At 56.1% G+C, this 140247-nt stretch overlaps 3 protein-coding genes across 4 annotated transcripts in view; 1 reads left to right on the top strand and 2 right to left on the bottom strand.

The window, feature by feature from the left end:
• Positions 1-2855, bottom strand: part of SPATC1 (spermatogenesis and centriole associated 1) — an 8869-nt gene extending 6014 nt beyond the window's left edge. The window contains exons 1-2 of the mRNA XM_065400127.1: positions 2675-2855; positions 1495-1749 (exon numbers count right to left, since the gene is read on the bottom strand). Of these exons, the coding sequence (XP_065256199.1) occupies positions 1495-1749; positions 2675-2855 (436 nt within the window). The remainder of the gene's footprint in view (positions 1-1494; positions 1750-2674) is intronic.
• Positions 2856-43571: 40716 nt separating this feature from the next.
• Positions 43572-71637, bottom strand: GRINA (glutamate ionotropic receptor NMDA type subunit associated protein 1). 2 transcript variants are annotated; one of them, XM_065398905.1, is made up of 7 exons: positions 71588-71637; positions 55517-55882; positions 50164-50276; positions 49810-50010; positions 48710-48838; positions 46377-46520; positions 43572-44731 (listed from the first exon to the last, which is right to left on the bottom strand). In XM_065398905.1, exons 2-7 carry the CDS (start codon positions 55851-55853, stop codon positions 44582-44584), a joined length of 1074 nt encoding a protein of 357 aa, XP_065254977.1. In that variant the 5' UTR covers positions 55854-55882; positions 71588-71637; the 3' UTR covers positions 43572-44581. The 2 variants fall into 2 exon arrangements, with proteins under 2 accessions (XP_065254977.1, XP_065254978.1); XM_065398906.1 differs by lacking the exon at positions 71588-71637 and adding an exon at positions 62409-62479.
• Positions 71638-85424: 13787 nt separating this feature from the next.
• On the top strand, positions 85425-106608 carry PARP10 (poly(ADP-ribose) polymerase family member 10). Its single transcript, XM_065399214.1, has 10 exons — positions 85425-85590; positions 85839-86084; positions 95338-95571; positions 95945-96813; positions 97299-97511; positions 97817-97931; positions 98536-99582; positions 103885-104030; positions 105271-105445; positions 105896-106608. Exons 1-10 carry the CDS (start codon positions 85425-85427, stop codon positions 106204-106206), a joined length of 3522 nt encoding a protein of 1173 aa, XP_065255286.1. The 3' UTR covers positions 106207-106608.
• Positions 106609-140247: the final 33639 nt, after the last annotated feature.

The raw sequence follows: 140247 nt of genomic DNA, 5'->3' as shown, positions 1-140247 counted from the left end.
TGTAATTATGCAAAGTGTGGGCCATTAATGGTGGTTTGGAATCTTGATGGCTCCCATCAACTAGGACAATTGGTTGTAAATGGCTCTGTTTACTTGCAAGCCTTCCTGTGAGTCAGGCCAGGAAGAATGGAGGCTGGGGTCTCACAGGACATGTGACCATGTCACCTGGTACTGGAATCCATCTTAAACCTGGTGTTTGTCCAGTTAGAAGGAGGGATGGGGACCCAGAGAGAGAAAAGATTCCTGCCTTGTGCCAAAGCTATATAAGGGGGTGGAACAGAACAAAGGAGGTTCCAGTCATGAGAAATCCCCTAGTTACCACCTAAGTTGGAACAAGGACTGTACCAGGGGAAAGAATTGGGCCCAGACTAGGAAGGAGTCTAGTCCGTGAAAGAAGCTTATTGGAACATCTCTGAGGGTGAGATTTTATCTGTATTCAGCTTCTTACTGTATTAGGCTTAGACTTGCGTGTTTTTGTTTTATTTTGCTTGGTAACTTACTTTGTTCTGTCTGTTATTACTTGGAACCACTTAAATCCTACTTTTTATACTTAATAAAATCACTTTTTGCTTATTAATTAACCCAGAGTAAGTGATTAATACCTGGGGGAGCAAACAGCTGTGCATATCTCTCTATTGGTGTTATAGAGGGCGGACAATTTATGAGTTTACCCTGTATAAAGTTTATACAGAGTAAAATGGATTTATTTGGGGTTTGGAGCCCATTGGGAGCTGGGTCTGGTTGCTGGAGACAGAAGCACTTCTTAAGCTGTTTTCAGTTAAGTCTGTAGCTTTGGGGCGTGTGGTTCAGACCCTGGGTCTGTGCTGGAGCAGACTGGCGTGTCTGGCTCGACAAGGCAGGGTTCTGGAGGCCCAAACTGGCAGAGAAAACGGGCTCAGAGGTAGTCTCGGCACATTAGGTGACAGTCCCAAGGGGGTTTCAGTGATCGAACCCACCACAGGGCACCCAAAACTGGACGCGATACTCCAGGTGTGGCCTCACCAGTGCCCAATAGAGGGGAATAATCACTTCCCTCTATCTGCTGGCAGTGCTCCTACTAATGCAACTCAGTATGATGTTAGCCTTCTTGGCAACAAGGGCACACTGCTGACTCATATCCAGCTTCTCATCCACTGTAATCCCCAGGACCTTTTCCACAGAACTGCTGCTTAGTCAGTCAGTCCCCAGCCTGTACCAGTGCATGAGATACTTCCTTCCTATGTGCAGGACTCTGCACTTGTCCTTGTTAAACCTCATCAGATTTACCCCCCACGAACACCCCCACAAACACACGTACCCCCCCACACACAAAGCACCCCACATACACACATAATCCCCCCTGTACACCCCAACACCCTCTCATACACACATAGCCCCCACACGAACACCCTACATGCACATGTACCCCTCCACACATATACACACAAACACCCCCACAGACACGTGTGTGTGTGTGTGTGTGTGTCCCCCCCGCCCCGAGGCGGGGGCTGTTACCTTTGAAGTTGACACTGGAGGGCAGCCGGGTGTGCATGTACTTTTTGCTGGAGTCGGTGGAGCTCCGGTAGGAGGACTCGGGGGTTCGGGCCCTGGCCTCAGAGACCTGGCCCTCGGAGATGGATGTCTTGCTGGCCCGGGAGGATGTTTTGGAGCCTGAGCCGAACAGGTTGCTGGCGAGCTGCCCGTCCTCAATGGAGTCGTCCCACAGCAGGGAGGTGCTCTGGCGGAAGAGCGGGGACCCGGCTGCGGGGCCTGCAGGGGTGGAGATGGGTCTCTGGTAACGCCTGTCACCCCTGGGCACGCGATAGCCTAGCCTGGCACACGCTGCCGTGACGGCTGCTCGGTCCCACAGGGGTCTGGAGCCAGGCCGGGCACTTCGCCTACCCCGCTGCTTGGGGAGAAAGCCCAGGGAGGGCAGTGCCAGAGGTGCCTGCCCTTAGCCTGCGAGTGGGTGGGTGCCAGGCTCCCTCCTCCGAGCAGGGCCCGTCCTTGCCTGCCAGACACCACCTCACTTCCTAGCGTACCCTGCCCTCCCTGGCTCCCCGTGTGCGGGATGCAAAGGGGTGCTGGGGACGGGGTGCAAATGGGGGGATGGGGGGTGCTGGGGGAGCTGTACCCTGTGTTTTCTTCATAGCACGTCCCCTCCACAGGGTTTGGGCAGAGACGAGATCCCGCCCAGGCACCTGCAGCCCTCTGCCGCTCTCCAGTCAAAGCCGGCCCTTCGGAGGCAGAGCGTTGCAGGGACAATCTAGCCAGCAGTGGGTTTGCATTAGCAGGGCCTGGCACCTGTGCCAGGGCTGGGTGTCTGGGCTTGGTTGGCCTGGCAAGTGTCTTGGGCAGGGACCACATCTGAGCAGCACTGCTGCCCAGAGAACAGGGCTGCCCCAGGGCACAGCGCAGGGCTGCGTACGGGCCGTATAGAGGAGGAATGCCCTGTGCACAGCTCAGGGCCCAGCCACCAGCAGGTCGCTGGAGAAAATGGTCTCCCAGCTGGTGAGGAAGCATGTGGGGCCTCAAGTGCCCCTAGAGAGGACTGGGGTGCCCCACCTCGAAGCACACTGGGGTTTCCTCAGCTCCTGGGGCCATGCCGGAGACCCCAGCTGCCTACCCCCCGCCACGGCACTGTCCCCGAGCCCTGCCTGACCTGGGCTGAGGACACCGGTTTGCTGTCTCTCACTGGACCTGCTGGAGGCGACTGTGGACAGCGACGTCTCGCCGCCCAGCGACTGGTTCTGCAGGACGTTTTTCAGCTCCTGGTTCTCTTTCATCAAGTCCACCAGCTTCCGGAGCTCCTTGTTCTCAGTGATCAGCGCCTGGATCTCCATTCTCAGCCGCTCGTAGCAGCTGATCACGGCCATCCTCGGAGAAAAGGGGCTTGCGCCTGCCAGCGACGCCATGGGGAAAGGGAGTTCAGGGCCTTAGGTGGACTGGGAGCTGGCCATGCGCCCCCCTCTGGCCTCCACTGCTGGGATGGTGGCTGGCCGGTGGTGATGACATGAGCAGGGCACCTGGCAGACATTGTGATGTAAGCTCCCGCTTCAACACCAGAGCCCAGGGGCTCCCCTGGCCGGTCCTGTGCTAATAGGGCTGGGAGGAGCCGGTGGCGGGGAGCTAGCATGAGCCGGGAAGGGGGCCCCGGCCACAGGGCGTCTCCAGCCAGCCAGTAGGAGCTTGGGGCACAGCGCACAGAGGTGCTGTCCTGCTCTGCCCCTTCCCTTGCTCCCCGCGCCCCCTCCTGCCCTGTGGTAAACAGGCACCTGCCACTTCCCGGCGCCCTCCCCAGCATGTGCCAACCCACCCCCCTCCCTCTGGCTTTGCAGGGGGGCAGCAGCGAATGGCCCGGCCAGGGCCCCCCGGCTGGCCTGGCCCCGGAACCTTTGGCCAGTTCCATGGAAGGCGTCACAAAGGGACGCGGGAGTCCCAGGCCCCGGCTGCACCTCCAGGCTCCTCTGCCCCCCAGCATGGAGCCACAGCAGGTGTAAGGGTGCGAGGCTGGCTGCTCCGCCCAGGCCCTGTGCCAGGGCACCATGTCTCACGGCCGCAGCCAGCGCCCGCATGGCCCCTGTGCCCACGGCACAGCAGGCACCTGCAGCTGGGCCTGCAGGCAGCACACGGGCATGTGGGAACAGGACCACAGTGTGTGCCCTGCCGGAGGCAGCTGCGCCCGGGGCCCTGAAGGGGCATGCTGGGGCTGGGAGGGGACCAAGACCAGCCCTCCGCCAGCGACAGGTACATGGGGCAGAGCCGGGGTGTCAGACACAGTGGGCTGTGCACAAAGGGGGAGCAGCGGGGACCTGGCCCAGGGACCAGACCAGGGCTCGCCGCACGTTAATGGTGGGCAAGCGCGGAGCCAGGCCAGGGACAGGCTCCTTCCAGCGCCGTGGCCAGCAGAGCTCCTGGGGGCCAGGCCCCATGGGGCGTGGGGCGTGGGGGGGGGCAAGGCAGCACTAGGTTGTTTCAGGGCCAGTCGTACCATTTGTGGTCAGGTGCAAGGCAGCGCGGGGCAGGGAGCCTGCAGGCTCCAGGGCGAGGACAGGGGCTGCCAGGTGCACTGGGGGCAGGGAGCCTGCTGGAGGCCGAGCACTGTGGCCTTACTCCCCGGCCCCTTCCCCACTGGCCCAGGGCAGCATCAGGAATCGGGGCTGGGCACGGGGCAGACACAGGCCTGGGGCTGGCGCTGCCCGCGGCTCGGTGCTGTCCTGGTTTGCAGCTAGGCCGCGCTCTGAGCCTGCCATCAGCCCGCGACACATCGCTAGTGCAGACAAGACCAACGTTTCCAGCCCTGGACCTGTAAGCAGGCACCTCAATCCCTACTTAGCCACCTGGGCTTCGGAGGGGCCATTGAGCAAACAGCCACAGAGGCCAGGGAAACGGGCACCCCGGGCAGCCCAGGGGGAGGGGGATGCCCCACCTCTGGGCAGGGGAGCAGGGCACAGCCCCAGCTCCCGTGCAAAGGGGAGGTGGTGGTGGGAGTAGGGCTGCCCTTGGCAGAGATGCTGAACGAAGAGAAGGGAGCTGGAGCCAGAGACGGTCCCGCCCAGCGTAGCTGGCTGATGCTCTGGCTTGGCCAGGAGGGATGATCTCGTCACTTTGCTTCTCTGCGCTGAGCAAAGGGTGGCCAGTGCTGGGTTCCAGCGGCGAATACCCCTGCACCGGGTCTCGCTGCAAACACTGGCTGGGGACGCTAAGCCCTGCGGCGCGTACATGTCTCCACCAGGGTCTGGCTCAGGGGGCTCGCAGCCAGGGCCGGCTCGAGGTGGGGCTGGGGCTCGCAGGCGGCGCTGGAAGCAGAGGGAGGGATGTCACCTTCTCCCAGCGCCGGCAGGGGCTTTCCCCCCTCCCCCGCCCGGCCGTGCAGAGAAGCCCCGATATAAGTGCAGCTGGCCTGGCTTCCCGGTCATGGCGCATTCACATCCAGGCCCAGGCCTCTCTAGCATAAGCGGTGATTCTGTTCAGTCTCTGCTAATGTAACCAGTCCCAACCCAGCCAGCACACGACACCCAGCCCCCCTCATTCCCCACTCCTCTCGGAGACGCCCTGCGGGGAGCAGCACAACATGCGTGGGTGAATTCAGTGTGTAGAACAAAAATCCCACACTTGCCACATCTGCCCTGAATTCTGTTCCTTGCGGTTCATTCTGTATCAGCGTCTCCATTATTTTCCATTGATGAGATAAAGTGGGAATTTGCTGTCATATTTGTATGAAGCATGTGTGTGCCTCAGTTTCCCTCTGTACTTTGCATTGCTGCCCACTGGAGGGGAAAGGGTTTGGTTTGCTCTGGGGGCAGCGCAGGATAGGAGGTGTGGGTGCCGCCTGGCTGGCTGGGCTGCATGAATACGGTGGTTAAGGAACTGCTTGAAACCGACCCAGATCAACAGAGGTCCACAGGGACAGTGGAAGCCCCATGGCGTAAACACTCCCTGGCAGGAAGCTCTGGCTGTGGCATGGCCCGGCCAGGGGAACACAGGATGGGGACGTGTCGGGCAGGGGATCCAGGGCTGGCTTCTGGAGGAGGCCGGCTGGTCTCTCCAGGGACTGACAAGGAGTCAGAGAGCGACGCAGCCACTCCAGCTTGGCTGGCCGATTGCTCCAGCTCGGCAGACGGACGATGCTTTTACCTTCGGTTCTCTGTGCTGATCTAGGGCCGGCCAGGCCTGTCCCAGCTGACTAGTAAACTCCACGCTGTTTTGCAAACACTGGCTGAGTGCACTAGTCCCTGCAAAGTGTACTGGGGTCTGGCTCAGTGGGGCTCGCAGGGCAGAGCTCCTATCGTGGAGCCCAGGGGCCCAGGAAAGAGACTGTGTGGCCTGCCCTGGAGGAAGAGTGGGACCCCTTGCGGGTCTGGCACACTGAAGGCTTCCTCCACGGGACTGTTCCAAAGCTGGATCCGTGACAACTGCCATCAGGCTAACCAGCCTGTAGTTACCTCCTGGATCATCCTACTTGCCCTTGAATATTGGTGCGACATTAGCACTCATCCCGTCCTCTGGAATCCCCCGATCGTCCAAGATTGATCAGAATTCATAGCAGCCGGGCAGAGATCACCTCAGCCAACCCTAAGACTCTTGGGTGCAAGCCATCTGGGCCTGGTGATTTTAAAATGTTTATCCGTAGGCGATGCTGTCTAACATTCTCCTCTTACTAATGGACTGGAAAGTACTTGGTCATCCTCATGTGATAAGAGCACATCATCCTGCTTCTTTCTTAAAACAGAACAGAACTAGTTATCAAACACTGCTACGTTTTCTGTATCTTTAGTCACCATTTTACCATCTCCAGAGGCCACGGGCCTAGCCCATTGCTGGGGTTTCTGTTGTTCCTACTATACTTTAAAACTCCTTATTGCCCTTAGCTCTGCCAGCCATGGAGTTTGCCTGGTGTATTTTGCTTCCCTTATCCGTTTTCAGTGCTTTGTAACTGATAAGTTATATCGAAGGGACAACATTTCCAGTAAGTTCTTGGAATGTGCTGGGGAGAACTTTTTGTCCAGCAAGTGGAGGAAGTAAGTGGAGGGAGTAAGTGGAGGACAGCCCTTTTAGACTTAATTCTGACCAACAGGGAGAAATTGGTAGCGAATCTGAAAGTGGAAGGCCATGTGGATAAAAGTGATCACGAAATGATAGAGTTCCTGATTCCACGGGAAAGGAAGGAGTCAGGGCAGCAGAATAAGGACAATGGACTTCCAAAAATCAGACGTTAAGAAACTCAGAGAACTGGGAGATAAAGTCCCATGGGAAGAAAATCTATGGGGAAAAGGAGTTCAGGAAAGCCGGCATTTTCTCAAGGAGACAGTATTAAAGGCACAACTGCCAACTATCCCAATGTGAAGGAGAGATCGGAAGAATAGTAAGAGGCCAACCTGGCTCCATCAGGAGCTCGTTAATGACCTGAAAATCAAAAAGGAGCCAGACAAAGAGTGGAAACCTGGATGAATTGCTAAATTGGAACACAAAAGAACAGCACAAACATGTAGGGACAAAATCAGACAGGCTAAGGCACAGAATGAGTTACACCTAGCCAGGAACATAAACGCAATACGAAGACGTCCTTTCATTAGGAGCAAGAGCGAGATGAAGGTAAGTGTGGGTCCTCTACGTAGCAGGGAAGGAGAGCTAAGAACTCATGGCATCCAGAAACGGATAGCTTTCTTGTTTTGTTTCAGTCGTCACTAAAAACGCGAATGGTGACCAGATACTCAGCACAATGAACATGAACAGCCGAGGGCAGGAACACGAAGGCTGGACAGCTCAGGTTGAAGAATATTTTAATACACTGGATGTATTCATAGAATCATAGAATCATAGAATATCAGGGTTGGAAGGGACCTCAGGAGGTATCTAGTCCAACCCCCTGCTCAAAGCAGGACCAACCCCCAACTAAATCATCCCAGCCAGGGCTTCGTCAAGCCGGGCCTTAAAAACTTCTAAGGAAGGAGATTCCACCACCTCCCTAGGGAACCCATTCCAGTGCTTCACCACCCTCCTAGTGAAATAGTGTTTCCTAATATGCAACCTAGACCTCCCCCACTGCAACTTGAGACCATTACTCCTTGTTCTGTCATCTGCCACCACTGAGAACGGCCGAGCTCCATCCTCTTTGGAACCCCCCTTCAGGTAGTTGAAAGCAGCTATCAAATCCCCCCTCATTCTTCTCTTCTGGAGACTAAACAATCCCAGTTCCCTCAGCCTCTCCTCATAAGTCATGTGCTCCAGACCCCTAATCATTTTTGTTGCCCTCCGCTGGACTCTTTCCAATTTTTCCACATCCTTCTTGTAGTGTGGGGCCCAAAACTGGACACAGTATTCCAGATGAGGCCTCACCAATGTTGAATAGAGGGGAATGATCACGTCCCTCGATCTGCTGGCAATGCCCCTACTTATACAGCCCAAAATTCCGTTAGCCTTCTTGGCAACAAGGGCACACTGTTGACTCATATCCAGCTTCTCGTCCACTGTGACCCCTAGGTCCTTTTCTGCAGAACTGCTACCCAGCCATTCGGTCCCTAGTCTGTAGCAGTGCATGGGATTCTTCCGTCCTAAGTGCAGGACTCTGCACTTGTCCTTGTTGAACCTCATCAGGGTTTTTTTGGCCCAATCCTCTAATTTGTCTAGGTCCCTCTGTATCCGATCCCTACCCTCTAGTGTATCTACCACGCCTCCCAGTTTAGTGTCATCTGCAAACTTGCTGAGAGTGCAGTCCACACCATCCTCCAGATAATTAATAAAGATATTAAACAAAACCGGCCCCAGGACCGACCCTTGGGGCACTCCGCTTGATACCGGCTGCCAACTAGACATGGAGCCATTGATCACTACCCGTTGAGCCTGACGATCAAGCCAGCTTTCTATCCACCTGTGACGTTATTGATATAATCTGGGACCATATAGATCATTGTTGCAACCAAGGTCCTGTAGTGGCACCCAAATCTTGTATAAAGGGGGTCAAATGGGGTGTCTAAGACAAGGTTATGGATTACTGGTTATAATTATGCTGTCTATATGTGTGTATCAGTGTTATAGTTGAAGTTATGAATATTGGCTCTATACTGTCTGTGTTGCAAACTTATGCTATGCTTCTGGGTGACATCCCAGACAAGCAGGTGTTAGCTCTGCCTAGCCTGCTTGATGGCCCATTAAGAACCATCAGCTATACAATGGACTCATTGAGAAAAGGCAAATATGCCTTGAGACTCAGCAAAGTATGCAGGGACTGGCCCATGTGACTCCAGACTCCATTTTGCTGTAATTTTCCACAGTAAGAACAAAGGGGTGTTCTTACACCTGGAAAAGACTATATAAGGCTAATGCCTCGTCTCCATTGGGTCTTCAATCCTGCTTCACACCTCTGGAGGAACTTTGCTACAAGCTGAAGCTTTGAACAAAGGACTGAGGACCCATCCCAGCTGGGGATGTTCCAGAGACTTGATTGGAACCTGCAGTTTATTCTATCGCTGCTGCAAGCCTGAACCAAGAACTTTGCCATTACTGTATGTAATTGATTCCATTTAACCAATTCTAACTCCCATCCCTATCTTTTTCCTTTTATGAATAAACCTTTAGATTTTAGATTCTAAAGGATTGGCAACAGCGTGATTTGTGGGTAAGATCTGATTTGTATATTGACCTGGGTCTGGGGCTTGGTCCTTTGGGATCAGGAGAACCTTTTTCTTTTACTGGGGTCTTGGTTTTCATAACCATTTGTCCCCATAACGAGTGGCACTGGTGGTAATCTGGGAAACTGGAGTGTCCAAGGAGATTGCTTATGAGACTTGCGGTTAGCCAGTGGGGTGAGACCGAAGTCCTCTTAGTCTGGTTGGTTTGGTTTGCCTTAGAGGTGGGAAAACCCCAGCCTTGGGCTGTAACTGCCCTGTTTGAGCAATTTGTCCTGAGTTGGCACTCTCAGTTGGGTTCCGCCAGAACCGCATTGTCACACCACCTTATAGTCCATTCATCCAGCCCATACTTCTTTAACTTGGCGGCAAGAATACTGTGGGAGACCGTATCAAAAGCTTTGCTAAAGTCAAGGAATAACACGTCCACTGCTTTCCCCTCATTCACAGAGCCAGTTATCTCCTCATAGAAGGCAATTAGGTTAGTCAGGCATGACTTGCCCTTGGTGAATCCATGCTGACTGTTCCTGATCACTTTCCTCTCCTCTAAGTGCCTCAGAATTGATTCCTTGAGGACCTGCTCCATGATTTTTCCAGGGACTGAGGTGAGGCTGACTGGCCTGTAGTTCCCCGGATCCTCCTCCTTCCCTTTTTTAAAGATGGGCACTACATTAGCCTTTTTCCAGTCATCTGGGACCTCCCCCGATCGCCATGAGTTTTCAAAGATAATGGCCAATGGCTCCGCAATCACATCCGCCAACTCTTTTAGCACCCTCGGATGCAGCGCATCCGGCCCCATGGATTTGTGCACGTCCAGTTTTTCTAAATAGTCCCGAACCACTTCTTTCTCCACGGAGTGCTGCTCACCTCCTCCCCATGCTGTGCTGCCCAGTGCAGCAGTCTGGGAGCTGACCTTGTTCGTGAAGACAGAGGCAAAAAAATCATTGAGTACATTAGCTTTTTCCACATCCTCTGTCACTAGGTTGCCTCCCTCATTCAGGAAGGGGCCCACACTTTCCTTGACCACCTTCTTGTTGCTAACATACCTGAAGAAACCCTTCTTGTTACTCTTAACATCTCTTGCTAGCTGCAACTCCAAGTGTGCTTTGGCCTTCCTGATTTCACTCCTGCATGCCTGAGCAATATTTTTATACTCCTCCCTGGTCATTTGTCCAATCTTCCACTTCTTGTAAGCTCCTTTTTTGTGTTTAAGATCAGCAAGGATTTCACTGTTAAGCCAAGCTGGTCGCCTGCCATATTTACTGTTCATTCTACACATCGGGATGGTTTGTTCCTGCAACCTCAGTAAGGATTCTTTAAAATACAGCCAGCTCTCCTGGACTCCTTTCCCCCTCACGTTATTCTCCCAGGGGATCCTGCCCATCAGTTCCCTGAGGGAGTCAAAGTCTGCTTTTCTGAAGTCCAGGGTCCGTATTCTGCTGCTCTCCTTTCTTCCTTGTGTCAGGATCCTGAACTCGACCATCTCATGGTCACTGCCTCCCAGGTTCCCATCCACTTTTGCTTCCCCTACTGAAAATTTTATCAGATTACTGAAAATCTTATCTCATCATCTAAAAGAAAAGGTTCTTCCAATCCCAAAGGATCAGCCCCACACCCAAGTCCAATTATAACTTAGATCTTACCCAAAACACACGCTTATAGCCAATTCTTATTAACTAAACTAAAATGTATTAAAAAAAGAAAAGAGAGAGAGTTGGTTGAAAGATCAATATACATACAGATTTGAGTTCAATCTCTTGAGGTCCAGATACATAGCAGAGACGGTGAGTTTATAGTTGCCAAAAGTCCTTTTAGAAATAGTCCACAGGTTATAATCCAATGTCCATATTCAGGGTGACTCCAGTCAGTGACTGGGGATCTCAATTCTTATGGCTTAGGGTTTCCCCTTCTTGAAACCCAAAGCAGATCTGAGATGAAGTAGGATCGTGTCTCAGGGTTTTTATACATTTCCAGCAGCCTTTTGGCCTGAGAAAACAATAGGCTTAACTCTCCTTCTCCCAAACATCCTGGCAATTAGCACAGGGTAATTTATCCATTAAACAGTTCAGCTACAGGTTACCACAACCTTCAAAGAGACATAGAGACAATAATACTATTTCACTCAAGTGTCTTTGGGTTGTAGCCCACGAAAGCTTATGCTCTAATAAATTTGTTAGTCTCTAAGGTGCCACAAGTACTCCTGTTATTTTTGCGGATACAGACTAACACGGCTGCTACTCTGATTCCTACATGTTAATATTCCTTTTTTGATCTTTGAATTACAGCTATAGCAATAGACCAGACTTGTTTGCTTACATCACAAGACCTCAGCAAACACCTCCCCTTCTACCTCTAACAATACAGGCTGCATTTCAAAGCTCTATTCATTTACAGATCTTCCTAACCAGTCTCTAAAGTTCGGCCCTGGGTCAGGTCAGTCTGTGAGTTAATTAACTCTTTCTGGCCCTGTCATCTTTCAATGAGATATTATATCACACTCCTAACGTCACACCCCCAACGCAAAATTGATGCAGGAAGGGATGACACAAACATCACTGACTGCATCCCAAAAGCTCCCCATCCTTGGGTCTGTCTCACTACCGCTAGTATTGGGTTAGAAGCCGGATCAGTGTATAACAGAAATGGTTTATCGAAGCCATGTTCAATAACATGATTGAATCTCTTTACCAACTCAAGGTAAAACTTGGTTAGAACAATAGTGGATGGGATCTGGTCTCAGGGCCGGCTCCAGCGTTTTTGCCGCGGTGAGGAGAGAGAGGGGGAAAAAAAAGCCGCGATCGGCGGCACTTCGGTGGCTGCTGTTCATTCTTCCCTCGGAGAGGGACTGAGGGACCCGCCGCCGAATTGCCACTGAAGACCCGGACGTGCCGCCCCTTCCCATTGGCCACTCCAAGCACCTGCTTCCTCTGCTGGTGCCTGGAAGCGGCCCTGTCTGCTCTTGCAGCATGGTTCCTGTATGTCTCATGTGATCTTGCCAAGAGCTAAAGAACATAACTACTTGATCCATACAAGCTCTGGCAAATGTTTGGAACCCAATTAATATTGAGTCAATGTAGATATTAATGACAGGTTTCAGAGTAGCAGCCGTGTTAGTCTGTATCCGCAAAAAGAACAGGAGAACTTGTGGCACCTTAGAGACTAACAAATTTATTTGTTAGTCTCTAAGGTGCCACAAGTACTCCTGTTCTTTTTGTAGATATTAATGTTGTCCATAGTTCAGGAATCTTGGCAATTAGCCGTGAAAGCACTATGGTAGTGTGCCTCAGTTTCCCTTTTCATACAGCACATCAGGTCTGGAATGTCTTTTCTCCTGTGAAAAGTTCTAATACTGTTTACAGGCAGTAAGAGTGCAAGATTAGCATTACAAGGCCTTTTAACATAAGGTGTGTTTTTATGTATCACTTTCAACATGTTCAAGGGATTTCCCAGAAGGTTAGGCACATTGTACATTTTTACAGTTCTTGGTAATAGCAACACATTAGTTACAGAAATCACCATCAGCAACAACAACACACGGATTCCGTGACTTTCCGCAACCCCCGTGACTTCTGCGGCGGCCGGTGTGGCTGACCCCAGAAACCTCCTGAGCAGCAGTCCTGGGGGTGGCCAGATCAGCCGCTGTGAGACGCCTCCCCAGCAGCGGCCCCCCAGGGCATCCCCCGCAACAGTGACCCCCTGCAAGATTTAGTCAGGGGTATATAGTACAAGTCATGGACAGGTCACAGGCCGTGAATCTTTGTTTATTGCCCGTGACCTGTCCATGGCTTTTACTAAAAATACCTGTGAGTAAATTGTAGCTTCAGTAACGATCAATGGTTCACTGTCAGCCATGAGACACGTACCTAGTGGGGTCCCACAGCGGTTAGTCCTGGGGCCAGTACTCTTCGATATTTTCCTTAGTGACTCGGAGAATGTTGTGGAGACTATGCGTATACAACCTGCAGGCGACACCGAGCTGGGAGGGGCTGCAAGCACTCTGGAGGGCAGGATTCGAATTCAAATCCCATTTGACAAATTGGAAAATTGGCCTGAATTCAACAGATGAAATTCAGTAAAGACAAGTGCCAAGTACTTCACTTTGGAAGGAAAAATCCAGCCTACAGCGACAAACCGGGGAGTAACGGGCTGGTGGCGAGGGGCGGGTTCTGCTGGAAGGGACCTGGAGGCCGTAGTGGCCCGCAGACTGAGCGAGGCAGCTGTGGAAAAGGCTGAGTTCATTGGCAGGAGCTCTCTTGCTGCATAATCCTGCCTGGTTCTGCAAGCTCCTTGGGGCAGGGGCTGGGGGACCTTGTGGGCACATTCCCTGAGCTGCAACAACAGCCCGGAGAGCGCGGGTTGGGCCGGAAGCTGTCCCAAGCCCAGCCGGGACCCCACAGGGTCTGGTAATGCCCTCCCAGCCCTGAGTTTTAGGGGGCTCCTCAGCCCCCCATCCCTGCCTGACCCATGGCCTTGCTCCGCCATCCCTGAAGAGCCCGGCCCCCTGCCTGTGCGTGGGCAGAGCAGGGCCCTGGGCGCAGCTTCACCCCATCGCGGGCTCTGCGGGTGGTGGGACCTCGCCCCGCTGGGGTGCTGCGGGTAATGTGGCTTGACCCCGTCGGGGACTCTGCGGGCGGTGCGGTGGCCAGGCACAGGACACCCCTTCACTCTCATTTTCTGGTTGCAGGGGTCTCTCCGCCCGGTGGGCGCTTGTACCCAGGGGACACGCTCTCCTGCAGCGCGGGCCAGGGGCGGCGTCTCCAGCCAGGCCAGTTGCACTGCGGCTGCTGCAGCTGGCGCGCCGGAGCTGGGAGGATCGAGCGAGACACCTGCTGGGCCGAGGCCTGGCCGAGCCTGACCCATCCCCAGGCCCCCCAGCAGCAAGAAGAGGTGGCAGCGGACAGCGAGGGCAGGGGTGCCAAGCCATGCCCATGCCAAGCAGCGCTGCCCTGCGGCCTGGGGGCACCGTCACGCTCCGCAGACAGCCTGGACAGCTGTGGGTTCTCCACTGCCACCTCGTCCCTCAGCACCCCCAGCCTCTGCGAGGGCAAAGCCAGAGCGGATGAGGGGGCTCTGGCCTCTGCCCCAGACCCGGGGGGCTCAGCCGAGGAGACCATCAGCTCCATGCTGGGCTGCTGCGCCATCAGCCCCGGGGCAGCGGCCCTGCCCCTCGGCATCGACAGGTCGCCCACCGCCAACAGCGCTGCGGCGCAGCTGCTGGAGGAGTTCCTGACCCAGAAGGTCCGAGTGAGAGACCCGGCCGCCCTGCCTGCGGGCACGGAGGGAGGTGGCCCCCCAGGGCAGGGGGACGTCCTGCACAGAGCCTGCCACCCCAGCCACCTCACCGCCTCCACCTCTCTGCAGCAGCTGTGGCACCACAACCACTACTTCCAGCAGGCCGTGGCGCGCTTTGAGAGCAGCACAGAGGCCTGTGGCTGGCAGAGCGAGCCGGGCCGGCTGCGGGCTGGAGAGACCAGGCAGGGGTGGGGCGCAGGGGGCACGCAGCACCGCAGCCATAGCGGGGAAGCCAGGCAGGCCGAGCCACGTCCACCCCACCGCAGTGTGGCACGGGACTCTGCTGTGTGTGATGCCAGGGGCCCTCCCTTCCACGCCACGGGCCTGCCCATGGGACACGGGTGCTGTGCCACGGTTGAAGTCGTGGGCAGGAGGCCTCGACAGGACCAGGGCCAAGGCCGGAGCTCTGCATTTCACTGCTGCTGCCGCAAGCCCCGCGGCGACCGCGCCAGCCCTGGCCCAGCCTGGGAACCCCAGCGTGACGGCAGAGGCACCTGGGCGACCAGGGGCAGCCCCAGGGAAATGGGTGGCACCCGCGAATGGATCGAGAAGTGTCCCAGCGACCTGCCCACCACGCACCCCAGCCGCCACACGGCGCAGGCCACGCTGCGACGGGCACACTCGAGCCACAGCACCCTGTGCCTCCATGCCCACAACACGGGCTCCTGGGCCAGCACCTCCTGCTCTGACCACGCGCCAGGGAGCCCCTGCCAGGCGCCCAGGAGAGCTGCCACGAGGCCCCGCCCAGGAAACTGCTATGCCCCCCTCTGGCCTGGCCGGAGCTGCCCTTGGGAACCAGAGCCCATGATGACCCCCCAGGTAGATGGGGGGGGGGGGGGACTTGCAGCTCACACTGGCTTCAATGGGGTCCCCTCACGCACAGATTCCTGCCTCCCCCTGGAGGGTCCCTGACCTTGGCCCCTGCCCCCTAGCTGCAGGGGATCTGGACCAGTGCTGAGAGAGCTCTGGGGCTGGGAGCAGCCTCTCCCTACACCCCCATAGCCACTAGCCAGGGGTGAGGCTGGGGGGCTCCAGGCCTGCATCCGGACTGGGCTGGGGATGCTGCAGCAGCACGGAGGGACAGACACGCACATGCTCTGGGGCCTGGCCATGCAGCCCCTCCCCCCAGCTCTGTTCAATGACATCACAGCCTAGTGCATGTGACATCATAGTCACCCCCATGGTGATGTCACAGGCCTCCTCCCATGGGGCTGGGCTGAGGGGTTTCCAGGGCCAGAGTGGGGCAGGGGCAGGGCGTGGGTGGCTGGCCCTGCAGGGCGTGCCGAGCTGGGGAGTGCCAGGCAGGCTGGGGGGTGCGAAGGCTGCTGGGAGCAGGGGGTGGCTCCTTGGGGCTGGGGAGCAGGGGCAAAGGTTTCTCAGCTCTGCTGGAGCACCTAGGGCCAGGCCACTGGCAGCCCCCCACTGTCTCCTAGCCCAGTCCTGGGGGGAAGAGGGGGGCAGCCCCTCCCTGTAGACTGGGGGAGCGACTGGGGAGGCAGCTCTGGCTGTAGTGGGGACAGTTGCCGACTTTCTAATTGCACAGAATCGAACACCCCTGCCCTGCCTCTGCCCTGGGGCCCCGCCCCCGCTCGCTCCTTCCCCGCCACGTCGCTCGCTGTCCCCCACCCTCACTCACTTTCTCCGGGCCTGAGGCAGGGGCTCTGGGTGCGGGCTCCAGGTGGAGGCAGAAATGAGGGGTTAAGGGTGCAGGAGATGGCTCCAGGCTGGGGCAGGGGGTTGGGGTGTTGGAGGGAGTGCAGGCTCTGGGAGGGAGTTTGGGTGGAGGAGGGGACTCCAGGCTGGGGCAGGGGGTTGGGGTGTGGGAGGGAGTTCGGGGTGCAGGGTCCTGGCAGTGCTTACCGCGGCTCCTGGGAAGTGGCCGCCAGGTCCCTGCAGCCCCTAGGTACATGGGCGGCCAGGGAGGCTCCGCGTGCTGCTTTCGCGCCCGCAGGCACTGCCCCGCAGCTCCCATTGGTCCCGGTTCCTGGCCAATGGGAGCTGCGGAGCCGGCACTGGGGGCGGGGGCAGCGCGCGGAGCCTCCCTGGCTGTCCATGTGCCTAGGGGCTGCAGGGACATGGCGGCCACTTCCCGGGAGCCGTGCGGAGCCAGGGCAGGCAGGGAGCCTCCCTTATCCCAGGCCCCCGCTGCGCCGCTGACCGGCCTTTAACAACCGCCAGGCTCCCGTTTCGACCAGGCGTTCCAGTCGAGAACCCTACGGGCCATACAAATAGCAGAGAAAATTCCCATTTCGTCACAGTCCCGCTCCCCACGCTGCCCCCCCAGGTGCCCTGCGTGGCTGCAGCAGGCTTCACTGCCACCACAGCCCCAGCATGTCCCGCTCTGACACACCCTGCTCAGACCCAGCAGGCCCCCAGGGCCCCAAACCAGCCTGGCCGTGGCCTGCTCTGGCCCTGGCACCCGCCAAAGGGCTCGGCTTGGCTCTGCCCCAGCCCCCCACCTGCCCCATGCCTGGTGCTCGTCCTCCCAGCTTGCGGCTTGTCATTGTGGGCCCTGAGCCGGCGCCTGCTCTGTGCCCCCCGGGCTCCCGCCGGCTCCGCTCTCACCCTGGGGAGTGCCCGGCCTGCGGGCCCAGGCTCCCGCTCGGTGCCCAGCCAGGCAGCCAGTGAAGACAAGCACCAGGGATGGGGCCCCTGCAGCATGAGGGATCCCGAAGCCTATCTGCCCCCGGCCAGGGCTGGAGCCCACGGGGCAGCACTGACCCCAGCTTCCAGCTGGCGCGACCCCCCCTGGGGCACCAGGCCTCAGGCTGGGGCAGCCACGGAGCAGCACAACACAGAGCTGGCAGCACTCAGCAGCCTCTGCCCTGCCGTGGGCTGACCCACCAGGGCCAGCTGCATGGGCCGCCCTAGAGAGCCGGCTCTCGGCGCCCAGCAGCCCCTCAGGGCAGGTGGACGCTGCTGCCCTCGGCCCAGGGCTCCCCTGAGGTGCCAGCCTGGCTCGCCAGGCCTGGGGGCAGTTGGTCCCCCGGCTCCCTCTGGGCTGAGCCCTCCCTTTGTCTCTCCTCACTGGCCACAGCCCGTCCCCAGGGAGCTGAGCTGCAGCGACACGGACCCTGCCGAGAGCCCAGAAGACGACTGTGCCTGCACCTACTGCATGAAACGGTGCCAGCTGGGCCGGTGCCCGGGGGCCTGGCGCCAGAGCCAGCCCTCGCTGGGCGGGGACGAGCAGGACTCAGCGCACGGATGCGAGCGGGACCACAGGAGGGAGCAGGGCTGGGACAGGGGGATGGACGGGGAGGGTGGCAGGGACCGGGGATGGGCGGGGGAATGGGATAGGGACCGGGAATGGGCCAGGGAGGGCGGCAGGGACCAGGGATGGGCCGGGGAGCGGGGCGGGGACCAGGGATGTGGCAGGGAGCGGGGTGGGGACCAGGGATGGGTGGGGGAATGGGACAGGGATGCGTGGCAAAGGGCTGGGGAGCAAGGGAGGGCCCCAGAACAGCGCAGAGCCCGGCGCAGGGAGCAGCCGTGGGGCTGGCCCAGGGAGTCGGCTGGGGGCCCCACGCAGGGCCGTGCAAACAGGGTGTGGCTCATTGCCAAGACCTTTGAGCGGCGAGCACAGCGCGAGGCCGCGCGGGCCAAGAGGGAGCGGAGGGCTCAGGAACACAGGGCTCTGAGGTCCCCAGGCAGCCCGGGGAGGGAGCCCAGGGGCCGGTCCCAAGAGCCCAAGAGAGGCAATGCCCAGGTCAAAGACTCCAGGCAGCAAACTCCCCCGAGCCGGGCTGTCACCAGGGCCCATCCGCTGGGGCCACCCCACCGCAGGAGGGAAGCCAGAGCCCAGTGGAGGGACGGGCACCTCAGCTCCTGGCTGTGAGAGCAGGGGGGGAAAGGCACCAGTGGAGCTGGAGAGGGCGCTGCACGCTGGCAGGGTGGGGGAGGGTGCTGGGGAGGGTGTTGTAGGCTGGCAGGGTGGGGGAGGGTGCTGGGGGTGGAGGGGGGAGGGTGTTGTAGGCTGGCAGGGTGGGGGAGGGCGCTGCAGGCTGCGGGGGCGGAGGGAGGAGGGCGCTGCAGGCCGGCGGGGGGGGGGTGGGAACCGGCGGGGGAGGAGGGCACCATGGGGTAGGAAGCGTTGGTGGAGATGCACAGGGAAGGGAGACGCTGGGGCATCCCAGGCACATTAAAGTCCCTGCTGACGGCTGAGCTAAGAGCTGAGGATTTGCTCTGAACGGAAGATGCGCCTCCCCCCTACAGGCTGCCCACCCCCAGGCGGTGCCCTGCTCTGTCCCCCCAGGTGCTGGCCCTGACCTGCCGCTGCCCCCGGGGCTCATTCTCCTCGCAGCGCTGTTGCCTTGGCGCTTGGCGCAAGCCCTGCTGATGCCTGACCCCAGCGTGGCCTGGCCCCCCCACGCATGGGTCAGTGCCAGCTCGGGGTCAGCTCCCCAGACTGGCATGTGCTGGGGGGGGGCCTGGGGCACCCGCACTGCCCGGGGGGCTGAGCCCGCCCACAACGCTCCCGCCAGCCCTGCATCATGGGTCCCTCACAGCGCCAGAGCCCGACTCTCACCTTCCGGCCAGGACTGTCCCCACCGGGCCCTGCCTCCTCTCCCGGCCCTGGGCAGAGTCCTGGGCCGGCCCCGGGCACACAGCCAGCCTGGCACAAACAGGGCCATGCCCCAAGCGCAGCGCGGCCCAGGGACTCCAGGGGCTCTGCTCAGAGCTCATTTCCAGCTCCCCCCAGCATGGCTGGTGCTGAACGGGGCAGGGAGCAGGGATGGGCCAGGGAGCTATCGGTTCCTCCGCTCTGCCCCAGCCCTGCATCTGCCCCCCACATGCCTGCTCTTGAATCTTCTCCGGGATGCGCTTCCCCCCCCCCCCCACGCCATCCCTGAGCTATGTGAGAGGGGTAAGCCAGATGAGGTGGTCTGGACCGAGCAGGGCCAGAGGGCGCTCTGTATACTGAAGGAGGCTCTAATCCAGGGCCCGGTAAATCTGGTAAACCCAGACTTTGCCAAGTCTTTTGCAGTGTTCACCAACGCCTCAGACGCAGGGCTGGGCACGGGGCTGATGCAAGCCGATGCTGAGGGGGGGAGACACCCCATCGGGTACCTGAGCCAGAAACTGCTGCCCCGGGAGCAGAACTATGCGGCCTCACAGAAGAAATGCCTGGCCATGGTGCAGGACCTTAGAAAGCTGCAGCTGTATCTATTTGGGTGGCGCTTTACTGTGTACACTGACCACTCTCCTCCGACGTGGCGGTGTCAAATGCAAGGGGCTGATGCCGAGCTGCTGGGGACAGAGACACCTGTTCAGAGGGTGGCCAAGGTCAAGATGGCGGCTCTTAATCAAGAGAGCCCGAATTGCAGCCCTCCAGACTGGAGTGCTGGGAAAAGACCCAATCCCAGTTTAAACCCCAGGGGTATTGGGGTGGCAAAAGGGCACAGGCCGCATAAACCTTCCCACATGCAGCCTGCAAGCGCCATCAAGCACAACAGACCCACGGGAGGGCCTGAAACTGGAATGTCCTGGTGTAACTCCCACCAAGGAATGGGAGAGATGATGGGCCATCCATGGGAACGTTGCTGGGTTCGAACTTCCCCAGGTCACTGGCTAAAGTGACCTCGCTCAGTTCGGTCTCGAAGGGGGGAGAGATGTGATGAAGTGGGACTGTTCTTAATGTTTCCTCTGAATACTGTGTGGGGGCCTGTTTCCCCGATGCATTTCTTAAGTCTCTTGGTGGTGGGATAAGGGGGTGTAAGTGCTGGAGAGCAAAGGGCTGATACTCTGTCTCCTGGCAACTAATGGCCAGGCCCTTCCCCCCTGCAAGGGGATGCTAAAGGTGTTTGGAGAACAAAGGGATCAGGTGACCTCCTGGCCCAGGAAAGGAACAAAGCCCAGAAGAGGAGGGGCTGGAGGGTGAGTTTCAGTTTGGAGCTGGCTGGGGACGGGGAGTGAGGGCAGACGTGGGTGTCTGCCTTGCTGGACCCCAGAATGGACCCGGCTGAGGGATCCGGTTCTCTGGACCTACAAGCTCTGTTTTAGACCGTGTTCCTGTCATCTAATAAACCTCTGTTTTACTGGCTGGCTGAGAGTCACTTCTGACTGCGAAGTGGGGGTGCAGGACCCTCTGGCTTCCCCAGGACCCCGCCGGGGCGGACTTGCTGTGGGAAGCGCACGGAGGGGCATATGCTGAATGCTCCGAGGTCAGACCCAGGAGGTGAAGCTGTGTGAGCTTCTTGCCCTGAAGACGGTCTGCTCACAGAGAGGAGACTTCACCAGAGTCCTGCCTGGCTTCGTAGGGAGCAGTTCCAGAGCATCGCCTGGGGACTCTGTGACACTGTCACCTGGATCTTTGACAATAACTGTGTCCTGTTTTCACTGTACGGTATCTCAGTGCAGGGTGGCGCTGGCCCTGGGCTGAGTCTCACAGCGGGTGTGTTCTGTTCCTTGGGGCCAGGAGGCCTGGGAATTCTGCTAGTGTGCAGGGATCAGGGGCTGGGTACCGCAGGGAACGCCCCCAAGGTTAAAACTATCCCACCAGGTAGAAAGCTAGAAAGTCTGGCAAGAGACCACCCTGGTTTAACCAGGAGATCGTCAAGGATCTGAAACTCAAAAAAGGGTCCTACAAAAAGTGGAAACTAGGTCAAATTACAAAAGATGAACATAAACCAGGGGTGGGCAAACTTTTTGGCCCGAGGACATCATCTGGGTGGGAAAATTGCATGCAGGGCCATGAATGTAGGGCTGGGGCAAGGGATTGGGGTGCGGGAGGGGGTGTAGAGTGCGGGAGGGGACCCATGGCAGAGGGTTGCGGTGCAGGAGGGGTGTGGGGTGTAGCAGGGGGCTCAGGGCAGGGGGTTGGGGTGCAGAAGAGGGCCCAGGGCAGGGGGTTGGGGTGCAGGAGGGGCTGCAGAATGCAGGAGGGGGCTCAGGGCAGGGGGTTGGGGTGCAGGAGGGGTGCAGCAGGGGGTTCAGGCAGGGTGTTGGGGTGCGGGGTGCAGGAGGGGTTTGGGGTGCAGGCTCTGGCCCAGTGCCGCCGTGGTGGCAGTGGCATGCAGCGGGGCTAAGGCAGGCTCCCTGCCTGCCATGGGCCTGCACCGCTCCCGGAAGTGGCCAGCATGTCCGGCAGTGGCTCCTGGGGTGGGGTGGGGTGGGGTGGGGTATGCAGCTCTGCTGCGCGCTGCCCTCACCTGTGGATACCTCCCCAGAACTCCCATTGGCTGCGGTTCCCCCTTCCCAGCCAATGGGAGCTGTGGGGGGCGGTGCCTGCAGGCGAGGGCAGGGAAGGGAGCCCTCTGCCCCCATTCCCCCAGGGACGTGGTGCCGGCCGCTTCCGGGAGTAGTGCGGGGCCAGGGCAGGCAGGGAGTGTGACGAACTGGGACTGTTCTTAATGTGGTCTTTGAATGCTGACAGGGGAGGGTGGCTAGCATAGTCTGCATTGGGGGATGGGAGACTGACCGACGGAGAATACCTGAGCATGTAACATGAGAACCCAGGAAGGGGTTAAAGGCCAGGTGACACCTTTGCCCGGGAAACTGAACAAAGGCTGTGGGAGGGGTCGCTGAAGGCAGAGTTTCAGGAGCGGGCTGGTGAGGTGGCTGGGAGGCAGACAGGGCTCTGACCTCCCAAGGGGGTTGTGGTGCCCTGGGATCCCAAGATGGACCTAACTGAGGGGGATCCTGTTGTCTGTGCCTGCAAGACCTGTCTTGGACTGTATTCCTGTCGTCTAAATAAACCTTCTGCTTTACTGGCTGGCTGAGAGTCACGGTGAATCGCAGGAAGCCGGGGGTGCAGGGCCCTGAGTCCCCCACACTCCGTGACAGGGAGCCTGCCTTAGCCCCGCTGTGCCACGGGGGTGGCAAGCCCGTGGGCCGGATTGAAAGCCCTGAGGGGCCGGATCTGCCCCGCGGGCCGTAATTTGCCTTCCTCTGACATAAACAAATAACACAAGTGTGTAGGGACAGAATTAGAAAGGCCAAGGCCCAAAAACGAGCTAGAGACAAAAGGGTAACAAGAAAACATTCTACAAATACAGTAGAAGTAAGAGGAAGAGCAAGGACAGGGCTGGCCCGTGTGATGAAGTGGGGGATTTTCTTAATGGTTTGCATGAGTACACTGTGTGCCTCAGTTTCCCCTGTGTGCTGCATGTGTAACAACGGGGTGGGAAGGGGGTTTGTGGCTGCAGAGGGCCAGGGGTGACCTCGCCCAGCAGCCAGGACCCCAGCCAATAGCCTGGACATGGGGGAACTTAGCAACCAGTGAACTGGAGGCTCAGCCCATCTTGGGAGCCAGCTGGTTCTGGCCAATGGGAGGACAAAGGGCTGAGGACAGAGGGCCCCAGTGATCTGGAAAGCAGACAGTTCTGGGCAGAAGAGAGAGGGCCCAGGTGTGATGAAGCGGGAGGTTTTCTTTGTTTTTTTCAATGGTTTGCATGCAGAGGGGGTGGGACTCCGTTTCCCTGTGTGTTACTGGTTTAACGAGGTGGTAGGAGAGGGAGTTTGTTGTTACCGAGGGCCAGCGAACAGCCTGGAGAATGGATAGCCCAGCACCTGGTGACCGGGAGGCCCAGCTCGGGAGTCACAGCCAGTTCTGGTCAGTGGGAGGACAATGGGCTGCAGAGAGAGGACCTGGTGACCGGATGAGAGGAGAGGAACAAAGGACGGATGAGAGGAGAGGAAGTCCAGGTGGCCTGTTTATCTGGGACAGAAGACAAAGGACAGAGGTGGGGTTTGTGGGAAGGTGATATAGGGTGATCGGCTGGAAGGACGGGGCCTCAAGACTGGGGAGTGTAACAAATTGGCCTCTGGCAGGACACAACTGAGAGTATCAATTCAGGACAAATTGCTCAGAGCAGGGCAGTCACAGCCCCAGGCTGGGTTTCCAAACCAGCCAGACAAAGAGGACTTTGGTCTCACCCCACTGGCTAACCACAAGTCACACAAGCAATTCCCTTAGACACTCCAGTTTCCCAGTATCACCACCAGTGCCACTCGTTATGGGGACAAATGGTTATGAAAACCAATACCCCAGTAAAAGAAAAAGATTCTCCTGATCCCAAAGGACCAAGCCCCAGTCCCAGGTCAATATACAAATCAGATCTTACCCACAAATCACGCTGTTGCCAATCCTTTAGAATCTAAAATCTAAAGGTTTATTCATAAAAGGAAAAAGATAGAGGTGAGAGCTAGAATTGGTTAAATGGAATCAATTCCATACAGTAATGGCAAAGTTCTTGGTTCAGGCTTGCAGCAGCGATAGAATAAACTGCAGGTTCAAATCAAGTCTCTGGAACATCCCCAGCTGGGATGGGTCCTCAGTCCTTTGTTCAGAGCTTCTGTTTGTAGCAAAGTCCCTCCAGAGGTAAGAAGCAGGATTGAAGACAAGATGGAGAAGATGCAGCTGCCTTTTATAGTCCTTTTGCCATGTGGCTTGTGCTTCCTTTGTTCCAACCACAAGCTACCCAACACATGGCCTGGAAAAACCTTACAGTTCTGTCCATAGGCCTGTCCCTGCCTTGCTGAGTCACAAGGCGTATCTGCCTTCTCTCAATGGGTCAATTGTAGCTGATGGTCCTTAATGGGCCATCAAGCAGGCTAGGCAGAGCTGACACCACATTGTCTGGGGTGTCACCCAGAAGCATAGCACAAGTTTGAAATACAGACAGGATAGAGCCAATGTTTATAACTTTAAATACAAAAATGATACGTGTACAGACAGCATAATCATAACCAGCAAATTATAACCTTTTCATGGACACCTTATGTGACCTCCTTTGTACAAGATTTGGTGCCACTATAGGACCTTGGTTGCAACAATGATCTATACGGTCACAGTTCATATTAATAACATCACAGGGAGAGAGAACAGCCGGAGCCCCCCTGGATGCGGGACAGACCTAGATGTGCTGTGCTGAGGGAGGCCAGACCTGAGGGCCCGAAGAGTTTCCTGTGCTGTCTTCAACGCTCAATAAACCCTCCTGTTTTACGCTGGCTGAGAGTCACTCCCGGTCTAGAGATCAGGGTTGCATTATTCCCTCTGGGAGTGGAGGCCCCGGGGGACTCCCTGAGGGGGCCCACGGCGAGAGACAGGCGGGCTGAGGGCTCAGAGAGGTGCGGTTCCAGGAGGCGGAGGGGCCTATGGCTTAACGCCCGAGAGAGAGTGGACCCCTGAGAAGGGCTGTCGCACTGCAGGGGGTTCCTCCCAGGGACTGTACGGAGCTGGGAGAGAGCGCAGGCCTGTGAGTCCATGACCATGTGGTAGCAGAGGATAGTTGGTGGATGCATCCTGTAGACCAGGGGTCTCAAACTCAAATGACCATGAGGGCCACATGAGGACTAGTACATTGGCCTGAGGACTGCATTGCTGACACCTCCCCCGCACCGCCCTCAGCCCCACCCCCACTCCACCCCTTCCATGAGGCCCCGCCCCTGCCCCGCCTCTTCCGACCCCTTCCCTGCCCCCATTCCAATCCCTTCCCCGAAATCCCCACCCCAACTCTGCCCCCTCCCTGCCCCCAGGGGGTGCAGGTGGGGTGTGGCGGGGGCTCAGGGCAGGAAGTTGGGGTGTGGGGTGCAGGAGGAGTGAGGGGTACAGCAGGGGGCTCAGGGTGCAGGAGGGATGCAGAGTACAGCAGGGGGTCAGGGTGCAGGAGGGATGCAGAGTACAGCAGGGGGTCAGGGTGCAGGAGGGGTGCGGCATGGGGCTCAGGGCAGTGGGTTGGGGTGCGGGGTGAGGCAGGGGGTCGGGGTGCAGGGTGCGGCAGGGGGTCAGGGTGCAGGAGGGGTGCGGCATGGGACTCAGGGCAGTGGATTGAGATGCAGGAGGGGTGCAGGGGTGAGGCAGCAGGTTGGGGTGCAGGAGGGGTGTGGGGTGCAGCATGGGGCTCAGGGCAGGGGGTTCAGCTGCAGGAGGGGTTTGGGGGGCAGGATCTGGCCCGGCACATACCGGGGGCAGGGCAGGCTCCCTCTGCCTGCCTGTCTGCCCCCGCACCGCTCCAGGAAGAGGCTGGAACATGGGGAAGGGGGGGCAGAGGGGCTGTGTGTTGCTTCAGGCAGCGCCCCCAGCAGCTCCCATTGGCCGCAGTTCCCCGTTCCCGGCCAATTGGAGCTGCTGGGGGCGGTGCCTGAAGCAACACACAGCCCCTCTGCCCCCCCTTCCCCACGTTCCAGCCTCTTCCCGGAGCGTTGTGGGGGCAGGGCAGGCGGGCAGGGAGCCTGCCCTGTCCCCGGTGCAGGTCTAGCCAGAGCCGCTCTAGGTAAACACTTGGGGAGAGCGGGGGGGCTGCGAGGGGCTCGCGGGCCGCAGAAAATAGCCCCGCGGGCCGCGTGTTTGAGACCCCTGCTGTAGACAGTTGGCTGCAAGCAGAGGGGCTTTGCAGTGCGTGGCTGCCAGCGATAAAATAAGGGAATTAAAGGAACCAGCGAGGAAATGGCCTCTAACAAGCTCTCTAAAAGGGACATTGCACATCTGTGCAGGGAGAGAGGGCTGAGCGTGGGGAGGCTCACCCAGGAGCAGCTGATTGCCCGGCTGGTAGAGAATGACCAGTGCAAGGAGCAAATTCCAGATCCCAGCGGGGTTTCCGGGATGCTCGGAGACCCTGGGAGTAGCAGGGGGTGGTCAGTGTAGCAGCCGGGAGTCTATCGGACCCGACTCCCCAGTCAGCAGGGGGGCTCCCCAATCAGATTTCTCCCCGGAGGAGCTGCGGAGACTGGAGCTGGAGTTGAGAGCGAAGGAGCTGGAACGGGAGGAGTGGAGGCTGGCGGACAGAGAGAGAGAACAAGAGGACCCTGCAGAACAGTGAAAGCACGAACTGGAGTTGGAGGAGCGGTGGGCCAAGAGGGCCTGCCAGGGGGTAAGGGGAAGGATCCCGAGATGCCAGTTCTGCGGGGAATCTGGACACCCAGTTGTTGCCCCAGTTTAAGGAGAGGGGGGATATTGATGCCGATTTCATGGCCTTTGAGAAGGCTTGTGATCTGAACCAGATTGATCCTGCGGACAGGGTCCGCTGTCTGACCCCCCCGGCTGGGTCCCAAGGCCATACAGGCGTTCAGCCAAATGGATGGTGTTGAGACGGGGGGCTACAACCTGTTCAAACAGGCTTTGCTGCTGCTGTTTGAACTGACCCCCGAGGCGTACAGGAAACGATTCCAGGGTGTGTGCAAGGCCCCAGGTGTCACTTACAAGGAGGTCACCAACCAGCTGGGGGAATATCTCCGCAAGTGGGGGAAGGGCACAGGGGCCACTACCGCAGAGGAGGTGTAGAACCTGGTGGGGTTGGAGCAGCTGTAGGACATCTGCCCTCCGGACCTCGAGATGAGGTTAGTGGACCGGAAGCCTAAAGATCTGCGCAGTGCAGGGGCACTGGCGGATGAGTTTGTGAACAGCACATCGGGGGCTCAGAAGGGGAGTCACCCAGAGACCTCTCCAAGGTGGGACTCCAGGAAGCCCAACTCAGGGGTGCCTGGGCCGACCCCCATCGTGGGACTTGAGGGACCTGAAATGTAATTACTGTGGCCAAAAAGGACACAAGGTGGCGCAATGCCTGAAGAGGAAGGAAATGGCGGCCAAGCAGAACCCGTGGGGTGTCAACTGGGTGGAAGCCAACCGAGAAGGGGCATCACCAGTCCAGGGGGCCGCAGTCAACATGGCAGGGCCAGGGGGAGGGGACCGCCAGGCCAGGCCAGCTGGGGAAGGTGGGGCTCCAGCCCCGGAGTGCCCACATGCAATTCGCTGAGTGAGCGTGGGACAGACCCTGGGGGACAATCGCCACATCATCCCCATTGAGGTGGGGGGAAGGAGCATCCCGGGGTTCTGGGACACGGGCACAGAGGTGACACTGGCCCCAGACCAGCTAGTGCCCGATTCATACCTGAGCCCGAGAGGGTAGAGCTTGATAGGGCCTGGCCTGAACCTCTGTCTCAAGGTGGGGAAACCGAGGCACAGCCAGCCAGGGCTGTGCTCCCAAACCCATCAGCTGAATGCCAGACGGAGCTGCAGGAGGATCCCTCCTTAGAGAAGCTGAGGGCCCTGGCTGGCCACAGCAGTGCAGGATCCCTGGGGGAGGACCGCAGGGAGAGATTCCGGTGGGAGAAGGGATTCCTGTACCAGGAATGGGCTGGCCCAGGGCAAAGTGAACCTTGGAAAGCCAGGAGGCAGCTGGTGGTGTTGTTATATATATAAACTATATATATAAAAATATATATAGTGATTCATATATTCATGTATATGTTATAGGTCATTGAGGCCTGGTATGAATGACACGTGCTTGACATGAATGCGTACGTTGCAAGTTGACAACTGAAGCAAGAACTTAAGGTCAAGGACTATTAGAACTCTTTGTGCAAAAATAAACACAGTCTTGTTATGTTCCGAGAAAAATACAGAAAATCAGCAGAAAAGGAAACACCACCAGCTGGACTGATATAAAATTGTTTAAGAATTGGAGGAACTGGCACGCCATGGATCTGGCGGCCTGCCCAGGATTGTCTCTTCGGAATTGTGTGGGTAGAAGGCCTAGTAAACAAAGGCAAAGAACCGATGATGCGACGGAATGGACTATAAATGGGTGCCTATGATTTCTGCAAATTGGAGTCATTTATTGATCCATAGTCCCGTGTGGATATAGATGTGGTTTTCAACGGCTGCCCACATCGGAAGGAATCTCGACTGGCCATCGGAACCATTCTGACCTTTGGATTCTGGTATAGTATGTTTGAGGTGTGAATGTTGAATAAGGTTTGTTTTGTAATCAATAAAGAGAATGTAGAGTATTATATACCAACACTGTGTCCGGTATCTGCCTGCTCCCCATTCCGTAGGGAGACCTCTTGTCAAATATAAAGGGAAGGGTAACCACCTTTCTGTGTACACTACTATAAAATCCCTCCTGGCCCGAGGCACACAATCCTTTTACCTGTAAAGGGTTAAGAAGCTCAGGTAACCTAGCTGGCACCTGACCAAAAGGACCAATAAGGGGACAAGATACTTTCAAATCTTGGGAGGGGGGAAAAGGCTTTGTTCTGTCTGTTCTGTGTGCTTGCCGGACACAGATCAAGAAAGCAAGCTACCCCACTCCATTAGTAAGTACTAGCGAAGAAATGCATTCGATTACTTTTATTTTGGCTTGTGATTTTCCTTGTCTAGAGGGAGGTTTATCCCTGGATTTGTAACTTGAAGGTTTTGCCTAGAGGGGAGATCCTCTATGTTCTTGAGTCTTTTGTTATTCTGTAAAGTACTTACCATCCCAATTTTACAGAGGTAATTCTTTTACCTTTTCTTTAATTAAAATTCTTCTTTTAAGAACCTGATTGATTTTTCATTGTTTTAAGATCCAAGGGTTTGGGTCTGTGTTCACCTGTACCAATTGGTGAGGGGATTATTCTCAAGCCTGCCTAGGAAAAGGGGTGTAGGGACTTGGGGGGATTATTTGGGGAAGGTAGGGCTCCAAGTGGCCCTCCCTAAATGTTTGTTTAAATCACTTGGTGGTGGCAGCGTTACCTAATCCAAGGTACAAGGATGGATTTGTGCCTTGGGGAGTTTTTAACCTAAACTGGTAGAAATAAGCTAAGGGGGTCTTCATGCGGGTCCCCACGTCTGTACCCTAAAGTTCAGAGCGGGGAGGGAACCCTGACACCTCTTTTGCAGGTCTAATAGTTGTTCCCCAGAGGTACCACCGCAGGCTATTGTACCTGGCCCATGATATTCCCCTTGTGGGGCATCAGGGCATCCGGCGCACCCGGCAGAGGCTGCTGCAGAACTTTTACTGGCCTGGGATCTTGACACAATCCAACACTATTGTAGGTCCTGTGACTCCTGCCAGAGGGTGGGGAAAGCCTGGGAGAAGCGCAAAGCAGCTCTGAGATCTTTGCCCATCATAGAGGAGCCTTTTCAGAAGGTGCCATGGACACAGTGGGGCCCCTCAGCAGGGTGACCTGGTCGGGGAAGAAATACATTCTTGTGGTAGATTTCGCTCCCCGGTACTCCGAAGCGGTGGCTCTGTCCTCTATAGAGGCAGACACTGTAGCAGACACACTGCTGGCCATTTTCAGCCGAGTGGGGTTCCCCAAGGAGGTCCTTATAGACCAGAGGTCCAACTTCATGTTGGCCCTGCTCCAGTGCTTGTGGGAGAAGTGTGGGGTCCGACACACCTGGGCCTTGGCGTATCACCCTCAGTCCAACGGGCTGGTGGAGAGGTTCAACGGGACCCTAAAGATGATGCTGAAAACATTTATGGATCAGCACCCGCAGGACTGGAACAAGCATTTATCCCACCTGCTGTTTGCATACAGGGAAGTGCCCCAGGAATCCACAGTGTATGGGAGGAGAGTGAGGGGACCCCTGGACTTGATAAGGGATGAGTTAGAGGGGAAGGCCTCTCCTGATGGAGAATCAATAGTGGAGTACGTATTGAACTCAGCGAGCTTTTCCCAGAAAGTCATGGACTTAGCCAGTGGAAACCTAACCAGTGCCCAAGGGAAGCAGAAGGTCTGGTACAACCGCTCTACGTGTGCCTGCTGTAACGATGCTGCCTTTGGCGGGACACAACTGAGAGTGTCAATTCAGGACAAATGGCTTAGAGCAGGACAGTTACAGCCCAAGGCTGGGGTTTCTCCACTTCTAAGGCAAACCAAACCAGCCAGACAGAGGACTTTGGTCTCACCCCACTGGCTAACCATAAATCATATGAGAAATTCCCTTAGACACTCCAGTTTCCCAGTATCACCACCACTGCCACTCATTATGGGGACGAATGGTTATGAAAACCAATACCCCAGTAAAAGAAAAAAGGTTCTCCTGATCCCAAAGGACCAAGCCCCAGACCCAAGTCAATATACAAATCAGATCTTACCCACAAATCACGCTGTTGCCAATCCTTTAGAATCTAAAATCTAAAAGTTTATTCATAAAAGGAAAAAGATAGAGATGAGAGTTAGAATTGGTTAAATGGAATCAATTACATACAGTAATGGCAAAGTTCGTGGTTCAAGCTTGTAGCAGCGATAGAATAAACTGCAGGTTCAAATCAAGTCTCTGGAACATCCTCAGCTGGGATGGGTCCTCAGTCCTTTGTTCAGAGCTTCAGTTTGTAGCAAGGTTCCTTCAGAGGTAAGAAGCAGGACTGAAGACAAGATGGAGGGGTTTCCAGGGCCTTTTATATTCTCTGGAAGGACACCCCTTTGTTCTTACTGTGGAAAATCACAGCAGCAAGATGGAGTCTGGAGTCACATGGGCAAGTCACATGTCCACGATGACTCAGTTCTTTACAGGCCGACGCCATTGTTTACATGTTAGTTTGAACGTTCCCAGGGAAGCTCAGATGTGGATTGGCGTCTCCCAAAGTTCATTGTCAGTTAAGTGTTTCTTGATTGGGCATTTACTGAGAATAGTCCTTCCTTAAGAAGCTGATCAAATGCTTCACTGAGGCTACTTAGAATCAAAACACATTGAGATACAAGTACAGAGCCAATATTCATAACTTCAACTACAAAAATGATACACACATACAGACAGCATAATCATAACCAGCAAACCAGAACCTTTCCATAGACGCCTTACTGGACGTCCTTTGTACAAGACTTGGTGCAAATATATAACAGTGGTTGCAACAATGATCTATATGGTCACAGTTTATGTCAATAACGTCACACCCCCAACGCTAAATTGATGCAGGAAGGGATGACACAAACATCACTGACTGCATCCCAAGAGCTCCCCATCCTTGGGTCTGTCTCACTACCGCTAGTATTGGGTTAGAAGCCGTATCAGTGTATAACAGAAATGGTTTATCAAAGTCATGTTCAATAACATGATTGAATCTCTTTACCAACTCAAGGTAAAACTTGGTTAGAACAATAGTGGATTGGATCTGCTCTTGCAGCATGGTTCCTGTATGTCTCATGTGATCTTGCCAAGAGCTAAAGAACATAACTACTTGATCCATACAAGCTCTGGCAAATGTTTGACTCAATATTAATTGGGTTCCAATGTAGATATGAATGTTGTTCATAGTACAGGAATCTTGGCATTTAGCCGTGAAAGCAATATGGTAGTGTGCCTCAGTTTCCCTTTTCATACAGCACATTAGGTTTGGAATGTCTTTTCCCCTGTGAAAAGTTCCAAGACTGTTTACAGGCATTAACTGTGAAACATCAGCATTACAAGGCCTTCTAACATAAAGTGTGTTCTCATGTATTCCTTTTATCATGTTCAAGGTTTTTTTCAAAAGATTAGGCACATTGTACATTTTTACAGTTCTTGGTAATAGCAACACATTAGTTATAAAAATTACCATTAGCAATAACAACAAATCCATTGCAAGTGTCCATCTACAGTCATGTTTGTTATGCCACACCTTTGGCTCAATACCGTTGGGGTTTGGGCCTTTTAGGGTTACCCTGTGGCTTCCCTTTGTAAAATTAAGTGATCTTTTTTCTCCTTGTCCTGTAGGATTAAACCCTGATTTCTCTTGCTTAGCAGAATCCACTGGCTGACAAGGTGTGCCCTCTGTGCTAACAGCTATTAGCAAGTTTCTTCTCTTGGTCAGCCAGGTAATTTGCATCAACACAGACAGAAGCCTGTTAACCAGTTTTCAGATCCTTAATTGCTACCAATTCCAAGGCTGGACTCTGTTTTAAAGAGATACCATCCATGTTTACGAACAAGTTAAACTTAAAGTTCTGTGGTCCTTCCATTACCAATCTCTGCTTCCACATGGAATCAAATGTTAAGTTCACTGAGAGACTAACAAGTCATATCCAAAGTGTCTAGAGATGATATAGTGTACCTCCCCTCCCCTGCATTCTCCAGAGATTAACTACCCAGCTGTTCTGCTCTGAAGACTCAGTACCAGTCTTCCCTCTGAACCTGACTGTTCACTCACAGAATCTACATGGAGATATTCCTGTCCCAACAACATTGTCTTCCCAACAAACTGGTCAAGCACAGCCACTTGGTTATAGGGCTGTCCAAATTCCCTAACAATTTCCCTTCCATCTGAAGCCTTCTCAGAGCTATCCACACTGGATCTTTCCAAAGCAAAGTCAATGAATTCATTCTCAGCAGAAAATTTCTGCTATCAGGAACTGAAACTTCCTTGATTAACTCTCTTCCACACCCTTCAGCTACAGCAAACTGCTTGCACAGATTACCCTGAAGATTCCTTTCCCTAGGAGCTTTTCTAAGGCCTTGGCTACACTGGCAATTCACAGCGCTGCACTTGCTGCGCTCAGGGGTGTGAAAAAACACCCCCCCCGAGCGCAGCGCTGTAAAGCGCCAGTGTAATCAGCGCTGCAGCGCTGCACGCTCCCTCGCAGCGCTGCAAGCTATTCCCCTCGGAGAGGTGGAGTACTTGCAGCGCTGCGAGAGAGCTCTCGCAGCGCTGGTGGCGCGACTACACTCGCGCTTCACAGCACTGCCGCGGCAACGCTGTGAATCCGCAAGTGTAGCCAAGGCCTAAGCAACAATTCACCCCTCACAGAAATTCTGCCCTTACCCTCTTCACCTAGGGCTTGCTCTAAAGGAACACTTCCCTGAGCAACAACAGACTCTGTCTGGGTGTCACTTACACAATACCCTTTCAGGCAAACTGCTAGATTTCATAGTCAAAAAAGTCAGACGCATTCTCCTTCCCTTGCCATACACAAGCTCGGGAATCTTTTCCTTATGGCTACCAGTTGCCACACTGTCAGTAGGTAACACAATCAAATCACCTTCATGCTCTCCCTGTGCCCTGGCTAGGGTATCACCCTGATCAGACAGAGTTGCTACACCCTTTTCCAACCACACATTAGCAATAGGCAAAATACAAGCACCAGAATTGTCTGGTCTCTGGGATTTTGCTAAGACACTAACTGGATGCAACCTAGTTACAATGCCATTCTCCCCAGCAGACACAAACTTAGGACCATTTCCTTCCTGGGCTTTAGTTGAATCCAGAACCAACTCTAAGACAACAGCACTATTCTCAACCATCACAGGCTGAAAGGCACCTTCTGTCTGCTTCACAGACTAAGAAGAGCCAGAGAAACCTTCCCCTTTGACAGACACACAGCTTGGGATCTCATTTCCCTTGTCCCAGCACACAGGGCTGTTCACAGACAACTGCTTGGAGACTGGGTAGCTCCCTCCATAGGCAAGTCAATACTCCTAACAGACACAGGTACATTCCCTTCACTGTCACAATTCTCCACACAGGTAACAGGTAAGGTATAGGGACACTCATTTTCCACTATCCTTGCCTTCCCAAACTGCTGACTAGACAAAGCCATCAGCTCACAAGGCTGCCTGGGCCCATCCAAACTTTCCTTGCCTTCCTCAGCTAGCCTGACCATCCACTTTAATCTGCTCCAGAGAAACATTTTCCTGACCAATGAGTTCTTTCTGTGCTTGATCTAATTCCAGATTCACTTCTGAGACATTAGACAGACATTCAGAAACTTCATTCACAGACAAACAGCTATTTCCCACTAGGTTAGAGTCTCTCTCCCCCTGGTCATAGTGTCACCTGGATCGATCGGTCTTCAGCTGTCGTTAAGACCGCGCCGATCACAACACGTCCGCCATTCTTCTTGCATTCTTGCCTTTCTTCTCCACGTTCGTCCGAATCGTTTTACAGTGTCATCTTCCCACCTTCTTGGAGGCCAACCAGGTGGTCTTTTCTGTTCGCGCGGGTACCACTCAGTAATTATTGCGGTCCACCTATTGTCCGTGAACTGTGCTATGTGGCCCGCCCATCGTATCTTATTATATCTGCTTTCCACAACAATATCTTTCACACCACTGCGTTCTCTAATCGTTTCATTGGGGATACGATCCAGAAGGGAAATTCCCAACATCGCTCGTTCCATTGCCCTTTCAGCTACCGACAGCCACTGTTCTTCTCTCTTCGTCAGTGCCCACGTTTCACTGCCATACAGCATGACTGGCAGCACTGCTGAATTGAAGAAATTTGTACGTGTGGTCTTGTCATTTTTTTCCTTTGAGGATGTCCTTGATGGAATTAAACGCACACCATCCTGCCTGAATCCTTCACGAGAGTTCTCCATTCATGTCTTGGCGCATATTTACTTTTTGGCCCAAACAGATGTACTGTTCCACTTCTTCAATTTCTTCTCCTGTTACTCTTATTCGGGCTTTTCGTAAGACGTCTGATCGCATGTATTTTGTTTTGCAACGATTCATTTTCAGACCAACCTGACTGCTTTTCTTGTCGAGTCTTCGTAGCATACTCTGCAGTTGGTTGGTGCTTTCGGCAATTAGTACGATGTCATCCGCGAATCTGAGATGAGATAATCGTTCTCCATTTATATTAACATCACTCCTCTAATTGATCTTGTTCATAACCATTTCAAGGCAGGCGGTAAATAGTTTCGGTGAAATCGTATCTCCTTGCCTTTCTCGATTGGGATGCGGAGGGGAGTTTCGAGGAGAGTAATGTCTGCTGTACATCCAGTATTCACTTCCTTCAACAAACTGATGTACTGCGTGTTAATGCCCTGCTCTGCGAGCGCCTTTAATATTGCGTTGAACTCAACGCTATCGAAGACCTTTTCATAGTCGACGAAAGCAATGCACAGCGGGAGTTTGTATTCCCTCACTCTTTCTAGGAGCTGGCTAAGGGTAAATATATGGTCGATCGTGCTGAAATTTCTTCGAAACCCTGCCTGCTCTCTCGGCTGTTGTTCATCCAGACTCTGCAAGAGTCGGTTCGTTATCACCTTTGTAAAGAGTTTATAGATATGAGAGAGCAGGCATATAGGGCGATAGTTCTTAAGATTTTCTCGATCCTCCTTGTACAGCAGGATGGTATTCGACTCCTTCCAGCTTGATGGTATTTTTCCTTCTTCGAGATATCGACTGAATCTTAAAGCGAGGGCCTTCCAAAGTTTTTCACCTCCTGCAGAAATCATTTCTGACGTTATTCCATCTTTGCCTGGAGCTTTTCCCTTCTTCACTTTGGACTTCGCTGACGATTACTGGGGGGACGCGTTCTTCTGACTCTTGGAGCGTTGGGAGAGGGATGTTGATTCTTGATTTGAACAGTTCTGTACAGAAGTCCTTGCAGACCTCCTCCATCCCTGCTCTGTCCATTACTGTCTCTCCGTCCTTGTTCTTCAATGCTGTTACACTCAATCTATACTGCGCCGGTCATAGTGTAATGGGTTAAATACAGAAAACTGCTCAGAGTAATACAGACGCTCCCCGACTTACGCAAGCATTCCGGAACGCCTTGTGTAACTCGAATTTTGTGTAAGTCAGGAACGTATAACCGACCATTACGTGCAAAAAAAACCAAAAACCCAAACAAACAAAAAAAAAAAAAAAAACTTTCTAGCTTATGGAACTTTTTCCGTAAGTGCGGATTTGCGTAACCCAGGGAGCGTCTGTACAGCATACCAACATTGTATCATCTTGAAAGTCCTGTTCATAACCGTTTCTGCTGTTCTTCCCTTGCTTTTTTGACTTGGAGCCTAAGTCTGGCAACCCTCTCCTCAGCAGCCAGCAGCTCCATACGCCCCTATGAGCCCTTTCCTCTCTCTCAGCAGCCTCCTTCTTTCTTTCATCAGCTTTTCTTTTTAATTCAGCATTCCTTTCTTTGCCTTCTCTCTCTTTTTCAGCAGCTCCCCCCCCCATCTAATTCAGCCATTCTTTCTTTCACTTCTTTTTCTAATTCAGAATTCTTTTGCTTTTCCAGCAATCGAAGATCTGCTAGCTTCTCTTCATGCTCCAGTTGCAGTTTATTTGCTGCCTTTTTCATTCCAATGGCTTCTGCAGCTTCTGTAGTATCAGGTAAGGGCTGTGCTCCTGCCTCCTGATCACTGGCCATTAACAGATCTCTCAGTTCTTGGTTTGTAGCTTTCTCTCTAAAGCTTATCCCCTTTTCTGAACACAAATCTTCCAGGGCTTTTTTTGCCAAGGCCTCATATGCTCTTTGCTCAGCCATTGCAACTGCTCTTTAACCAACCAAACTCTCAATACCAAAATTCAAATTTGGGTAGCCTGGGGTTCTGACCCGAAGCTTAATTGACCCGGTTCTGTGGATCCAAGCACGACTACGCCACTGTAAAAATGCTGCCTTTGGCGGGACACAACTGAGAGTGCCAATTCAGGACAAACTGCTTAGAGCAGGGCAGTTACAGCCCCAGGCTGGGGTTTCTCCACTTCTAAGGCACCAAACCAGCCAAAGAGGACTTTGGTTTTACCCCACTGACTAACCACAAGTCACACAAGCAATTCCCTTAGACACTCCAGTTTCCCCGTATCACCACCAGTGCCACTCGTTATGGGGACAAATGGTTATGAAAACCAATACCCCAGTAAAAGAAAAAGGTTCTCCTGATCCCAAAGGACCAAGCCCCAGACCCAGGTCAATATACAAATCAGATCTTACCAACAATTCACGCTGTTGCCAATCCTTTAGAATCTAAAATCTAAAGGTTTATTCATAAAAGGAAAAAGATAGAGATGAGAGTTAGACTTGGTTAAATGGAATCAATTACATACAGTAATGGCACAGTTCTTGGTTCAGGCTTGTAGCAGTGATAGAATAAACTGCAGGTTCAATCAAGTCTCTGGAGTACCTCCACAGCTGGGATGGGTCATCAGTCCTTTGTTCAGAGCTTCAGTTTGTAGCAAGGCTCCTCCAGAAGTAAGAAGCAGGATTGAAGACAAGATGGAGGGGTTTTCAGGGCATTTTATAGTCTCTGCCCGTGGAAGAACCCCTTTATTTTTACTGTGGAAATTACAGCAGCAAGATGGAGTTTGGAGTCACATGGGCAAGTCAACTGTCCATGCATGACTCAGTTCTTTACAGGCCGACGCCATTGTTTACGTGTTAGTTTGAACGTTCCCAGGGAAGCTCAGATGTGGATTGGTGTCTCCCAAAGTTCATTGTCAGTTAAGTGTTTCTTGATTGGGCACCTACTGAGAATAGTCCTTTCTCAAGAAGCTGATCAAATGCTTCACTGAGGCTACTTAGAATCAAAACCCATTGAGATACAAGTACAGAGCCAATATTCATAACTTCAACTACAAAAATGATACACACATACAGACAGCATAATCATAACCAGCAAACCAGAACCTTTCCATAGACACCTTACTGGACGTCCTTTGTACAAGATTTGGTGCAAATATATAACAGTGGTTGCAACAATGATCTATACGGTCAGTTTGTCAATAACGTCACGCCTGCTCCCATGGCACCGGGGACCAGGTGATGCTTCTCATCCCCGTGAGGAAGAACAAGCTGCAAGTTGCCTGTGATGGCCCCTTCAAGGTCATCGGACAGGTAAACGAGGTGAACTATGTAGTGGAACTATCCAGCTAGGCACATAGCCACTAGGTGTACCATGTCAACATGATGAAGCCGTACTGGGACAGGGAGAAGTTGGTATGGGCCGTGTGTGGGCAGTGGGAGGAGAAGGGAGAGGATCCCCTGGTCGGCCTCCTTCCTGAGACGGGAGTCAGCCCCTCACTGGAATCAATTCCCCTCTCAGACCAGCTAACCCCTGCCCAGCAGGCAGAGATCAGAGAGATGCTGCATTTGTACCAGCAGCTGGTTTTCCAACTGGCCTGGGCTCACTAACCTGGTTGTTCACCAGGTGGAGAGGGGAGCTAACACTCCCATCAGGTGTTCCCCCTTCAGGGTCACTGGGAAAACAGCCCAGGACCTGGAGAGAGAGGTCGGGGACATGCTGGCTTTAGGGATGATCCAGCTACCAGCTTGGGGACCAGCCCTAGGCTCTCCCATGGTGCTGGTACCCAAGAAGGACGGGTTGATCCAGTTGTGTGTGGCCTATCGGAAGCTCAATGCCATCACCGTGTCCGATGCCTACCCCATGCCTAGGACCAACAAGATCCTAGACAAGTTGGGGGGTGCCCGGTACCTCACTACCATGGATCTTACCAGAGGCTACTGGCAGGTGCATTTGGACCCAGAGGCCAGGGCGAAGTCTGCCTTCACCACCCCAATAGGGCTCTTTGAGTTCCTGGTCCTGCCTTTCAGCCTCAAGGGGGCACCTGCCACCTTCCAGCGCCTGGTGGACGAATTACTAAGGGGGATGGAGGGCTTTGCTCTGGCGTATATTGATGATATCTGTGTCTTTAGCCAGACCTGGGAAGAACCTGTGTCCCAGGTGAAGAGGGTGCTGGGTCGCCTCCAGGATGCGGGACTGACCATAAAAGCTGAAAAGTGCAAGGTGGGGATGGCAGAGATTTTATACCTGGGCCACAAGGTTGGGAGTGGCCACCTGAAGCCGGAGCCGGCCAAGGTGGAGGCAATCCAGGATTGGCCCGCTCCCCAGACTAAGAAGCAGGTCCAGGCTTTCATTGGGATGGCAGGGTACTACCGGAGGTTTGTGCCCCACTTTAGTTCCCTGGCAGCTCCCCTCACGGAGCTGTGCAGGAAGAGAAAGCCGGACAAGGTGGTCTGGACCGAGCAGTGCCAGAGGGCTCTCTGTGCGCTGAAGGGGGCACTTATCCCAGGCCTGGTGCTGACAAATCCGGATTCTAACAAACCCTTCCTGGTGTTCACCGACGCCTCGGACACAGGGCTGGGGGCGGTACTGATGCAAACTGATACTAAGGGGGAGAGACACCCCATTGTGTACCTGAGCAAGAAGCTGCTGCCCCGGGAGCAGCACTATGCGGCCATAGAGAAGGAATGCCTGGCCCTGCTGTGGGCCCTTAAAAAGCTGCAGCCGTATCTATTTGGGTGGCGCTTCACCGTGTACACTGACCATTCGCCTGGACGTGGCTGCACCAAATGAAAGGGGCTAGTCCCAAGCTGCTGAGATGGGCCCTGCTCCTCCAGGGGTATGACATGGAGGTGGTCCATGTGAGGGGGAGCGCCAATGTTATAGATGATGCTATATCACGGGGTGTGACGAAGTGGGACTGTTCTTAATGTTTTCCTCAGTTTCCCCTATGCAGTTCTTAAGTATCTAGGTGGTGGGATAAGGGTGTATGGTTGCTACAGAGCAAAGGGCCAGTGCACATAAATGCCCAACACACTGTCTCCTAGCAACTGATGGCCTGGGCCCCTCCTCTACAAAGGTGCAAACTGAAGGTGTTGGAGACAAAGGGATCAGGTGACATCCTGGCCCGGGAAAGAGACAAAGCCCAGAGAGGGAGGGGCTGGACGGGGGTTGGAGTTTGGAGCTAGCTGGGGACTGGAAGGGAGGGCAGACGGGGATCTGCCTCGCTGGGCCCCAGAATAGACCCAGAGGAGGGGTCCCGTTCGCTGGACCTACAAGCTCTGTTTTAGACCGTGTTCCTGTTGTATAATACACCTCTGTTTTACTGGCTGGCTGAGAGTCACGTCTGACTGCGAAGTTGGGGTGCAGGACCCTTTGGCTTCCCCAGGACCCCGCCTGGGCGGACTCGCTGTGGGAAGCGCACGGAGGGGCATATGATGAATGCTCCCAGGAGAGATCCAGGAGGTGAAGCCGTGTGAGCTTCTTGCCCTGAAGACGGTCTGCTCTGAGGGAGAGGAGGCTCCCCAAAGTCCTGAGTGGCTTTGTGGGGAGCAGTTCCAGAGCATCGCCCGGGGACTCCGTGACACGGGCCCTTAACTTCCCCAGGTCACTGGCTAAGTGACCCTGCTCCGTTCAGCCTCGAAGGGGGGAGAGATGTGACGAAGTTTGGGATTTTCTTGTTTTCAGTGGTTTTCCAATGGTTTGCATGCAGAGGGGGTGGGACTCAGTTTCCCTGTGTGTTACGAGTTTAACGAGGTGGTGGGAGAGGGAATTTGTTGTTACAGGGGGCCAGCAAATGGCCTGGAGAATGGATAGCCCAGCACCTGGTGACCGGGAGGCCAAGCATGGGCATCACAGCTGATTCTGGCCAGTGGGAGGATAATGGGCTGCGGAGAGGACCCCGGTGACTGGACCAGCCAGTTCCAGACAGAGGGGAAACAAAGGGCGGATGAGACGAGAGCCTGAGAGGAGAGGAGGCCCAGGCGACCCTGTTTACCTGGGACAGATGACAAAGGACAGAGGCAGGACTTGGGGGATGGGGATATCAGATGCCCAGCTGGAAGTAGGGGGCTTTTGGACTGGGGGGAAGAGGGCAGCCAGAGCCCATGTGGATGCGGGACAGACTTAGATTTGCTGTGCTGAGGGAGGCCAGGCCTGAGGCCTGGAGTTTCCTGTGCTGGGTTCAGATGTTCAATAAACCCTCCTGTTTTACGCTAGCTGAGAGTCACTCCAGTCTAGAGAGCGGGGTTGCATTATTCCCTCTGGAAGTGGAGGCCATGGGGTTCCAGAGCAAGAGGACACCTTGAGGGGGCCCCCAGAGAGAGCCAGGTGTGCTGGAAGCTTAGAGGTTCAGTCCCGGGAGGTGGCGGGGCCAAAGGGCCTAACCCCCAGAGCGAGTGCAGCCCTTGAGAAGGGCTGTCACACTGAAGAGGGTTTCTCCCAGGGGCCGTACAGAGCAGAGAGGGCACAGATCCTGAGAGTCCGTGAGAGCCAGTTACTGTCCCCGTCCCCCCCCCCCCCCACACACATATATACACTGAGTAATAGAAAATGTGGAAATAGTAGAAGTGCTAAATGACATTTTCGTTCAGTTTTCACCAAAAAGGTTAGTAGCGATTGGATGTCTAACATAGTGAATGCCAGTGAAAATGAGGTAGGATCAGAGGCTAAAATAGGGAAAGGACAAGTTAAAAGTTATTTAGACAAGCTAGATATTTTCAGGTCATTGGGACCTGATGAAATGCAGCCTAGAATACTCGAGGAGCTCAGGAGATATCTGAGCCATTAGCGACTATCTTTGAAAACTCCTGGAAGACGGGAGAGATTCCAGTGGACTGGAAAAGGGCAAATCTAGTGCTAATCTATAAAAAGGGGAAGAAGGACAACCCGGGAAATTACAGACCAGTCAGCTCAACTTCAATACCTGGAAAGATAATGGAGCAAATAATTAAGCAATCGATTTGCAAACATCTAGAAGATAATAAGGTGATAAGTAACAGTCGGCATGGATTTGTCAAGAACAAAAGCTAGCAGATTTTGTTGCCAGAGTAACAAGCCCTGTGGAGGGGGGGGAGGGGAAGTGGTAGATGTGGCGTATCTTGACATTAGTGAGGCTTTTGATACTGTTTCACATGACCTCATACACAAACTAGGGAAATACAACCTAGATGGAGCTGCTATAAGGTGGGTGCAAAACTGGTTGGAAAACCGTTCCCAGAGAGTAGTTATCAGTGGTTCACAGTCATGCTGGAAGGGTATAACGAGTGGGGTCCCGCAGGGATCGCTTCTGGGTCTGGTTCTGTTCAATATCTTCATCAGTGATTTAGCTAATGGCACAGATAGTACACTTATAAAGTTTGCAGACAATACCAAGCTGGGAGGGGTTGCAAATGCTTTGGAGGATAGGCTTAAAATTCAAAATGATCTGGACAAACTGGAGAAATAGTCTGACGTCAACAGGATGAAATCCAATAAGGACAAATGCAAAGTACTCCACTTAGAAATGAACAATCAGTTGCACACAATGGGAAATGACTGCCTAAGAAGGAGTACTGCAGAAAGGGATCTGGGGGATCATAGTGGATCACAAGCTAGATATGAGTCAACAGCATAACGCTGTTGCAAAAAAAAAAAAAAAAAAAAAAAAAAAGCAAACATCATTCTGGGTTGTATTAGCAGGAGTGTTGTAAGCAAGACATGAGAAGTAATTCTTCTGCTCTACTCCGCGCTGATTAGACCTCACCTAGAGTATCATGTCCAGTTCTGGGTGCCGCGTTTCAGGAAAGTTGTGGGCAAATTGGAGAAAGTCCAGAGATGAGCAACAAAAATGATAAAAGGGCTAGAAACCATGAGCTCTGAGGGAAGGTTGAAGACATCGGATTTGTTTAGTCTGGAAAAGAGAAGACTGAGGGGACATGAGGGAGAAAAATTGTTCTTGTTAAGGTTTAGGTTGGACATTAGGAGAAACTTCCTAACTGTCAGGGTGGTTAAGCACTGGAATAAATTGCCTAGGGATGTTGTGGAATCTTCATCCTTGGAGATGTTTAAGAGGAGGTTAGACAAACACCTGTCACACATGGTCTAGATAATAGTCCTGCCATGAGTGCAGGGAACTGGACTAGATGACCTCTCGAGTCCCTACCAGTCCTACAGTTCTATGACTCGGGGTTTGGCATGTGCCTATCGCTACCTGTACAGAGCCAGCAGGGCCTGTGGGGCCTGGGAGGCAGCGTTTGTGCTGCCCGAGGCCATTGGTTTCAGGGACTGACACACACCAGGCAGGGACATGCTAAGGCGGGCAGTGGGGAGAGGCCTCATGACCCTGGATACGGTCTTGCCATGCCTAGGAGAGAGGGCAGCGAGGGGGAGCAGCAGCTGCAGGAAAGCCCAGCCCAGGAAGGACGAGAGGAGCCCAACGCTTTGTACATTCTCACTTTATTAGGACATCCTGTTTATACAGCGAGTGCCGAGGGGCACTGGGCTCGGGGCACAAGGACAGCCAGGCAGCATGCAGCAGTGCAGGGACCCCACTTGAATGCCATGCCCCAGAACCTCCTGCCACTGGGGTCCAGGCAGCTCAGCAGTGCTCACGGCTAACCTGTGCTACCAGGAGACTGTATGTGTGGCTGGGGCCCAGGGGGCTGCTGGGACCCCTACCCCTACACGGCCCCAGGGTCTGTCAGGGCCTTCCCTTGCTCCAGGGGGCGGGAGGGGCTCTGAGATCGATCCCTCGGTGCTGGCCTCCGCTGGCTGCATCACGTAGCACACCTGGGCCCAGACAGTGCAGAAGGCCCCCCCCACTAGCCCCGTGATACCCCCAGGTGTGGGGGGCAGGCACACGTGCTTGTTGCTCTGCTGAAGACCTCTCCCCCGGCCCCGAGGGTGCCCGGAGCCCAAGGGCTAGTAACCCTGCTATAGAGCGAGAACCTCCTCAGCCAGCCCCTTGCTCCCTTCGGTGTCTAGCTGCCAAGTGGGATGGCACACGGGGCGGGAGAGGTCTGCACAGCTCCAGGAATGCAGCCCCCGGCCCCAGGGATTGGTGTAGCTGTCTCTGGGCTGCCCAGCAAGGGTCACCAGTGCTGCTTCGCAGGCCCAGCCTCACCCAGGTCTCTCCTGGTGCCGCTTGCTTAGCCAGGCCTCTGAGCAGGCGGCAGCCCAGACGCTGCTCCTGCCGGGGGCGCCCCAGGAGAGGGCTGGGATGGGGAAAGGAGAGTCTGGACAGGTGCCGGTCTCACATCTAAACAGAGCTTTATTAACAGCAGCAGCCAGTCACATACAGAACAACAGGGACCCCGGGACCCAGCCTCCGGAGCAGGACTGCATGGAAAGGGAAGGCAGGGCCGCGGCACAGCCCACACCATGTGCTCGTGGGAGGGGAACTGGGCAGATCCCTGCGCTCACCCCCGGGCCAGCCACACAGCGCCTTGGGAAGCAGTCTCAAGGGGGCTGCACACCAGGGCACTCCAGGGAGCGGCCTGCACTCAGCCCACCACCACCACCACCGGTTCAGGGTCTCAAACATCTTCATGACCAACTGTAGTGAACGCAGGCAGGTGCTGCCAGGCCCAGCAGGGGCTGCGCTTGGGAGGCACCGCCCAGCATGCCAGATCTCCAGGCCCAGGCACTAATAGAGCCTGCCTTTGAAGCTCTCTCTGGTCGTCTCACTAAAGGCCTGATCTGCCTGGGGCCAGAGAGGGTTTCAATCCATTCACCACTGGGAGGCTGGGGACGCAGCTGGCTAGTGACAGCTGAGAGCAGCAGTGGCAGCCAAAGCCCTGCCCCTGGCTACCAGGGAGCTGGCCACGTCCGTGGAGGAGGAGGGGGGCTGCCAGAGGGCAGGAGCAGCGTGCTTGGGACTCAACCAGGCAGCGACATTCCCTGAAGCAAGACAGCAGCTCCTGACATGGTGCAGAGCAAAGCGATGTATACACCCCCGCCCTGCCCCACACAGCACGGGCAGCCGAAGGATGGAGAGCGTCCCTCACCCCATGATGGCCCAGGACGGGTCCTTCCAAAACCATGAGCCCACTGCTGCTCAGCTGCCCCCTGCCCCACTGTCCTCCCCGAAGAGCTGGTGAGGGGACCATGGGTCAAAATAACTAGAACACGAGAACCAACAACGAGATGCCATGAAAACACCACACCAAATGGCTATGGGGGAGCAGGGCTGAGGTGGGGGCAGTGACACGCAGTGAGGTGGGGCTGGCACAGGGGCAAGTTACCCTACTCTCCGCAGCAGCGGGCGCGCACTAGTCCTTGGCCCGGCCGATGATGGCCAGGATGTAGAGGAAGATCTGGATAATATCCGTGTAGAGGTTGAGGGCGGCGAAGACGTACTCCTCTGGGCTCAGGGCCAGCTGCTTGTTCCCCAGGAGCATCTGAGTGTCCACCGCTAGGAACTGCAAGAGAGGGGGAGGAGGGGTCACGCAGGAGCAGGGTGTGAAGAAGTTCTTAATGTTTCCTCTGAATACTGTGTGGGTGCCTCAGTTTCTCCTATGCATTTCTTAAGTCTCCAGTGTGCATAAGTGGCCAACAATCTGTCTCCTAGCAACAAATGGCCGTGGCCCTTCCCCCCTGCAAGGAAATAGCTAAAGGTGAACAAAGAGGTCAGGTGACCTCCTGGCCTGGGAAAGAGACAAAGGCCAGAGGAGGGGTTGGAGGGGGTTGCAGTTTGGAGCTAGCTGGGGATGGGGAGTGAGGGAGACGGGGGTGTCTGGCTTGCTGGGCCCCAGAATGGACCCGGCTGAGGGAGCCTGTTCTCTGAACCTACAAACTGTTTTAGACCATGTTCCTGTCATTGAATAAACCTCTGTTTTACTGGCTGGCTGAGAGTCACGTCTGACTGCAAAGTTGGGGTGCAGGGCCCTCTGGCTTCCCCAGGACCCTGCCGGGGCGGACTCGCTGTGGGAAGCGCACAGAGGGGCATATGCTGAATGCTCCAAGGTCAGACCCAGGAGGTGAAGCCGTGTGAGCTTCTTGCCCTGAAGACAGTCTGCTCCGAGGGAGAGGAGGCTCCCCAAAGTCCTGACTGGCTTTGTGGGGAGCAGTTCTAGAGCATCGCCCGGGGACTCCGTGACACAGGGTGCCAGGCCTGGCACCAGGCCTGCTGCAGCAGCACGCTTTCAGTATGGACCATGCCCAGGTACCCAGCTCCAGGCCATGAGCTGAGGGGGAGAATGCAGCCCCCCTGTCCTGCACACCCAGGGCTCACAGCGCTGCGCATGGCATGGCAGGAGGGATGGTCTGTGCCAGGCTGTGCCTCTTTCCCCCCTGCACACGGGGGTGCTCTGGAAGTGCTGCCAGGATGGAGGGGCATGGACAGTGCCATGCCCAGGGGCAGAGCACTGGGGGTTGGGTGATCCAAGGGGAGGGGCTGTCCCCGTCCATCACTGACACCGCCCTGCCAAGCCCTCCCTTCCTTTCTGAGCCCCTCCCGCTCTAGATACGGGCGCGGGTCCCAGTGCCGGCCCAGACAGGGCTCTCTGGCTTGCGAGCGAGAGCTCTGACTTGGCCATCTCAAGAACAGGGGCGTTTATCCAGGCGTGATGCCTGGTCCCACAGCTGCCACTGGGACCTGGTGTTCATGCCCCCCCCACCCCGGGGGAGCCGGGTTCCAACTGGGACTAGGCAGGAGCAGGAACAAACTCCCAGGTGGTGCCACGCGGAGGGTCTGAAGCTCCCACCAGTTCTAGAGCGGTCCTCACGGCACAGCTCCAGGCCTACCCTCCAGCAATGCGCTCACCCAGGAGCACAGGGACACGGTGGCCATAGCGGACCAGCAGCCGGAGAGGGTGGATTTTAAGGCCCGAGGGGCGCAGCGCCCGTGACCCTGCGGGTTTGGTTTCTCAGCCGTGGTGAGGCAGCCACATCCCCATGGGGGAGGGGTTCATCAGGCAGAGCTGTCCCCTTTGAGGCCCTGGCGAGCCCCTAGGCCGAGCTCCCTGGCTCCTGCCCACTCAGCTCCAGCCCAGGCCTTCCCCACGCTGGGCAGGGATCTGCAGGAGACAGTGTGGTGGCGCTGCCCCCACCCCGGCAGATACTCACGCAGGTGAAGAGCAGGGCTCCCAGCGAGGCGTAGACGATGTCCATGATGCGGTTCCGGATGAAGATACACAGGATGGAGAAGAGGATCAGCACCACCAGGCAGACGATCAGCACGCCCCGGCAGGAGGTGAAGTCATACTTGGTCTGCAGGAGAGGACGACGGGCCATTGGGGCATCACACGCGGGGTCTCCAGCCCCTGCCCTCGTGGCTGGGCCTGCGCCTGGCCCCAGCACTGCTCTGCCTGCTGGAGGAGCTGAAACGAGCCCTGCTTTGGGCCCAGGTCTTTCTGCTTTCCAGGCAGCTCCCCCGGGAGCCCAGACATGGGCCGGCTATTGCAGTGCCGGCTGCCCAGCCCCAGGCAAGGCTACGGCACAGCTGGGTCCGAGGGTGAATTCCCCGAGAACCAGCACAGGCAGCTCGCAGGCTGCACCTGGATTCTGCCAACCCAGGCCTGCACAACTCGTAAAGCGGCGAGGGCCATATTACTCCAAAGAAAACAGCTGAGAGCCGAAACCCCCCCCCAAGCGCCACCAACCCTGCCCCCAGCGCCACCCAGCCCCCCCCAAAACACAACACACACACACACCCCAGCACCGCCTGCCCCACGGAAACAACCCCCCCAGCGCCACCAAAACACCTCCCCCCCCAGCGCCACCTGCCCCGCGGAAACAAACCCTCCTTCCCCAGCGCCGCCCCACCGAAACAGCAGTATTGAACCTCGGTAATTTGTTATAGCGGGCCCCTAAGGTAGTATAATTAAGATAAAAGAAAAATGTCTTTTTGCTAGAAGTAGAATAAGATCTTCCCCCCCACTTTGTAATCAATTGCCCTGTTGAATGAATGAGGTGTGAATGAGGAAGGCGTGGAAGGCAGCACCTCCAGACAGCTGCAACCCTTGGAGAGGGCAGGGCCGGCTCTAGGATTTTTGCCGCCCCAAGCAAAAAATTTTTTGGCCTCCCCCCCTTTTTTTCGTGCCCCCCTGCCCCAACTCCACCCCTTCTGAACCCCTTCCCCAAATCCCCAGCCCCGCCTCCTCCCCCGGCGTGCCGCATTTCCCCCCCCCCCCCCCCGCCATTGCTTCCTGCGGGAACCCAGCGACCTCCCGCCCTAGCTCACCTCCGCTCCACCTGCTCCCCCAGGCGTGCCGCCGCTCCGCTTCTCCCCTTCCCTCTCAGGCGAGGGAGGGCAGGGAAGCGGAGCAGTGGCGCGTTCAGGGGAGCAGGCGGAGCGGAGGTGAGCTAGGGTGGGGGGGCACAGGAAGTAACGGGGGGGTAGAGGAACGACTCCCCGCTCCAGCTCACCTCCACCACCTCCCCCGAGCGCCCCGCCGCTCGGCTTCTCCTCCCTCCCAGCCTTGATGCGCTAAACAGCTGTTTCGCGCGTGGCAAGCCTGGGAGGGAGGGGGGAGAAGCGGAGCGGCAGTGGCGCACTCAGGGGAGCAGGCGGAGGCGGAGCGGAGGCAAGCTGGGGAGGCGAGCTGGGGCGATGGGGGCACTTTTCCCCATGCCCCGGAGTCGGCACCTATGATGGCCGGCGCCAGAATGCTGCCCCTAGAAATGTGCCGCCCCAAGCACCTGCTTGTTTTGCTGGTGCCTGGAGCCGGCCCTGGGAGAAGGGATGGGAGCCAGACCAGATCAGTAGAACAGGTCAGCCACCGACTCACTACTCGCCTCCTCAGCCCCTCTCCCCTGGCTCACCTACTCACCCCCCGCCACTGCCCACCCGCTCGCCTACTCAGCCCCCCTCCCTCACCTGCCACTTGCCTACCTCACCCCCCCGCGGGCTGCACAGTGAGCTCATCTACTCAACCCCCGCGGGCCGCACAGTGAGCCCACACGGGCCGCATGCGGCACCCGGGCCGCATGTTGTGCAGGCCTGTGCAACCCCATGGCCAGCTCCCAGGGACGCTGCCGTTCCCACTAAGCACGAGCCACACCCAACGCAGCCTGAGCATGTGGAGACGTCAGCGAGCGGGTGCTGCCCAAGGGCTCCGGAGCATCAACCCCTTAGCAGCATGAAGGCCTGACAGTGCCAGGGAAGCTACTGCAGCAGTGACCGACTCTCAAAGGCAGGTGTCTGGCTAAGGCTCAGACAGGAGCTGGGCAGTGACCCACAGGTGCCAGGGCCCCAGGCAGAGAGAGCTAGCCAAGTCCCCAGGAGGGGGCGGCCTGGGGCTTCTGGCTCCCCACTCTCACAGTTGGAGAAGGCAGATGCCTGCCAGCCAACCCCTCATTCCCCAGACAGCCACAGGGCTTCTAATGAAGGGATCCCGCTGGGTGGTCCAGCAGCCAGCTCCCAGCCCAGCCTGGGGATCGAGCCCAGCCCCCCTCACCTGCAGGGAGAAGAGGACAACGGTGAAGCAGACGATGGCCGTGATGCCCACGGCCATGATGACGGCGTCCGTTTGGTAGAAGCTGGCGATCATCCCCACCATGTAGGAGAGGCTGAGAGTCAGGATGGACTGGAGAGAGGGAACATGCATTAGAGGGGGATGGGCAGGCTGAGCCCGGGTGAGGGGCGCCCCAGGCTGCTAGGGCAGCGGCCTGGACACCACCGTCCAGCCCCGAGCTGCAAACCCTTAGCACCACAACAGCCTCATTCCCCTGGGGACACTTTTGCAGCACGCACCGGGGAGCCCCGAGCTGGAAACCTACAACCCCAGGAGGGGCCGGGTCTGGAGAGTGCCTGGCTGGGGAGAATGGGGAACGAACGGTTTACAGCCTTCGCTGGAGGGAACGGCCACCTGCTAAAAGCGTAGCACACGGCCATCAGCCTTACAGGCTGGGCAGCGAGAAGGGGTCTCCACCCCCTGCCCCAATGTAGCCAGCTCACGCCCAGCCAAAGGGACGAGAAAGGACGACTAGCCCCAAGTGTAATGAAATCTGTCACCCCAGATCCACCAGGGACTGGGGCCATGGGGCGGTTATTGGCTTTGTGCTCAGGACCTAGGGGGCTGCGCTTGGGGTCAGTGCTGACTCAAGAGAGCGCCTCCTATGGGACTCTGCCCCAGAGCCAGCAGCACAGCGCCTCCTAGTGCCTCCCTGGGCTCCACACCCTCTGCATGCCCAGCCCCTCCCCAGCAGGGCTGTCACAGCTCAGCACGCCTGGAAGGAGACGCGAGACTATGGGGTGAGGGGTACAAGCACCCCGCGTAAGCGGCTGGGTCGGGCGAACTCCCTGGAGCGCTCAGCACACAGCAGCGCTGAGCCTGGGCATGCCGCGCAGGGAGGGGAGTCGTATGGGGATGAGGTCAGTTCTCACACCTCTCCCCAGGGCTGGGGCAGCATAGGGAACAGCACGGTGGGTGGGAAGAGCAACTCCAGCCTGCCCCAGAGCAGAGGGCCCCTCCCAGCCCCAGACTGTCACCCCAAGCGAGGGGATTTCAGCGGTGGGGCTGCGAGAGCCGTGCTGGGCCCGCAAGCTGGCGCTCACCAGGGCGACCAGGTTCCAGGGGTACTTGCGGCGGAACTCCCCACAGCAACTCAGCACGATCAGCGAGATGAAGAAGATGGCGTAGGAGACATAGTACATCCAGACGTTGCGCCTCACAAAGCCCTTCATGCCCTTCACAAAGGTGAAGATGGCCACAAAGGCCAAGGTCACGCTCAGCTGGAGGGTCAGCACCAGGAACACCTGGAGAGCACATGACATGGGTGAGGGCAGGTCCCCTCTCCCCCACCGTGGGGACGCTTCCCCTGCCCCCTGCAAAGAGGGGGCCACTCCCACCTGCGTAAGTGGGGATCACAGGCCCTTGGCCCCTGCCCCAGTGCACGGGGAGCTCCTCACCTTGCGGATGAAGGCCTGGCGGATGCTCTTGTCGTCCCAGTGGGTGATGGGGAAGTCCTGGTTGTCGTAGTACGAGGGTGGCCCATCCTCATGGTAGTTACTGTGCAGCGGAGCTGGAGAAAGGGGGAGTAAGGCAGAAGCTGGTGCACAGTCCTTCAGCCCTCCACCCACCCCGGCCAGGAGCAGCCCATACCCAGGAAGAACTAAGCTCCAGGGGAGTGGGCCCTGGGCCAGATGGGTGCTGGGCTCTACTGCACACATCTCCAGCCCCAACCCTGGGGAGATCACGGCCTGGCTATGCCCCAGGAGCGGCAGCTCACCAACTCTGGTGGCCACGGTGCCAGGTCTCCAGGGCACACGGGCAGGGCTCATTCCGTCTTGCGGTGCCACTGCCACACAGGGAAAGAAGAAAGGCAGGTGAGAGGGGTCAGGCAGGGCTGGGTGCGGTGGGCAGAGCTGACTAGGAGCACGGCCATGCCTGCCACGCCAGCACTTGGACATCCCTCCTGCCTGGACTCTGCCACGGCCCACCTGAGAGCACCCATGTGGGGAGGCAGGAGTCTACGCCCTGCGCCTCTCCGAGGGCTGGAGGAAGCCTGGGGCTGCCCCCCATGCCCAGCCCGTCTCCCCTGCCAGCAGGGGGGTGGGGAAAAGCAGTCATAGGGGCAGCTCAGCTGCCTGCAATGCCTCCCTGTGGCTAAGAGGTGTCACTGCAGGGAGCTCGGCGTTTCCTCCAGAGTGGGATGCCAGCGTGGAGGTGGGAGCCTGCCAGACCCCACCATGCCCCCCTCCCCGATGGTGGAGGGCCAGCAGGAAACAGGGCCCTAGCTCATGGCTAGGCCTCACCTGCCCCAGGGAGGGGAGGCTGCAGGAGTCTCCTCTTCTCTCCCTGGGGTGCAAGAGGGCTGCAAGCAAGGGACTCCCCCTTCTTCTCCAGAGGAAGCAGCTGCTGCTGTCCCCAGGGCAGAGAAACCCTCAGGGCTGCAGCAGCAAGGAGTGGACAGGCAGAGAGCACTGAGCCCCAGCAATTCCGGTGACCTTGCCAAGCCACACCGATTCAGTCCCCAAATCCCACCGCTCGCTCAGACCCCTGGGCCCTGTGCAGGATGGAGGGGCCCAGAGAGCTTCTCAGACTGGGAGGGTTACCACTGCCCCACCATGCCAAACTATGTGAAAACTCACAGAAAGACGGTGAAGAAATTTGGCAGCATGTGACCTCCAGAAGAAGAAAGAGGAGCGTCCATGTACCAGCAATGCAGATACAGGCGAGCAACCGTTTTCATGTTCTCTCCACAGGTACTAATGCGGAGAGTGGACTAGAGGATACATCTGAGGGAAGGGAGCAGAAGACGACTCCACCAATTGGAAGGCATGAGATGCCCCGTCTTAGGGATGGGGGTTCCACGACCACCACTCCCAAGAAGAGGAGGAGGGTGGTGGTGCTCGGGGACTCCCTCCTCAGGGGAACTGAGTCATCTATCTGCCGTCCCAACTGGGAAAACCGAGAGGTCTGTTGCTTGCCAGGAGCTAGGATTCACGATGTGACGGAGAGACTGCCGAGACTCATTAAGTCCTCGGATCGCTACCCCTTCCTGCTTCTCCACGTGGGCACCAATGATACTGCCAAGAATGACCTTGAGCGGATCACTGCAGACTACGTGGCTCTGGGAAGAAGGATAAAGGAGTTTGAGGCGCAAGTGGTGTTCTCGTCCATCCACCTTGTGGAAGGAAAAGGCCTGGGCAGAGACCGTCAAATCGTGGAAGCCAACGAATGGCTACGCAGGTGGTGTCGGAGAGAAAGCTTTGGATTCTTTGACCATGGGATGGTGTTCCGAGAAGGAGGAGTGCTAGGCAGAGATGGGCTCCACCTAACGAAGAGAGGGAAGAGCATCTTCACAAGCAGGCTGGCTAACCTAGTGAGGAGGGCTTTAAACTAGGTTCACCGGGGGAAGGAGACCAAAGCCCTGAGGTAAGTGGGGAAATGGGATACCGGGAGGAAGCACGAGCAGGAGAGTGCAAGAGGGGACGACTCCTGCCTCATACTGAGAAAGCAGGACGATCAGCGAGTTATCTTAAGTGCCTATATACACAAATGCAAGAAGCCTGGGAAACAAGCAGGGAGAACTGGAAGTCCTGGCACAGTCAAGGAACTATGATGCGATTGGAATAACAGAAACTTGGTGGGATAACTCACATGACTGGAGCACTGTCATGGATGGATATAAACTGTTCAGGAAGGACAGACAGGGCAGAAAAGGTGGGAGAGTTGCATTGTATGTAAGAGAGCAGTATGACTGCTCAGAGCTCCGGCATGAAACTGCAGAAAAACCGGAGAGTCTCTGGATTAAGTTTAGAAGTGTGAGCAACAAGGGTGATGTCGTGGTGGGAGTCTGCTATAGACCACCAGACCAGGGGGATGAGGTGGACTAGGCTTTCTTCTGGCAACTAACAGAAGTTACTAGATCGCAGGCCCTGGTTCTCATGGGAGACTTCAATCACCTTGATATCTGCTGGGAGAGCAATACAGCGGTGCACAGACAGTCCAGGAAGTTTTTGGAAAGTGTAGGGGACAATTTCCTGGTGCAAGTGCTGGAGGAACCAACTAGGGGCAGAGCTCTTCTTGACCTGCTGCTCACAAACCGGGAAGAATTAGTAGGGGAACCAAAAGTGGATGGGAACCTGGGAGGCAGTGACCATGAGATGGTGAAGTTCAGGATCCTGACACAAGGAAGAAAGGAGAGCAGCAGAATATGGACTCTGGACTTCAGAAAAGCAGACTTTGACTCCCTCAGAGAACTGATGGGCAGGATCCCCTGGGAGAATAACGTGAGTGGGAAAGGAGTCCAGGAGAGCTGGCTGTATTTTAAAGAATCCTTACTGAGGTTGCAGGAACAAACCATCCTGATGTGTAGAAAGAATAGTAAATATGGCAGGCGACCAGCTTGGCTTAAAAGTGAAATCCTTGCTGATCTTAAACACAAAAAAGAAGCTTACAAGAAGTGGAAGATTGGACAAATGACCAGGGAGGAGTATAAAAATATTGCTCAGGCATGCAGGTGTGAAATCAGGAAGGCCAAATCACAGTTGGAGTTGCAGCTAGCAAGAGATGTTAAGAGTAACAAGAAGGGTTTCCTCAGGTATGTTAGCAACAAGAAGGTGGTCAAGGAAAGTGTGGGCACCTTCCTGAATGAGGGAGGCAACCTAGCGACAGAGGATGTGGAAAAAGCTAATGTACTCAATGCTTTTTTTGCCTCTGTCTTCACGAATAAGGTCAGCTCCCAGACTGCTGCACTGGGCAGCACAGCATGGGGAGGAGGTGAGCAGCCCTCTGTGGAGAAAGAAGTGGTTCGGGACTATTTAGAAAAGCTGGACGAGCACAAGTCCATGGGGCCGGATGTGCTGCATCCAAGGCTGCAAAAGGAGTTGGCGGATGTGATTGCAGAGCCATTGGCCATTATCTTTGAAAACTCATGGCGAGTTTTCGGGGGAGGTCCCGGATTACTGGAAAAAGGCTAATGTAGTGCCCATCTTTAAAAAAAGGGAAGGAGGAGGATCCGGGGAACTACAAGCCAGTTAGCCTCACCTCAGTCCCTGGAAAAACCATGGAGCAGGTCCTCAAGGAATCAATTCTGAGGCACTTAGAGGAGAGTAAAGTGATCAGGAACAGTCAGCATGGATTCACCAAGGGCAAGTCATGCCTGACTAACCTAATTGCCTTCTATGACAAGATAACTGCTCTGTGGATGAGGGGAAAGCAGTGGACGTGTTATTCCTTGACTTTAGCAAATCTTTCGATACGGTCTCCCACAGTATTCTTGCCGGCAAGTTAAAGAAGCATAGGCTGGATGCATGGACTATAAAGTGGACAGAAAGCGGGCTAGATCATCGGGCTCAATGGGTAGTGACCAATGGCTCCAGGCCGAGTTGGCGGCCGGTATCAAGCGGAGTGCCCCAAGGGTCGGTCCTGGGGCCAGTTTTGTTCAATATCTTCATTAATGATCTGGAGGATGGCGTGGACTGCACCCTTAGCAAGTTTCCAGATGACTCTAAACTGGGAGGAGTGGTAGATATGCTGGAGGGTAGGGATAAGATACAGAGGGACCTAGACAAATTAGAGAATTGGGCCAAAAGAAATCTGATGAGGTTCAACAAGGACAAGTGCAGAGTCCTGCACTTAGGACAGAAGAATCCTATGCACTGCTACAGATTAGGGACCGAATGGCTGGGTAGCAGTTCTGCAGAAAAGGACCTAGGGGTTACAGTGGACGAGAAGCTGGAGATGAATCAACAGTGTGCCCTTCTTGCCAGGAAGTCTAACGGCATTTTGGGCTGTATAAGTAGGGGCATTGCCAGCAGATCGAGGAACGTGATCGTTCCCCTCTATTCAACATTGGTGAGGCCTCATCTGGAGTACTGTGTCCAGTTTTGGGCCCCACACTACAAGAAGGATGTGGAGAAATTGGAAAGAGTCCAGCGGAGGGCAACGAAAATGATTAGGGGGCTGGAACACATGACTTATGAGGAGAGGCTGTGGGAACTGGGATTGTTTAGTCTGCAGAAGAGAAGAATGAGAGGGGATTTGATAGCTGCTTTCAACTACCTGAAAGGGGGTTCCAAAGAGGATGGAGCTCGGCTGTTCTCAGTGGTGGCAGATGACAGAACAAGGAGTAATGGTCTCAAGTTGCAGTGGGGGAGGTCTAGGTTGGATATTAGGAAAAACTTTTTCACTAGGAGGGTGGTGAAGCACTGGAATGCGTTACCTAGGGAGGTGGTGGAATCTCCTTCCTTAGAGGTTTTTACGGTCAGGCTTGACAAAGCCCTGGCTGGGATGATTTAGTTGGGGGTTGGTCCTGCTTTGAGCAGGGGGTTGGACTAGATACCTCCTGAGGTCCCTTCCAACCCTGGTATTCTAGGATTCTATGTCCAGAGCCGGCCACATAACCCAGACCCCCTCACTTGGCCCCCCAGGGATGGGGCTGGCTCTGCATCTTTCACCCCATTTCCTGGCAGCTTACCCCGTCCTTGAGTCCCAGCTGCAAAGTGGACACAGGTAATATCTCTAGGGCCACAGCAGGTGCAGAGCAGATGTGGGGGGAGAGGGGAGTAGAGCTGGGAGCCCCAGGAGGAGTCTGGGAGCTCTGCATGGCAACAGGTCAGAGAGCACCACTAGCTGCAGCAGACTTTGGGGAGAGGCCTCCAGCTGGACCAGCAGCACCTGCTGTGACTCCAGGTGGGCAGAACGCAGCCTGGCTGCTGGGAGGGTTAGACTCTCGCTCAGCTCTAGAGGGGGATGAGGCAGCTCCCCCAGGCACGCCCTCCCCACTGCCCCCACGGGAGCAGCAATGTCACTTACAGCCTTGGTCCTCTGAGACTATGGGCTGTGGCTGGGCGTATGGCGGCTGCATATACGGCCCTGATGGATACGGCCCCTGAGGATACACGCCTGCTGGTGGATATGGCCCCTGAGCATATGGGGCCGATGGGTACGGCCCAGGCCCTTGAGGGTACGGGCCCTGCGGAAAGCCCGGCTGGTTGTAAGGTCCCGGCTGGAACTGGGTCTGTGGATAGGGTGCTGCCGGGTAGGGGGGCTGTGCGTAGGCTGGCGGGGCAGGAGGCTGCTGCCCAGGGAAGGCAGGGCTTGGAGCGGGGAAGCCATCGCCCGACACCAGGAAGCTCTTCTCGTGGGACATGTTCCCAGGCGCTCACTGCCGCTTCAGTGCTGAGGAGAAAACACACGGAGGGGGCGTTAGAGGCCTAGCTCCTGAGTCCCCCCACTGCCAGCCAGTCACAGCCCGAGGGGACCCCCAAAGCCCAGCATCCCAGGCAGCCCCCTGGACCCATCCTTTCCGGAGCGGACAGGACTGGATGCCCCTCCCCCCACCCATCGCCCCATGCCCGCCTGCCCCACGGCTGCCTCCACCCCACCCCCCATCACCACAAGCTCCTTCCCCCCCGGCAGCTGCCTCCACCCTCCACACACCTCCATCACCCCATGCCCCCACCCCCACAGCTGCCTCCCCCTCCCATCACCCCATGCCCCCCCACGGCTGCCTCCCTGGCCCCCCCCAGCCGCACTCAGGGGGCCCACGTCACCCACCCGTGAGGTGGGCCCTGCTGGCAGCAGAGTCTCTGCTAGGGAGCAGGCTGACCCAGTTCCTGCGGCTCCGTCGCCATGGTAACCAGGGCCTAGCGCCAGCTTTCCCTCCCAAGCTCAGGCTTGATCGGGCCAGGCCGGAGACGGGTGTGGGGCAGCGGCAGGGCCGGCGTCTGCCCTGCGGAGCCTGGGGGGGCTGGGGTGACTCCCCTAGAGCCCGGCCCAGCCCCACCTCCCCTGACCAAGCCCAGCCCCCGTTCCCAACTGGGGCCCCACTGCTCAGCTCTGCCTCCGGGCCTGCCCTGGCGCCCAGCCACTCCGACTCCCACTCCGCTGCCCAGGCTCCAGACCTGCCTCTGAGGCCCCCTTGCTCCCACCCGGGCCCAGCCCTGGCACCTGCCAGCTCGGAGGGAAAGGGGGCGCTTGGCGGGGGGCACAGGGATCTGGGGAGGGCCTTTTGTTCAGCTGCCACGCGCGAGCTGTTCCTCCCTGTTCCCCACGGGGCTCTGCCCAGCTCCATGCTCCTGGCAGCCCCCTTCCCTCCTGGCTGCAGAGTGATATAAAATTATTCTGCTTAACTGCCAGGGGGCAAATTTGTCACGTACACATGGAAGATATACAGCACAGCTATTGCTATGTCTTAACTCAGGAAGTTCCTTCGAGAGGAAATGTAGCCAAACTCCAAACCTGGAGACAATGGACCTTTCTGTGCCTGCGTCCTGTAGATAGCTAACTGCTTGGTTTGCAAAATAAGCAAGGAGGAGGGGGCAAGTAGATGAACAATAAGGGGTCATAAGAGGGGCAGATACATGTAGCTTGCTAATTATGTATGGTAATGATGGCAAATTTGGGCCAATCGTAAAGCAATAGATTATCATAGTCAACTGCATATAATGCTTTGGTGTAAGTGTTTTCTTTGTTCTTGCTGACTTATGAGCTCGAACCCAATTGCAATTGAAATAAACGGATCGCCCCTCCCGATTAGCTGTGTCCGTCTCTCCTTATTCCTCAGCTGGAACGGACAGAAATTTCTATGACAAGAGCGTCCCCCGAGGGCACACAGAGGGAACTGCAGCCGGGACTGGGCAGGGGAGGCCAGGTGCTGAAGCCGGGCTGGCCGTACAGCGGAGCCCCCAGCAAGGAGCAGGATCGAGCTGCTGACGCCTGGCAGGCCAAATGGAAGGCCCTACTGGGCCAGATCTGGCTGTCAGGGGGCTGCCTTGGGGCTAGGATGACCAGATCGTGTGAAAAATCAGGATAGGGTGGGAGGGGATAAACAGGCACCTATATAAGACAAAGCCCTGAAATATCACAACTGCCACTATAAAAATCAGGAAATCTGGTCATGCTACTCGGGGTGCCCTGTGACTGCACGGGTGACAGGTGCCTGCACTGCCCAGAAGGGTCCGTCTAACAGCCCGCGGGACGGCAGGGCTCGGGGGGCTTTCAGGGACCCAGTGGAACTCAACGTGTGTCTACACAGCCGTTTTCCAAGCGCTAGCCCAAGCCCGGCTGGGGCTGGGAGGCTGCTGCACGGGCTGTGCAGAGGTACCCGAGGCACCTTGGGCAGCCACAGCTCAGGATGGGCAGGAAGGGCCCCAGGCAGAGACACACTCCGCGAGGAAGCCCCGAGCACTCAGCACACACCAGGACACTGTCTTTGGGCTAGCCCTGGCCAGAGACCCCAGCCTAGGCAGCTGGGCAGGGCGGCTGACCACCCTCCCCAGGTTAGGGCTGGGCCCAGCCCGCTGCAGGAAAGCTCCTTCAGCCCTCCCCAGCACCTGGGTCTGCTCTGGCTTGTTAGTTTGACTTCAGAGGATGAGTCCCAGAGCGTGAGTGTGGGAGCTCACAGCCCCCCGCCAGAGGGGCAGGGGTGCTGCCTCATTAAACAGAGAGCGACCCCCATGCCCAGCCTGGGGCTGTTACTCAGGCCTCCCTCACTCAACAGCTGACAGCAACCCTGCCTGTTTTTCAGTCACCTAGCGAATCTCCCCTGGCTTTTCCAGGGAGACAGGGCCCCCATTCACTCCCCCACAAGGCTCTCCTCCACCCGCCCTCCCACAGAACTTCCCCTCTGCCCAGATCCCTCCTCCCACAGGGACCCCCAGGCTCCTCCCGCCCCCACAGAACTTCCCCTCTGCCCAGATCCCTCCCCTCGGGCCCCGCCCCCCCCCCACCGCAGGGACCCCAGCCGCCGCAGGGTTCCCCCCCTGCCCCGCCCCGGGCCGCTCTGCCCACCACACAGAAGCAAAGAAGGACAAGCCCATTTTTCTTCTTTCCAGTAGTGGTGACTACAGCCCAACAGTGCTGGCTGCACAGCGTGCCGGCCCGCAGCTACAGCCGAGGTGCCCATGGGGTTAACGGCAAGGGCAGGTGCAGGCTACTCCTTTTTACACAGCATTATATCAGCGTTCCTATGTCCCCTGTTTGTAGGGTGACCAGACAGCAAATGTGAAAAATCGGGACGGGGGGAGGGGTAATAGGAGCCTATATAAGAAAAAGACCCAAAAATCGGGACTGTCCCTATAAAATCAGGACATCTGGTCACCCTACCTGTTTGGGTTTCATGCAGGCTCCTGCCATGACAGGTTGGCACGCAGTGAAACAGAAGGGGTGCCACCATGCCAGCAGACCTGGGAGCTAAAGCCAAAGTACACCCCACCCAGAACACCAGTGGCCAGCACCATCTCCCAGGCTCCCTCCCTGCCTGTGCTGCACAGGGCTGGCCACAGAGCGCTTGCCTGCCAGCCCCTGGACACGGACGAGGTCTCCTGGCTGGAGCTGCTATGCCAGGAGCAAGAGGGACCTGGTGCTGCCCAGCCCCCAGCAGGGCAACGCCCCTTCTTGTAAACACCAGGGCTCATTTATTAGGCAGCAGCAGCAGCTGGGCCTGCTGCCACAGGGATTCTGGGAAATCCCATCTAATTCCCAGCCCCGCTCACGTGACATGGTGTTGGGCTGGGTCTGGCATTGCAGGGCCAGTGCTGTTCCCTGCCCTGGGTTCAGTCCAACTTTCTCCTGCAAGTAGTTTACAAACACAGCTGCACCCTGGGCCACAGCGCAGCATCCGCCACGGCACCACCCAGGGGATTTAACACCTTCAGTGAAACCCAGCCAGCGTCAGCCACGCAGCCTAGGCACCCAGAGCTCCCAGCCGCCCAGCATAGCCCCCGCATACCGCACACCCCTCCCCAGGGCACAGCAGCTCCCAGGAATACCCCCCCACACACACACACACACACACCCAGAAACACCAGAGTGGGTGCTTCCTTCGGTCCTGGCAAGAGATGCAAGCCCCCGTTTATCCCCAGGTGCAGTACAGCTGCAATGCCAGCTTCCCATCGGGCAATACTCCTCCTTGGGCTGGGGCCACCCTTACGAGCGGGAAGGGGGTGTGACGAAGTGGGAATATTTGGTAATCTTTTTAGGAGGTCTGTTTGTGCCTCAGTTTCCCCCAGATGCTGCATTGTTGCCCACTGTTTGCTCTCCAGGCAGGCTGAGACACACAGGTGGGTGGTGCCCAGATTTCCAGACCCTAGCCCCATATCAACAGAGCAGCTGAGAAGACAATGGCAAAGCCAGTTGCCTGGACATTGACACCTAGCAACCAAAGACCCAGAGGGATGTGGACTTTCCTGCCTTTCCTTGGGGAGACTTAACAGCCTTGCCCCAGCCCGAGATCCATGGGGGTAAGTGCTGGCTGCTGGAAGGAGCCAGGGCTCTCACCTAGTGACCAAGGTGGTCAGACGGACAGCCAGTGCTGGAACCATGGGGGTCACTAGGCTCGGCTGGGCTCTGGGTCGACCAGACGATGCTCTAGGCTCCCCTCAGGCCAGCCTGTGCCGCGTGCGAGGCACAGAACCAGCTCTTTCACAACGCGGCATGCGCATCACTGCCCACACAGGGCCAGGCGCATGGGCCCCTCCGAGGGAGGAGCCTCCCTCAGGGTCTGGCTCAGTGGGGTGAGCAGAGCGGAGTGAGGGGCTGCAGGCCCATAGGCCCAGTCCAAGGAGGCGGTGTGGCCATGTAGCTACCCCAAGGCAGAGCGAGACCCCTCGGGGGTCAGGCCCACTGAAGGGTTTGCCCTAGAACTGTTCCAAAGCTGGGGCCAGGCATCGCTCCTGTGAGTCCGGGACCGGGGGCCTATTTGTCCTCAGTCTCTCCGCTCAGACTCACCCTGACCAATCCCACTGCTGAGCGGGTGTCTGGAGACCTCGATTCCTTCCCCCGTCCTCCCAGGTGCCCCTTCTCAGACTGGGCAGCCAGAAACACTCCATGCCAACCTGGGCTTGAACCTGCACCAGGCTCAACAGCCCACTGCTAAGAGCCAGCCAGGCCTGCAGCATCACAGCACGGAGCAGGTCCGGGGGGAGGGGGGGAGGGGCTTTCCACCTGTCCCACCAGCAATGTGGGTAGCACCGCGCACATTGGCACACCCCCCCCCATGCACTCGCATCAGCAACAAAATGCAGTGAAGGCAGCGAAGGCCCAGGCCAGCACCGTGGTGCCCCTGCCTGCCCCACCCTTTCAGAGGGGGGGCTGAACACCTGGCAAAGACCTTTGGCATTACAGCCTAGAGCCCCAGTGAGGAGGTTCCCTCCTCTCCCAGGCAGCATGGCACAGAGAAGCAGCCTAGACAAGTACCAGGCTATTCCCATTTAGAGGGCAATTTAACCCACTCTCACACCCCCTTTGTGGGCCCCGCACTAGCGGCACCTTCCAGGCAGAGCCTAGTTCAACGTGCAGCAGGAGTCAGATGGCAAGGGCAGCCGCCCCAGATCTATTCTAATGCTCTTACATAAAGGGCTGGTGTTTCCCTACAGCAAGTCCCGCTGCTCACAGGACTGGGACCGAGTCACAAGGATCCAGAGCTCTGGGGAGCAGGGAGATGAGAGACCAGGGCCGTTCAGTAAGAGGTGGGACCCCCAGCACCATCACTGCTGGGACAGACTAAGGGGCCAGAGAAGGCCCCCAGGCTAGTCACCTCACCGCATCACATGACAGTGGGGCACTCAATGAGCTCAGAGCTCTGTCCCTGGTGACCTAGAGAGCCGCAGCCTCCCTCACTCAGAAGAGCTGGAGGACAGGCTCACCAATGGCTAGTAGCCACGCTGGTCAGGGACACAGCCCCCTGCGCTAGGGGTCCCCAACTGCCAGAACTGGGGACCGGATGACAGGGTAGATCACTCAATGATTGCCCTGTTCTAGCCATGCGCTGATGCTCTGGCACTGGCAGCAGACAGGATCTAGATGTTCTGGAGTCCCTGCCCTCCCCAGCTTTGGGACACCACAAGGCCTGTTTGCTATTTGCAGCTGACTGTGGGGACAGCAGTGGGTTTCGCAGGGATCAGAAGGAGGCGGGGTTCCCGGCATGGCGCCGTAAGGCACATGCTGGGCACTCTGCTACAGCTAAACGAATGACAGGGTTCTAGGCACATTAGCACCTTGCAGGCGACCGTAACCGACTGCGCTGTGGCCCTGAGCCACCTAACGCCGGCCTGTCCTGTGCAGGTGGATGGCCAAGGACCCTCTATAGCATCAATCACAGCAGCAGCTACAATGCATGAGCAGCACTGCACTGCAATGTTCCAGGAGCTCTCGGCCCTCATGCTTCGGGGTACAAGCTGCTCACCAGCTTGAGAGGCGTGGGGCGGGCCAGGGGATCCTCCCCCTGGCTAGAACATCAGCAGGCAGAGATTTACAGCCCATCCAAGGCACTTCGAGCACCTTCCACCCCCACCCCCCAACCACACACACAGTTATGAGCATTTTCCTGCCAGACCTGGGACCCCAGACTAACTAGGAGATCTGCTACCGGACAGCCGAGGCAGGCAATTCCAGATATGATAGGCTACCTCCTCCCTCTGACCCATTGACAGGCTCCCTGGCACCAGGAATCTAAGCATTATTCAGCCAGCGAGAATGCAGAGACTGGCATGGAGGAGGACGGGGGGGGGGGGGGGGGCTGAGCTGAAAATCCCCAAGGCATGCCGGTGGAAGGGAAGGGGAGGGACAAGACCCCAAAACAACCCAGGACAAAAACAAGGCCTCCTGACCTAAGTCACTTGCCCCATGCCTTGCCCCCACAGGGCATGAGAGGTCTCAGTCCAAACCAGATGCCCTCCCCAGCATGGGCGTCTCAGATACATACGGCCCTGGGTGGCGTCGGTTTAGGGTGTCAGTGCCTGCCAATGCCACAGCAAGCAGAGTCCGTGCGCAGGCCTGGTGGTCCCGGAGCTGTGCGGAGAGGAAGGCCCAGATCAGGCCGTTCTCTTCTCAGCTACCAGAGCAGAGCGGAGGGGGTGGGGGGGTCTCCTCCCCAGAGCAGAGCCCGATTCCCGAGCGGGGCGGCGGCACAGCCTGCTGAGTCACAAGCTGAAATGCCAGGCAGAGTCCACAGCACAGCAGTTTCCTTCTCAGCAGCCTCCAGCCCTGCCTGGAAGATCCCCTTCTCCCAGCTGCAAGAAATAAACCCGCTCCATCGAGGGGGCGGGAGAGAAACCCGCGGCCAGCTTCAGCTGTCAGGCAGCGACGCAGCGAGCGGCAGCAGGTCTAACACGGCTGCTCTCCGCCAAACGAGCCCCCTCGAGCGCCCCACCTCACGCGCAGCCTCCTCGCTCTAATCCTGCTGGGTCCTTCGCTATCTTAATCCCACGCCTGTGACATCAGCCACACACAGAGCCAGGCCCCCGCAGGAGCGGGCTGGACAAAGCTACAGCCATCACAACTCCGAGTCCGAGATGCACACCAAAACCTCCCCCCTTCTCCTAGCTTCAGCAGCCGAGCGCACCTCCCCAGCCGCAGAGACAGCGCTAAGGGACGATGCCAGGCAGCACTGCCCGGGGGCCCTGAGGAGCCCCAGCGCATTGCTGGCAGTCACACCCATTGCTGCTGCGCTGCCTGCCCAGGGTGCAGACAGGAGAGCGTCACACACTGCAGCAGAGGGCTGGAAACAGGCAGGAGAGAGGAATGCAGCGCAGGTACCTATGGACACAGCCACAAATCCGCCCAGGAAGCACTGAAGCCTGGGGAGCTACAAACAAGTAAGGCTGGAAGAAAATCATGGCCTGCAATTTTGTTGTGGAAACTGCAACTGTTAACACCGTAACTTTCTACAGCTCGTGGCCCCCTGCACCAGGTCACACCAAATCTGGCCCAGCCACCCCTCCGTCACGTCAGCCTTCGAGAGCCAAGCAGGACACAGGGCGTCTCCGCTGGACTGCTGCCCTGCCGTGAACCGCAACTTTAACGAACTGCAACAGCACATTTGGAACCAAGGAATCCCAACGTTCCGACAGCCTGAACCACCCGAGACCAGCAGGAATACCAGCTCCCAGCCCCTGGGCGTGGCACGCCGAGGAACCTCTCCTTTGATTGCTCAGCTCCAAGAAAAGCACCTTGCTCCATTTGCAGCCCAAAGGCTGCTGGCGTGGGCTAGTGCCCGAAGCAGGAACCCAAACAGAAGTGAAGGGGCTGGCACTGGACCAGAGCACCAGGAAACCAGCAGCACAAGGAGAAGGCTGCGGGGTGACAGCAGGGCCTGGGAGTGCCTTAGATACAAAGGGGGGTTGCAGGTAGCGAGAGGTGGTGTAATCCCATCACAGGACAGGAGGAGGGGCTGTCACCACCATGGGGGATACTAAGTCCCCACAGCACCATTTCCCAGGCCAAAGGGGTGGAGTATTACCCGGCCAGGCTTTGCGGGAAGTGCCAATAAGCAGCTTTGCTCTAACTCTCTGTAATTCCACCACGCAGCCTATTTACGGCATCCAAAATCCTAATCCTGTCACCTCAGCGAGGCACTGCGAGTCCTGGGGGCACTGAACCCCTATGGGCATCCCCAGGGTCAGCCCTCCTGTGTGACTTGGATCAGTCTCACCCGGTGACTCCTGCAGCCAGCCCCTAACCCTGGGCTGAGCTAGAACAGAGTGCTTGGAAAGATCCCGTCTGGGTTTACAGACTCCATGTGGGGGCCCCAGGGGAGCAGCTCCAATGGCTAATCACCACTGCCAACGTCTGCCCCTTGGGGTCTCGGTTCAGCTCCCAGCCCTGGAGCGTCTGCTAGACTGAGGCGCTGCTGGCTGCTACATGCGCCTCACTAGCCTGGTGCCTTGCCCGTTCCACGCTGCTCCGTGGCCAGAGGGGAACATGGATCTAGGCTGAGCTCCTGGGTAACAAGCCGGAGAACTGCCCCAGAGCAGCTCAGAGCTTTGAAAGCAGTGCGCCAGTGTCCAGACTCAGGCAGACTGCACTGGGTGAGGGTGGGAACCATTGTCCTGTAGAAGCTGATGCCTTGGCCCCTCCCCTGCCGTTGAACGGTTCAGGGGTGACCCTGGCCCGCCCCAGCAGGCCATGGCCCAGGGTGAGGAGGGCAGGCTGAGGGCAGAAGAGCAGCTTGGGCAGCACATGCCAATGCTGAGCATGAGACCCGTGTTGTGCAGCTAGCTCAGAGTCAAAGAGGGTCTAGTGCAGGGTGGATTGGATTTAAATCACTCGGCAGGAAGACTCGATTCAGTCATGGATTTCTACATAAAAGTGCGTTCTTGTTGGTGGCGATAACCTTCATACACGTTCTTCACAACGCAGAGATAGAGGAGAACGAAACTGGGTCTCTTTTACAGCCTGCTGCCAGCCTAGGTTTTCCCTTCTAGTGAGAGAATGGTATGGTAGATCTCAAATCAATGAAGGCTACACTCAGAAAGACCTCAAGACTTCTGGAATATGCTGCTCAAACAGTTTTACTCTTGTTTCTACTGCCTGTCCCTCCCTTCTCACATTTATCTCCAGACTTCTCCTTGTCCAGATCTATTCCTCCCCCAACAATCTTCTAGTCATTGAACTTTTTGAGATTTTGCACTTTTAGAGAGAGGTAAGGGATTGGCTCTGTGTACACAAATTTGCAGAGGGACCATAGGGTTGAGGTCTGTTATTTTAAACCTCTCTATATTATTTATTTATTTTAAAACATTTTTGCTGTTAACAAGCCTGTTACCTCTGGAGACACAAATCCACAGTTTGAGAACTGCAACACTAAGCATCTCTGATGGTATCTTCTATCTAGACTGAGCACTGAGTCCCATTGGGTAGATAGAAAGATTAACCTAAATAATCTATTCAGAAGTCTGTGGAACTCCACAAGATTGGGTCCCTAATCCATGAACTCTTGGAACTCATTTACAAAACTTTTCTATAACAGGACATGAATATATTGTCTCATGCTGTAGAATTAGAATTTATAATCCCTATTCCATGATGAGATCTTTGAGCTAGAACGTATCTTTAGATGGGTTTTTCCCCTCAAAAAGCATTTTATCAAAAAAAACCCGATAAAAAAAAAAAAAGGGTTGATTTTTATCCACTCTGGCCTAGCGGCCGGAGCACTGGGCTGGGACCTGATGCAGCTCCTGGCTCAGCTGGACTCTGCCTGCCGCTGGGCCTCCGTCACATGGTGCTAACGCCTCCCTGCCTCGCAGGGGTGACGGACAATCCCACACCTGAGGGTGCTGCTCAGATCCCGCAGGGAGGGGGCAGAGGGAGGGAGCACTAAGGAAGGCAGGCAGCCTCGGAAGCAAGAGCTCCTGCCCTGGCCACCTCTGTGCAGCCACCTGGCTCCATCTCCCCAGCCCACGCTCTGCACTACTTCCTCGGTCATTAGGCTCACATCCCCTCACAGCACACAGTCCCCTGGGTCTCTCTGCAGGTCAGTCCTGGGCTCCAGTTCTCAGGGCTGAATCGGCACCAGAGAAACTCCAGGCACAGCCAGGGAGCAGGTGCACAGGGGAGCAGGGGAGCTTAGATGCCAACAGAGCCTCTGGAATCCCTGCACTGGACTGCGGCAAAGTGAGAAATGCTGCTGCTGGAAGCATGGCAGGTGCCTTGTTGCTGCCGTGACAGCAGCAGCTTGTCAGAGCCCCAGGAAATACTCTGCAGAGCAGGGACGGAGATGCCAAGTGTGACCTCTGCCAGGACCTGCACCAAACAGCCTGAATGCAAACCCTAGCGAGCCACAGGCAGAGAGAATGCCTCAAGGGGGCTGGAAAACCAGGCAACAGGACGAAAAACTGCAGCAAGAGAATCTGTGCACACAAAACCCAGCTTCCGGTCAGAGTCTCTGTGCAGCCCCCTTCAGAGCCCACAGCAGCGAGTGCCAGCCCCGATGCCCAGTGCAGTTTGGGAACAGAACTGGCAACCAGTGAAAGGGACTAGCAGCTAGATGGAGTCCAGAGCCCAGAACAACCTGCTGGGTCTAATCATAGTAACAGCCACACTGGGTCAGAGCAAAGGCCCATTTAGCCCAGTGTCCTGTCTGCCGACAGTGGCCAATGCCAGGTGCCCCAGAGGGAATGAACAGAACAGGGAATCATCCAGTGATCCATCCCCTGTCGTCCATTCCCAGCTTCTGGCAAACAGAGGCTAGAGACACCATCCCTGCCCAGCCTGGCTAATAGCCATTGATGGACCTATCCCCTGTGAACTTATCTAGCTCTTTTTTGAACCCTGTTATGGTCTTGGCCTTCACAACATCCTCTGGCAAAGAGTTCCACAGACTGACCGTGCTTTCTGTGGAAAAAATGCTTCCTTTTGTTTGTTTTAAACCTGCTGCCTATTGATTTCATTTGGTGACCCCTAGTTCTTGTGTTATGAGAAGGGTGTCACAGCGTGTGGGGGGACACAAGGCCCTGCACCCCCGGCTTCCTGAGATTCACCATGACTCTCAGCCAGCCAGTAAAGCAGAAGGTTTATTTAGGCGACAGGAACACAGTCCAAGACAGGTCTTGCAGGCACAGACAACAGGACCCCCTCAGTTAGCTCCATCTTGGGGTCCCAGGGGCACCACAGCCCCGTTGGGGGGGTCAGAGCCCCGTCCGGGCTCCCCTCCATTACCAGCCAACTCCTGAAAACTCCAACTCCCTCCAGCGTCTCTCACATTACATGCTCAGGTATCCTCCCTCAAGGCCAGTCTCCCATCCCCCAATGCAGACTGTCCCAGCCAAACTCCCCACTCAGCATTCAAAGACCACATTAAGAACAGACCCAGTTCTACACAATGGGGTAAATAACATTTCATATTTACTTTCTCCACATCATTCATGATTTCATAGACCTCAATCATATCCCCACTTAGTTGTCTTTTTTCCAGGCTGCCAAGCCCCAGTCTTTAATCTTCCTCATAGGGAAGCCGTTCCATACCCCTACTCATTTTTGTTCCCCTTTTCTGAACCTTTTCCCATTCCAGTATATCTTTTTTGAGATGGGGCGACCACATCTGCACACAGTATTCAAGATGTGGGCGTACCATGGATTTATATAGAGGCAATATGATATTTTTTGTCTTATCATCGATCCCTTTCTTAATGATGCCCAATGTTCTCTTCGCATAGCAGCCCTGGTTAGCACCACCCCAGCGCTTTCTGCGCCAGTTCCAGGAGAAAGCCTGGGCTTTGGGGCTTCAGAGCGGAGCTAATTCAAGGCAGAACCTGGGTGCAGCTGAGCTCCACACTGCCAGGCTGGCTGCACTGACAGGCTAAAGAAGTTACCTGCCCGCATACGATGAGCGGAGAGAGGCACCCCCAAAGCTATTTTCACCTGCCTACAACCCCCCTCAGTCTGATAGTAGCTGGCACATAGCAGGGCCTGGCGACAGTGCGGCTGCAGCAGGGCTGGGATGACCTTGCCAGACATTCGGCTAGCAGCATGAGCCAGAGCCTTCTGGATCGGACCTTCCCCGCAGGAACACTGGCTAACCTGGCGTGGGGTTATCCGGAGGAGACAGCACCTGGGCCAGCGGCGCCACTGGAACCAATCCCCAGGGCTCAGTTCAGACCATTTACATTTAAGACCAAAAGGGAAGAGCTCTAAACGCCTGGACCCTCCCGGGCAGCCTGAGGCAGAGCGCCCAGCCAGCGCTATGGGCAGCGCAGCCGAGCTATCGCTGGCCTCTGGCTTGCAGCCCCTGCTGGCCTCTGGCTTGCAGCCCCTGCTGGCCCAAAGCCATTGGCCTTAGCCTGGGTGGGTGACACTGCCTCCTGCTTCGCGGCACTCGCACAGCAGCTCCGGGGCTTTAGGCGAGAGGATCTCAGAGATGGATTGAGGGCACCAGCAGAGCTGGGAGGAGGAGCCGGGGGGGCTGCAGGTCAGGATCAAGGGGCACTGGCAGAATGGCTGTGGAGGAAGCTTGCACAGCCCCCGCCTACTCTGAGCTCTCAAAGCAGTGCTGGCCATGCGCTTTCACAAGGACCTATTGAATATTCAAACAAAGACCCCCAGATAGGTCAGACCCTTCCCCACGCCCAACAGGGAATCTATGGTTAGCCACCAGACATCGCAGCTTGTGCAGGGGCTGGAGCTGCTAAGGGAGGAAAGCAGGTGGCAGACACAGGACCGCACTGCGGCCTCTCCCCTGGGCAGGGCCGGCCAGAGGATTCAGGGGGCCTGGGGTCTTCGGCGGCGGGTCCCGGGGCAGAAGGACCCCCCGCCGCGGGTCTTCGGGGCACTTCGGTGGCGGGTCCTGGAGCGGAAGGACCCCCCGCCGCTGAATTGCTGCCGAAGACCCGGAGCGGAAGAAGCTCCGGGGACCCGGGCCCCGTGAGAGTTTTCCGGGGCCCCCAGAGCGAGTGAAGGACCCCGCTCCAGGGGCCCCGAAAAACTCTCATGTGGGCTCCTGCGGGGCCCGGGGCCTGGGGCAAATTGCCCCACTTGCCCCCCCCTCTGGGCGGCCCTGCCCCGGGCCAGCAGCAGTTGCACGGAGCAGGTCATCTTCCCCTAGGCAGGCTCTGACCCAGGCTCCGCTAACACTGCAGCACAAGCGCAGAATTCAACGCGAGTCACAGAGCTGGATTCACCCTTCCCAATCGGTGAGAGAGCTCAGCGCCCCCTCACAGAGAGGTTTCCCGGGAGAAACGCCCACAGTGCTACCTCCAGCGCAGACTGCTACTCTGGGGCCACCAGCCCTCTCGATCTGACAGGACTGCCGAGTGGGCCGGGCTCAGCATTTGCCCTACCCTGACCAGCTACCCGCTGTCAGGAGTGCTGCGACCCCCAGGCAGCAGGATGAGAGCCAGAGCCGCAGCCACAGCGATGCCTGGCCGTTCTCTGCAGAAGGGTTAAGTAGCAAAGCAAAGCCAAGACCGCAGGGGCCCGACGGGGGTAGCACCCAGGGGTCCATACAAATAACACTAGGGGATGAGCCATCAGATGTCAGGCTTCGGGGGAGTGTGCCCTGCCCATCCACACCCAGCGCTGCATGGCTGGCCGAGTGCACAGGGGGGCGGCTGCCTGCAAAGCACTGGCTTTCGGCCCATGCCCAAAAGGAGCACTGGCAAGGCAAGCCGGAGTCCTGGCCCAGGGCAGCGTATCCTACATCTCAGTACGCAGAGTTCAGGAGACTCCTGCTGCCCACTTGCACTTGCCTTTCCACTCTCCTACGGGGGCCCTGCTCTCCCGGGCTGCTGACCAGTGCCCGCTCTCCTTGCGGCATTGGCTGCACAGGAAAATGGACAAGGCCTGAGCACACCCCCGAGGGCTGACAGTTCCCCCACCCTCCAAAGCAGGGTGGCCGGCCGTCACTCACCGGCCCAGGGCCAGCAGCTCCACATAGCAGGCAGACGTTGGCTCCAGCTTTAACACCAATATCTGGAGGGGAAACGTTGGAGCTGCTGCCCGCTTGGTCTGTGCCTCTAGCAAAACAAACCCTTCTCTAGCTGCACTGCCCAGGCAGGGAGCCCAGGGCTCTCCATGCCCTCAGCCAGCCCAGCCTCCTCCCCTTTAGCTTCACCCGCTTCTCTCCTGAGGCCTCTGAGTGGCCCATGCTGATAGGATCCTGCCCTCGCTGCCAGACTGTAATTAAGAGGAATTGAACCAGCTTTTATCGCTCCGCTGAGAGCCGATGCCCCTTAGCAGCTGCCACTCTGTGGGCACAGAACCTCTGAGGCTCATTGCGTGAAGGCTGTGTCCATGTGCAGAAGCGCCCGTGGTGTTCAAAAGGGCTGAGCAGCTGCAGCTCCACTACAGCTGGCCAGCAAGAGGTGCGTGCGGCCGGTAGCAGCTACCCGGCTCCGACACCATCAACGAGTCCTACATGGGACGTTAAACGCCATAGCAACAGCCAGTGCCCTCACCCTGCCGCATCAGATGGGCTCCTGGCTCTGCCCACAGGCATCGCCACAGCCCACAAGAAGGCTGACTACAAACAAACTGCTTCCTCTCAAAAATGAACTCTGTAGTCAAACAGGGCCTCTCACGCACACAGCTGACCTGCTGCCGGCCCCAACCAGTTTACTTACCCTTTCCCTGGTTCACACAGGCCCACGTGAAATACATGTGACACCCAGCACAGGCCTGGGAGCCACCCCTCGCCACTGCCCCCCTTAACACGCAAGTGCTGCCCAGGGAGCCTGCAGGGCCCGGTGTGCCAGGCTCTGGGTGAAATGGAGGAGCTGGGGTCCAGGATGGGGCAGCGGCAGCTGGCCCCCTTCATGGGGCCTCGCAGAGGGCACTGAGAGATGGCAGCATTGCCCATGTAGGCTCCTCGGGGCAGGGACTGGGGGACACAAGCTCAGGGCTGCGCCAAAGACAACAGCCCTCACACGCTAGTAACACACAAACAGCCCCCCCAGGACCCACGCACTCAGGGCACCAGCACCCTGCAGACACTCCTACTTCATCACAGCCCCACCCCCCAATGCCCCCACCTGGAGACCAGCACAGCCCCCCACTGCCGCTGCCCCCCAGCCCCACACCTGCAGCCAGCCCGCAGGGCCCCCCCCACACCCCCAGCACAGAGCACCCCCCCACAGGGCACCCCCAGCACAGAGCACAGAGCACCCCCCCACAGGGCACCCCCAGCACAGAGCACCCCCCCAGCACAGAGCACCCAGCCCCCCCCCACAGGGCACCCCCCAGCACAGAGCAACCAGCCCCCCCCCCCAGGGCAACCAGCCCCCCAGCACAGAACACCCAGCCCCCCCCCCACAGGGCACCCCCCCAGCACAGAGCACCCAGCCCCCCCCCCACAGGGCACCCCCCCAGCACAGAGCACCCAGCCCCCCCCCCCAGAGCACCCAGCCCCCCCCCCAGGGCACCCCCCCAGCACAGAGCACCCAGCCCCCCCCCCACAGGGCACCCCCCCAGCACAGAGCACCCAGCCCCCCCCCCACAGGGCACCCCCCCAGCACAGAGCACCCAGCCCCCCCCCACAGGGCACCCCCCCAGCACAGAGCACCCAGCCCCCCCCCCGCACAGGGCACCCCCCCAGCACAGAGCACCCAGCCCCCACAGGGCACCCCCAGCACAGAGCACCCAGCCCCCCCGAGCGCCCAGCCTGACACTCACCGAGCAGGGCCCACAACGGCTGCGGCTGCGGCGGGGGCGGGGATAAGGGGGGGGCGGGGCCTAACCGCTTCGTCGCGCCCCTGGCCACGCCCCGTCGGGCCGCCGGAAGCGTCGCGCTGCCCCGCCCGCAGGGAAAGACCCCCAGGCGCGAGGGGCAGGCCCGTGCCGGGGGGGCTGTACCCGGGGGGAGGGAGGCCGTACCTGGGGCGATACCTGGGGGCGGGGGCAGGGAGGCTGTACCGGGGGGGGGACGATACCTGGGGGCAGGGCCATACCCTAGGGGGCAGGGGGCCGATACCTGGGGGCAGGGGCTGTACCTGGGGGCTGTACCCCGGGGGGGCAGGAGGAGGGGGACGATACCTGGGGGCAGGGGCAGTACCCGGGGGGGGGAGAGGGAGGCTGTACCGGGGGGGCGGGGCGGGGGACGATACCTGGGGGGCAGGGCCATACCTGGTGGGGCAGGGGGGCGATACCTGGGGGCAGGGGCAGTACCCGGGGGGGAGCGGGGCTGTACCCCGGGGGGGGCAGGGGCAGTACCCGGGGGGGGGAGAGGGAGGCTGTACCGGGGGGGCGGGGCGGGGGACGATACCTGGGGGTAGGGCCATACCCGGGGGGGGTAGGGGGGCGATACCTGCGGGCAGGGGCAGTACCCGGGGGGGAGCGGGGCTGTACCCCGGGGGGGGGCAGGGGCAGTACCCGGGGGGGGGAGAGGGAGGCTGTACCGGGGGGGCGGGGCGGGGGACGATACCTGGGGGTAGGGCCATACCCGGGGGGGGGTAGGGGGGCGATACCTGCGGGCAGGGGCCGTACCAGGCGGAGTGGGGTCCTGCAGAGCCCCAGCCCATAGGGGTTTTGCCCGCTGACCGGCGCCGGTCTCTGCTGGGCGCACGGCCCCTGGGAGCAGACCCTGTGACCACCCCGGGCTGCTCTTTGCATGGTCAGTCCCCCAGCTGCAGCCCAATCCCGGGGGCGCTCGCTGCTCCCTGAGCGCCTCTGGAGCCTGTGGGCTGTGAGCGGCTCCCGGGTCAGGCTCCCAGTGCAGATAGGAGGTTCCAAGCGGCCGCCTGTCCCCAGCCAGCGCAGAGGCGGGCCTGGCACCCTGTGACAGAAACCAGCCCCACGTCGGGCAAAGCCAATGGCGGCCTGTCTCAGTGCAGCCTGCAGGGACTCCAGTGTCCGTCTCACCAGCGTGGGATCTGAGAGTCCCTGGATCCTGTAGCCTCACAGAGCTGCCTGTCCATATTAATTCAGATGGGACCCCTGCAGCTTGCCCTTTTTCCTGCCCGTTACTGGTGGCCCTGGGCACCTACCTAGTGAGCTGCCAGTGCCAATTTGAGCACTCCCAGTATATGTAAAAAGCAACAGAGGGTCCTGTGGCACCTTTAAGACTAACAGAAGTATTGGGAGCATAAGCTTTCGTGGGTAAGAACCTCACTTCTTCAGATGCAAGGCCAGTATATGTGACTCACTGTGGGAAGGCGATAAGCCAAGGAGGCAGCTCTGACGTTGCCATATTGTGCAGGCAGCAGCTGAACCTGCCTCTCCACCCAACCCCCCAAAGCCCAGAGAAAAAGTGAAGAGACAGTGAGACAGGGAACAAAAGTTTGAAAGGGGGATGTGGTGGTGTGATGAACTGGGACTGTTCTTAATGTGGTCTTTGAATGCTGAGTGGGGAGGTTGGCTGGGATGGTCTGCATTGGGGGATGGGAGACTGGCCTTGAGGGAAGACACCTGAGCATGTAACGTGAAAACCCAGGAGGGGGCTGGGGCTAGGTGACACCTCTGCCCAGGAAACTGGATAAAGGCTGGGGGAGGAGCCAGGGGAGGCTGGGGGAGAGATGCTGGAGGGAGTGGGGTTTGGAGGAGCTGGCTGGTAATGGAGGGAGCCCAGATGGGGCTCTGCCCCCCCAATGGGGCTGTGGTGCCCCTGGGACCCCAAGATGGAGCTAACTGAGGGGATCCTGTTGTCTGTGCCTGCAAGACCTTTATTGGACTGTGTTCCTGTCGTCTAAATAAACCTGCTGCTTTACTGGCTGGCTGAGAGTCATGGTGAATCGCAGGAAGCCGGGGGTGCAGGGCCTTGTCTCCCCCCACACTCCGTGACAGGTGGTCACGCTGTCCGGAGGGCCTGGGGGAAGAGCAGGGTCACGGAACCTGTGGCTGTGACATTAAAGGAGATGCTGATAGGTGAGGGCTGAAAAGCTTGAAAACCTAGTGGGTGAAATTCCCCTGGACTGAGGCCCAGCAAGTCACGCTGGGCGCCGTGGCAGTTGCACCCGGGATGAATAGAATTGTGTCCATGGATTTTTTTTTTTAAACTCAGTGGAAACTGGTTTTGTTGTCTGGAGTCAAACCTGCCCCTGAAATGTTTGCAACCCAGTCCCTGCTCTCTTGTTCTAGCACACGAGACCCCGAGAGGGAAACTGACTACAGAGTTCATTTTTGAGAGGAAAGAAACAAGCCGGAGGAGAGAATCCTGGGGTAGGGGCCTGAGCCAGGTCAGCAGAATGAGAAGTGTGTCCCCTGCCGACAGCGGACTGGTTAGCCTGCTGTCAATCCCAGGAAAGATCATGGAACAGTTAATTTGAGGCTCTATCTAAAGAACTGGAGGCTACAAATATACTTAGAATCATAAACCAGAGGGTTAGAAGGGCCCGCAAGGGTCATCTAGTCTAACGCCCGCCACGATGCAGGATTTGTTGTGTCTAAACCAGCCAAGACAGTTCGCTCTCCAGCCTCCTTTTGAAAACCTCCAGTGAAGGAGCTTCCACAGCCTCCCCAGGCCTCTGCTCTGTCCCATTGTCCCACTGTTCTTACAGTTAGGAAGTTTATCCTGAGATTTAATCTAAACCTGCCATGCTGCAGTTTGACCCCATTGCCTCTTGTCCTGCCCTCTGGGGCCAGAGAGAACAACTTTTCTCCATTTTGATGGCAGCCTTTCAAGTATCTGAAGACCCCGACATGCCCCCCCCCCCCATCTCCTCTTTTCCAAACTAAACATACCCAGGTCCTTTTCAGCCTTTGCTCGTATGGCTGCATTCCAGCCCTCTGATCATCTTTGTCACTCGCCTCTGGATCCTTTCCAGTTTCTACATCCTTTCCATTGGTGACCAAAACTGGACACCGTACTCCAGCTGAGGCCTAAACAGCGCCGAGTGGAGCGGCACTATCACCGGGGCTGATGGGGGGGGGAGGAAAGCCGGTACAAATTACCGGGGCCTGGCAGTCCGGAAGGGGGCCCAGGGCCTGGCTTCCTCCTCGTCGGCCCTGTTTAGCTGGTCTGCCCTTGCTGGGGTGCCTGAAAAAAATTCTGGGCTCGGCTTCCCCGGCTTCCCCCCCCCCCTCGTTGGCCCTGTTTAGCCAGCCTGAACCCACTTTCGGCGGCCCTGACTATCACCTCCTGTGACTTGCATGCTATGACTCTGTTAGTGCAACCTGAAATAGCATTTGCTTTTTTTGCATCAGCATCGCATTGCTGACTCATGTTGAGGTTGTGATCCACCACAACTCCCAGATCCTTGTCAGCAGTGCTGCTGACAAACCAGTTATCCCTCCCCAGTCTGTATTTGTGCATTTGGTTTTTCTTCCCTAAGTGGAGCATCTTACATTTGTCTTTGTTGAATTTCATTTTGTTGTCTAGCCCAGTTCTCCAATTTATCAAGATCCTTCTGAATTTTAGCTCTATCCTCCAAAGTGTTGTCAGCCCCCCCAGCTTTGTGTCATCTGTAAACTTGATCAGGATGCTCTCTAGTCCTACATCCAGGTCATTAACACAGATGTTAAATAACACCAGACCCAGAACAGATCCCTGTGGAACCCCACTTGAAACCATAGGTGCCGACTCCATGGGTGCTCCGGGGCTGGAGCACCCACGGGGAAAAATTAGTGGGTGCTCTGCACCCACCAGTAACCAAGCTCCCCTCACCCCCCCATCTCCTCCTCCTCTCCCCCCCCGAGCGCGCCACGTCCCCGCTCCTCCGCCTACCTCCCAGCGCTTCCCGCCCAGCCGCCGCCAAACAGCTGTTGGCATACTCCGGGGGGGGCGGGGGCGGGGAGGAGGCAGGGATGAGATGGGGATTTGGGGAAGGAGTTGGAATAGGGGCAGGGAGGGGGCAGAGTTGGGGTGGGGACTTTGGGGAAGGGGTTGGAATGGGGGCCAGGAAGGGGTGGGAAGAAGTGGGGTAGGGACAGGGGGGAGTCCAGCACCCACGGAAAAGAGGGGAAGTCGGCGCCTATGCTTGAAACCTCCCTCCAATCTGACATCATTCCATTAATAGCTTCTCTTTCATTGAGGTTGTTTAATCAATTCTGTATCCACTTAATGGTAGTTCTGCCAAGCCCGCATTTCTCCAGCTGACTTATCAGAATGTCACGTGGGACTGTGTGAAGAGCCTGGCTGAAGTCCAGGTTTATTATGTCCACCACATTCCCCCCATGCACCAAACCGGTTATCAACTAAGGAAATCAAGCTGGTTTGGCATGATTTGTTCCTGGTAAATCCATGCTGGCTGCTAGCGATTTACCCCTCCATCCTCCAGGTATCCGCAAATGGAATGTTTTATCCACTGCTCGAGCAGCTCCCAGGTATTGCGGTCAGGCTGACTGGTCTGTCGTTCCCCGGCTCCTCCTTTTCTACTCAAGATAGTTAAGTCCCAGGCAGACTGCGAAGAGCTACAAAAGGATCTCACAAAACTAGGTGATTGGGCAACAAAATGGCAGATGAAATTCAATGTTGATAAATGCAAAGTAATGCACATTGGAAAACATAATCCCAACTATACATATAAAATGATGGGATCTAAATTGGCTGTTACCCCTCAAGAAAGAGATCTTGGAGTCATTGTGGATAGTTCTCTGAAAACATCCACTCAATGTGCAGCAGCAGTCAAAAAAGCAAAACAGAATGCTGGGAATCATTAGGAAAGGGAGATAATAAGACAGAAAATATCATGTTGCCTCTATATAAATCCATGGTACGCCCATACCTTGAATGCTGTGTGCAGATGTGGTTGCCCCTGTGAAGAAGTGGGACTGTTCTTAATGTTTCCTCTGAATACTGTGTGGGTGCCTCAGTTTCTGACCGACCCTCTGTCTCCTGGCAACTAATGGCCAGGCCCTTCCCCCCTGCAAGGGGATGCTAAAGGTGTGGGAGAACAAAGAGGTCAGGTGACCTCCTGGCCCGGGAAAGAGACAAAGGCCAGAAAGGAGGGGCTGGAGGGTGAGTTTCAGTTTGGAGCTGGCTGGGGACTAGGAGGGAGGGCAGAAGACAGGGGTGTCTGGCTCGCTGGGCCCCAGAATGGACCCGGCTGCGGGGTCCTGTTCTCTGTACCTACAAGCTCTGTTTTAGACCATATTCCTGTCATCTAATAAACCTCTGTTTTACTGGCTGGCTGAGAGTCACATCTGACTGCGAAGTGGGGGTGCAGGACCCTCTGGCTTCCCCAGGACCCCGCCTGGGCGGACTCGCTTTGGGAAGCGCACGGAGGGACATATGCTGAATGCTCCAAGGTCAGACCCAGGAAGGTGAAGCCATGTGAGCTTCTTGCCCTGAAGACAGTCTGCTCCATGGGAGAGGAGGCTCCCCAAAGTCCTGACTGGCTTTGTGGGGAGCAGTTCCAGACCATCGCCTAGGGACTCCGTGACAGCCCCATCTCAAAAAAGATATATTGGAATTGGAAAAGGTTCAGAAAAGGGCAACAAAAATGATTAGAGGTATGGAGCAGCTTCCATATGAGGAGAGATTAATAAGACTGGGACTTTTCAGCTTGGAAAAGAAACGACTAAGGGGGGATATGATAGAGGTCTATAAAATCATGACTGGTGTGGAGAAAGTAAATATGAAATGTTATTTACTCCTTCTCATAACACAAGAACTAGGGGCCACCAAATGAAATGAATAGGCAGCAGGTTTAAAACAAATGGACCTGATCCTGGCTGGCCAGCAGGGAAAAGTTCATCTGTATTATTGGGAGTGGTGAGCATTGTATGTGCAGCGTGTGCATTCGGTTTTTGGTGATTGTTCATAAATAGAGGATAAGTAGGATATTACTGTGTGAGGCTCTTTCACTGGTAAAAGACCCTGCAAACCCGCAGAGCGTAAGGTTATGCATGAGCCCTAGGAAGTGGGTAAAGGTGGGTGCCCTAGAGCAGTGTTTTTCAACCACTGTTCCGCGGCACACTAGTGTGCCGCGAGATGTTGCCTGGTGTGCCGTGGGAAAAAAATATTAAACCCAGGTTGCGCACTGAATAAAGTATTTTATAATTTTTCATATTTCTGTTTACTTACTATTTCATAATAAAGTAATTATAAAATACTTTCTTTGTGTTTATTTGATTCCTATTCAAGAGAATTACTTTATATATAGTCAATATAGGCACAGAGTTAAATTTTTTAACATTTTCTAATGGTGGTGTGCCTCGTGATTTTTTTCATGAAACAAGTGTGCCTTTGCCCAAAAAAAGGTTGAAAAACACTGCCCTAGAGTGTGAGTAACAGAGAATTTTGTGCGGGTAACAGCCAAGACTATAACAGGGTTCAAAAAAGAGCTAGATAAGTTCACAGGGGATAGGTCCATCAATGGCTATTAGCCAGGATGGACAGGGATGGTGTCCCTAGTCTCTGTTTGCCAGAAGCTGGGAATGGGCGACAGGGGATGGATCACTTGATGATTCCCTGTTCTGTTCATTCCCTCTGGGGCACCTGGCATTGGCCACTGTCGGCAGACAGGATACTGGGCTGGATGGACCTTTGGTCTGACCCAGTGTGGCCGTTCTTATGTTCCCCCTTTTTAAAAACGGGCACCACGTTAGCCCTTCTCGAGTCTTCTGGGACCTCTCAGGTCATCCATGAGTTTGCAAATATTATTGCCAGTGGCTCCGAGATTTCTTCAGCTAATTCCTTCAGTACCCTGGGGTGAATATCATCAGTCCTTGCTGACTTGACTTAATTCAAATTGGAGAGAAGATCTCCGACATGTTCTTTACTTCTCCCAATCGGTTTCTCTTCCCCTTTATTGTCTATGGGAACTTGGCAGGTCGTCCGGGCACATGTTATTTTTTGTGAGAAGACATGGGCTGAGGAAAGGCAGGTCTTGTCAGACAAACTGGTTCTCTTTTTTGACAGGGCTCTGGGTCTGGCTGATAAAGGGAACTGTGGTGATAGGGGATACGTGGCCCTTCTGCCAGCTGGAGCCGGCAGCAACCAGGGCCGGGTTCAGTACCTAGGAGTGCCTTTTCACCAATACAATACAGAACCGGCTCGAGTCCCCACCCAGGAACCTGGGAAAATCACACAGCACCCCTGGGTGCCTCTGAGAGGCAATACTTCCCCACTTGCAAGCACAGAGTCTGAGTGTAGCGAAACTTTTAATAAAAGGAGGGAAGTAACTCAGCATTAATTTGGGAAAACACCGCAACTAGGGCTCATAAACACAAACCATGAGCAAAAGACCCACCTCCAAGTAGGTTGGTGTCACGGAGTCCCCAGGCGATGCTCTGGAACTGCTCCCCACAAAGCCAGTCAGGACTCTGGTGAAGTCTCCTCTCTGTAAGCAGACGGTCTTCAAGGCAAGAAGCTCACACGGCTTCACCTTCCTGGGTCTGACCTTGGGGCATTCAGCATCCTCTGCCCCTCCGTGCGCTTCCCACAGCGAGTCCGCCCAGGCGGGGTCCTGGGGAAGCCAGAGGGTCCTGCACGCACCCCCCCTTCGCAGTCAGACGTGACTCTCAGCCAGCCAGTAAAACAGAGGTTTATTAGATGACAGGAACACGTCTAAAACAGAGCTTGTAGGTACAGCAGCGAACGGGACCCCCTCGGCCGGGTCCATTATGGGGTTCAGAGAGCCAGACACCCCCATTTGCACTCCCTCCCTGTCCCCAGCTAGCTCCAACTGAGACCCCCTCCAGCCCCTCCTTCTCTGGGCTTTGTCTCTTTCCCGGGCCAGGAGGTCACCTGATCCCTTTGTTCACCTTTAGCTATCCCCTTGCAAGGGGGGAAGGGCCCCAGCCATTTGTTGCCAGGGAGACAGAGTGTCAGTGATTTATGCACACTGGCCTTTATCCCACCTAGAGATTTAAGAAATGCATAGGGGAAACTGAGGCACCCACACAGTATTCAGAGGAAACATTAAGAACAGTCCCACTTCGTCACAGTTGGGCAGTGTCCTTTTCCCCTCAGGGTCTTAAGTCCAGCAACCCAAAAGTCCCTTTAATGTGCCTGTTCCTTCTGTGCACCCCATTCACCGTTGCTGTCCTTGGCCAGTGCATCCGCAGAGTTCAGCCCCCACTCCGTGCGGGGGGGGTAAGGAGGCACCTTACACGCTCCACTGCTCGGGCACCTGATTGCTGCCTGTGGGGCGGGGCTCTGCTCTGGGGAGATGCAGCTCAGCCCCCCTGCTGAGAGGGGGTGGGGCAGTCCATATCTCTCTGGGTCATTGGTTGCTAGGTGTCTGTGTCCAGGCAATTGGATCTGCCATTGTCTTCTCCAGAGCTCCACTGAGATGGGACCTACGGTCCCCAACAGCTGGGCACCATCCTTGCCTGTGTCTGAGCCTGCCCCGAGAGCCAACAGTCCCCTTTCACCTGCTAGGCAACAATGTGCATGTGGGGAAACTGAGGCAAACATAGGCGTCACAAAAATACCATCAAAAATTCCCACTTCAGTATTCAGTAGGAAGGAACTCTCCCTTCCCCCCCAGAACACAAGTGACTGGATGCATTTGGGGTGAGGGTGGGGCATTTACCTTCCTATGAGGCACCAGAGACAGGCCACAGCTGGAGACGGCACCAGCCAGGGTGCCCCAGGGCTCTGAGGCAGGACACAGGGTCCTCTTCCAAGAAGCATGGCTGGGGTCAGGACAGGATTTCCCCTGGGTCAGGCTAGATGGACCTTTGGGTCTTTCGCCTTCCTCGGCAGCGTGGGGCGCGGATCCCCCTGGGCATGTCTCGGCGAATCAGTTCCCAGGCATTGGGGGTCTCGGGGCCCTGCTGGTCGCTGTCCGTGGCCCACGACAGTGCAGTGCTGTGGGCTGGTGGCAGTTGTGGGGCTCAGGACAGGGTGGCGGGTGATATTCCCTGGCCTGGCCTAGGGCCCCTCTGGCCTTACCCACTGTGAACCTCTGGGGCTGAGGAGCCAGCCAGCGGGGAGATGTCAGAGAGAGGCTGGGATGGCTGAGACCAGCCCCGGAGAGGGTGAGGGGGAGATGAGGGGCCCATGGAGGGGGGGGACCCCACAGAGACACTGCAGGAGCGACGGGGGGTCCGAGGGGACCCCGGAGAGGGCAGAGTTACAGGATTCCAAGGGGGTAGAATCATGGCACGGGCACCCACTGCGGAGAAAGGGCCAGAGCTCAGCCCGGCCAGCCCTGGGCAGCAGCACGGCACCCCCAGCGACGAGCCGGGGCGCTGGCTCTAGGCTGACTCCGAGCGCAAAGTGCCCTCAGCTGAGCCCCCCGCACGCCCCAGCACGGCCCCCGCTAGCACTGGACTAGGACATTGCGTCCTGCACTGACTGAGGGGAGAGCGCCCCCTGCCGAGCCCCCGCCCCCCCTGCCGAGCCCCCACCCCCGACAGCCCAGCGCCCCCTGCCGAGCCCCCGCCCCCCTGCCGAGCCCCCACCCCCGACAGCCCAGCACCTCCTGCCGAGCCCCCGCCCCCCTGCCGAGCCTCCTGCCGAGCCCCCACACCCCTGCTGAGCCCCTTCCCCCGGCAGCTCAGCACCTCCTGCCGAGCCCCCGCCCCCCTGCCGAGCCCCCACCCCCGACAGCCCAGCGCCTCCTGCCGAGCCCCCGCCCCCCTGCCGAGCCCCCACCCCCGACAGCCCAGCGCCTCCTGCCGAGCCCCCGCCCCTCTGCCGAGCCCCCGCCCCCTGCCAAGTCCCCACCCCCGACAGCCCAGTGCCTCCTGCCGAGCCCCCGCCCCCCTGCCGAGCCCCCGCCCCCTGCCAAGCCTCCTGCCGAGCCCCCACACCCCTGCTGAGCCCCCGCCTCCGGCAGCTCAGCACCTCCTACCGAGCCCCCGCCCCCCTGCTGAGCCCCCGCCCCCGGCAGTCCTGTGCCCCCTGCCAAGCCCCCAACCCCTGCCGAGCCCCCGCCCCCGGCAGCCCAGCGCCCCCTGCCGAGCCCCCGCCCCGCCCCTGGCAGCCCAGCGCCCCCTAGTGCCACACTGGGGCCAGCCCTGACTCGGAGCAGAGAGCGCCCGCTGCTCCCTGCAGTGCATGGCTGAGCAGTGGAGTTCTCCTACCCCCAACCCAGCCAGGCCTGGCTCTGCCCTGCGTTGTCTCTGGTTTGGCAGGCTCACAGCCCTTGCGGGCTGGCTGCAGGCCAAGGGAAGGTGTCTGGAGACACTTTAAGAGCCCTATTTATTTACTGATGTGTTCGGGGCGGATCATGTGCTCAGGCCACAGCGCGGGGGGGCACTGCTCTGCGGCGCGCTTGTCTGTGAGGCAGGTGCTGAGGAGACTGGGGTGGGGTGCCTGGGGGTGCCCGGTTCTCACTCGCTCCATGGGGCATTGTGTTAGACGTGTCTGCAGCCGGGATGGGGACGGGGAGGCGCGGGCGCACCATGGAGAGGAGACGGGGACGTGGGATGGGGCACCTGGACTCTGCTGCTGGTGGAGGCTGCCAGCCCTGCAGGGTGCCCGTCCCGTTCCCCTTCTCGGAGCCAGCGGAGAGCCACCTGTGCACAGCCCTGGGCCGGGCGGGGGCTGCCAAAGCTCCAGGCTAACGAAGTTAATAGACTCTCTGGTGCGCAGCAACCAGCTGTGTCGTAGAGACAAGCAGTGGGCTGTGGCCAGAGCCACAGGTCCCCGAGCTGGAGCCTGGGGTTCCCCTTTGCACTGGGGTCCCAGCTCGAGCCCAGCTCTCCCGTTGCACACCATGAGTTAAAGCGGGGCTGACCTTTGAACCCCGGCTGGGCTCTGCCGGGGGGACGCCCTCAGATTGACTGATCATGGCCGTAACCAGTGTGAGCTAGAACAGGGGTTGTGACAGACACTGCGGCTGCATGCAGGGCCTAGGGGACCGTGTTGCGTGAAGGGACCCTGTACCCCCTGCAGAGCTCCCCATATCCCTGTACCCCTTCAAAGCTCCCCACATCTCTGTACCCCCCAGCGCCCCTGTACCCCCTGCAGAGCTCCCCATATCCCTGTACCCCAGCGCCCCTGTACCCCTTCAAAGCTCCCCACATCTCTGTACCCCCAGCGCCCCTGTACCCCCTGCAAAGCTCCCCATATCCCTGTACCCCCAGCACCCCTGTACCCCTTCAAAGCTCCCCACATCTCTGTACCCCCCAGCGCCCCTGTACCCCCTGCAGAGCTCCCCATATCCCTGTACCCCCAGCGCCCCTGTACCCCTTCAAAGCTCCCCACATCTCTGTACCCCCCAGCGCCCCTGTACCCCCTGCAGAGCTCCCCATATCCCTGTACCCCCAGCGCCCCTGTACCCCTTCAAAGCTCCCCACATCTCTGTACCCCCCAGCGCCCCTGTACCCCCTGCAGAGCTCCCCATATCCCTGTACCCCTTCAAAGCTCCCCACATCTCTGTACCCCCCAGTGCCCCTGTACCCCCTGCAAAGCTCCCCATATCCCTGTACCCCCAGCGCCCCTGTGCCCCCTGCAGAGCTCCCCATATCCCTGTACCCCCAGCGCCCCTGTGCCCCCTGCAGAGCTCCCCACATCCCTGTACCCCCCAGCACCCCTGTGCCCCCTGCAGAGCTCCCCACATCCCTGTACCCCCAGCGCCCCTGTACCCCCTGCAGAGCTCCCCACATCCTGTACCCCCCAGAGCCCCTGTGCCCCCTGCAGAGCTCCCCACATCCCTGTACCCCCAGCGCCCCGTATCCCTGCAGAGCTCCCCATATCCCTGTACCCCCAGCGCCCCTGTACCCACCTGCAGAGCTCCCCACATCCTGTACCCCCTAGCGCCCCTATACCCCCTGCAGAGCTCCCCACATCCTGTACCCCCTAGCGCCCCTGTACCCCCTGCAGAGCTCCCCACATCCCTCTACACCCCAGCACCCCTGTACCCCCTGCAAAGCTCCCCATATCCCTGTACCCCCAGCGCCCCTGTACCCCCTGCAGAGCTCCCCACATCCTGTACCCCCCAGCGCCCCGTGCCCTCTGCAGAGCTCCCCACATCCCTGTACCCCCAGAGCCCCTGTGCCCCCTGCAGAGCTCCCCACATCCCTTTACCCCCAGCGCCCCGTATCCCTGCAGAGCTCCCCACATCTCTGTACCCCCCAGCGCCCCTGTACCCCCTGCAGAGCTCCCCATATCCCTGTACCCCCCAGCGCCCCGTGCCCCCTGCAGAGCTCCCCCATCTCTGTACCCCAGCGCCCCTGTGCCCCCTGCAGAGCTCCCCACATCCCTGTACCCCCAGCGCCCCCGGACCCCTTGCAGAGCTCCCCACATCCCTCTACACCCCAGCACCCCTGTACCCCCTGCAAAGCTCCCCCATCCCTGTACCCCCCAGCGCCCCTTGTGACGAAGTGGGGGGTTTTCTTGTTTTCTGTGGAGTTTTCAATGGTTTGCATGTGGAGGGGGTGGGACTCAGTTTCCCTGGGTGTTACTGGTTTAATGAGGGGAGGGGAGAGGGAGTGTGTTCTTACAGAGGATCGGAGAGGGAACGTGGGACCCCAGCCAATGGCCAGGAGGATGGATACCCCAGCGACCGGTGACCTGGTGACCCGGAGGCCCAGCTCAGGAGTCGCAGCCGGTTCTGGCCAGTGGGCGGACAATGGGCTGCAGAGTGAGGACCCAGTGACCTAACCAGCCGCCGGGGGGGGGCGGGCAGGAGTTGGGGGGGGCGGGGCCAAGGGGTTAGGAGGCGGAGCTGAGAGGGGCGGGGCCATGACGTATGGGGGCTGGGAGGGGCGGGGCATGGGGTTAGGGGGCGGGGCGGGGCTGGGAGGGGGTTGCGGAGCGTCCTCCGACTAGTTTCACTTTCGTTTCTCGCCTGGCTGGGTCCTAGCCCAGGTCAGCGGCGGGGGGCCCGGCACGTGGGGGCGGGGGGCAGCGAGTTTGGGGGGCCCCGGGTGTCCTGGGCCGGGGGTGGTGAGAGGGTGAGCTGGCCCCCTGTCTGGGGGGCGGGCCGCGGCTGTGAGAGCGGCCCGGAGCTGGGGGGTGGCGCCCTGCCCCTGTCTGGGGGCAGGCTGGGGGCTCCCTTGTCTCTGCCCCCCGCGTTGAGGGGTGTGGGGCTGGCCCCCTGTCTGGGGGGCGGGCCGCGGCTGTGAGAGCGGCCCGGAGCTGGGGGGTGGCGCCCTGCCCCTGTCTGGGGGGCGGGCCGCGGCTGTGAGAGCGGCCCGGAGCTGGGGGGTGGCGCCCTGCCCCTGTCTGGGGGGCGGGCCGCGGCTGTGGGGGGGGGCGGAGCTGGGGGGTGGCGCCCTGCCCCTGTCTGGGGGGCGGCCCGGGGCTGTGAGAGCGGCCCGGAGCTGGGGGGTGGCGCCCTGCCCCTGTCTGGGGGCAGGCTGGGGGCTCCCTTGTCTCTGCCCCCCGCGTTGAGGGGTGTGGGGCTGGCCCCCTGTCTGGGGGGCGGGCCGCGGCTGTGGGGGGGGGGGCCGGAGCTGGGGGGTGGCGCCCTGCCCCTGTCTGGGGGGCGGCCTGGGGCTGTGAGAGCGGCCCGGAGCTGGGGGGTGGCGCCCTGCCCCTGTCTGGGGGGCGGGCCGCGGCTGTGGGGGGTACCCTGGCCCCTCGGGGGGGGGGACGCCCCGCCCCCATCTGGGGGCAGGCTGGGGGCTCCCTTGTCTCTGCCCCCCGCGTTGAGGGGTGTGGGGCTGGCCCCCTGTCTGGGTGGGGGCGCTGGGCACAGCCCTGCCCCGGCTGAGCGGCGGGTGCCCTTGCAGGATGGCGGAGGCGGTGCGGGCGCTGGAGGTGCTGGGGGTCCCCCTGGACATGGAGGAGGACCTGCTGGTGCTGTACTTCGAGAACAGGCGCCGCTCGGGGGGCGGCCCCGTGCTGGACTGCAGGCGCCAGGGCAGTCGCGCCATCCTGACCTTCGAGAGCCCCGAGGGTGAGTGTGGGGCACATGGGCACCTGGCAGGGACACGAGTGCGGGTCCGGGGGCTTAGCCCCCCTCGCCCTGGCTGGGGGCACCCACACTGCAGTTGGGGGGTGGGGGCTGCTCCCTGTCCTGGCCCGAGCTGGCGGGGCAGTGCCGGGGGGTGCTCTGGGGGAGCAGAGCTGCTGGTGTGTGGAATGGGGCAGCCCCTATTGGCTGTGCAGGGCAGGGGGATCACAGTGTCCATCTCTCCCTCCCAGATGCACAGAGGGTCCTTGCCAAGCCCAGCCACACCCTGCAGGACACTGGGCTGGCAGTTCGCCCAGCTGCCCCACAGGATTATGGGAAGGTGCTTCTCCGGGGCCTGAACCCCCAAACCGACTGCAGCCTCCTGGAGCTCTACGTGGAGTATGTGCTGAACTGTGAGAGCCGGCGATACACCATCCACCGCAGCCCAGCCGGGGACCAAGCCCTGGTGCAGCTGCCAGAGCCGCTCGGTGACTCAGGTAGGGGCTGGCCCCCAGCTGGGGCTGTCGGGGGGAGGGGGTGGCCAGAGGAGCCTGCCTCGAGGCCACACGTCATTTCTTGGGGTGTACAGGAGGCAGCAGGTGTGGGGGAGGCTCGAGGGGCCAGAGTGGAGTTTGGAGAGCAGTTAAAGGTGTAGAGCCGTAAGGTTCATAACATAATAAAATGTAATATACCTAGGGTGAGCAGGGGGGACACCACAGCTGCCCACCACAGTAGCATTTAAGTTCAGAAAGGGGGACTACACAAAAACGAGGAGGTTAGTTAAACAGAAATTAAAAGGTACAGCACCAAAAGTGAAATCCCTGCAAGCTGCATGGAAACTTGTTAAAGACACCGTAATAGAGGCTTAACTTAAATCTAGACCCCAAATTAAAAAAACATAGAGAACCAAAAAAGGGCTAAACAACAAAGTAAAAGAAGCAGTGAGAGGCAAAAAGGCATCCTTTAAAACGTGAAAGTTTAATCCTATTGGGGAAACTAGAAAGGAGCATAAACTCTAGCAAATGAAATGTAAAAATACAATTAGGAAGGCCAAAAAAGTATTTGAGGAACAGCTAGACAAAGACTCAAAAAGTAACAGCAAAAATTTTGAGAATGTTAGAAGCAGGAAACCTGCCAAACAACCAATGGGGCCACCGGCCAATCGAGATGCTAAAGGAGCACTCATGGGGGATAAGGATATTGCAGAGAAACTAAATGAATTCATAAGAACAGCCATACTGGGTCAGACTAAAGGTTCATCCAGCCCAATATACTGTCTGAAGCACCAGGTATTGGCTGCTATCGGCAAAGGGAGTGAACAGAACAGGGAATTAGCAAGTGATCCATCCCCTGCCGCCCACTCCCAGCCTCTGACAAACAGAGGTTTAGGGACACCATTCCTGCCTAATAGCCATTGATGAACCTATCCTCCTTAGTTGGGGGATATGATTGAGGTCTATAAAATTCTTTGCATCGGTTTTCAGGGCTGAGGGAGATTATCACACCTGAGCCATTCTTTTTAGGTGACAAATCTGAGGAACTGTCCCAGATTGAGGTGTCATTAGAGGAGGTTTTGGAACAAATTGATAAACTAAACAGTAATAAGTCACCAGGACCAGATGGTATCACCCAGGGGTTCTGAAGGAACTCAAATGTGAAATTGCAGAACTACTAACTGTGGTATGTAACCTATCATTTAAATCAGCTTCTGTACCAAATGACTGGCGGATAGGGCGGAACTGGTTGGGAATTGGAAAGTGGAAGGCAGCTTGGGTGAAAGTGATCATGAAATCATAGAGTTTGCAATTCTAAGGAGGGTAGAAGGGAGTACAGCAAAATAGAGACAATGGATTTCAGGAAGGCGGATTTTGATAAGCTCAGAGAGCTGATAGGTAAGGTCCCATGGGAATCAAGACTGAGGGGAAAAACAACTGAGGAGAGTTGGCAGTTTTTCAAAGGGACACTATCAAGGGCCCAAAAGCAAGCTATTCCGCTGGTTAGGAAAGATAGAAAATGTGGCAAAAGACCAGCTTGGCTTAATCACGAGATCTTGCATGATCTAAAAAGGAATCATATAAAAAATGGAAACTAGGACAGATTACAAAGGATGAATATAGGCAAACAACACAGGAATGCAGGGGCAAGATTAGAAAGGCAAAGGCACAAAATGAGCTCAAACTAGCTACGGGAATAAAGGGAAACAAGAAGACTTTTTATCAATACATTAGAAGGAAGAGGAAAACCAAGGACAGGGTAGGCCCACTGCTCAGTGAGGAGGGAGAAACAGTAACAGGAAACTTGGAAATGGCAGAGATGCTAAATGACTTCTTTGTTTCGGTCTTCACCGAGAAGTCTGAAGGAATGCCTAACCTAGTGAATGCTAATGGGAAGGGGGTATGTTTAGAAGATAAAATAAAAAAAGAACAAGTTAAAAATCACTTAGAAAGGTTAGATGCCTGCAAGTCACCAGGGCCTGATGAAATGCATCCTAGAATACTCAAGGAGCTAATAGAGGAGGTATCTGAGCCTCTAGCTATTATCTTTGGAAAATCATGGGAGACGGGAGAGATTCCAGAAGACTGGAAAAGGGCAAATATAGTGCCCATCTATAAAAAGGGAAATAAAAACAACCCAGGAAACTACAGACCAGTTAGTTTAACTTCTGTGCCAGGGAAGATAATGGAGCAAGTAATTAAGGAAATCATCTGCAAACACTTGGAAGGTGGTAAGGTGATACGGAATAGCCAGCATGGATTTGTAAAGAACAAATCATGTCAAACCAATCTGATAGCTTTCTTTGATAGGATAATGAGTCTTGTGGATAAGGGAGAAGCGGTGGATGTGGTATACCTAGACTTTAGTAGAAGCATAGCATAAGTTTGAAATACAGACAGTATAGAGCCAATATTCATAACTTCAACTACAAAATTGATACACACATATAGACAGCATAATTATAACCAGCAAACCATATTCTTGTCTAAGACACCTCATTTGACCCCCTTTATACAAGATTTGGTGCCACTACAGGACTTTGGTTGCAACCATTTTCTATATGGTCCCAGATTATGTCAATAACGTCACAACTATAACCATGGTATTTCTGTAACTCTTCAGCTGGTACCAGCTCTCCTGATGTTTCCGTTCAGAGGCTGAAAGATAGAAGCTTAGAAACAAATCAGCACAGTGCTCCCATCATGGCAGACCCTGCTCGGTTTTTGCCACAGTGTGTCCAGTACTTGGGGCTGCACAAATGTTCATTAAATGGTGCATTTCTTGTGAGTTTAAATTCTCCCTTTTTTCCAGTAAAAGGGCATTAACACTTCATCTAGGAAAAAAAAAATCATTTTAAAATCCCCAGACACTTTGCCATGGCCTGGAGGTTTGAGGCAGAAGCAGGCACTGTTGTTACTGTTTCACTTCCACCGCCCTTTCTTGTGGTTGTGTTTTGTTGTTACTGTTGCAATGGCATTTTGGCCCTGGGAGGAGGAATCTACCCAAATATCCCCTTCCCAATCTCCAGAGGGGTCCCAAAAGTCTGCCCCTTTTGGGGTCTCAAATGTTCCTTCTCCTGATGTTACTGCTGCTGTAAGGTTTGAGAGTGGTGTTTTAATTCTCTGTACCCACCCTTAGGGGCATTTAACTGGGTTTGGGTACTAATGGACAGACATTTCCATTTCTCTGCTTTTGCAGCAGAGGCTTGTAAATCTTGGTGCAGTTTTTTGTTTTCATTTTTACATTTAGCCAATTGAAGGAATACCTCATTGCAGGTTTTCCATAGAAGCCGAACTGCGGCTACTTGTTTTGTTTTGTTTTTTCCATTGGGGTTGAGGGTTTATATATCAGTAAGTACCTAGCCAATTTGTCTTCTAGGTTTGAAATTGTATGGACATCAGCTAACACTTGATTAGACCAAGGGCTGTGTCTGAATGTTTGCAAGATTTGTTCAAAAGGTGTGGGTTCTTGTACAAAGGGCAATATTTTTTGTTCTTTTTTTAAGGATATCTTTAGACTGTTTTCTTAAACATTTTTTTTTCAACAATTGTGAGCAACAAACAACCACAAAACCAAATTGATAAATATCAATCACTATAACCCCCTAACTCCTAGAAGAGCAACTTCACTTTTTAACTCCTGGAAGAGCAAATAAACGCCTATTTCCTTCAGAGTTTATGTGGTTAATCAATTGAAAGTTTCCAATCTTTTTCCTATAGTGCCAGGCTCGCTAAAGCTGGCAGTGTGCACACCAGTTTTTATAATAATCGTGGATTCTCTGCTTGCTCTCCGTACTGCATTCTCCACCAATAATGTTATGCAGACAAAACTACACAGGATCGTTTTAGGGGGCAAGACAAAGATGCCACATTTATTATGATACCACAATTTGATTTATGACCAATAACTAACACACACACACACCCCAAATGTTCTGCAGCTGCTGTACAGTTACCAGTCCTGAACATAGCTTGAGTCCGTGGCTTGATTTCACAGCTTGGGTTCGTAGCTTGTGGCGGTAACTGGCCAGGAAAGCCGGGCACAAGGAAGGGCTGGGTCTGCCCTCTCATGTTGGCAGCAGAACGTTACCCTCCAAAGTCTCCCAACTCACCCAGCCTTTTTGTAGGCTTTAGTTTGAATCCAGAGTCTATAGGTCTTGCTGTGTCACGCTGCCTCTGGGTTCGGTGTGATTGATCATCCGTCCATTGCAGATGTGACTTTCATTCTCCGACCTGGCTTTGATCTTCCTTCTATTGCACCTTTGTTGTTTTCTTTTTAGGGTGGACTCTTCTCACTTGGTCAGGGCTCTTGTCTGCATCTTCAGCCGTTGGTGTTTGAACTCTATTTTATCAGGACAGGCTGGTGCTGGAGGTTGATTTCATCATCCATACCTACCTCATTCACACATTTAAACTAAACGAATAAAATTACAGCAGGGTTTTGCAAAAATGAAGGTTGCAGCAAGGTTTTACAAAATGGAGTGAGCGTTTTAAAATGGAGTTTGTTACAATATAGACAAGTGTAAGGAATGACGGAGTGAGCAGAAGCTACAATGTAGACAAGTATAATGAATGGCAAACAGTGAGCAGAAGTTACAATGTTGAAACAGTGCAAGTTTCAGTGATTTAAGCAGCAATTAGATTGAAAGTGAAACTTACCAAGGGCAGCGGGCTGAATGCTGTGACTCTTAACAAGCATCTTAATTGTCAATTAGCCAGTTGTTGTTTCATTCATAAAACTTTACTTATGAAGTTACGTTAATAGAGTGAACAATTAATGAATAGCTAACGTGATGCCAATTTTTTAAAAAGCCTCCAGAGGCGATCCCACCAATTACAGGCTGGTAATTCCTGATGCATGGTTTTTGTAAAGGGAAATCATGCCTCACCAATCTATTAGAATTCTAGAATTCTTTGAGGGGGTCAACAAGCATGTGGACAAGGGGGGTCCAGTGGATATAGTGTACTTAGATTTCCAGAAAGCCTCTGACAAGGTCCCTCACTAAAGGCTCTTAAGCAAAGTAAGCAGTCATGGGATGAGAGGGAAGGTCCTCTCATGGATTGGTAACTGGTTAAAAGGCAGGAAACAAAGGGTAGGAATAAATGGTCAGTTTTCAGAATGGAAAGAGGTAAATAGTGGTGTCCCCCAGGGGTCTGTACTGGGCCCAGTCCTATTCAACATTTTCATAAATGATCTGGAAAAAGGGGTAAACAGGTGGCAAAATTTTCAGATGATACAAAACTACTCATGCTAGCTAAGTCCAAAGCTGACTGCGAAGAGTTACAAGGGAATCTCACAAAATGGCAGATGACATTCAGTGTTGATAAATGCAAAGTAATGCACATTGGAAAACATAATCCCAACTTGTGACAATGCGGTTCTGGCGGAACCCAACTGAGAGTGCCAACTCAGGACAAATTGCTCAAACAGGGCAGTTACAGCCCAAGGCTGGGGTTTTTTCCACCTCTAAGGCAAACCAAACCAGCCAGACTAAGAGGACTTCGGTCTCACCCCACTGGCTAACCACAAGTCTCACAAGCAATCTCCTTAGACACTCCAGTTTCCCAGTATTACCACCAGTGCCACTCGTTATGGGGACAAATGGTTATGAAAACCAAGACCCCAGTAAAAGAAAAAGGTTCTCCTGATCCCAAAGGACCAAGCCCCAGACCCAGGTCAATATACAAATCAGATCTTACCCACAAATCACGCTGTTGCCAATCCTTTAGAATCTAAAATCTAAAGGTTTATTCATAAAAGGAAAAAGATATGGATGAGAGCTAGAATTGGTTAAATGGAATCAATTACATACAGTGATGGCAAAGTTCTTGGTTCAGGCTTGCAGCAGCGATAGAATAAACTGCAGGTTCAAATCAAGTCTCTGGAATACATCCCCCGCTGGGATGGGTCCTCAGTCCTTTGTTCAAAGCTTCAGCTTGTAGCAAAGTTCCTCCAGAGGTAAGAAGCAGGATTGAAGACCCAATGGAGATGAGGCATCAGCCTTATATAGTCTTTTCCAGGTGTAAGAACACCTCTTTGTTCTCACTGTGGAAAATTACAGCAAAATGGAGCCTGGAGTCACATGGGCCCGTCCCTGCATACTTTGCTGAGTCTGAAGGCATATTGGCCTTCTCTCAATGGGTCCATTGTATAGCTGATGGTCCTTAATGGGCCATCAAGCAGGCTAGGCAGAGCTAATCCCAGCTTGTCTGGGATGTCACCCAGAAGCATAGCATAAGTTTGCCATACAGACAGTATAGAGCCAATATTCATAACTTCAACTACAAAACTGATACACCCATATAGACAGCATAATCATAACCAGTAAACCATAACCTTGTCTTAGACACCCCATTTGACCCCCTTTATACAAGATTTGGGTGCCACTACAGGACCTTGGTTGCAACAATGATCTATATGGTCCCAGTTTATGTCAATAACGTCACACAACTCTACATATAAAATGACGGGGTCTAAATTAGCTGTTACCACTCAAGAAAGAGATCTTGGAGTCATTGTGGATAGTTCTCTGAAAACATCCACTCAATGTGCAGCGGCGTCAAAAAAGCGAACAATGTTGGGAATCATTAAGAAAGGGATAGATAATAAGACAGAAAATATCATGTTGCTTCTATATAAATCTATGGCACGCCCACATCTTGAATACTGCGTGCAGATGTGGTCGCCCCATCTCAAGAAAGATATATTGGAATTGGAAAAAGTACAGACAAGGGCAACTAAAACGATTAGGGGTATGGAACAGCTTCCTTATGCGGAGAGAATGAAAAGACTGGGATTTTCCAGCTTGGAAAAGAGATGACTAAGGGAGGATATGATTGAGGTCTATAAAATCATGACTGGTGTGGAGAAAGTAAATAAGGAAGTGTTATTTACTCCTCATAACACAAGAACTAGGGGTCACCAAATGAAATTAATGAGCAGCAGGTTTAAAACAAACAAAAGGAAGTTCTTCTTCACACAACACACAGTCAACCTGTGGAACTCTTTGCCAGAGGATGTTGTGAAGGCCAAGACTATAACAGGGTTCAAAAAAGAACTAGATAAGTTCATGGAGGATAGGTCCATCGATGACTATTTTGGTCAATTTCACTGACATAGAATTTTCAAAATAGCAAATTTCATGATTTCAGCTATTTAAATCTGAAATGTCCCTGTGTTGTAACTGTAGGGATCCTGACCCAAAAGGGGCTTGTGGAGGGGTCACAAGGAGGTCGCGATATTGCCACCTTTGCTTCTGCGCTGCTGCTGACAGTGGAACTGCTTTCAGAGTTAGGCAGTGGGAAAGCGGCAGCTGCTGGCCAGAAGCCCAGCTCTGAAGGCAGCGCCACTGCCAGCAGCAGCGTAGAAGTAAGGCATGGTATGGTATTGCCACCCTTACTTCTGCGCTGCTGCCTTCAGAGCTGGGCCCTCGGCTCTCTGAACTCCCACCTCTGAAGGCGGCAGCGCAGAAGTAAGGGTGACGTGGTATGGTGTTGCCACCCTTCTGCACTGCTGCTGGCAGGGCGCTGCCTTCAGAACTGGGTGCCTGGCCAACAGCTGCCGCTCAGCTCTGAAGGCAGCAGCGCAGAAGTAAGGGTGGCAATATCGCAACCCCCCTAGAATAACCTTGTGACCCCCCCCCATGATTCTCTTTTGGGTTGGGACTCCCAACCCAACGCTGGTTTCCCCCTTGAAATCTGTATAGTACAGGGTAAAAGTACAAAAAAGACCTGATTTCACGGGGAAGACCAGATTTCACAGTCCGTGATGCATGTTTCACGGCTATGAATTTGGTAAGACCTTAGCTATTAGCCAGGATGGGCAGGGCTGGTGTCCCTAGCCTCTGTCTGCCAGCAGCTGGGAATGGGCGACGGGATGGATCACTTGATGATTTCTTGTTCTGTTCATTCCCTCTGGGGCACCTGGCACTGGCCACTGTCGGAAGACAGGATACTGGGCTAGATGGACCATTGGTCTGACCCGGTCTGACTGTTCTTACATTCAGGTTCTTAGGTTTTTAATATGTTTTATTGGACCTGGTCAGGAGTTTTCAGTCAATGATTTTCCATTGGAAAATTCACTTTCCACAAAATTGTTTTCTGTTGGAAAATGGTTCCCAGCTCTGCTTCTCCCCCTCTCCTCAGAAGCCCGGGCTTCCTCACTGTGGGGCGGCTGGCCACTGACCTGCCTGGAGCCAGGCAGCGCAGGGAGCCTCCGAAATATGTAGAAAACCCCAATGGAAATGTCCTTTTGACTTGTTCCGAAGCAAACGGGGTGCCCCTGCTCCCCGGAAAGCTCCAGCTTTGGGCCATTCTGACTCTTGTGGGAGTTCCCGAGGAAGGGGATTCGGGTTTCCAGCCGGCTCTGCGAACCGGGGGTGAGCAGGGCGGTGGCGCGACCTGCCCAAACCCGGCGAGCTCAGGAAGGATGCGCCAAGTCCATGGATAAGCGGGATCCCCACTTGGGACAGTTCATACTGGAGGGGAGGTTCAGCGTCTGGCCCGGGGGTTTAAGCCCATTGCTGTCTGCTAGCCCGCAGCCTGATCCCTAACGAGGGGGGCAGCTTGTCTCCCATCTGCACCTGTGGCATTCTTGCATCTTCTTCTGCAGCCCCTGGGGCTGCCGCTTCAGAGCCAGGGGCCCAGGCGAGCTGGACCTTGGCTCTGACCCTCTCTGCCTGTTCCTCTGTTCACCCGCCCCAGGCAAATGGCTTAGAAACCAAACAGGTGACGGGAGCGACCCCTTCCCAGCGCTGTTGGCTCCTGCGTGTCTCACCTGAGCAGGCTGGGGAGAGGGCTAGTCTCTGCCGCTGTGCTCCCTCGGCCGCTCTGGGGAAGCCTGGGATGGGCACCCACTGCTGGCTGGAGCCTGCCCTCTCCAGGTGCTGGGTGGCTTGGTCCCTCCTGGTTCGGGAGTGCCCGGTGCTCGCAGCTCCTGGGAAGCAGGCGGCAGAACTGAGAGCTTGCAGCACCTCTGCTCTGCTCGTGGCCAGGCTCAGCCGTCCTGACCAGGTGTTCCTGATCTCAGAAAGTAAGTGGGGTGACCTAGAGTCTGCAGCTGCCACCCCACAGCCCCTCCCCCCAGCAGATCCCCCTGGGAGCCCAGAGGGGGCTCTCTCCCCACTCTGCCCTTGCCAAGTCTGTGATGTGGGGGTGTCTCTTTCCCTCTGCCCTTGGCCGGGCTGGGGGAGGGGGAATCTCTGCCCTTGGCCAGCTGAGCTGGCGGTGGCAGGCTCACTGCTCTTTGCCTTGGCAGAGCTCCTGGGCGTGGAGGAGCGTGTGCGCCGGCGGCCGCTGGACGGGGTGCCGTTGTCCGTGGAGTGGGTGCAGCAGACAGACAGTGTGCTGGTGCAGAGCCGGGGCGCCGGGCTGAGCAGGGACCTGCTGGAGCTCTACTTTGAGAACAAGCGGAGCGGTGGGGGCAGCGTGCAGGCCGTGAGGGTGCTGGCAGGGGGCAGGGCGGCCGTCATCTCCTTCCAGGACCGGGCAGGTGCGTGGGGCTGGGGCAGGGTGGGATCAGCGCTCAGCTGTCCACTGGGGCTCCGGGGTTGGAGAGCTCCTGGAGGCTGGTCCAGGTGAGGCGTGGAGGGGGGTCTGCTGTGAATGCAGGTGGGTGCCCCCAGCCTGGCACAGGCGCGCGGCCCAGCTCACACAGACCCTTCAGGGCTGCAGGCAGAGAGGCAGGAGACTGCTGCTGCTGGCCCCAGCACACGGTCCGGAGCCCCCCTCCGGGGCAGGGAGCAGAGATGAGTCTGGCTGAGGTTGCTGGGGCAGTGGGCACGGCACCCCTCCCTGCGTGGTCTGGGTGTGTCTGTCTTCCCGGGCAGCTCTCAAACCCATGTGCCTGTTTCGCTGCCCTGCAGCTGTGCAGCGGGTGCTGGAAAAGCCCCACAGGCTCCAGGAGAGCGACCTGGACCTCTCCCCATACTACGACTTCCTGGAGCCCCCTGACTGCCCCCCAGAGGAGGGAGCCGAGACCCCCCCAGGGGAGGCGGCAGCAGTGGATGGCGGGCCACAGGCGATCTGCGTGAGCCTTGAGGACACAGCGAAGCGGCAGCTGCTGGAGTCCAGCGGGGCCCTGCCGGAGCTGCAGGCTGCTTTCCCGGAGCTGACGCTGCGGCTGGAGGAGAACGGGGCCTGGATCTCGGGCGGGGACGCAGCCCGGCGGCAGCAGCTGCAGGAGCAGCTCCTGGACACCCTGCAGGGGATGGCCCAGGAGCTCCTGCCGCTCCCGGCCCAGACCCTCAGCTTCCTGAAGCGCGGCGACGTGCGGGAGGAGGTGGAGCGGCTGCTGGCTAGCCAGGGCTTGCCGGCCTGCTACGCACCCAGCGGGAGCGCGCTGAGCGTGACAGCGCTGAGCCCTGTGGCCGCCCGCCAGGCCATCTCCTCGCTGAGCGCGGCCCTGAGCCCCTTTTGCCTGGCGGTGTCGGCGCAGCACCTGCACGCCCTGGGCTCGCCGCGCTGGGAGCAGCTCCAGGCCTCGCTGCGCTGCTGCACAGTGTGCCTGGCCCCCGGCGGCGAGCACCTGCAGGCCCTGACGCTGCGCGGCCTGGAGCAGGAGAACAGGGAGAAGCTGCAGGGCTTCCTGCAGGACGCCGCCCTGGATGAGAGCCTGGTGTCCATGGAGCCGGGGATGCTGCGCTACCTGCAGCTCTACTATCAGGAGCTGCTGGCCGGCATCGCCGAGGTCACGCTCCTGCCGCTGGAGGGCACCGACGTCACCGGCTTCAGGGTGAGCAGCCGGTGCCGGCATGCAGGGCTGGGCATGGGGGGTGGGGCGGGATGGCCTTGGGCCCCCACGGCCGTTTCTGGGCAGCCTGCGGGCTCCTGCCCCACTGCCCCGTGGGGCTCGTTTAGGGCAATGCAGCCTGCGGGGACTACAAGTCCCAGCAGCCAGTGCAGGCAGGTCACATGGTTCACGACAGCACTGCATTCTGGGAGCTGTAGTCTGCACCATGCTGGATTGAGGGGGTGGAGATTGCAGTCAGCTTCATTAACTGTGACCCCTGGCATATTCCCTCCCCCCCAACACCCCACGGGGGGAGCTGGCGTTGTACGTGTTGTGTGTCGTTCCCCCCCCCTCCCCCCAACATCCCGTGTCGTTCCTCCTCCCCCCATGTCCCGCGGGGGTGGAGGGTGGGGGGCTGGCGCTGCACCTGTCCCAGCCCCCCCGGGTGCAGAGTCTGCCAGTGCCTCACGCCGTCTCTTGTCTTGCAGCTGAGTGGGGAGGCGGGCGCGTGCCGGGCAGCGGCAGAGTTCCTGCAGAGCCTGCTGGGCACCATCAGCTGCCAGCCGGTGACCCTGCGGCACCCCGGCATCGCTCGCTTCCTGCTGGAAGAGCGAGGCCAAAGCATTCTCCGGGAGCTGGAGAGCCGCTTTCAGTGTGTGATTGGGCTGGAGCAGGTCCACTGGAGCCCCCCGTACACACAGGTACGGCCGCAGCTCGGGGGACGTGAGCACAGCTGCTCCTCCACCCTGTCTGCCAGGCTCAGTGCTGGCCCATTGGGATGGGGCGGGCAGCCACTGGCAGGTGGGTGAGCTGGACACTGGGTCTGGAGAGGGGTGTGCAGCTGTGGGGTGACACAGGTCTCTAGGGGAGCCTGCAGGCAGGCTTGGGGGGGCAGTCAGATGAGGGCGGGTAGAGAGCCAAGGAGGGGCTGGCCCGGGCAGGGGCTGTTGGGTGCTGGCAGGGAGCCGGGTCCTTGGCTGACGTCTGTCCTGCCTGCCTGTCTCAGCAGGACCTGGTGCTGCCCGAGGAGCCCGTTCCTCTGAGCTGCCGCCGAGACTCGCTGCCCACACGGCTGGAGCCGCCCGACGGCGATGCCACTGACTGGTGCACCACCAACATAGGTAGGGCTGCTCCTGCGGGACTCGGACCCCCAGCGGGCTCTGTCCTGTGCCTGGGGGAGTGGACAGGGGCTAGAACCCAGGGAGGGGGCAGGCAGCCGGCCCTCCCTCCCCCTGCTGGAGCCCTGGGTAAAGGTCCAGAACTTCCTGGCTCTGTGGGGCTGGGCTGGGGGGTGGGGTAGCACTGTTCAGGGGCCCGATCCTGCAGCTCCAGCCCCCCTTAGCGGAACGCTCAAGGCCAGGGGGGCTGCACCATTCCCCTGCACTTGCCGCATGAGCTTGGCAGTGCCGTGGCGGCTGGCAGCTTGTTGGCGTTTCTCCGGGCCAGGCAGCCTGTTCCCTGGCCCACCCCGCAATACGGAACCCGGCTCTGGCCCCGCTGCCGGGGCAGGGGGCAGCCTGGCCGTGCCCTGGGGTACCGGCCGCTGCAGGAGGAGTCGCCACTCGGACTCCCCCACCTGTCCGCCCTGGTAAATCTTCCACCTGCTCACTGTGCAGAACGGGCCCCAGGGCAGTGGCTAGGCCCTGTCTCTGTCCTCCCCTCCCCCAGCACCAGGGCTGCCCCGAGAGTCGGGCACGGCCTGTCTAACCTGCTGTTGCCCTGCAGAGGAGATCAAAGGCCTGCTGGCCTCCCTGGAGCCCGGAGACGTGGCGGGGGCTGCCCAGCTGGCCGCCCCTGCTGCCGGGGAGGCCCCGGACTCGGCAGCGACCAGCCCTGAGGAGGAGGAGGATCTGTACACTGTGGGAGAGCCTGGCACTGCCGCGGGGCAGGAGGAGGCGGAGGCGGTGCCTGCAGGGCATGACGGGGAGCGGAGGGGCCTGGCAGACGGCGACGAGGAGGAGGAGGAGGAGCTGCCCTGCGCCACCAAGTGCTCCCAGGCCACCTTCCAGTCGGAGTGCAGCATGGAGGAGGAGGCGCAGCTGCTGCTGGCCATCCAGCAGTCCATGGACAGCCAGCGCTGGGAGGAGGAGGAGCTGCAGCGTGCCACGGAGCTGTCCCTGCGCTCCTACGAGCAGGAGCAGCACCAGCACCAGGTCCCGGCAGAGCCCGCGGCTGACCGCAGCCTGCAGGCCGCCCTGGCGGAGTCGCTGGAGGAGGCGCTGTGCGTGGCCGGCTCCGCCCAGCTCACCATCTACTCGGCCTACGAGCAGGACGTCAGCGCGCTGCCGGGGCAGCTGGAGCAGGCGCTGCGGGCGCAGCAGTGCCAGGAGAAGGTGGCGAGCGAGGCTCTGCGGGCCCTGCCCTCGCGCTGCCGCGGGTACCTGGCCCAGCTGCAGCGCCAGCACACCGTGCGCATCTCCCTGCAGGACGCCACAGCCACCGTGCACGGCTTTGCCGACTACACGGCCCACGCCGCCCGCGACCTCACCCGGCTCCTCACCCGCCTGCTGCAGGCCCAGCGCCCGCTCGGGGAGCCAGCCGCGCGCTGGGTGCGTTGGGAGCCCCCCGGCACCGCCACCCCCTACTCCTCGGAGGCCAGCGCCCTGCTGGAGCAGGCCTGGCGCCGGCAGCAGAAGCGGCTGGATGTGCTCTTTGACGGCAGGCCCTTCACCATAGACTTTGAGCGCATGGAGGAGTACGACATCGGTGGCGCCTGCACCCTGGCCATCTCGCGCACCGAGCCCCTGGCCCTGGAGAACGGCCGCCCTGCAGGTGCGTGCTCCCAGCCCCGCTGCCACCGGCCCTGGGGGGGCCCACCTTGCGTAGTTCTCCGGCTGTCGTGCAGGCAGCCAGACCAGCCAGGGCTTGGCAGCTGGTGGGTCCCGATGGGATGGGGTGGGGTCAGGGTTCCAGGCAGGCTGTCCAGTCTGAGCTCCTGTGTCGCCCCCGCCCCCCACATGCTAGCCCCGCACCCAGAATGAGAGCAGAGACTCCCAGCCCACAGGAGACCCGGCTGGCATGTGCCACGGGCAGCGAACACCGAGAGCAGGGGAAGGACAAGGTGAGAGACCCCCAGGTAATCCTGGCAAGGGACCACACGCTGCAGGGGAAGGCGAAACCCCCCAGGTCCCTGCCAGTCTGAGCCCACTCAAGCCGTCAGTCAGCCCCTGGGCACGTGAGCTAGAACCAGCCAGCCAAGAGCCTGCAGGCTGCTTGGAGCCCCTCAAAGCCCTGGCCCATCCCCTCCAATGTCCCAGCTCCAGCCGGGGCCACCCTGATGCTTCGGAGGACGGAGCTGATAAAACCCAGACTATCCTGGGGGAGGGAACCTGTCCTGACCCCTGCAGGTGACCCCCTGAGGAACATGAGACAAACTGGAATGAGCCCCTCCCCCTACCAGCACAACCACCCCTCCGTTACATTCTCCAGCTCTCTGGAGACTCTCAGCTGTTTGCCCCACAGCTCTCGCTGGGAGGCTGCTCCAGAATCTCCCCCCTCGAATGCTCAGAAACCTTCTAATTTCTGGCCGGATTTGTTCCTGGCCTGTTTCTCCCCATCTGCTCTTGTGCCAACGTTGTCCTTTAGCTTCACCAGCTCTTTGCCCTGCTTAACTTTTCCCTGCTATATTTGCACAGAGCAATGCCTGGCCAGACAAGCCAACGTCTGCTCCCATCAGACAAGCCCTCCATGCCCCCACTAATCCACATGGCTCCTCTCTGCCCCTGGTCCAGCTGGAGCGCACCGTTCCCGAGCATGGGGTCCAGAACTGTGCATTGCCCCCGGGCCTCACTCAATGGCAGCAGCTCTGTCTCTCGGCTGGAAGTGCCTTGCCTGCTACATCCCTGGCCTGCACATCCCTGTTTCACAGCCCATCCTGCTGGTGGCTCGTAGGCATCCTGTGCTCAGCCCCCAGCCCAGGTCTCTGCTCCGTCACGGCCAGCTGACGAGCCCCCAGCCTGGAGCAGAAATTCTTATCATTGGACCCTAAATGCCGGCCCTGCACTTCGTACTGTTGAATTTCATCCCATTCCTGTCGCTCCGGATCTTCCTGGAAACTCTTCCCATCTCCCCCTGGCCCCCCGGATTGGCCAGGCCTCCCAGCTTCCCATCGGCCCATTTCGTTCACACGCTCCTGCTCCTGATGAGACTGGGCCCCAGGCCGATCCTCGAGAAACTCCCCACGTCACCTCCCTGCGGGGCGATCGTTCACCTTGCAGCACAGCCCTCCTGAGCCCCAGCTTCCCGAATTTAACTCACTTTCCTGTGCCAAAGGCTGCACTCAAATCCCCGTGCATCACGTCTGCCGTATTCCCCTCTGAACAATGCCGTTATTTTCTCAAAGAAGGAACAGGTGAGTCTGGCCCGGGCTGCCTTGGTAAACCCGGCTGCATTACGGCCCCTGTACCACCGGCCTGCAGGAATTTCATTCTGCTTTCCTCCCCCGTTCGTTCTACAGCCTGCTGTGCTCCCACGGTCAGACTAACAGCTCTGGAATTGCCTGGGTCGCTTCTCTTCCCTTTCTTAAATACCTGCACGACCTCAGCTGTTCTCCACCCCAGAGCTGGATTTCTTACCAAGCCTTGCGCCCGGACTCGCAGTCTCCTGTGCCCGTTCTTTCCGCACTCTGGGCCGGCAATGACCCAGTGCCCCGGAGCTGAGCGCATTAAACCCTGGAAGATTTTCTTCCACCTCAGCTGTCGGAATTTCCTTTTGTGCCATCTTCCAGCCTCATGGGCACGGTCCCTGTTACCGTCCGGATTGGGCCATACCTAGAGTGTCTTTAATCTCCTTCCCAGCCCCACCGCAGGGTGGCCCAGCCTCATCCTTCCTTATTCCTTTTTTATTGATGGGACTGAAAAACCCTCATCGTGTGTGTTAATGTCCTTGGCAAGAGCTAATTCAACTTGACTTCCAGCAGCCCTCCCTTTATCCCTACTCCTCTCAACCCCCACAATGTGCCGTTCTTTGCTTTTCCACTCCCCAGAGAGACTCTGCTGACTCCTAACAACCGGGTGAGGTGGGCCTGGAGCCCTTCCCTACAAACTTCTTCCCCTTACTGGGGATGCCAGTTGCAGACGGTTTTGTAGAGTGATCGGAAGAAATTCCAAGCGGCCGCTGCATTTATTTCCTTGGGCTCTTCAGTCCAGCCGACTTCGCTAACGAACTCCCTTCGTTTCCCACAGTCTGTCTTTCGGAAATCAAAACCCAGAGCTGATGGCCTGGTTTTGATTCGGTTTAAATTAAATGGAAAGATCATCAGCACATGAGCACTGGATCCGAGGTTCCTTTTCTATGACCAGCTCTTCTCTGATGCCCTGGCTACTTACCAAAATGGAAGGCAAAATTGCATCACCTCTTGTTGGTTCAGTGACGATTTGATGTAGAAATCTGTCCTCCATAACATCCAGGAATAAGTGGGACCTCCCAGTGTTAAGAACATAACGGCCAGACTGGATCAGACTCATGGTCCATCTAGCCCAGAGGCCAGGGCGAGATGCTTCAGGGGGAATGATCAGAACAGGGCAATTGTTGAGTGATCCATCCCCTGTCATCCAGTCCCAACTTGTCAGAGGTTTAGGGACACCCAGAGCTGGGTTTCTATCTCTGCCCATCCTGGCCAATAGCCATCGATGGACCCATCCTCCAGGAACTTATCTAGTTCTTCTTTGAATCCAGTTATATTTTGGCCTTCACCACATCCCCTGGCAGAGAGTTCCACAGGTTGACTGTGCATTGTGTGACAAAATACTTCCTTTTGTTTGTTTGTGTTACTAGCATTTATTCTCCAGTTTATATCTGGGGAGTTAGTCCCCAACCGTGAGACAATTCCCAAGCGTGTTTCTCTCTGATGATATTAACGAGATCTCTGTCCATATCCTGTGGGTCTATAGCAGGTCCCTAACACTGTCCCCACAGAACCTCTCTTACAATCTCCCCCCCCCCCCCCCCCAAGTCCTCAGTTTTGTCCACACTGTCATTTTGTCTTTCTTTACAGCTCCGTTGCTGTACAACGCTACTCCATCCCCTCGGCCTTCCTTTCCTCTCTCCGAAACAGCCCAGACCCGTCAATGCTTGTGTTCCACCACTGAGCGTGATTCCCCCCCCCCCCCCCCCGTGGTTCTGTAATTCCAGGGTGATCGCCTGCATCAGCAGTTCCAGAGCCTCCATTTTATTGTCCAGCCTCCTTGCATTTGTGTACAAGCATCTCAGCGGTGTCCCTTGGGCCTCGCCCAGTTTCCTAGCCAGATTAGGTAGGGTCCTTTCGTTCACTGACTGCTACTCCGGTCAGCGCGCTGGCCGTTCTCTTCCCCAGCCCGTACTAGAGCTGGGAGCTGATTTTCCTCCTCCTGATCTGAAGCCAGGCGGGGAGATCTCACGGGTCTGTCCCAGCCTCCTCCCCTCGCTGTGTAGCTGGAAGCCCTTCTCCTCAGTTGTGGAGCGGCCCCTCTGCGCACCCTGCCCCTTTGTGGCCACGTCGGCTCTGTCAGCCTTGCTGGCCTCGTGCATGCAGAAACCTCTGGAGTTTATTTGGGGTCTCCAAGACTTTTTTCTTCTTTGTAAATGTAAGGGGGAGGGGAGTGGCCCTTTGTCCCTCTGATGAAGGGATCGCCACCCTGAAAAGGCTGAGAACCCTGGGCTAGATTGTAATGGTCCCTTCTGCACTCCGTGCGTGACCCCAGTGCATCGCTAGGGGGCGCTGTGCTGCAGGCAGTGGGGTGGGGGCTCAGTAGGGGGCGCTCTTCCCCCCCCCCCGTCAGTGCTGATCCCAATGCCCCAGTGCATCGCTAGGGGGCGCTGTGCTGCAGGCAGTGGGGTGGGGGCTCAGTAGGGGATGCTCTCCCCCCCCTGTCAGTGCTGATCCCAATGCCCCAGTGCATCGCTAGGGGGCGCTGTGCTGCAGGCAGTGGGGTGGGGGCTCAGTAGGGGGCGCTCTCCCCCCAGTCAGTGCTGATTTCAATGCCCCAATGCATCGCTAGGGGGTGCTGTGCTGCAGGGTGGGGGGCACTGACCCGATGCTGTGCAGGGGGGTGGGTCTGGTATCCACCTGCTGGGTGACGTCCTGTCTCCCCCCAGCCACGGAAGAGAAGGGCCTCGAGGTGGACCTGGGCGAGGAGGTGAAGCTGGTGCCGCTGGCCCAGGGCTCGGAGGAGTTCCGCCACACCGTGCGCCAGTTCTACGACACGCTGGAGGACTTCCACAACAAGATTCGCATTGTGAAGGTACCTGGGGGGCAGCACAGCCGGGCCGATTGCTCTCCCTGCCCCTGGGGCCATGGCTGTGCCGGGGGCTGGCTGTCGGATTTCGTTTGCCCGTGTCCCAGCGTGCAGCAGGGGAACTGTTTCCCAAGGAGTGGGTGGGAGAACGTTTATCCCGCATATCGAGGGGACGCTGCCGCAGCCTCGTCCCCACTGGTCACCAGACAGGTGGGTGGGTGCTGGGGTTCGCCCATCTCGCAGAGGCCTCTGGCAGGCTGTGGCACGGATGGTTCCAGACCGACTAAGGTGGACTCTCTCAGGCAAGCACCGTTACCCTGTGGGACTCCCTGCCACTTGATGCTGGTGCAGCCTCGTTCCGAAAGGATGGGCTGTGCCTGGGACCCTGCTCCCCGTGGTTCTGTGTGCGCCCCCTGCTGGCTGCGCCAGTGCCTGTGAGGCAGCCTGGTACCCCAGCACTCCCTGGCTGTTCTAGGGGTGTTCCCCGCTCTCACCACTGTTCTGGGAGTCTGGGGCAGGGCCCGCCTGAGCCTGGGTGTGAGCTGGTACACTGGTGAGGCCTCATCTGGAGTACTGTGTCCAGTTTTGGGCCCCACACTACAAGAAGGATGTGGAAATATTGGAAAGAGTCCAGCGGAGGGCAACAAAAATGATTAGGGGTCTGGAGCACATGACTTATGAGGAGAGGCTGAGGGAACTGGGATTGTTTAGTCTGCAGAAGAGAAGAATGAGGGGGGATTTGATAGCTGCTTTCAACTACCTGAAGGGGGGTTCCAAAGAGGATGGAGCTCGGCTGTTCTCAGTGGTGGCAGATGACAGAACAAGGAGTAATGGTCTCAAGTTGCAGTGGGGGAGGTCTAGGTTGGATATTAGGAAACACTATTTCACTAGGAGGGTGGTGAAGCACTGGAATGCATTACCTAGGGAGGTGGTGGAATCTCCCTCCTTGGAGGTTTTTAAGGCCCGGCTTGACAAAGCCCTGGCTGGGATGATTTAGTTGGGAATTGGTCCTGCTTTGAGCAGGGGGTTGGACTAGATGACCTATGGAGGTCCCTTCCAACCTTGATATTCTAGGATTCTATGGTACTACCCCCCCCCCCCCCCCCGACTCCTCTGGAGCCACTGGCCATGCTGGGGGAGCCCATGGGCCCTGCCTGGTGTGTTATCCCCTCACTGCCCACTAGGGACGCCTGTTCCTCCCCATGGCCCAGGGGCTGGGCCTGGCTGACCCGTGTCTCTGCGGCAGGTGGAGAAGCTGATCCACCCGCTGCTGTACAAGCAGTACCAACTGAAGAAGGCCTGCATGGAGAAGGCGTGCGGCCACGAGGCCGTGGAGAGGCTCCTCTTCCACGGCACCACGGAGGAAGCCAGCCGGGAGATCTGCCAGCACGGCTTCAACCGCAGCTTCTGCGGCAAGAACGGTGAGTGGGCGGGGGCGGGAGCAGCACAGGGAGGGGCCAAGCGCATGTGGAACTCGGGGGGGGGGGGGGCTCCAAGACCCCTCCATGCACAGGAGGGAACTGATGTTTCTGGAAGTCACTCCCTGCGCCAGCCCTGGACATTTCTCCCAGAGTGGGGCATAGAACCCAGGAGTCCCGGCTCCCAGCCCCCCTGCTCTAACCCACCAGCCCCCACTCCCCTCCCTGAGCCGGGGACAGAACCCAGGAGTCCTGGCTCCCAGCCCGCCCCACTCTAACCCACCAGCCCGCACTCCCCTCCCTGAGCCGGGGACAGAACCCAGGAGTCCTGGCTCCCAGGGCCTGGTTGACCTGGTGCAGGTGGCAGCCTGCCCCCTATCGAGGCTGTGCTGTGGGTGCTGCAGCCCGGAGCCTGCTGTGCTAACCCTGCGCCCTCTGCCTCCTGCTCTCCAGCCACGCTCTACGGGCACGGGGTCTACTTCGCGGTGAATGCCGTGTTGTCGGTGCAGGAGCAGTACTCCCCACGCAGCGCCGACGGCAACAAATACGTCTTTGTGGCCAAGACCCTGACTGGGGACTACACAGCGGGCAGCCGGGACATGCGGGCGCCGCCCCTGAAGGAGACGGCCGAGGCCCCGCTGCGTTATGACAGCGTGGTCGACAACCCCAAGAAGCCGGCCATCTTCGTCATCTTCAATGACACACAGGCCTATCCACAGTACCTCATCACCTGCCAGCTGTCCAAGCCTCCGGCGCCGCGCTGAGCCACTGGGCGTGCGCTGGGTCACCTGCTCCAGCTCCCAGCCTGCCTTCATGCCCCTCTGTGCCTGCGGCTCTCAGCCCTGCCCTGGAGAAGGGGCCTGGCGCTGGGCTCCGCGGCCGAGCTCTGCCCTGTGGAGAGGCCAGGGATGAGCTCCTCTTGGACGGCCAGGGCCACGCAGCTCAATGGGGAGCTGGGCTGCTCTGGGTCCCCAGGCCCCATTGCATGGCAGGGAGCCCCCAGTTCCCGGCCTCTCAGATGTTGTATAGTCCCTCTGCCCATTGCCCGCGTACGGTGCCCAAGGGCCGCTGCCATGGCTCTGTCGGGGGGCGGGACCAGGAGCTGAACCCCACGAGTCATGGAGAGTCCTGGAAACTGGACCCAGAATAAAGAGACAGCAGCCTGAGCCTCTCCCTCTGTGTCCCTGGGCTCCGGGGGGTTGGGGGCAGGGGGGTCACTCCTTGGAGCATCTATGCGCTGTCTGGCTCTGCTGCTTGGGGATAAGAGCCTACTGCTGCCAGCGCCTGGAGTAGCACTGGGGGTGGGGCTGTGCAGGGGCGGTCCCACGGCTGCGCCCTCCATAAATGATCTGGAAAAAGGGATAAACAGTGAGGTGCCAAAATTTGCAGATGATACAAAACTACTCAAGCTACAAAGGGATCTCACAAAACTGGGTGATTGGGCAACAAAATGGCAGATGAAATTCAATGTTGATAAATGCAAAGTAATGCACATTGGAAAACATAATCCCAACTCTACATATAAAATGATGGGGACTAAATTAGCTGTTACCACTCAAGAGAGAGATCTTGGAGTCATTGTGGATAGTTCTCTGAAAACATCCACTCAATGCACAGCAGCAGTCAATATAAGTGAACAGAAAGTTGGGAATCGTTAAGAAAGGGATAGATGATGAGACAGAAAATATATTGCTTTTATATAAAATCCATGGTACGCCCACATCTTGAATACTGCGTGCAGATTAGGGATGTAAAAGGTTAAATGTTTAACTGGTAAGCATTAGGCTTACTGTTAATTGGACCTTAACTGTTAACCCCGGTGGCCAGCCAGCTGGGAGTCACCTTGGTTAACTGGTTAAACGATATAATTTTAGTTGTTTGACCGGTTAACTTTTTAGATCAATATTTACATCCCTAGTGCAGATGGGGTTGCCCCATCTCAAAAAAGATGTTTTGGAATTGGAAAAGGGCAACAAAAATGATTAGGGGTGTGGAATAGCTTCCATATAAGGAGAGATTAATAAGATTGGGACTTTTCAGCTTGGAAAAGAGACGACTAAGGGGGGCATATGAATGAGGTGTAGAGAAAGTAGATAAGGAAGTGTTTGTTTTCTACTTCTTATAACACAAGAACTAGGGGTCACTAAATGAAATTAATGGGCAGCAGGTTTAAAACAAACGGAAGTATTTCTTCACACAACGCACAGTCAGTCTGTGGAACTCTGCCAGAGGATGTTGTGAAGACCAAGACTATAACGGTTCAAAAAAGAACTAGATAAGTTCATGGAGGATAGGTCCATCAATGGCTATTAGCCAGGATGGGCAGGGATGGTGTCCCTAGCCCCTGTTTGCCAGAAGCTGGGAATGGGCGACAGGGGATGGATCACTTGATGATTCCCTGTTCTGTTCATTCCCTCTGGGGCACCTGGCACTGGCCACTGTCGAAGACAGGATACTGGGCTAGATGGGCCTTTGCTCTGACCCAATATGTTCATTCTTCTGTTCTTATGAAATGGCAGTCTCACCAAAGGACAACAGTTGAAATACAGGAAGGCTGTCCTCTTCCTGTAATCCTTCTGGATGTCAGGGGCCACACCAAAATGAGTCTCTGGGAACTTGATAAAGGACTTCAGAGACACTGCAGTGATTCCTTCCTATGGTGGCATGTATGAAGTAATACTTTGCTGCTGTGTTTATGATTGCATAGGTCTGGGCTAATTTAAAATTGGAAGCATGTGATGATGAAAGCAGAAGAGTGGTAGGTCAAATGCCCACTGTTTTGAAATTGGAAGTCTAGGGATTGTGGAGACCGTATGGGTTTTGAAATGTTTGGAATGTTTTACGGGTGCCAGCAGACAGCCTAGCAACCGTTCCACTACCATATTCTGCTGATGTTGCTGTCAGGTCTGGAGCTGCTCACATTCCTTGGTGAAAAGAACTTGAGGGATCAACATGTAAAACCCTGGCTTTTTTTCTGGGCTCATGACTCCCCCTACTGACTCTCTGCAGAGCATGCAATGTGCTTTTAAATTAAATTTAAAATTTTAAATTAATGGAGATATCCTATCTCCTAGAACTGGAAGGGACCTTGAAAGGTCATCGAGTCCAGCCCCCTGCCTTCACTAGCAGGACCAAGTACTGATTTTGCCCCAGATCCCTAAGTGGCCCCCTCAAGGACTGAACTCACAACCCTGGGTTTAGCAGGCCAATGCTCAAACCACTGAGCTATCCCTGCTTCATCACCGCTAAAGAGGGTCAGTCATGCAGGTAGCAGAGGTTTGTATGTTTGGTGCTGAACATCCGGAGTTTAATCCACGGTGACAGTTATGTCGTCTGTATAGATGCAGCTATGGTTTGCTGTAAAAGCACTAGGGATGTTCCTCAAGCCTGTTCTCCCAGGCGTGGAGCTCAGAGTAGGTGATCCCAGAGGCACGTTCTGCTGGGGTTGTTGGAGTCCTGTCCTGCCCCCGGTGGGAGCAGCTGTCCCACTGCGGGCAGAGGCTGGAGCGGCCAGTTGTCCCAGGAGCCCTCTCCTGCTCCTTTAGCTGCTGGTCCCAGGGCTAGCGGTTCAGGCTCCCAGGCCCCTGCTCTGACCGTTAGACCCAGCTCTCCTGCCCAGGGTGGAGGAATCCACTCCCAGCTGTACAGCAGTGGGCCAGGCTCCACTGGGGTGATAGGGGTCACCCCAGGGAGCCCCCATTGGCTGGCAATCAAGCACCCATGGATTTGGGGCCCAATGGGATCCCCATGAAGAGGCCTGAGCTCCTGCCCCTGGAGTCAAGGCCCCTCCTCCCTGCCGAGAGCCTTGGCCTTGTGCCGTGGTGGGAACAGCCTGGTTGTGGGGCAGGGACAGCTGTAGAGGGGAGGGGACGAGGCAGTGGGGCGGGGGGGGGGGCTAGGAGTCAGGTGTTGATAAATTACTGTGTCTGTCGCTGGACCACACTTGGTTCGTTGGGAGAGATTCTCACAATGGCGCTCGGTTTATTCCCATGGCCCCGCACGGTGCCAGTCTCTGAGGAGTCATCCTGGGCAGCGATGTCCCATTCACCTTGCGCAGGAGGTGTCCCCCCCAATTACAACCCAAAGCCACCTACTGTCCCCTACTTGTTCGGCTGCAAAAGGCCCCATGCCTGTCACCTGAGCCTGGAGGCAGGGAAGCGGCTCGTTACCGTGTTTGGCCCCCTTTGTCCTTGTTCTGAGCACGCGCGGTGCAGGCTCGGAGGGGCACCGAGAGACCCCCGAGCTCTGATCCAGCCAGAGGTAGGTCTGGGTGGGGGACGCCCTTTGCATTGCTAGGAGGAAACAAGTCTCTGGCCTGATACTGACAGTTCCCAGTCGACTTCAGCAATGCAGGGTGCTGGGGGACATGGAGCCGAAGTGACCGGGGTTACGGGATGGGCCAGTATTTGTGCTTAAACTCTTACTGGTGCTTAATGCATGCTAAGGTATAGGTGGTGTGGACCATGCGTGTTATTAATGTGATATATATTTATATGTGACCCAGCATATATTAGTCAGTACAGGACTCCTGGGTTCTATGCTTGGCTCTGGGAGGGGCGTGGGGTCTAGTGGTTAGAGCAGGGAGCCAGGACTCCTGGGTTCTCTCCCTGGCTCTGCCGCTGACTCGGGGTGACCTGAAGAAGAGTGGCTCTGTGCCCCCAGGCCGAGGTGGCAGTTATCCGGGTCGGGGGAGGAATTCCACCTCCATGGGAAAGCGAGTTCTGAGAGCAGCTGGCTCTGGTTTGTCACCCAGGGCAGGACGGGACCCCGTGGGGGAAGCCGGGGTGGCACCAGCTGGCAGCTCTGATTCTGTGGCACGTTTTTAAGTGAGGCTCATTAGCTGCTGGAAGAGCTCGGACGGGGGGTGGGGCCGGAGTCCCCATCCCCTGGGGTCTGTAATTCCAGGCGGGGCCCCTGGCTCAGCGGGTACGAGCGGCCGGGTGCGGGTGGCACAGGGCGAGGTTTGGGGCTAGGGGGCTGTCAGAGCCCAGGCTGGAGCGCCCAGCGCCCTCTGGTGGTGAGAAGGGAAAAGTGCTGCCATGGAGCTTCATTTGCATAGGCTGCTCCCATAATTCCTTCAGTCGCCATAAGGAGACGTGCACTTGGCTTTGGTGTGGGGAGGCTGGACGTGGGTTCTCTCTGGGCCTGGGCCTGGGCCTAGGGCTAGGGCAGGGCCGGGCCGGGCCGCTCCGCCCCTCCCCTCCCCTCCTCCACCACCGCCACCGCCATGGTGTTGGGGGCATGTCCAAGGGAGCCAGGCACATGGATTCTGGGGGGGGGCACTCTGGGTGGGATGCAGTGTGTGGGTTCTGTGGAATGGGGGGGGGGCAGTGAAGAGACGTGGATGCTGCTGCTTGCTGGCCCCAGGGGCGCAGGGTTTGGGGGAGGCCTCAGCGCTGTAGCCAGGGAGTGCGCGAGAGCTGCTCGCTGGCGTTCCAGGGGCCAGGGGGAAGGCGAAGGTTGGGCCAGGTCATTCCAGGCCTGTCAGCAGGACAAGAAGTAACGGGCTGAACCTGCCACAAGGAGCTTTAGGTCAGAGATCAGGAACACCTTTCCCACTCTCTGGGGCTAAGCTCTGGAACAGGCGCCCCAGGGAGGCTGTGGGACCCCCATCGTTGGGGGATTTTAAGAACAGTTGGAGAAACGCCTGCCAGGGCTGCTCTAGGGTTACTTGGCCCTGCCACAGAGCAGGAGCTGGGCTAGACGATCTCTCAAGGTCCCTTCAGCCCCACGGTTCTATGGCTCCATGTAACTGAAAACGGGGACGCAGCATCACTGGGTGTTCCCAGGGGGGTCCTGCGTCTTTATCAATGACTTGGAAGAAAACATAAAATCACACTGATAAAGTTTGCAAATGAGACAAAGCTTGAGGGGGGGTAACTAACGAGGACACAGTTCCCGGCTACTGAGCAATCCCGGTCACTTGCAAAGCTGGGCACAAGCAAACACCGTGTTTCAGCACAGCCAACTCGAAAGTCACCTCCAGGAAGAAAGACGGCCGGCCGTACTGACAGGACGAGGACTGAGAAAGACGTGGGACGCTTGGTGGCTAATCAGCGGAACATGAGCTCCCAGTCCGATGCTGCGGCCAAAAGGGATCGACTCTGGGATGCATAAACCAGGAGAATCTGGAGGAGGAGCCGAGAAGTTATTGTTCCTCTGTATGTGGCCCTGGGGCGACCACTGCTGGGATCCCAGGTCCGGTCTGGTGTCTAATTCCAGAAGGATGTTGATAAATTGGGGAGGGGTCAGAGACGAGCCCCAGGAATGATTAAAGGATCAGAAAACCTGCCTCGTAGTGAGCGACTCGGAGTCTCTGAACAAAGCGATGGTTGTGGGGGATCGGACCAGAGGCTGTAAGTACCTGCAGGGGGAACAGGGCTCTTCCATCTAGCAGAGGAAGGGCCAATGCGCTCCAAGGGCTGCACGTTGCAGCTACACAGGCTGGAACTGAGGTGCAAAGTGTTACCGGCGAGTGGAATTCCCAGGGCTCCTGCTGGATTCTCCATCACTGACATCCTTAAACTCAAGCTTGGATGTGACGTTTCTAAACCATCTGCTTTTGTTCACACAGGAGCGATTTGGGAGCCGTTCCCTGGCCTGTAACGGGATCGGACGAGCTTCTGGGAACTCGGGGGACGTTAGCGCTGGGGGGCGGGCAGGCTGCCAGTGTTCCCGGGTACGTGCATGTATGCTGTGGAGTTGTCTGGCCCTGACTGTGGCGGGTTTCCCCTCCCCTACTCCACTGCTTGACACCGGGAGCTGCTGCCTGCCGGGGACCCAGGGCACATGGGGGGAGGGTTTGGGGGGGTTGGTTCTTTGCCCAGAGGGTCCCTTGGTGCATTGAGCCCAGCGTGGCTGGAAAGGGCTCTGCCGTTCCTGGTTCCTGACACTAGAGGGGGCAGCGTCCCCGCTGCAGCAGGGCCCCACCCCAGTGCCATGTGCCAGGGTCTGGCCCGCTGCCCGGCCTGTGGGGCTGGGTGGGAGCCAGCGCTGGCAGCTCTGTGCAGGCTGCATTTCCGCCCCTTTGTGTGACTGATCCCTGGGCTCATTAACGGGGGAGAGGGGGGATGTTCCAGCAGAGACAAATAGGGCGTGGCCCTCTCCCTGCATGTGTGGGGCTGTTCTGAGTGGGACAGGGGATGGGGACTTGTGCTCACCCCCTAGAACAGTGAGGGGCCTCTGTGACAGAAAAAGGGGGGATGCTGCCCTCTGGACCCCTGGGACGGCAGCTCGGGGGGGGGGGCAGGTTCCTGGGCACGAGGGGGCAATGCCCTGGGGGCAGGAGCTGCGTGCCTGTGGGAAAGGGGCAGCGAGGGGCTGCCATGGGAAATGGGGGAGTGCAGTGGGGCAGGGAGGTCAGAGCCCTGGGGGCTGGGAAGGGGGGTTGCCAGGGGGTGGAGAGGATGGAGGCTGGGAAGCTGCTCAGCGAACTCGGTCTCAGCTCTGAATTCAGATCAGGAAAACGATGTGAAGGTGGTGGAGCTGGTCTGTGTTCAGTGCTTCCCACGTCCCCAGCCACAGACTGGTGTGAGGGCCAGTAGGTGCATGGGCAGGCCCAGGGCTGGGCTAGCAGGGGCTGTGGGTTGGGAGTGAGGGGCACCGGCAGAGCTGGGGGGAGCCCAAGGCTGGGCTAGCAGGGGCTGCAAGCCGGGAGTGAGGGGCACCAGCAGGGCTGGGGGGAGCCCAGGGCTGGGCTGGGCTAGCAGGGGCTGCGGGTTGGGAGTGAAGGGCACCGACAGAGCTGGGGGGGAGCCCAGGGCTGGGCTAGGGGGCTGCGGGTCGGGAGTGAGGGGCACCAGCAGAGCTGGGGGGAGCCCCTGGCTGGGCTAGCAGGGGGCTGCGGGTCGGGAGTGAGGGGCACCGGCAGCGCCCAGGCTGCAATCTGCCCAGCTCCCGTCTCTCACACGCTGGGTCTCTCGGATCCTCCGTTTCACAGGCGCCAAATGGCCTGGAGTAACGGGCTGAAAAGGCCATTTGAGTTTGAACAGCCTGAGCCAAAGACCCTTGCCCCCGTCCCTCCCTCGCTCTTCCTTGGCCTGGTTCGGTGGGAGCCGCGGCCCCCGAGCTGCCCTGCCAGGGCTGTGGTTTGGCGCGGGAGCTGCTGTTCATGTCACACATGAAAAGAATCGTTTTGGAAACATTCCTTCCCTTGCAGCCTGGGGCGGGCTGGCGCCGCGGGTTAACTCTGTGCGTGCCGCAGCCCCGGTCCGCGTGGTCAGAACCCGTGTGTGTCCGGCCAGCCCAGGCCCTGAGCGACAGGCAGCTCCAGCTCCACCTCCACTCCCGCCGGCAGGGGCCCCTGCGCTGAGCCTGGGGGCTGCATACCGGGCCAGGGGGGCCTGTCCTGTGCTGGGCCCCTTGTCACGGGCTCTGTGGGCCCCGCACAGCCCAGCCCCCTCTGCCCGCAGCAGAGACAGGCCTCTCCCTTCAGATTGGCCATGTGTTACCGCAGCCTGGCCACGGCTCGCCCACCTGCGGGTGCCAGGCGCTGCACTGGGCGCCCCAGGCATGGCTGAACGGCTCCTGGCAGCCCCCGGCAAGGGGCCGTGAAGCTAAGTGAGTGGTGCGGTGACCGCGCGTGCCAGTCATGCCACGCAGCTCGAGGGCCTCTCAACGGGGGAGCTGGGGGCAACTCCCCCCTGCCCCGGCACTAGTGCCCAGCCTGTGAAACATGCGGGCAGCTGCAGGCGCCACTGTGTGGCACAGCCCCAGAGCAGAGCCGGGCCCTGCCCCAGAGAGCGCCCAGCCCCGGAGCGCAGAACAACAGGGGCACAAGGAGCTGTGGCAAGGCCCCTTCTGCCTCGCCGGATTTAGCGCCCCCTCCTCTGGCAGGGACAGGGCCTGGGGACAATCAGCCCCTCTCTGGAGCGTCTGTCTCCCCCTTCGGGGTTTGTTTCTCAGCCTTCCTGATAGGCCCTAGGCAGGCCTGAGGAGTGCTTCTCCGCCAAACGCAGGGAAAAGGGGAGCCCTTTCCCCTGGCCCCCTCACTGTCCTGGCGCTGGCCCTGGGGGGTCACTGGGTTTGGATGTCTCCCCGATGGGAAGGGGCGCAGTCTATCTCCCTGCTGCCGCCAGCCTTGCAGCGGTTTGTCCCCCCCGCCCCAGGAGAGAGATTTTAACAGGTTTCAGGCAGCCCTTACTTGGACTCAGGTGTCCCTAACTGACTGCAGTGACCCCTTCCCAGCTTGTAGGCAAAGCGCCTTTACCATTGTAGGGCCAAGCCCTGTTTTCCCAGCCCCTCCTGCAGCCGCCCGGCACCGAGAGCGCCCCCTGGCCCCAGCAGCCCCAGGGTGGGGGAAGGGGCAGCCACGCCAGCCGAGTGGACGAGGGGACGGTGCCATGATGGGGGGGTGGTTAGGAGGGGAGCAGCTCGCTGGGCAGAGCAGGGAGGGGACGGGGTGAGGGGGGCAGAGGGGCAGGCAGGGGGACAGCTGAGGGGACGAGACCAAGGAAGGCAGGGTTGGCACAACCAGCCCCTCGGGCGTAGGGCCGGGTGCTTGGCACCCCTGCCTGGGCTGGCCACGGGCTCAAAGGGCCCCGCTTCCGCTGCTTCTGTTCCCGCGAGCTGCTCGCCACGTTCCTCCCCCTGGGAGCTGGGCGCAGGGGATTCGGGGGGGGAGGCAGGTTACCAGCATGTGGTCAGGACAGACCTTTCCCTAGTGCAGACAACGCCTGTGGGCGTGTCCCCTTCCCTGCCCACACCGTGCTCCTCCAGACCAAGCGGCACTGCCCAGACCTCATTCCCAGCCCGGGTTAACCACCCCACAGCAGAACGCTGGCAAAGCGTGGGCTGCAGTTCTTGGCACGGCCCCGAGGAGGAGCAGCACCCCGGCCCCAAGGTGCTGAATCCCCAGACCGGCACTTATGAGGTAGATCAGCGGTTCTCAAACGTTTGTCCTGGTGACCCCTTTACTGCAAGCCTCTGAGTGCGACCCACCTTATACATTAAAAACACGTTTTTATATATTTAACACCATTATAAATGCTGGACACAAAGCAGTGTTTGGGGTGCAGGCTGACAGCTCGTGACCCCCCATTTAATAGCCTCGTGACCCCCTGAGGTAGAGTGACTCGGCAGATGCTGGAGGGCTGCTGTAAGAACAGAACATAGGAACGGCCAGCCTGGCTCAGCCCAATGGGCCATCCAGCCCAGGGTCCTGTCAGCTGAGAGTGGCCGGTGCCAGGTGCTTCAGAGGGAATGGACAGAACAGGGCAATTATCAAGTGATCCATCCCCTGTGATCCAGTCCCAGCTTCTGCAAGTCAGAGGTTTAAGGGCACCCAGAACATGGGTTGTGTCCATCACCATCTTGGCTAATAGCCACTAATAGACCTGTCCTCCAGGAACTTATCTAGTTCTTTTTTGAACCCACTGACTGAGGCAAAGTATTTGTTTAGCTATTGGGCCATGCCTAGATTATCCTTAACCTCCACTCCAGCCTCAGTGTTTAGCGGTCCCACTTCTTCTTTCTTTGTTTTCTTCTTATTTATATGGCTATAGAACCTTTTACTATTGGTTTTAATTCCCTTTGCAAGGTCCGTCTCTACATGGCTTTTGGCCTTTCTCACTTTATCCCTACATGTTCTGACCTCAATAAGGTAGCTTTCCTTGCTGATCCCTCCCATCTTCCACTCCTTGTAGGCTTTCTGCTTTTTCTTAATCACCTCTCTGAGATGGTTTGCTCATCCAGTTTGGTCTACAATTCCTGCCTATGCATTTTTTCCCCTTTCTTGGGATGCAGGCATCTGATAGTTTCTGCAACTTTGACTTGAAGTAAATCCAGGCCTCCTCCGCCTTTAGATCCACAAGTTCTTCAGTCCAATCCACTTCCCTAACTAATTTCCTTAATTCTTCAAAGTTAGCCCTTTTGAAATCAAAAACCTCCTCTTGTTGGTTCAGCAACTACTTGAAGGAATCCATCAGCTATCACATCCAAGAAAATCTGAGCCCTATTATTACTAGCACTTGTCCTCCAGTCTATATCTGGGAAGTTAAAGTCTCCCATGATCACACAATTCCCATTAGTGTTTACTTCATTAAAGAGGTCTCCATCCATATCCAAATCGGATCCCGGCGGTCTGTAGCACACCCCAAGCACTATCCCAGGGGAGGCTCTAGTAGTTTTCTTCCCCAATGTGATTTTTGCCCAGACAGACTGTCTTATCCATTCCATCCCTTCTTATTTCTTTACAGTCTACCTCATCTTTGATATACAATGCTACTCCACCACCTTTGCCTTTATTTCTGTCTTTCCTAAACAGCACATAGCCTTCAATACCTGTACTCCAGTCATGACTACTATTCCACCATGTTTCTGTTATCCCTATAATACAGTAACTCCTCACTTAACGTTGTAGTTCTGTTCCTGAAAAATGCGTCTTTAAGCGAAATGATGTTAAGCGAATCCAATTTCCCCATACAAATTAATGTAAATGAGGGGGTTAGGTTCTAGGGACATTTTTTTCACCAGACAAAAGACTACATTTTTATCTATCTATCTATCTATCTATCTATCTATCTATCTATCTATCTATCTATCTATCTATACACACACACAGAGTGTAAGTTTTAAACGAACAATTTAATACCAGTACACAGTGATGAAGACTGTGAAGCTTGGTTGAGGTGGAAGAGTCAGAGGGTGGGATATTTCCCAGGAAATGCCTTACTGCTAAATGATGGACTAGCAATTGGCTGAGCCCTCAAGGGTTAACTCTCACACTCTTCAAGGCAGCAGGAATGGAGGGAGAGGAGACAGCATCGCAGACAGAGACACACACTGTGTGTGTGAGAGAGATGCGCATTTCCCCTTTAAGTACACTGCCTTGTTAATTAGATCAGCTTGCTGAGACTGCAGCTGCTGCCTGGAAGCTCCCTCCGTCCTGAACTCTGTTGGGTGTCCCCCCTGCTCTATGGAAGATGGGGTAAACGGGGTGCAGGAGCAGGGGGGAGGGGGACACCCTGACATTAGCCCCTCTCTTCCTCCTCTCCCCCCTGCACAGCAAGCAGGAGTCTCGGGGAGCAGCTCCAAGGCAGAGGGCAGGAGCAGGAGCAGCACATGGCAGTGGGGGGAGGGACAGCTGCAATTGGTAGCCTGCTGGGCAGCTGCCGCACAGGGAACTTAGGGGAGTGGGGAGCTGATAGGGGGCTGTCGGTCCACCCTGGTTCCCAGCCCCCACCAGCCAGCTCCAACGGGCTGCTCTTCCTGCAAGCAGTGGACAAAGCAAGCGGCTGCCAAACGACGACGTTAAAAGGGAGCATTGCACGACTTTAAATGAGCATGTTCCCTAATTGATCAGCAACAAAACAATGTTAACCGGGACGAGTTTAAGTGAGGAGTTCCTGTATCTGGTTTCACTTCCTGCACCAGTAACTCTAGTTCCTCCATTTTGTTACCTAGGCTCCTCGCATTGGTGTACAAACATCTTAATTTTTGCTGTCTTCCTCCTTATGTCCATTCTCATACCCACGGCTGTATCCTTTCTTACTTCATTTTCTTCCCTCTCAATGTTAAAATCCGGCATGGAGATTACCTGGACATCTCCCAAACCATCTCCTCCAAATTCCTAGTTTAAAGCTCTCTTAATCAGTTGTGCCAGCCTCCATCCTAGAAGTCCATTTCCCTTCCTAATCAGGTGAAGTCTATCCCAAGAGAACAGTCCTCTGTCCATGAATGCCTCCCAGTGGCCATACATCCCAAAGCCCTCCTTATAGCACCACTGCCTGAGCCATCTGTTGATCGTCCTAATCTTGTCACACCTTTGTTGCCCTTCTCTAGGAACAGGCAGAATCCCACTGAAGATCACCTGAGCCTCGATTTCCTTAAGCGTCTTCCCCAGCCTGGCATAGTCTCCCTTGATGCGTTCCAGCGAGAATCTAGCTGTATCGTTTGTTCCCACATGAAGGACAATCAGCGGATTCTTTCCCGCTCCCATTAGGATCCTCTTCAGCCTCAGGTCCACATCCTGTATCTTAGCACCCGGCAGACAGCACACCCTTCTGTTCTCCGGATCAGTTCTAGTTACAGGCCTGTCTATCCTTCTCAGTAAGGAGTCCCCAATCACGTAGACCTGCCTTTTCCCGGTGATGGTGCAATTCTCCGGTCTATCCCCTGTTCCCTCTGGCTGCAAATCCTCTCGATTCCTATTGTCCCTTGCAATCCTCCGCAACCCATTCCGTATCCTCCTGGGGCTCATATTTGGTGTTGTTATCTCCATTGACTCTTCCCCTCTTCCTATAGGACTAGCTGCTCTTCTCTTCTTCCTTGCCCTCTCACCTTCAGCGACCACCTGCTGTGCCCCTTCTTCATTTTCCAACTCCGCAAACCTGTTCCTGAGCTCTTTCTCCTTCACTAGCCCGTCTTTTCCTCTGCCTGGTTCTCTTGGTCACATGCTTCCACTGTCCACTTTCCTCACCCAGCAGTCTCCCCTCAGAGTTCTTTGGTCCTGCTTCCATCTGCAAGTCTGAGCTTTTCCCTTCAGCCTCCTCGTGTCTTTGCTCCATCATCCACTCGAACCCCCTTCTAAACTCAACCAGAGTTTCCACCTGCATCTCCAGTCCTCGGATCTTTTCTTCCATCAGCTCTAGCAGGCGGCACTTCATGCAGACGAAACTCTTTTTTCAGGTACCCCCTCCAGGATCATGTACATGCAGCAGCTTCCACATCCAGTCATCTTCATTGCATCTTCCACAGCTTGGGTCACTACCACCGCTGCCTCTGTATCTGTCATAGCCTTCCCACCTAAATCCTGTAAGTCCGGGAAACACAAACCAAACCTCAACAGCAAAACAAACCCCCAGCGAGCACCACAACACAGCCAGAACACCACACGCTCTCTTCACTAGCCTGTCTGTTCCTCTGCCTGCCTCTTGGTCTTCCACCCCCCCCCCCCCCAAACTCCCCTTGCAAACTCCCACTCAAACTCCCCTGTTGACAGCTCTGTTTGCTGGCTCCTGTGCCGCTGCTCCCCGTGTCCATCACCAGCAGCTGAGAACCCAGCTTCTGTCCCAGTGAAGACGCACCCACGGTTCTTGCTGGGAGATGCCCGCGGGTGGGTGGCACTGTGCCTGGCACTGCTAGGTCTGCCTGCCTTGCTGCACAGCTGGGCACTGGCCCTGGCAGCCATGGGGAAGCAGTGTGCAGCCCTTGTGCTGACACACCCCTGGGCCTGGCCCCTGGGGGTGCTGCTCCCTTGGCCCGGGAGCCCCGGCTGCCAGTGCCTGTAGGGGGCAGGGAGGCCCCCTCACCAGTGGGGCAGCAGCTGCCTGGCTGCCCCTCTGCTGTGGGGTGGGGGGGTGCAATGGGGCAGTGATGAGACAGCGCGGTGGCTGGGCCTGGGCAGGGAGAAGTGATCTGTTGGGTGTAGCTCTAGGCAGCCGGATAGGTGAGTTCCCTGGGCCCAGGGAACACCCCTGTACAGGCAGAGCCGACCTGGCCCAGCCCAGTCCCCCCCATCAGCCCCCTAAGTTCACAGTGGCTTTAGGCAGTGCATTGGGCTGGCCCCACGGACCTGATTTCCACAGACACCTCCCCCCCCGGTGTGAATCAGGAGTGACTCCCTGGCATCCCATGTAGTGGGGGCAGGGAGCAGGGAGTTGGGGTCTCTTGCAGGAATGCGGCCTGGGCATGATGGGTGGTTAGGGGGTGACGGCTGTGAATCAGCACCCAGGCCTGGCTCTGCCCCCCAGGCATGTCTAGCCGCAGCCTCCTGGGGCGGGGCGCACCCCATAGGGGGTGGGGGAGTCTGGGACAAGCAAGCCCTGGGGGTTGGGCTCTGGGGCAGGCAGGCCACGGTGGGGGCAGGGGAGCTGTGCCGTGGGCAGGCCATGGGTTCAGGGGCTGGGGCCGGGTGTCCGGCGTACCCAGGCCCTGGGGGTGGGGGGCAGGGGGAGCTCTGGGGCAGGCAGGCCCTGGACCAGGCAGAGCTGAGCTTTCTGGGCATAGGCAGCCCCACAGTGGCTTGGGCAGCAGGAGAGGCTGGGAGGCCATGAATTCATGGGCTCTGTCTGGGAGACTGATGCACTGGGGGGGCTGGCTGCGCTGTGCGGGGCCAGGACCTGGCCCTATAGCCTCTGTAAGTGGCTCCCAGGGCAGGGAACTGGCTACATTGGCCAACAGTGTCCCTTGGGAGGAGCCTGTGAGTCCGGCAGGTATCCCAGCCCCGGGGTGGGCATCTCTCATCCCCCATCGGCACCGGCCCCCGGGCTTCTGACAGTGCAGCGCAGGAGCTGGTCCAAGAGGTAACTATAACAGGACCGCTTGGAAACAGTGACCATAATACAATAGCATTCAACATCCCTGTGGTGGGAAAAACATCTCAACAGCCCAACACTGTGGCCTTTAATTTCAGAAAGGGGGAACTATGCAAAAATGAGGAGGTTAGTTAAACAGAAATTAAAAAGTACAGTGACTAAAGTGAAATCCTGGCAAGCTGCATGGGCACTTTTCAAAGACACCATAATAGAGGCCCAACTTAAACGCATACCCCAAATTAAAAAATACAGTAAAAGAACTAAAAAAGAGCCACTGTGGCTTAACAACCATGTAGAAGAAGCAGTGAGAGATAAAAAGACTTCTTTTAAAAAGTGGAATTCAAATCCTAGTGAGGCAAATAGAAAGGAGCATAAACACTGCCAAATTAAGTGCAAGAATGTAATAAGAAAAGCCAAAGAGGAGTTTGAAGAACGGCTAGCCAAAAACTCCAAAGGTAATAACAAAATGTTTTTTAAGTACATCAGAAGCAGGAAGCCTGCTAAACAACCAGTGGGGCCCCTTGATGATCAAGATACAAAAGGAGCGCTTAAAGACGATAAAATCATTGTGGAGAAACTAAATGGATTCTTTGCTTCAGTCTTCACAGCTAAGGATGTTAGGGAGATTCCCAAACCTGAGGCGTCCTTTGTAGGTGACAAATCTGAGGAACTGTCACAGATTAATGTGTCACGAGAGGAGGTTTTGGAATTAATTAATAAACTTAACATTAACAAGTCACCGTGACCAGATGGCATTCACCCAAGAGTTCTGAAAGAACTCAAATGTGAAGTTGCGGAACTATTAACTATGGTTTGTAACCTGTCCTTTAAATCAGCTTCTGTACCCAATGACTGGAAGATAGCTAATGTAACGCCAATATTTAAAAAGGGCTCTAGGGGTGATCCCGGCAATTACAGACCGGTAAGTCTAACGTCGGTACCGGGCAAATTAGTTGAAACAATAGTAAAGAATAAAATTGCCAGTCACATAGAAGAACATAACGTTGGGCAAAAGCCAACATGGTTTCTGTAAGGGGAAATCGTCTTACTAATCTATTAGAGTTCTTTGAAGGGATCAACAAGCATGTGGACAAGGGGGATCCAGTGGACATAGTGTACTTAGATTTCCAGAAAGCCTTTGACAAGTCCCTCACCAAAGGCTCTTATGTAAATTAAGTTGTCATGGGACAAGAGGGAAGATCCTTTCGTGGATTGAGAACTGGTTAAAAGACAGAGGGAAAAAAGGTAGGAATAAATGGTAAATTTTCAGAATGGAGAGGGGTAACTTGTGGTGTTCCCCAAGGGTCAGTCCTAGGACCAATCCTATTCAACTTGTTCATAAATGATCTGGAGAAAGCGGTAAACAGTGAGGTGGCAAAGATTGCAGATGATACTAAACTGCTCAAGATAGTTAAGACCAAAGCAGACTGTGAAGAATTTCAAAAAGATCTCACAAAACTAAGTGATTGGGCAACAAAATGGCAAATGAAATTTAATGTGGATAAATGTAAAGTAATGCACATTGGAAAAAATAACCCCAACTATACATACAATATGATGGGGGCTAATTTAGCTACAACAAATCAGGAAAAAGATCTTGGAGTCATCGTGGATAGTTCTCTGAAGATGTCCGCGCAGTGTGCAGAGGCGGTCAAAAAAGCAAACAGGATGTTAGGAATCATTAAAAGGGGGATAGAGAATAAGATGGAGAATATATTATTGCCCTTATATAAATCGATGGTGTGATCCAACCCGTCACAGTGATTCAGACCCTGGGTCTGTGTTGGAGCAGACAGGAGTGTCTGGCTCAGCAAGACAGGGTGCTGGAGTCCTGAGCTGGCAGGGAAAACAGGAGCAGGGGTAGTCTTTGCACATCGGGTGGCAGCTCCCAAGGGGGGTTCTGTGATCCAACCCGTCACATATATTATTGCCCTTATATAAATCGATGGTACGCCCACATCTTGAATACTGCGTACAGATGTGGTCTCCTCATCTCAAAAAAGATATACTGGCACTAGAAAAGGTTAAGAAAAGGGCAACTAAAATGATTAGGGGTTTGGAACGGGTCCCATATGAGGAGAGATTAAAGAGGCTAGGACTCTTCAGCTTGGAAAAGAGGAGACTAAGGGGGGATACGATAGAGGTATATAAAATCATGAGTGATGTGGAGAAAGTGGATAAGGAAAAGTTATTTACTTATTCCCATAATACAAGAACTAGGGGTCACCAAATGAAATTAATAGGCAGCAGGTTTAAAAGAAACAAAAGGAAGTTCTTCTTCACACAGCGCAAAGTCAACTTGTGGAACTCCTTGCCTGAGAAGGTTGTGAAGGCTAGGACTATAACAGCCTTTAAAAGAGAACTGGATAAATTCATGGAGGTTAAGTCCATTAATGGCTATTAGCCAGGATGGGTAAGAATGGTGTCCCTAGCCTCTGTTTGTCAGAGGGTGGAGATGGATGGCAGGAGAGAGATCACTTGATCATTGCCTGTTGGTCCAGTCCCTCTGGGGCACCTGGTATTGGCCACTGTCGGTAGACAGGATACTGGGCTGGATGGACCTTTGGTCTGACCTGGTACGGCCATTCTTATGGTCTTATGTTCATATCACTTATGTTCTTATTCTGGCAGGGACCCGCTGGCTGGGACCTTGTCTGGGGGGAGGGGGCTGTATAGGTTGCTCGCCGCCCATAACAAAGGGGGGGGGGGTTGCAGAGAGGGCAGATCTGAGCGCTTAGCACCAAATCCAGGTGTTGAGAATTAAAATGATGAAGGACCCAAAGGACACACAGTGAAGAAATGCGTGAGGTGCCCCAGCCCTACCCCAGTGCTAGGGGCCAGGGGAGCAAACAAGGGGACTTGGAATGGCTCATAGGTCAGCGTAAATTCGACCGAGCTGGTATTTCTGAAACCAGAGGGAATGATTCCCAGGGCAGGGCTATGAAAATTGATGGTTATAACGTATTTAGGAAGGATTGAATGGGCCAGAGGGGATGGGGCGGGGCAGAAATGGCTCTCTCTACATGTCAAAAGTGGCATTACCTGTTTTGGAGTCACTGAGAATTCAGAAGAAAATGGTCTTGACTAAGGTGGGGTGTTAGTGGCTGCTACAAACCTCCAAATCCCACTGGGAACAGGCGGACCAGCTCCTTTCACACCTATCTGCATGGTGTATGAAGAAAAGCTGCGTGATCACAGAGGATTTGGGGGAACGGACACTTCAGTCTGAGTGATACATGCTGGAGGTCTCACGCTGCCACGGATGTACTAAAACATCCTCGGAATTCCTAAACATTACAGATGATAATTTCCTAACTCAGAAAATGTTGCAACCACCACAGGAGAATTCTGTGTTAGACTTTGTCTCGACAAGGAGGGAGGCACTGATCACAGAACTAAAAACTAATGGTAACTTTAGATACAATGAATCATGACTTGATCACATTTATAAGGTGCAAATGGAATAAAGTCCAGACCATAAGATATACAATTGGTGATCTAAAAAGGCCAATTTCCCAAAGCTGAAAACAATTATATGCCAAATTAGCTGCGAGGAAGAATTTAATCAGAAAAATGTGAATGATAATTGGGAAGTGTTTAAGAACAGTGTACTAGATTTCCAAAAACCCACAATCCCACGATTGAGGAAGAAGGCCATGTTGGTTAAAAAAGAGACCTGATTTAGATGGGAAGTGAAGGCAGCTATAACAAAAATAACAGTATATAACAAATGGCAGAAAGGGAAAGTTGACAGTAATGAATATAAATCAGAAGCTAGGAATTGTAGAAAATGGATAAGGGAAGCAAAGGGACACAAGGAGAAATGTATGGCCAGCAGAGTTAAGGACAATAACATGGAGATTTTTAAGAATATAAGAAACAAACAAACAAAAAATCCCAACAATGGGATTGGTCTAGTACTAGATGGACATGGTAGAATTGTCAATAATAATGCAGAAAAGGCAGAAGTGTTCAATAAATATTTCTGTTCTGTATTTGGGAAAAAACAGATGATATCATATCCTATAACACTCTTTCCATCCCACTAGTATCTTAGGAGGATTTTAAACTACAACTACTAAAGTTAGAAATTATTAAATCAGCAGATCCAGATAACTTGCATCCAAGAGTTTTAAAAGAGCCGTCTCAAGAGCTCGCTGGACCGTTAATAGGGAACACTGGAGAAGTTCCAAAAACTGGAAGACAAATGTTGTGCCAATATTTAAAAAGGGTAAACCGGATGACCCAGGTAATTACAGGCCTGTCAGCCTGACACTGATCCCGGGCAAGATAACGGAGTGGCTGATATGGGACTTGATTAATAAAGAACGAAAGGAGGGTAATGTAATTAATGCCAATCAGTTTGGGTTTCTGGAAAATAGATCCTGTCAAACTACCTAGATATTTTTTTGACGAGCTCACAAGTTTGGTTGATACAGGTAATCGTGCTGATGTAATAGACTTAGACTTCTGTAAGGTGTTTGACTTGGTACCGCACGACATTTTGATTAAAAACTAGAATGATATAAAATTACCATGGCACCAGTAAATGGATTAAAAACTGGCTAACTGCTAGGTCTCCGAATGTAACAGCAAACGGAATCACCATCAAGCAGGGATATTTCTAATGGGGTCCTGCTGGACTTGATTCTTGGCCCTACACTATTGAACATTTTGATTAACGACCTAGAACAAAACATAAAATCATCACTGATAAAGTTTGCAGTTGACACAAAAATTGGGGGACTAATAAGTAACAAAGAGGCCAGGTCACGGATACAGACTGATGTGGATCACTCGGGCCTGGTCTACACTATGACTTTAATTCGGATTTAGCAGCGTTAAATCGAATTAACCCTGCACCCGTCCACACAACGAAGCCATTTATTTCGAAATAAAGGGCTCTTAAAATCGATTTCTGTACTCCACCCCGACGAGCGGAGTAGCGCCAAAATCGATATTGTCATTTCGAATTAGGGTTAGTGTGGCCGCAATTCGATGGTCTTGGCCTCCGGGAGCTATCCCACAGTGCACCATTGTGACCGCTCTGGAGAGCAATCTGAACTCGGATGCACTGGCCAGGTAGACAGGAAAAGCCCCGCGAACATTTGAATTTCATTTCCTGTTTGCCCAGCATGGAGAGCACAGGTGACCACAGATAGCTCATCAGCACAGGTAACCATGCAGGCCGATAATCGAAAAAGAGCACCAGCATGGACCGTACGGGAGGTACTGGATCTGATCGCTATATGGGGAGAGGGTTCAGTGCTAGCAGAACTTCGTTCGAAAAGACGAAATGCCAAAACTTTTGAAAAATTCTCCAAGGGCATGATGGAGAGAGGCCACAATAGGGACTCAGATCAGTGCCGCGTGAAAGTCAAGGAGCTCAGACAAGCCTATCAAAAAACAAAGGAGGCAAATGGTCGCTCCGGGTCAGAGCCGCGGACATGCCGCTTCTACGCTGAGCTGCATGCAGTTCTAGGGGGGGCCGCCACCACTACCCCACCTCTGACCGTGGATTCCGAGGCGGGGATAATCTCATCAGCTACACCTGAGGATTCTGCGGACGGGGAAGGGGAGGAGGACGAGCTTGCGGAGAGCACCCAGCACTCCGTTCTCCCCAACAGCCAGGATCTTTTTCTCAGCCTGACTGAAATACCCTCCCAACCCTCCCAACCCAGTATCCAAGACCACGACCCCATGGAAGGGACCTCAGGTGAGTTTACCTTTTAAAATATAAAACTTGTTTTAAAAGCAAGCGTTTTTTAATGATTACTTTGCCCTGAGGACTTGGGATGCATTCGCGGCCAGTACAGCTACTGGAAAAGTCTGTTAACGTGTCTGGGGATGGAGCGGAAATCCTCCAGGGACATCTCCATGAAGCTCTCCTGGAGGTACTCCAAAAGCCTTGCCACAAGGTTTCTGGGCAGTGCAGCCTTATTCCGTCCTCCATGGTAGGACACTTGACCGCGCCATGCTTGCAACAAGTAATCTGGTATCATAGAATCATAGAATATCAGGGTTGGAAGGGACCTCAGGAGGTCATCTAGTCCAACCCCCTGCTCAAAGCAGGACCAATCCCCAGACAGATTTTTACCCCAGTTCCCTAAGTGGCCCCCTCAAGGATTGAACTCACAACCCTGGGTTTAGCAGGCCAATGCTCAAACCACTGAGCTATCCCTCCCCCAAAGGACAAAGCCTGGCAGTGTATGGTCCCGGTGTTTGCTGGCATTGAAGCAACATCCGTTCTTTATCTTGCTGTGTAATCCTCAGGAGAGTGATATCGCTCATGGTAACCTGGTTGAAATACGGGAATTTAATTAAGGGGACAGAGGTGGCCGTTCCTACTGGGCTGTTTGCCTGTGGCTGAAAAGAAATCCTTCCCTGCAGTTAGCCAAGCGCGGGGCGGGGGGGAATTGGCCCAGAGCTTTTCGCGTTTGGCTAGCAGGGATCTTCCCTGATACCAGCCACGCGGTGGGGGGAGGGATAAAGCGATCATCCCAGAGAATTCATGGCGGGGTGGGGGGTGTTAGTTTGGTTCCTGCAGGGATCTTCCCTGATACCAGCCACGCGGTGGGGGGGGAGGGATAAAGCGATCATCCAGAGAATTGGATGGGGGGGGTTAGTTTGTTTTCTGCTGCTGAAGGTTAACAGGAAAACCGCAGCACTCAACGGGCTTTGCTTGGTATGTGGGAAAGGAGGGCGCAGAAGCCGAAAGACAATGGATTACCATGGCCGCATGCAAGCCGAATTCTGTTGCCCGGACCTGCGTCTGTGATCTCTAGCAGCAAAGCCACAGGCACTCAATATTAAGAGGCAAAATGCGACCTTGTACTGAAATCACATGTGCTATGTAATGTGAATAGTGTTGGTCACCGTGAAAGAGTATAAGCATTGTTCTGCAAAATGTATCTTTTTAAAAAATTCTCTCCTTTTTTCCCTCCCTCCAGCAGCTGCAAATTCTTCAAGCCTCCCTCCTCCGTCCCGAAGGCTATCTCAGATAAGGCGTCGGAAAAAGAAGACGCGAGATGATATGTTCGCAGAAATCATGGAATCCACCCGCAGTGAAAGAGCTCATCTGAATGAGTGGAAGGACACGGTTTCAAAGTACAGGAAAGAAGCCAGTGAACGTGAGGACATGAGGGACCAATGTGAGGACAGGAGGGACCAACGTGAGGAGAGGAGAGACGCTCGAGATGAGAGGTGGCGGCAGGAAGATCAGAGGAGGCAGGATGCAACGCTGGGGCTGCTGCGTGAGCAAACAGACATGCTCTGGCATCTGGTGGAACTTGAGGAACGGCAGCAGGATAACAGAGTACCACTACAGCCCCTGTATAACCCCCCTCCCCCCTCCCCATATTCCATAGCCTCCTCACCCAGACGTGTAAGAACGCGGGGGGGCGGGGCGGGGAGGGAGGCTCCGTACACCCTCCCATTCCACCCCAGTGGACAGCCCAAACAAAAGGCTGTCATTTTTTTAACATTTTTTAAGTGGCCTTTTCCTTCCCGCCGATCCTCCTCCCAAACCCCACCCGGGTTCCCTCCCTCTTTTTATAATCAATTAATAAAGAATAAATGATTTTCAAACGATAGTGACTTTATTTCCTTTGAAAGCAAGCTGGGGGAAGGGGGAGGGTGGGTTCCTTACAGAGAATGAGTCAATAAAGGGGGTGGGTTTTCATGAAGGAGAAACAAACAGAAATTTCACACTGTAGCCTGGTGTGACGATGCGGTTCTGGCGGAACCCAACTGAGAGTGCCAACTCAGGACAAATTGCTCAAACAGGGCAGTTACACTACAATAACGTCACACCTGGCCAGTCATGAAACTGCTTTTCAAAGCTTCTCTGATGCACAGCGCTTCCTGGTGTGCTCTTCTAATCACCCTGGTGTCTGGCTGCGCGTAATCAGCAGCCAGGCGATTTGCCTCAGCCTCCCACCCTGCCATAAAGGTCTCCCCCTTACTTTCACAGAGATTGTGGAGCACACAGCAAGCAGCAATAACAATGGGGATATTGGTTTGGCTGAGGTCTGACCGAGTCAGTAACGATCGCCAGCGACCTTTTAAACGTCCAAATGCACATTCTACCACCATTCTGCACTTGCTCAGCCTGTAGTTGAACAGCTCCTGACTCCTGTCCAGGCTGCCTGTGTATGGCTTCATGAGCCATGGCATTAAGGGGTAGGCTGGGTCCCCAAGAATAACTATTGGCATTTCAACATCCCCAACGGTTATTTTCTGGTCCGGGAAGTAAGTCCCTTGCTGCAGCCGTTTAAACAGAGTAGTGTTCCTGAAGACGCGAGCATCATGAACCCTTCCCGGCCAGCCTGCGTTGATGTTGGTGAAACGTCCCTTGTGATCCACAAGTGCTTGCAGCACCATTGAAAAGTACCCCTTGCGGTTTATGTACTGGGTACCCTGGTGCTCCGGTGCCAAGATAGGGATATGGGTTTCATCTATCACCCCACCACAGTTAGGGAATCCCATTGCAGCAAAGCCATCCACTATGACCTGCACATCTCCCAGAGTCACTACCTTTCGTAGCAGCACCTCAGTGATTGCTTTGGCTACTTGCATCACAGCAGCCCCCACAGTAGATTTGTCCACTCCAAATTGATTCCCGACTGACCGGTAGCTGTCTGGCGTTGCAAGCTTCCACAGGGCTATCGCCACTCGCTTCTCAACTGTGAGGGCTGCTCTCATCTTGGTATTCTGGCGCTTCAGGGCAGGGGAAAGCAAGTCACAAAGTTCCATGAAAGTGCCTTTACGCATGCGAAAGTTTCGCAGCCACTGGGAATCGTCCCACACCTGCAACACTATGCGGTCCCACCAGTCTGTGCTTGTTTCCCGGGCCCAGAATCGGCGTTCCAAGCCTATAACCTGGCCCATTAACATCATAATCTCCAAAGCACCGGGGCCCGTGGTTTGAGAGAATTCTGTGTCCATGTCCATGTCCATGTCCTCATCACTCTCGTCGCCGCGCTGCCGTCGCCGCCGCCTCCTCGCCTCGTTTTTCTGGTCCTGGCTCAGCATAAACTGCATGAGAACGCGCGAGGTGTTTACAATGTTCATGACTGCTGTCTTGAGCTGAGCGGGCTCCATGCTTGCCGTGGTATGGAGTCTGCAGTGTTCACCCAGGAAAAAAGGCACGAAATGGTTGTCTGCCGTCCGTTGCTTTCATGGAGGGAGGGGTGAGGCTGTACCCAGAACCACCTGCGACAATGTTTTTTGCCCCATCAGGCACTGGGATCTTGTAGGGATCCAGGGTGGCTGCCCTCCGAACCTGAGGGTAAAGGGCCTTTCTCTCAGCCTGAGTGGGCGGGGCCAGCCCAAGCTTGCTACGCCCCCCGGAAGGGGAGGGGTGGAACAGGAAGTATAAAGGGCGGGGCCCTTAGCTCAGTTAGGGCAGCACCAGGGAGGGAGGTAGATGCAGACCGCGGGCTGCTCCCTTCAGACCCTGCTGCCACGCCAGGGGAGGCCCTGGACCAGTGGAAACCTCACCTGGAGGACGGACTGGGGCTGCCAGGACTGCCCGCTGCCGAGTACCCAGAGGAACTGGAGGAGCCGGAGGGGGAGCTGGAGCTGCCAGCAGCCAAGGACCGGGAGGAGCTGGAGGAGCCTGAGCCTGAGGAGGAGCTGGAGCTGCCAACAGCGGACTACCCCGACGCACTGGCGGGACCAGAGGGATTCGGACGAGCAATCGGGTAGGAAGTAGCCCAGGGACAGAGCTGCACAGTGGTGAGTCTGTATCGCGGAAGGACCCCGCTGATCCAGTGGCGGGACCCTCATCCTGCCACTGTCAGGGCCCTGGGCTGGAACGCAGTGGTGTAGGGTGGGCCTGCGTTCCCCTACCTGGCCGAGCCACGCCGGGACCCGTGCCGGCGCTCCCCTGCCTGAGGGGCGCGCTACTGCCCTGTGCCGGCGCTCCCCTGCCTGAGGGGCGCGCTATTGCCCTGTGCCGGCGCTCCCCTGCCTGAGGGGCGCGCTACTGCCCTGTGCCGGCGCTCCCCTGCCTGAGGGGCGCGCTATTGACCTGTGCCGGTGCTCCCCGGATTAATTCCGTAGTGTAGACATACCCTTGGTGAGCTGGGCACAAGCAAACCATACGTATTTCACTACGGCCAAGTACAAGGTCGTTCATCCAGGAACAAGGAACGTCAGCTGTACTTACAGGCTGGGGGACTCTAGCCTGGCAAGCAGTGACTCGAAACGAGAGTTGGGGGGTGTGGAGGACAATCAGCTGAGCGTGCGCTCCCTGTGCGACGCTGTGGCCAAAAGAGTGAATGAGACCCACAGACATGTAAACAGGGGAATCTCGAGGAGGAGCAGAGAGGTTATTTCACTGCTGTATGTGGCCCTGGGGCGAGCGCTGCTGGGATCCTGGGTCCAGTTCTGGTGCCCACAGTTCAAGAAGGATGTGGATAAATTGGGGAGAGCCCAGAGAAGAGTCATGAGGGTGATTAAAGGATTAGAAAACTGCCTTAGAGCGAGAGACTCCAGGAACTCCCTATTTAGCTGACCCAAGAGAAGGTTAAGGGGTGACTTGATCACAGTCTACAAGTGCCTGGGTCAGTGGGGTGTGAGGGGGCTCTCCTCTGGCCCCTAGGGATGACCTGAAGGAAGACTTCAGGAGCAGACAGTGTTTGCATAGATGCACCTACTCTGCCTGGGGTGCAGTGGGTGGGTCTGCGTCGCCAGAATGGTCAAGTTTGGCTGGTTTGGGGCTGCAAATCACTGCAGTGCTGAGTGCCGGGGTAATGAAATGTTGGTACGCTGATTGTCCAGCGATGGGCACAGAGCGGCACTCCCCCTATCCTGACGCTCACTCGCTAAGCAGGGGGTAGGGATGCTAAGGCCAGCTGGGCTGTGTGGGGTCAGTGAAGGGTGTAACGAGTCTGGTTCTGGCGGGACCCAACTGCGAGTGCCAATTCAGGACAAATTGCTTAAAGCAGGGCAGCTACAGCCCAAGACTGGGGTTTCTAGGCACACAAAGGCAAACCAAACCAGCCAGACTAAGAGACTTTGGTCTCACCCCACTGGCTAACCACAAGTCACACAAGCAATTCCCTTAGACACTCCAGTTTCCCAGTATCACCACCAGTGCCACTCATTATGGGGACAAATGGTTATGAAAACCAATACCCCAGTAAAAGAAAAAAGGTTCTTTCGATCCCGAAGGACCAAGCCCCAGACCCAGGTCAATATACAAATCAGATCTTACCCACAAAAACTCTGTTGCCAATCCTTTAGAGTCTAAAATCTAAAGGTTTATTCATAAAAGGAAAAAGATAGAGATGAGAGCTAGAATTGGTTAAATGGAATCAATTCCATACAGTAATGGCAAAGTTCTTGGTTTAGGCTTGTAGCAGCGATAGAATAAACTGCAGGTTCAAATCAAGTCTCTGGAACATCCCCAGCTGGGATGGGTCCTCAGTCCTTTGTTCAGAGCTTCAGCTTGTAGCAAAGTCCCTCCAGAGGTAAGAAGCAGGATTGAAGACAAGATGGAGGAGCTGCAGCAGCCTTTTATAGTCTCTTCTCATGTGGCCTCTCTTTCTTTTTCCCAAAGACAAGCATTCGGGCACATGGCAAGAAACCCTCAGAGTTCTGTCCATAGGCATGTCCCTGCATACCTTGCTGAGTCACAAGGCGTATCTGCCTTCTCTCCATGGGTCAGTTGTAGCTGATGGTCCTTAATGGGCCATCAAGCAGGCTAGGCAGCGCTAACACCAACTTGTCTGGGGTGTCACCCAGCAGCACAGCACAAGTTTGAAATACAGACAGTATAGAGCCAATATTCATAACTTCAACTACAAAATTGATACTCACATATAGACAGCATAATCCTAACCAGCCAACCATAACCTTGTCTTAGACACCTTATTTGACCCCCTTTATACAAGATTTGGTGCCACTACAGGACCTCGGTTGCAACAATGATCTATAGGGTCCCAGTTCATGTCAATAACATCACATAAGGTTTCTCAGGGAGGGAGCTGGTTAGAGTCCATTGCGAGTGCTGGGTTGGGGGTTTCTGAGGGTGATTTAGTGCTGCCTAAGGCTGAAATGGCTGAGCGGTGGCACCTGAGGCTGTGATGTTGGGAGAGCAGCAGGGAGACACCCAAGCTGTGAGCCAGTTGCTTACAAGAAGTGGAAGATTGGACAAATGACCAGGGAGAAGTATAAAAATATTGCTCAGGCATGCAGGAGTGAAACCAGGAAGGCCAAATCACACTTGGAGTTGCAGCTAGCAAGAGATGTTAAGAGTAACAAGAAGGGTTTCTTCAGGTATGTTAGCAACAAGAAGAAAGTCAAGGAAAGTGTGGGCCCCTTACTGAATGAGGGAGGCAACCTAGTAACAGAGGATGTGGAAAAAGCTAATGTACTCAATGATTTTTTTGCCTCTGTCTTCACGAACAAGGTCAGCTCCCAGACTACTGCACTGAGCAGCACAGTATGGGGAGAAGGTGACCAGCCCTCTGTGGAGAAAGAAGTGGTTCGGGACTATTTAGAAAAACTGGACGTGCACAAGTCCATGGGGCCGGATGCGCTGCATCCGAGGGTGCTAAAGGAGTTGGCGGATGAGATTGCAGAGCCATTGGCCATTATTTTTGAAAACTCATGGCGATCGGGGGAGGTCCCGGATGACTGGGAAAAGGCTAATGTAGTGCCCATCTTTAAAAAAGGGAAGAAGGAGGATCCGGGGAACTACAGGCCAGTCAGCCTCACCTCAGTCCCTGGAAAAATCATGGAGCAGGTCCTCAAGGAATCAATTCTGAGGCACTTAGAGGAGAGGAAAGTGATCAGGAACAGTCAGCATGGATTCACCAAGGGCAAGTCATGCCTGACTAACCTAATTGCCTTCTATGAGGAGATAACTGCTCTGTGGATGAGGGGAAAGCAGTGGATGTGTTATTCCTTGACTTTAGCAAAGCTTTTGATACGGTCTCCCACAGTATTCTTGCCACCAAGTTAAAGAAGTATGGGCTGGATGAATGGACTGTACGGTGGATAGAAAGCTGGCTAGATCGTCGGGCTCAACGGGTAGTGATCAATGGCTCCATGTCTAGTTGGCAGCCGGTTTCAAGCAGAGTGCCCCAAGGGTCGGTCCTGGGGCCGGTTTTGTTTAATATCTTTATTAATTATCTGGAGGATGGTGTGGACTGCACTCTCAGCAAGTTTGCAGATGACACTAAACTGGGAGGCGTGGTAGATACACTAGAGGGTAGGGTAGGGATTGGATACAGAAGGACCTAGACAAATTAGAGGATTGGGCCAAAAAAACCCTGATGAGGTTCAACAAGGACAAGTGCAGAGTCCTGCACTTAGGACGGAAGAATCCCCTGCACTGCTACAGACTAGGGACCGAATGGCTAGGCAGCAGTTCTGCAGAAAAGGACCTAGGGGTCACAGTGGACGAGAAGCTGGATATGAGTCAACAGTGTGCCCTTGTTGCCAAGAAGGCTAATGGCATTTCGGGCTGTATAAGTAGGGGCATTGCCAGCAGATCGAGGAACGTGATCGTTCCCCTTTATTCGACATTGGTGAGGCCTCATCTGGAATACTGTGTCCAGTTTTGGGCCCCACACTACAAGAAGGATGTGGAAAAATTGGAAAGAGTCCAGCGGAGGGCAACAAAAATGATTAGGGGTCTGGAGCACATGACTTATGAGGAGAGGCTGAGGAAACTGGGATTGTTTAGTCTCCAGAAGAGACGAATGAGGGGGGATTTGATAGCTGCTTTCAACTACCCGAGGGGGGGTTCCAAAGAGGATGGAGCTCGGCTGTTCTCAGTGGTGGCAGATGACAGAACAAGGAGCAATGGTCTCAAGTTGCAGTGGGGGAGGTCTAGGTTGGATATTAGGAAAAACTTTTTCTCTAGGAGGGTGGTGAAGCACTGGAATGCGTTACCTAGGGAGGTGGTGGAGTCTCCTTCTTTGGAGGTTTTTAAGGCCCGGCTTGACAAAGCCCTGGCTGGGATGATTTAGTTGGGAATTGGTCCTGCTTTGAGCAGGGGGTTGGACTAGATGACCTCCTGAGGTCCCTTCCAACCCTGATATTCTATGATTCTATGAGGTGTTGCTCAGTGCCCCCCACCCCTCCATGGGAGGCAAATCCCATGAACTCACCTCTGAACTCCAGCTCTTTGCTGGCTGTAATGATGCTGCCTTTGGCGGGACACTTCTGAGAGTATCAATTCAGGACAAATTGCTCAGAGCAGGGCAGTTACAGCCCAAGGCTGGGGGTCCTTTGCACACCAAACCACCCAAACAGAGAAGACTTTGGTTTGACCCCACTGGCTAACCACAAGTCACACAAGCAATTCCCTTAGACACTCCAGTTTCCCAGTATCACCACCAGCGCCACTCGTTATACGGACGAATGGTTATGAAAACCAATACCCCAGTACAAGAAGAAAGGTTCTCCCGATCCCAAAGGACCAAGCCCCAGACCCAGGTCAATATACAAATCAGATCTTACCCACAAATCACGCTGTTGTCAATCCTTTAGAACAGGGGTTGGCAACCTTTGGCATGCAGCTCATCAGGGTAAACCCCCTGGCAGGCCGGGCCGGTTTGTTTACCTGCCATGTTCGCAGGTTCGGTCGATCACGACTCCCACTGGCAGCGGTTTGCCATCCCGCCAATGGAGGCAGCGGGAAGCAGCGGCCAGCACATCCCTCGGCCCGCCCCGCTTCCCGCCGCCCCCATTGGCCTGGGATGGCGAACCGTGGCCAGTGGGCGCCGCGATCAGCCGGACCTGCAGACGGTGCAGGTAAACAAACCAGCCCAGCCCACCAGGGTGCTTACCCTGGCAAGCCGTGTGCCAAAGGTTGCCGACCCCTGCTTTAGAATCTAAAATCTAAAGGTTTATTCATAAAAGCAGTGATGGAATAAACTGCAGGTTCAAATCAAGTCTCTGGAACATCCCCAGCTGGGATGGGTCATTCAGTCCTTTGTTCAGAGCTTCAGTCTGTAGCAAAGTTCCTCCAGAAGTAAGAAGTGGATTGAAGACAAGATGGAGGGGGTTTCAGGGCCTTTTATATCCTTTGCCCTGTGGAAGGACCCCCTCCCTTCTTACTATGGAAATCACAGCAGCAAAATGGAGTTTGGAGTCACATGGGCAAGTCACATGTCCATGCATGACTCTGTTCTTTACAGGCCGACGCCATTAACATAAGAACATAAGAAAGGCCGAACCAGGTCAGACCAAAGGTCCATCTAGCCCAGTATCCTGTCTACCGACAGTGGCCAATGCCAGGTGCCCCAGAGGGAGTGAATCTAACAGGCAATGATCAAGTGATCTCTCTCCTGCCATCCATCTCCACCCTCTGACAGATAGAGGCTAGGGACACCATTCCTTACCCGTCCTGGCTAATAGCCATTAATGGACTTAACCACCATGAATTTATCCAGTTCTCTTTTAAACTCTGTTATAGTCCTAGCCTTCACAACCTCCTCAGGCAAGGAGTTCCACAGATTGACTGTGCGCTGCGTGAAGAAGAACTTCCTTTTATTTGTTTTAAACCTGCTGCCTATTAATTTCATTTGATGACCCCTAGTTCTTGTACTATGGGATAAGTAAATAACTTTTCCTTATCCACTTTCTCCACATCACTCATGATTTTATATACCTCTATCATATCCCCCCTTAGTCTCCTCTTTTCCAAGCTGAAGTGTCCTAGCCTCTTTAATCTCTCCTCATATGGGACCTGTTCCAAACCCCTAATCATTTTAGTTGCCCTTTTCTGAACCTTTTCTAGTGCCAGTATATCTTTTTTTAGATGAGGAGACCACATCTGTACGCAATATTCCAGATGTGGGCGTACCATCGATTTATATAAGGGCAATAATATATTCTCAGTCTTATTCTCTATCCCCTTTTTAATGATTCCTAACATCCTGTTTGCATTTTTGACCGCCTCTGCACACTGCATGGACATCTTCAGAGAACTATCCACGATGACTCCAAGATCTTTTTCCTGACTTGTTGTAGCTAAATTAGCCCCCATCATATTGTATGTATAGTTGGGGTTATTTTTTCCAATGTGCATTACTTTACATTTATCCACATTAAATTTCATTTGCCATTTTGTTGCCCAATCACTTAGTTTTGTGAGATCTTTTTGAAATTCTTCACAGTCTGCTTTGGTCTTAACTATCTTGAGCAGTTTAGTATCATCTGCAAACTTTGCCACCTCACTGTTTACCCCTTTCTCCAGATCATTTATGAATAAGTTGAATAGGATTGGTCCTAGGACTGACCCTTGGGGAACACCACTAGTTACCCCTCTCCATTCTGAGAATTTACCATTAATTCCTACCCTTTGTTCCCTATCTTTTAACCAGTTCTCAATCCATGAAAGGACCTTCCCTTTTATCCCATGGCAGCTTAATTTACATAAGAGCCTTTGGTGCGGGACCTTGTTTACATGTTAATTTGAACGTTCCCAGGGAAGCTCAGATGTGGATTGGCGTCTCCCAAAGTCCATTGTCAGTTAAGTGTTTCTTGATTGGGCATTTACTGAGAATAGTCCTTCCTTAAGAAGCTGACCATGCATCCGAAGAAGTGGGTTGTAGCCCACGAAAGCTTATGCTCTAATAAATTTGTTAGTCTCTAAGGTGCCACAAGTACTCCTGTTATTTTTGAGGCTACTTAGAATCAAAACACATTGAGATACAAGTACAGAGCCAATATTCATAACTTCAACTACAAAAATGATACACACATACAGACAGCATAATCATAACCAGCAAACCAGAACCTTTCCATAGACACCTTACTGGACGTCCTTTGTACAAGATTTGGTGCAAATATATAACAGTGGTTGCAACAATGATCTATCTGGTTACAGGTTATGTCAGTAACGCCACACTGCCAAGGACAGCCGGCTGTGAGTGGGGGGCCGTGCAGGGAGAGGGGAGTGGTGTGTTAGAGGGACATTTGTTCGTTGGCTTTTCCCACTGCAAGGTAGGAAACGGACACTGGCCAACTCGTGGTGGGGTCGGGTTTGTCGAGGGTCACGTGTTTGTGAATGTGGCTGTGGTGGTTTCTCAGCCTGAAGCTCTCTTGTTCCCCACAGACTCGGTGCTTGCGAGAGGAGTGCCCAGGGATGGTGGTTGGTTTCCCAGGCTGGGGGCTCGAGCTGGTTCTGTTTGTGTTGTTAATCCCCAGCCATTGAACCCACCCCAGCGTTAGTTGTGCCGACTCCACCTGGCAGATGGGTTACACACCTGGGGCTCGGGCTCTGCAGCCTAGCAGAGAAAGGGCTGACATGGCCCGAGGCTGGAAGCTGAAGTGAGACAAATTCCGACTGGAAATAAGGGGTAAAGTTTCAACAGTGGGAGTAGTTAGCTCTTGGGCCAATTTCCCAGGGGTGGGGGTGGATTCTCCGTCACTGGCAATTGTCAAATCCAGCCTGGCTGGCTGTCTACAAGCTCTGCCCTAGGAATGATCTGGGAGCAGGTCTCTGGCTCAGCCAGTGGGTCCTTCTGGCCCTGAAGTCTGGGCCTGGGCTACCCTAAAACACAGGTTGACCCAGCTACATCATAAGCACATCAGAACGGCCAGGCTGGGTCAGAGCAAAGGTCCATCCAGCCCAGTTCCTGTCTGCCGACAGTGGCCAGTGCCAGGTGCCCCAGAGGGAATGAACAGAACAGGGAATCGTCGAGGCAACAAGCAAATATCGCTCTGGGCTGTGAACAATGTTGCACCCTGAGCATTGCGGCTCGGTCCCCCTCCCCAACTGTGGACACGGGGGCGGGGCGGGATTCACTACAGTGAAGGGAAAACCCCTTCCCTCGCGGCAGTACATGTCTACACTAGGGTGCTCCGGCAGTGCCACTGTAGCCCTTGTATCATTGACATGTCCAGGGTACCCGTGAGGAACGCTGCTGGCTCCAGGTGGGGACTGGCACCACCTCTATGCACACTGGGTGGGGCTCACCCATGTAGGAAGCTGTGGGACCTGGGTGCTGGATCCCAGGGGTCCTCTACCCGGCCAGCAGCTCCGGCCCCAGCAGCTCGCACAGCCCCGAGAGGGAACACAAAGCCACCTCGCGCTTCCAGGGGCTGCCACAGCCCCTGCCCGCTGCTGCTGGGTGCACCGGGCCCCCCCGGCGCCCTCTGGGACAGACAGCTGCAGGACAGGGCCTAGCCATGGTGGCACCCATTTGCCCCCAGCCAGAGAGCAGGTGGGTAGGAACAGCAGCCCTGTTGGCTGTGGGGTCTGGCCATGGGGGAACTATGGCTCGGGGCCCCATGGGGGACGCTCAGCAGGGAAGGGCATTCAGTAAAGAATGGAGCAAGGTCCCCAGGAAGGCGATGCTCTGGTGAGGAGCAGGAACAGCTGGGAGCTCCCCGCACAGCCAGCCCTCCTGCCCCCGCCCCCCAGCACCCCTTGCTGGGAGAGGTGGGGCTGGAGTAGCCCAGCGCTCCCCCATAGCCAGCCCTCCTGCCCCCCCAGCGCCCCCTGCTGGGAGAGGTGGGGCTGGAGTAGCCCAGAGCCCCCCCCCCCCCAGTGCCCCCTGCTGGGAGAGGTGGGGCTGAAGTATCCCAGAGACGACCCCCCCCCCACAGCCAGTACCCTGCCCCACTTCCTATAGAGCTCCCTGCTGGGAGAAGCTGGAGTAGCTGGGAGCTGCCCCTCAGCCAGCCCTTCTGCCCCACTCCCCACAGTGCCCCCTGCCTGGGGAATAACGAGGCAGGGGGCAGGGTTATACTGGGGCATGTGGAGCTCCTGCCAGGCTGGGAAAGGTGGGCGGGGAGCGCTGGAGGGCTGGAGCCGTGGGGGGCAAACGAAGGAAGCTGGGACGGAGAGGGGTGTGAGGCCCGGGGGCTGCGCCAACAGCTGTCTGTAACCATACCCTGCTGGCCTGCACCCCCACGGCCCCCCAGCTGGGCCCCTCCCCACCGAGGTTCCCCGGCTCTGCGCTGGGGCCTGCGGAGGGGGGGTGGGTGGGCTTGGAGCTGTGCCTCGCACCACAGTGAGTCACGGGGAGGGGCTGGAGCACATCTGGAGCACATCTGGCCCTCTGCAGCGGGCGGGGATGGCAGGGTTAACGGGGCTGGGCTCTGCACACACACAGCGCCACGCAGCCGGCCAGGCAGCGCCTTAGCATGTCCCCCCTGGGCCCGTGGGTGCCGAGGGACCCCGCGTGGCTGCGCGTGGTCTGGGTCACGGCGCTGGGGCTGGGCTCCGTCTGCATCTGGGTCCTGTTCCTGGTGTGCTCCCTGTGGGGCCGGCAGCCTGTGCGCCCCGGGGCCCAGCCGCTGGCAGGTAGGTGTGCTGGGGCCCCCCGTCCTGCACCCGGCCGGCGTCTGGACCTGGTGTCGCCAGCACAGGCCATGGGGAGGCCTGACCCAGGACACCCCCCCCCCCCCCGCCTAGCGACACTGCGGGCCTGCCCCCACCCGGACAGGTGGCAAGGGGAGATTTACCCTCAGCGCCGCGGTGTCAGAATCAGGCCCTGATTCGCTGGACCCAGCCGCCTCCCCGCAGGCTGACCCTTGTCAGTCGCCCCCAGCCCAGCCTGACCCGGACCTCCTCACTCC

Source organism: Emys orbicularis, chromosome 2, assembly GCF_028017835.1.
Source record: "Emys orbicularis isolate rEmyOrb1 chromosome 2, rEmyOrb1.hap1, whole genome shotgun sequence".
NCBI lineage: Eukaryota > Metazoa > Chordata > Testudines > Emydidae > Emys > Emys orbicularis.
Note: the sequence above shows the minus strand (reverse complement) of the source record. Positions and strands in the feature narration are given on the sequence as shown.

Bases quoted from the DNA above. Each gene is read 5' to 3' on its own strand.
- GRINA (XM_065398905.1), bottom strand. From the start codon at position 55,853: ATGTCCCACGAGAAGAGCTTCCTGGTGTCGGGCGATGGCTTCCCCGCT. The intron at 50,277-55,516 runs GTAAGTGACATT...CCCTTTCTCCAG, and splicing joins AGTCTCAGAGGACCAAGGCT to CTCCGCTGCACAGTAACTAC. The intron at 46,521-48,709 runs GTGAGGGGGGCT...CCTCTCCTGCAG, and splicing joins TTGTCCTCTTCTCCCTGCAG to ACCAAGTATGACTTCACCTC.
- PARP10 (XM_065399214.1), top strand. From the start codon at position 85,425: ATGGCGGAGGCGGTGCGGGCGCTGGAGGTGCTGGGGGTCCCCCTGGAC. The intron at 86,085-95,337 runs GTAGGGGCTGGC...TTGCCTTGGCAG, and splicing joins AGAGCCGCTCGGTGACTCAG to AGCTCCTGGGCGTGGAGGAG. The intron at 104,031-105,270 runs GTACCTGGGGGG...TCTCTGCGGCAG, and splicing joins ACAAGATTCGCATTGTGAAG to GTGGAGAAGCTGATCCACCC.